Raw genomic sequence first — 144,179 nt, 5'->3', positions numbered from 1 at the left:
GCTAATAGCACTCATTAGTGTGAGATGTGCTATTAGCGCTAATAGCGTAAGGCATGCTATTAGCGCTATTAGAGCTAATAGAGACAGGTATGCTAATAACCATTTTACAACTCATTGTATTATGTGCCAAATTGTTCACTTTCTGCAAATTGTAGACGCTATTATCTCTATTAGCGCTAATAGCGTAGTGTGTGCTAATAGCGATATTAGCGCTCATTAGTGTATCGTTTGCAAGGCCGCAGGGCCGGCAGGCCAGAGGCCGGAGACTCCCATACGACAACTAAACACTCTAAGTGAGTTCCAATATAAAAGGGCCCCGCAGGGAAACAAAGCTAGTGTGACCACTGTCCCCACCATCAACAAAAAACATCAAGGCCGCAGGGCCAGCAGGCCCGAGGCCGCAGACTCCCATACGACAACTCCAACACTCCAAGTGAGTTCCAATATAAATAGGCCCCACAGGGCAAGAAACTTAGTGTGACTGCTGTCCCCAACATCAACAAAAAACATCAAGGCCGCAGGGCCGACAGCCCCGAGGCCGGTGACTCCCATACGACAACTAACCACTCCAAGTGAGTTCCAATATAAAAGGGCCCGCAGGGTAAGAAAGCTTGTGTCACCGCTGTCCCTACCATCAACAAAAAACATCAAGGCCGCACACGGCTGTTTGATGTATATAGAATTGGCTTCATTATTAACTAAATGTAAACTATAGATGGCGCTATTTATCCTAAATCATATTTCTTTATTTGTAAGGGTTATGTGATTAATACCGCCATTAAAACAGATGGAATAGGTGAAACAAGCAACAAGGAAATTTTATAAACATATTTTATCAAACAATAAAATGAATTATTTGTATTAAAAGCTTGAAAGGGTAATTTCCCGTAACTAAATAGCGCCACCAATTTTGTCATTAATATATACATTTTATATCCGAAAAAGCTTTAAAAAATACTATAAAAGTGAATAATTTTGTAAAAGAGGGAAATTAAAGTTGAGAACGACTCAAAAGCATCTGTATACATTAGCACGATATCACTTGTAGCTGTTTAAGCCTAAAATTTGGTTATACATGATGTTTTGTTTGAAAAACTAATAAATGACCCCATCAAACAACCGTGCGCAGGACCGGCAGGCCCGAGGCCGGTGACTCCCATACGACAACTAAACACTCCAAGTAAGTTCCAATATAATGGGGCCCCGCAGGGCAAGAAATTTAGTGTGACCGCTGTCCCCACCATCAGCAAAAAACATCAAGGCCGCAGGGCCGGCAGGCCCGAGGCCGGTGACTCCTATACGACAACTAAACACTCCAAGTGAGTTCCAATATAAAAGGGCCCCCGCAGGGCAACAAAGCTAGTGTGACCGCTGTCCCCACCATCAACAAGAAACATCAAGGCCGCAGGGCCAGGAGGCCCGAGGCCGCAGACTCCCATACGACAACTTCACATTCCAAGTGAGTTCCAATATAACTAGGCCCCACAGGGCAAGAAACTTAGTGTGACTGCTGTCCCCAACATCAACAAATAACATCAAGGCCGCAGGGCCGACAGGCTCGAGGCCGGTGACTCCCATACGACAACTAAACACTCCAAGTGAGTTCCAATATCAAAGGGCCCCGCAGGTCAAGAAATTTAGTGTGACAGCTGTCCCCAACATCAACAAAAAACATCAAGGCCGCTGGGCCGGCAGGCCCGAGGCCGGTGACTCCCATACGACAACTAAACACTCCAAGTGAGTTCCAATATCAAAGGGCCCCGCAGGGCAAGAAATTTAGTGTGACAGCTGTCCCCAACATCAACAAAAAACATCAAGGCCGCTGGGCCGGCAGGCCCGAGGCCGGTGACTCCCATACGACAACTGATGGCAGGAAACTTAGTATGACCGCTGTCCCCGCCATCAGCAACAAACATCAAGGCCGCAGGGCCGGCAGGCCCGAAGCCGGTGACTCCCATACGACAACTAAACTCTCCAAGTGAGTTCCAATATAAAAGGGCCCCGCAGAGCAACAAAGCTAGTGTAACCGCTGTCCCCACCATCAACAACAAACATCAAGGCCGCAGAGCCGGCAGGCCCGAGGCCGGTGACTCCCATACGACAACTAAACACTCCAAATGAGTTCCAATATAAAAGGGCCCCGCAGGGTAACAAAGCTAGTGTGACCGCTGTCCCCACCATCAACAACAAACATCAAGGCCGCAGAGCCGGCAGGCCTGAGGCCGGTGACTCCCATACGACAACTAAACACTCCAAATGAGTTCCAATATAAAAGGGCCCCGCAGGGCAAGAAATTTAGTGTGACCGCTGTCCCCAACATCAACAAAAACATCAAGGCCGCAGGGCCGGCAGGCCCGAGGCTGGTGACTCCCATACGACAACTAAACACTCCAAGTGAGTTCCAATATAAAAGGGCCCCGCAGGGCAAGAAAGCTAGTGTGACCGCTGTCCCCACCATCAACAAAAATATTAAGGCCGCAGGTCCGGCAGGGCCGAGGCCGGAGACTCCCATACGACAACTAAACACTCCAAGTGACTTCAAATATAAAAGGGCCCCGCATGGCAAGAAAGCTAGTGTGACCGCTGTCCCCACCATCAACAACAAACATCAAGGCCGCACAGCCGGCAGGCCCGAGGCCGGTGACTCCCATAGGACAACTAAACACTCCAAGTGAGTTCCAATATGACCACCACCAAACACCCCAGCTGAGCGCAAGAACAAGAAAGCTAGTGAGTCCTCTGTCCCCACCATCAACAAAAAAAATCAAGGCCGCAGGGCCGGCAGGCCAGAGGCCGGTAACTCCCATACGACAACTAAACACTCCAAGTGAGTTCAAATATAAAAGGGCCCGCAGGGCAAGAAACTTAGTGTGACCGCTGTCCCCACCATCAGCAACAAACATCAAGGCCGCATGGCCGGCAGGCCTGAGTCCGGTGACTCCCATACGACAACTAAACACTCCAAGTGAGTTCCAATATAAAAGGGCCCCGCAAATCAAGAAAGCTAGTGTGACCGCTGTCCCCACCATCAACAATAATACTAGAGCCACAGGGCCGGAGACTCCCATACGACAACTAAACACTCCAAGTGAGTTCCAATATAAAAAGGGCCCCGCAGGGCAAGAAATTTAGTGTTACCGCTGTCCCCAACATCAACAAAAACATCAAGGCCGCAGGGCCGGCAGGCCCCAGGCCGGAGACTCCATACGACAACTAAACACTCCAAGTGAGTTCAAATATAAAAGGGCCCCGCAGGCCAAGAAACTCAGTATGACCGCTTTCCCCACCATCAGCAACAAACTTCAAGGCCGCAGAGCCGGCAGGGCCGATGCCAATGACTCCCATACGACAACTAAACACTCCAAGTGAGTTCCAAAATAAACGGGCCCGCAGGGCAACAAAGCTAGTGTGACCGCTGTCCCCACCATCAACAAAAAACATCAAGGCCGCAGGGCCGGCACGCCCGCGGCCGGAGACTCTCATACGACAACTAAACACTCCAAGTGAGTTCAAATATAAAAGGGCCCCACAGGGCAAAAAACGTAGTATGACCGCTGTCCCCGCCATCAGCAACAAACATCAAGGCCGCAGGGCCGGCAGGCCCGAGGCCGGTGACTCCCATACGACAACTAAATACTCCAAGTGACTTCAAATATAAAAGGGCCCCGCAGGGCAGGAAACTTAGTATGACCGCTGTCCCCGCCATCAGCAACAAACATCAAGGCCGCAGGGCCGGCAGGCCCGAGGCCGGTGACTCCCATACGACAACTAAACACGCCAAGTGAGTTCCAATATAAAAGGGCCCCGCAGGGCAAGAAAGCTAGTGTGACCGCTGACCCCACCATCAACAAAAAAATAAGGCCGCAGGTCCGGCAGGCCAAGGCCGGTAACTCCCCATACGACAACTAAACACTCCAAGTGAGTTCCAATATAAAAGGGCCCCGCAGGGCAAGAAATTTAGTGTTACCGCTGTCCCCAACATCAACAAAAAACATCAAGGCCGCAGGGCCGGCAGGCCCGAGGCCGGTGACTCCCATACGACAACTAAACACTTCAAGTGAGTTCCAATATAAAAGTGCCCCGCAGGGCACGAAAGCTAGTGTGACCGCTGTCCCCACCATCCACAAAAATATTAAGGCCGCAGGTCCTGCAGGGCCGAGGCCGGAGACTCCCATACGACAACTAAACACTCCAAGTGAGTTCAAATATAATAAGGCCCCGCAGGGCAAGAAACTTAGTATGACCACTGTCCCCACCATCAGCAACAAACATCAAGGCCGCAGGGCCGGCGACTCCCATACGACAACTAAACACTCCAATTGAGTTCCAATATAAAAGGGCCCCGCAGGGCAACAAAGCTAGTGTGACCCCTGTCCCCACCATCAACAAAAAACATCAAGGCCGCAGGACCGGCAGGCCCGAGGCCGGAGACTCCCATACGACAACTAAATACTCCAAGTGACTTCAAATATAAAAAGGCCCCGCAGGGCAGGAAACTTAGTATGACCGCTGTCCCCGCCCTCAGCAACAAACATCAAGGCCGCAGGGCCGGCAGGCCCGAGGCCGGTGATTCCCATACGACAACTAAACACTCCAAGTGAGTTCCAATATAAACGGGCCCCGCAGGGCAACAAAGCTAGTGTGACCGCTGTCCCCACCATCAACAACAAATATCAAGGCCGTAGAGCCAGGCAGGCCCGAGGCCGGTGACTCCCATACGACAACTAAACACTCCAAGTGAGTTCCAATATAAAAGGGCCCCGCAGGGCAAGAAAGCTAGTGTGACCGCTGACACCACCATCAACAAAAATATTAAGGCCGCAGGTCCGGCAGGGCCGAGGCTGGAGACTCCATACGACAACTAAACACACCAAGTGACTTCAAATATAAAAGGGCCCCGCAGGGCAAGAAACTTAGTATGACCGCTGTCCCCGCCATCAGCAACAAACATCAAGGCCGCAGGGCCGGCAGGCCCGAGGCCGGTGACTCCCATACGACAACTAAACACTCCAAGTGAGTTCCAATATTAAAGGGCCCCGCAGGGCAAGAAAGCTAGTGTGACCACTGACCACTAATAGCACGCTTTCCCTAGACTTATGATCTTTTTAGATTTAGCACAATTGCATTTGACGTGCTATTATTTGCTATTAGCGCTAATAGCGCTATTAGCGTTAATAGCACGCTTTCCCTAGACTTACAATCTTTTTAGATTTAGCACAATTGCATATGACGTGCTATTATTTGCTATTAGCGCTATTAGCGCTAATAGCACGCTATCTCTAGACTTAGAATATTTTTAGATTTAGCACAATTGCATATGACGTGCTATTAATTGCTATTAGCGCTAATAGCGCTATTAGCGCTAATAGCACGCTTTCCCTAGACTTAGAATCTTTTTAGATTGAGCACAATTACATATGACGTGCTATTATTTGCTATTTGCGCTAATAGCGCTATTAGCGCTAATAGCACGCTGTCTCCAGACTTAGAATCTTTTTAGATTTAGCACAATTACATATGACGTGCTATTATTTGCTATTAGCGCTAATAGCGCTATTAGCGCTAATAGCACGCTGTCTCCAGACTTAGAATATTTTTAGATTTAGCACAATTGCATATGACGTGCTATTAATTGCTATTAGCGCTAATAGCGCTATTAGCGCTAATAGCACGCTTTCCCTAGACTTAGAATCTTTTTAGAATTAGCACAATTGCATATGACGTGCTACTATTTGCTATTAGCGCTAATAGCGCTAATAGCACGCTTTCCCTAGACTTAGAATCTTTTTAGATTTAGCAAAATTGCATATGACGTGCTATTATTTGCTATTAGCGCTAATAGCGCTATTAGCGCTAATAGTACGCAGTCTCTAGACTCACAATCTTTTTAGATTTAGCACAATTGCATATGACGTGCTATTATTTGCTATTAGCGCTAATAGCGCTAATAGCACGCAGTCTCTAGACTCACAATCTTTTAGATTTAGCACAATTGCATATGACGTGCTATTATTTGCTATTAGCGCTAATAGCGCTATTAGCGCTAATAGCACGCTGTCTCTAGACTTAGAATCTTTTTAGATTTAGCCCAATTGCATATGACGTGCTATTATTTGCTATTAGCGCTATTAGCGCTAATAGCACGCTTTCCCTAGACTTAGAATCTTTTTACATTTAGCACAATTGCATATGACGTGCTATTAATTGCTATTAGCGCTAATAGCGCTATTAGCGCTAATAGCACGCTTTCCCTAGACTTACAAACTTTTAAGATTTAGCACAATTGCATATGACGTGCTATTAATTGCTATTAGCGCTATTGACATATTTGCAAATGAGGCACTAATAACTGCTAAAACGCTAAAAGTGGTTTGGTAATAGCAGTTTTAACGGATTTTTCATTAGCGTTGCTATTAGCACTATAATGCATAGAGATAGCATACTAATTAAATGCTAATAGCATTTTTAGCATAATAGCGCTAATTCTGCTATAAGCCATCATCGCACCTTCCTCACTCAGCCACTGGCAATTAAGCGCACTGTGGCGATGGACCAATTTTGACTCGCACTTACAGAAAAACAAAATAAGTTATGTTGCTGTAATTTGCAAGATAGTTACAAAATATAATTGGCAGTAACTTCCCCAAATTTTACAGAAAAATATTGAAAAATAAAAGAATGAGATCAATTTAGAAATGTATGTGCAAGCAGTGCACAGTTGAGCTCCCTGCATGTCTATGGGAGTGTTCTAATCAAGTTGATGGTTCTGAATATTAAACATGTTTTCATACTTATCAAAAGGCTTATCACACCAAGCCCTAGTATTTCATACTTATAGCAGAAGACATCATTGACCAAACACATTGTAAAATATTATTTCGATCAACAAAAATCTGAAATTTATTCTGTAGAAGTAAATACTAAGGAAAAATAAAATATCGGGATAAAAAAAAAAGGAGCATGTAGGATTCGAACTGGTGTGGTCAACTTTTCCGGTTTAATTGGTACGCGCTCTACCAATTGAGCTATTTAATGTTACTTGATTTGTTTGGGATAATTTAGACCATATCAATGTACGAGTTTTACGGTATGCAGACACAATAAAGATTTTAATACTATGTCTCTATATTGTTTACTGGCTTGCATACCGTGCATTTTTCTATTTATGTCAAGTTTTGGAATCTAATTTGTGAAGAACAGGTCTGAATACCGTGGTTCTCTATTCAATAAGCCAATTATTATTGCATAAAACAAGTGGATTAGTTTTAAACACTTTTTATTCGTTTATAATGAATCTATAGTACAAAGGTGCACGTAAAATTACAACACCCCAATAGCTCAGTAGATAAGGAGACTGACAGTTAACGGAAGGGCGTGGGTTCAATTCCCGGCATTTTTTTCCATTTTTCCCAAGTATAACGCTAACGGTCGACACAATCAGTTTAAAAAGAAATCAATGTAATTTTCTTTCTTTAAATTTTGTCGACCGTGGGGAAGTTAATGAATCAAAATTCCAATTTTATTTTTACAACCCTAAATACATTGCCAACAAATATATTCGGAGTAAACCGATGAAATTATGTCTGTTTGATACGTTTCAGTTAAGTTTTCTATCTACCAAAAAACGTTTTAAAACGTTAAAAGCGGCCAAAGTTTAAAAAATCTTTCCTGTGTGGCTTTTCACCCTTTTTTAAACTTGGTCCCATTTAGTAAAGTAGTATTAACATGAAGAATGAGTCCTAATTTTTACATGCAACAATGTACTCTTATAGGTTTAAGACTGTTCGAAAGCGGTGCAATATGACGTAGGCTACCGTATGTATTATCAAAAAAATTTCAAGGTTTATGTTTTATTATATTGCGTGATCATAAAGAGTAGTAGAGTATTATATATACTTAGCAACTTGACTGTGTGTCAACCTGCTACATATAGGCCCTACATCTGTACATAAGGCACAGAATCGCACATGACGATGAAGAATTTAACAAAGTGAGTATTTGCTACAAAATACATTATAACGTCTATACGGAAAAAAACTTCAATTACGCACGAACATTAATTCATTTGCTCTACAAAATAAACATTGACAACTAAGAAAACCAACAAGTAGCCTATAGATGACTTCGTATGGGTCTTTAAAAACTTTCATAAATGGGACCAAGTTTAAAAAGGGTGAAAAGCCACACAGGAAAGATTTTTAAACTTTGGCCGCTTTTAACGTTTTGAAACGTTTTTTGTTATATATTAATTCTTTTTTTGAGGTAAAAAAATATTGCGCGCTAAGTGGTTCTTTGTAGCCATGCGAAGTGAACTAGTTGGATATCCATATTTCGCGGTTAATGGTGCTTTGTAGCCCTGCGGGGCAAACTAGTTGGATATCCATATTTCGGGGTGAGTGGTTTTTGGAAGCTCCGAGGGGCAGACTAGTTGGATATCTATATTTCGCGGTTAGCGGTTCTTTGTAGCCCTGCGGGGCAAACTAGTTGGATATCCATATTTCGCGGTTAGCGGTTCTTTGTAGCCCTGCGCGGGGCAAACTAGTTGGATATCCATATTTCGGGGTGAGTGGTTTTTTGAAGCTCCGAGGGGCAAACTAGTTGGATAGCGGTCCGAGGGGCAAACTAGTTGGATATCCATATTTCGCGGTTTGTGGTTCTAGTGGTTTTAACGACCCGTAACCACCCCAGTCAGCTGCATACCGCATCCAGCTATTTTAATTATCAAAATACTAGTTTTTTAATGCTATGGGGTAACAGAATTATTAAAAAATTAATAGCTGAACCCAATAGTTCAGCCAAGGACTGGAAACGACATATTGATGACTTTATATAGAGTGTATTCAATAAACCCAAGGCGGAACGAGAGTTGCTAAGTAACCGCTATCCGAACCATAAACACACATGCATGATCAGACAACGAGTATTCAATTTCCTCATAGCATCCCACGTTGTACACACGTCAGTCGAATTTGGTGGTGTTGGTTTGTTAGCCCTCCAAGTTATAACATCGTTCACTTTGTGTTGAACATTGTATGTGGCCCTCGCTGTAATAACATAAAGATCAGTATGATCAGTGTGGTATCACAGAGCAGACCCTTGAGAGGGTCTGCTCATTTAACTCATTTGCATGGCAGTCGGACTCGCCATTGTATTTGATCATTTGTGTATGGAGAGCAATGGCGACCCGTCATTGTATTTGTTCATGTGTGTATGGAGAGCCACTCTTGGAGCCCATGGGACTTAGGCTAGGTCCTCAGGTAGAGTCAGACGCTGTATGTACTAGAAACGCCCATTCTTGATTCTGCGTTCATTCAATGTTAGCATTAAATTTGTATTGCCCGGCGGCCACGCGTAATGGAAAAACCTGAATTTGTTACATAAAAAGAAATGAAAATTAAAAAAAGCAAGGTTCCACCTGAGTACATATTAAATTGGTGTAGAAATTGTTTTCAAATATATATATGAATTTAGACAAACATACGGGATATAATGAACCTTTGACATGACGCCATGATGACATGATTTTATTAGTCGTTTTGTATATCATAATACCAGTATTTGTAATTTTATATTATATAGAACTAATATTTTGCATCATAAATGCGCAGTTCATATGCACAGACGATTACTAATCTTCAAAACTTCAAAATAACATGTTACTAAGCAGGTAATAGGTACTGGCCTTGTCCTATTGTACTTGTTCATTTGTGTATGGAGAGCTCACTGACCTGTTAATAGAGGTCAATGGGATAGCTTCTTTATGGGGCACTTCTCCATCGGTTTCAGGGCGCAGTTCATTGAACTCAGCGGGATTCTATTGCAAGTGCTTTTATATTATTACAAAACGGATCGTGGTTATTGCCTTGACAAATCTAATACATAATTCATACCAGGGATTAATAAATCCAGGGGTGCGGACATTTCATTGGTCGCAAACCACCGGGATTCGATACAAATTTGCGTTGTAAATGAATGCGTGAATAAGAGTGTCATCCCCTTGGCGCGATATTTGATTTCTGAAAATACTCAAGTTGCCGTTCAAAATGCCTAAAAATCATCAAGATATTGCAATACTGTCTAAAGTGATGTAAAATTGTGGCAAATTTGTATGATTTATCGCACATAATTTCTGCGTAGCGTGGAGAATCATTTACATAGGATTTTGGAGAAAAAATGTGATAATTTTAGGGAAATATAGAATGGCGGAAGAAACAAATAAAACATTTTCCTGGAATGTGTAGACCATATTCTTTCTGTTCCTATTGATTTGGATACTGAAATAATTCTTAAAATGAAGCTGTTGGGTGATTTATGTTGGCGTTTCTAGAGTGTGTCATTATTGGCAAACATCTCGATTCACGAGATTTCTTTTGCAAGAACGCCAAAATAGCACGAATTTTGTTGGTTTGCGACTGAAGAGTGTCCGCACTATAGATTTCTGCCATGCAAATTAGCTAGTGTCAGTGGGTAAGAAAGTGGCATCTTTGACAAGCCACATAATCTTATGTAAAACTCTGCTGGGTGTTTCGATCATGTATTATGCGTGTTTGGTCAAGTGAGGGTAATTTGTAAAGCATCAACTTGTGAACAAGTCATAGAGGGTTTGATCATGCTGATGATGTTGCCATTTCAGAACGCTTTCTGAGTGTTTAAAGCCCAAAATGAATGAATAAAATCGTGTATGAGATATTTGCGGGGATATTTGGGTGCATTGGGCACTTATGGGTTGGGTATAATAGATTTCTATGTATACAATTAAGTCTGATATATTTTCGATGGAATATATATTTTCACTTGAAAAGTTAGTAGTTTTCCGAATTGCAATTTCTGAATATTATATAAAAGGTGAGAATAAGACTATAAATGTAAGAGTATGGGATAATTTTGATTGTTAATAAATGCGAAACGCCGGCAGTAGACATCAGCAATATCAGGGATTGCCGCGATTCTTGCAGTAGCTTTTATGAATAGAATACAATAGTGGATACAATAGCGGATACAATAGCGGAACAATAGAGCTCTCTTACGGGCAAATAAACCTCGTCGCGTTTTGCTAAATTTCACTTCTTCTTTTTCATGAACTAACCGTTATTTTTTAAACTTGTGGCAAAACTTCGACCGAAGTTTTTAATCACGCCGCCACGGACCATACGTACATTGAATAAGTTAATATACATTATAAATCGATTAAATGTTCAGAGAGTTCCTCGTGTTGCAGCGGTAGAGGCTGTGACTTGTGAACTAAAGGTTATAATGATAGCCATGAGTTCGAATCTTCTGTAGCGCTATCTTTTAATAATATTACTTTTCCTATCCTCTTCTGTACGATATGTTTAAAAGCTTTTTTACCTCAACTTCTTTTTTCTTTCTTTCTTTCTTTCTTTCTTTCTTTCTTTCTTTCTTTCTTTCTTTCTTTCTTTCTTTCTTTCTTTCTTTCTTTCTTTCCATCTTTCTTTCTTTCTTTCTTTCTTTTTTTCTTCCTTCTTTCTTTCTTTCTTTCTTTCTGAGATTTAAAAAAGCTCAATTGGTAGAGCGCGTACCAATTAAACGGAAAAGTTAACCGCACGGGTTCGAATACTACATGCTACCTTTTTTTATTTTGATCCCGATATTTTATTTTTCCTTAGTATTTACTTCTACAGAATAAATTTCAGATTTTTGTTGATCGAAATAATATTTTACAATGTGTTTGGTCAATGATGTCTTCTGCTATAAGTATGAAATACTAGGGCTTGGTGTGATAAGCCTTTTGATAAGTATGAAAACATGTTTAATATTCAGCTAGCTTAGTATGTATTATCAGCTGACTTCAGATATGCAAACTGTTACAGTTTGCATATCTGAAGTCAGCTGATAATACATACTAAGCTAACTAATCAACAGAAGTATTTTGGTGGTTAAATGGTCAAAATCGGTCAAAAACTTTTCGAATTATGAATTATCAAAGTTTCCCATTCTGACCGGTCATTGGAACGAAATAAAATGACAAGGTCCAAAAATAGCAGTTGGGAGCAAAATTGGCATAAGCATATATTTACCTTTATATATTTCTTTATTTTAACATATTTGCAAACATGAAACAAGCATATTGTGAAAGTATCAAAGGGTTTCTTATGAAATGGCACTTAACTAGTCACTGGCATAACTTATTTTTTTTTCAAACCAAGGCATTGAAATCATGCATTTAGAGGACATTTGCCAAAAATCATCCAAGATAGCCGATATGGCACAAAATCAAAATTGCACTAAGTAGGTGAACTGTTTTTTCACAACCAAGAATTTCAATGTTATTGGGTTTAATATGACCAATTAGTAGGTGTATGTAAACAAAATCTTAAGTTTTGAAGGTCATTGACTCATTCACAACAATAGAGATTATCCTCATCATGCTCATGTGTATTCCTGTAGTATTCCTCATTCAAACCAAAGTAGCACTCAATACATTATGAGTATCTTTGTTCAAACCAATTCAATGCTTGACCTCGGAGTTACCTGCATGACTATCGCGGGCTATTTTGAAACAGTTATGGTTGCACATTCAGGTACTTCTTTTGAAAGTCCTAAACAAGGTATAGCCAGCAGCAAGTTGTAGATGTTATAGGCCTAAATATAAGAAAACGTTTAGGGTTAAGATCAGGTGAACAATACATCGAATGAGCACGAAACTTCACATTTATGTTCAGAAAGGTGTCTTCTTAACATGATTTGAAAGGAATATAAAAATTCCAAAGGGAAGCTGGTGATTTAATTTGTAACTCGAGATCTACTTGTTCAATTTTTAACCTTTTTACAGAGGGTATGATAGAGGTATTACTGGCAACTCTGCCAAATTACAGCTCAGTAGGCTACGTTTTTCACCTGATCTTACTGATTTGAATATTTTGTGCCATTCTTGAGCAGTGCTAAACTCAGCCACTGGCAATTAAGCGCACTGTGGCGATGGACCAATTTTGACTCGCACTTACAGAAAAACAAAATAAGTTATGTTGCTGTAATTTGCAAGATAGTTACAAAATATAATTGGCAGTAACTTCCCCAAATTGTACAGAAAAATATTGAAAAATAAAAGAATGAGATCAATTTAGAAATGTATGTGCAAGCAGTGCACAGTTGAGCTCCCTGCATGTCTATGGGAGTGTTCTAATCAAGTTGATGGTTCATTGGTCATCCCTACTATAAGTATGAAATACTAGGGCTTGGTGTGATAAGCCTTTTGATAAGTATGAAAACATGTTTAATATTCAGCTAGCTTAGTATGTATTATCAGCTGACTTCAGATATGCAAACTGTAACATCACCTCAAAAATTGAAAACAATAAACATAATACTAAAGAAATGTGGAAAACTCTAAATAATTTACTTGGTCGTAATAAAAAAACTAAATTCCCTGATTTCTTGAACAATAATGAAGGTCAACGAATAACTGATAATCAAACTATTGCTGAACACTTTAATAATTTTTTTGCCAATATTGGCATCAACCTTGCTAGTAAGATATCTGATCCACCTACTGACTTTAAACCTCCCCTGTCGTCTTATTCAAACCCCAATTCACTTTTTATGCATCCTACATCTCCAGAAGAACTTGTTAAATTAACATCTGATTTAAAAAATAGCAACAGTAGTGGAACTGATGACATAAGTAATAATCTTCTAAAACAAATAATTCCATCCATTTGTGGTGTCCTCTCCCATATCTTCAATTTATCTATTGCCTCAGGAACTGTCCCTACTGCACTAAAACATGCTAATGTAACACCCATTTTTAAAGCAGATAATAAACATGATGTCACCAACTATAGGCCTATATCAATCCTTCCATCTATCTCCAAACTCCTTGAAAAAATTGTCTATGCACGGATCTTTAACTTCATTGAGCATCATAACATTCTAACTCCCCATCAGTTTGGCTTTAGGCCTAAGAGATCCACATACATGGCAATTAACGAACTTTATTGTAAAATAACGGACAACCTGGACAACAAACTTCTCACAATTGGCATATTCCTAGATCTTAGCAAGGCCTTTGACACCATAAACCATGACATTCTTCTTGACAAACTCAATAAATATGGTATCAGGGGTCTTGCTAATGATTGGATTAAGAGCTACCTATCTGGAAGACAACAACAGGTTTCCTTTAATAATGCCCTTTCTACTCCTGCAGATATCAATTGCGGAGTTCCTCAAGGATCGATTCTAGGACCGTTATTATTTCTTTTATATATTAATGATCTCCCACTTTGTTCTAAAGAACCCCATTTTATTTTGTTTGCCGATGACACGAATATCCTTTTCTCACATCAAAACCCTAAGACACTAGAAATAATAGTTAATAATGAACTTAATCATATTTCAAATTGGTTTAAACTAAATAAATTATCATTAAACATTAAAAAAACTAATTATATTATTTTCAAAAATAAACATAATAACAAACCTGATATTGAAATTGATATTAAAATTAATAATACACCCATCCAAAAAGTTCAGACCACCAAATTCCTTGGAATACTCATTGATCATAATTTGTCATGGACCTCTCACACTAAACATGTTTCTAAAATTATTTCTAAATACAATGGAGTTATTAGAAAGGTCAGACCCTTCTTGCCTCAAGAGTCTCTTCTAACTCTGTACAATTCCCTTGTATTGCCATATTTGTCATATGGTGCAATGATTTGGGCTGATCCCAATAATTCCAATATTGAACCACTCTTTCGATTGCAGAAAAGGGTAATTCGCACATGTACTAATTCTATTTGGCTAGCCCACACAGACCCACTCTTCGCATCCTTAAAAATTCATGATATTTATAAAATCCAACTTTCTTCATTTATGTTTCAATTTCACCATGACCTTTTACCTACTGACCTCATTGAAAACAATTTTTTTAAAGTTCAAACACTGTCCCACCATTATGACACTAGACACGCTCACGACCCATTTATCGAACCGTCCAATACTGTTCTGGCAAGCAATACATCCTGTTCACAAGGTCCGTTGGTTTGGAACAGTCTTACTTCAAACATAAAAATTCCCGTTCTTTAGCCTCATTTAAATATTGTTTAAAAAAAACCCTCATCGGTTGTTATAGCCATGCTACTACCCCGTAACGTGTGCTCCTAATCATTCAGCTGTCCCTATACGCTGGCGAAGTTACGTAATAATCGGATTAACTACCATAGCAATAGGTGAAAACAATTTTTGAATATACCGCGCTGCACTGATACTTTCACGCGGTACCTCTGCATTGAACCATATCATGCTGATCACTTGCACCTGTAAGATTAGTATCATTGAAAAGACCAGTATTGTGTTCAATCTATAACTGCAGACATACACAGGCGATTAGTTCAACCTGCTTGTAGTGCAGCGCGATATGTTCAAAATTGTTTTCACCTATTGCTATGGTAGTTAATCCGATTTATTACGTAACTTCGCCAGCGTATTCTGACGGTCTGACCCTATTATATTTACGCTCAATTATCCCTATTCTTTCTTCTTTCTTCTTCTTCCCTTCTTTGCTTTCTATAATCTAGTCGGATAACTTGTATTGTATTGTTTTGTTTTGTCCCCTATACCGTCACCAGTTTATACACATGATAAATTATATTTGATTAATTATTGAGGTCCCTGCAGCTCCACGCTATGCGTTTAGCAGGGTCCTCGTCAGTCAATATTATTTTAGTCACATTAATTATTATATAAGATAAATTATCTGATTTGTAAATTGCCTATATCCACATATAAACATATTATTATATATTGTATATTAACGTCATGAACAGTAATATTATATATTACATAGATTATGTATTCAAGTTATATTAACCATCACAAATTATTATCAATATATCTTTTTGTTAATATTATTGCAATTTACTCTTATTATTAATTGTTATTATATTTATTAAACTATGTCTATTGTACTAAATGTTATTATTATATATGCTATGCTATGTATGATATTGATTGATAAAATAAATTTGAACTTTGAACTTTTATAGTAATCTCGACATTAACTCACGGGCGCCGAGTTGCTAACTCGGGGTCCAAGATATATAAATAAATAAATAAATAAAATAAATGTAGATATTTATATAGCGCTTTATGCCGTCGCATTTGAACCCTCTACGGTTACAGAGAAATTTTAACACAATCAGATCATTAAGTGAATCACGGTGCTATAACATGAGACTTGTGCTGGGTATGGCTCTTCAAGTATACTTATGTCCCTTTAACAAACATTCGTCATACACGTAACCATGGTAACACTTAAGTAGGGCATGCTTAATATTCATGTATCAAACTGAAAAACTGGTTAAAGACCTACCTTGAGGGTAGGACTGGGCGAGTTCATATAGATGGTGTTTTTTCTGACGATAAAAACCTCATTTATGGGGTCCCCCAGGGCTCAGTCATCGGCCCCAGGCTTTTACGTACTACACCCGGAGAGTTGGTCAAATCATTGAGAGTCATCACCTACTCTACCACATTTATGTTGATGACGTTATTTTGCAGATTTATACGATCTTTGATCCGAATTGTCACGGTGATGCTGCTTGCGCATTATTTAAGTTGAGCCAGTGTGTTAATGATCTGCAGGCTTGGATGCTCAGAAATAGATTGAAACTCAATCAATCTAAGACTGTGTTTTTTATTGCTTCATCTGCTCACCACTATAAGACCCTGCAATATCTCACCCTTCATCTTGGTAATCAAAATCCATTCCCCTAGCATCCGTAACCTGGGTGTTATTTTCTATTACTCCATGACAATGGCTGATGATGCGCTGATCACACTACCAATTTGTCTCGTATACCATTAACTGGCAGCTGCGAAATCTCAATCGTATCCGTAAATACTTAGATACCGACACTTTGTCCGCACATTGTCCGCACTCTCATTTTATAAAAACTGGACTATTGTAACTTACTCTTCAATGGTATAGATAAAAAAACACCTAAACCGTCTTCAAGTCCTCCAAAATAAGTCTGCCCGTCTTATCTTCAGGCAACCGAGTCGCAGTCATGCCTGTCCTCTTCTCCAATATCTCCACTGGTTGCCTGTTGCCCAAAGAATACAGTTCAAGAGTCTTCTCCAGACATTCAAAGCATTTCACACTCAATCACCTGATTACATCTCTTCATATTTTCAACCTCGGACCCACAAAACATCTTATGCGCTTCGATCTGACGTTGCTGTCACATTTGAAGTGCCTCGTTCCAAAAAACAAGCTGGCGATCGCGCCTTTTCAACAGTGGGCCGCGCCTTTGGAACGAGTTGCCCACCACTGTCCGAGGTCAAGAAAATATTACTACGTTCAAGAATCTCCTTAAAACCCACCTCTTTCCCACTGATTAGCTCTTTTTCCTTTCTTGTCTTTCTCTCTTTTAGCGCTTTGCCTACTTTTGTAAAAGGCGCCTTATAAATCGAATTGTTTATGTTTATGTTTATGTTTATGAGATAATAACTCAGGGCCCTGAGATAGCAACTTGGGGCTCTGACTTAGTAAATTGGGGCCCTGACTCGGGGTCCAAGATAATAACTCAGGACCTTGAGAACGCAACTTAGGCCCTGACTAAGCAACTTGGAGCCCTGACTTAGTAACTCGGGCCCCGACATATAGTACCTTATGTGGTGGGCCCTAAGATAAATCAGGGCCCCGAGATGCCACATTTTGTTAGCTTACGTAGTAGATAAAGGGTGAGAAACAGACCATTATCAGAAATAATGGGCGTGTTGTTCATGACTGGTGAGATGTAAATTGGTTTGAGGTTGAGACCCCGATAGGGGTCGAAACCTCAAACCAACTAACATTGAGCCAGTCATATGAACAACACGCCCATTATTTCTGGTAATGGTCTGTTTTGAACCGTTTATCTTACTACATATACGGCGAGCAAAATTAAATTGTTTGCATCAAAATATGTATATATAATTGTTTAAAAATAAGTTTAATGCCAAACTTTAGTTTCTTGAATTAAAAACACTAACCTCAGACGCCAGCATTATCAAATCAATAATAGTTATTGATCTCAATAACATCACGGCTGTTTGATATGATCATTTATTAGTTTTTCAAATAAAACGTCATGTACAACCCAATTTTAGGCTTAAACAGCTAAAAGCGATATCATGCTAATGTATACAGATGCTTTTGAGTCATTTTTAACTTTAAATGTCTCCTTTTTTACAAAATTATTCACTTTTACATCATTTTTTATAGCTTTTCGGATATAAAATGTATCTATTTATGACAAAATTGGTGGCGCTATTTAGTTACTGACAATTACTCTTTCAAGCTTTTAATACAACCAATTTCTTTTATTTTTTGATGAAATATGTTTATAAAATTTCTTTGCGTGCTTGTTTCACTTATTCCATCTGTTTTAAAGGCATGCAGTATTAATCACCTACCCCTTGCAAATTAAGAAATATGATTTAGGATAATAATGAAGCCAATTCTATATACATCAAACAACCGTGACATCTGTATTTGAAGTGGTTTGGTGGGTTATTAATCCGCTGGAGTGTATTCACCCTGTGACCATTGTTATTCAAATGATTAATGAATTATGCAAAGAGTTGTCAACGTTTGGTCTACAATCTGTTTTAACACCATGAAATTTGTATCTTAGAAAAATGTGAGTAACCAGATATTTGAAACACCTAGTAACGTTGTGTTAAATGGTGCTCCCCATTATGGGTAGGTCACAGTAAGGCTTTGCACCCCTAGCCTCTTGACTTGTAATGAGTACCGCAAGTACGGTTGTGAAGCTCCCCTGGTCGGATCGGGTAGTATCATAGATTAATCCTGGATTCGGCAGCTTTCATTAGCATAAACATAAACATAAACAATGTGATTTATAAAGCGCCTTTTACAAAAGTAGGCAAAGCGCTAAAAGAGAGAAAGACAAGAAAGGAAAAGAGCTAATGAGTGGGAAAGAGGTGGGTTTTAAGGAGATTCTTGAAAGTGGTAATATTTTCTTGACCTCGGACAGTGGTGGGCAACTCGTTCCAAAGACGCGGCCCCACTGTTGAAAAGGCGCGATCGCCAGCTTGTTTCTTGGAACGAGGCACTTCAAATGTGACAGCAGCGTCAGATCGAAGCGCATAAGATGTTTTGTGGGTCCGAGGTTGAAAATAAGAAGAGATGTAATCAGGTGATTGGGTGTGAAATGCTTTGAATGTCTGGAGAAGACTCTTGAACTGTATTCTTTGGGCAACAGGCAACCAGTGGAGAGATTGGAGAAGAGGAGAGGCATGACTGCGGCTCGGTTGTCTGAAGATAAGACGGGCAGACTTATTTTGGAGGACTTGAAGACGGTTTAGGTGTTTTTTATCTATACCATTGAAGAGTAAGTTACAATAGTCCAATTTGGATAAAATGAGAGTGCGGACAATGTTATGACAAGTGTCGGTATCTAAGTATTTACGGATACGATTTAGATTTCGCAGCTGCCAGTTAATGGTACGAGAGAAATTGGTAGTGTGATCAGCCATTGTCATGGAGTAATCAAAAATAACACCCAGGTTACGGATGCTAGGGGAAGAAGGAATTTCCTGATTACCAAGATGAAGGGTGAGATATTGCAGGGTCTTATAGTGGTGAGCAGATGAAGCAATAAAAACTCAGTCTTAGATTGATTGAGTTTCAATCTATTTCTAAGCATCCAAGCCTGCAGATCATTAACACACTGACTCAACTTAAATAATGCGCAAGCAGCATCACCGTGACAATTCGGATCAAAGATCGTATAAATCTGAACGTCATCAGCATAAATGTGGTAAAGTAGGTGATGGCTCTCAATGATTTGACCAACTTTGCGGGTGTAGTACGTAAAAGCCTGGGGGCCGATGACTGAGCCCTGGGGGACTCCATAAATGAGGTTTTTATCGTCAGAAAAAGCACCATCTATATGAACTCTCCCAGTCCTACCCTCAAGGTAGGTCTTGAACCAGTTTTGCACCTTACCCTTGATACCGAAATCACCAGCGAGCCGTTCCAGAAGGATACCGTGATCCACGGTATCAAAAGCTGCTGAAAGATCAAGCATCAGAAGTAGAACGGCCCGCTGGTTCTCGATAGCCCTAAGAATGTCATTCTGGACACAGGTAAGCGCAGTCTCGGTACTGTGAGAAACTTTGTAGGCTGACTGGTACGGATCCGACAACTGATAGACATTGATGTAATTGGAGACCTGAGTAGAAACCACTTTCTCAATAATTTTGCCCACAAACGGCAAATTTGAGACAGGACGATAATTGCTTAACAGGTTCCTATCAAGAGAGGGCTTCTTCAGGACTGGTGTTATAACTGCTTTACTAAGCTCTGCAGGAAAAACACCTGAAGAGAGGGAAACATTGACAATGGCAGTCAGAATGGGAGCAAGGGTGTCAAGATGTTGTTTGACCAACCATGTGGGCATGGGATCCAGAGGACAACTCTTGGTTGGACACTTCCCAATGATTTTACACAGATCGTCTTCAGTGATAAGTTGGAAATCAAAAAGGTTACATGAAACAACAGATTGATTCTCATGAGATGTGTTAGAGTTACTGCTACATGGATCATACATATCAAGTTCACACCTTATCTTATTTACCTTACCAACAAAATAATCACAAAAATTATTAGCAAGTTCAGCAGATGTGTCACTATCCGGGAGCACATTTCCACTGACATTAAGCAGCTCATTTACTGTTTTGTATATGTCCTTAGAGCTACAAGTACAGTCTGCAAGTTTATTTTTGTAGAAATTTGATTTTTCCCTCACAATAACGTCGGCAGCAGTACTCTTAGCATCGATGTAGATTTGATAGTCGGCATCCAAGCCAGTCTTTCTCCAACGTCTTTCATAACGTCTCCTCTCACGACGGGCTTTTATCACATCGTCGTGAGGCCGCTATGTAAATAGCGTATTGTTATTTAAATTTGTGCCCAGACGTATTGAGGGCGACAGTCATGTTATCCAGACGGAGAATGGTTGCATATGCCGGGCATGTCAAATTGCTGAGTGAAGGCTGATAATCACCTTTCTGTATAGGTAATAAGCTAGTATATTTCGTGTACCAGTTGGTTATAACAAAAAATTAGTATCATATTAAATGAATTAAGTGTATAAACGTTGAAATTTACATGAATTTGAAGAGCAGAGCTTCGAAATCTAGCTAAGTCAGGTGGTGTGAAATTCTGCTGCGTGACCCCCTCTGCGTGGTAGAATTATATTCATAAAACATTGAATTTAACAGATATCATGGGTAGCCAACCACGATTTATCAGCATTTAAAATATATGTTAAATAACAAAGATAAATAATAAAGAGTACAAATGGCAATTAACTAGTAAACAAGCCTGAAATCTTAAAATGTTGCCACGTGATTTCCCGAACACATGATATGTCAACATGTGACCACTATTCAGATATTACCGTAAATATTTGGAGTATTGTTGCACGGCTTGCATAGTCGTATAGTCAATTAACTGTGCATTTCTTTACCTCCGTATAAAATCAATAATTCATGCTGGGAGCCAAGTAACATTCTGTCTGCTTAGTGCAGCGGGTATTTTATTTTACTTGAGAGCATAATAGAAATACATAAGACGAATAAGGCGCCATGATGGAAAGGTCAGGTCGGGTATCAAAGGTTATTGTAACTTCAAATACTACTTGTATTTCACGCCTTGCCTCTGTCACATTTCCTTCATATTATTGACAGCAAGTCCTAATTTTGACTTTGCTATTGCAAAATGTCATTTCATATCAAATTAGTAGACTTTCTTTGAAAAAACCTATCACTGGTAAGTCTACCTGAGACTAGTAACTAACTCAGATTATACATGCATGTTGTGATTCTTTCCATAATGTTTCTAGAATGTTCATGGTATTCCTTTTGTTTAGCTCGCAGCCTTATCTTGAGCTATTGTGTTGATAATGGTCTCTGGGCAGCTAGCCACCTCCATTACTCTAGGTAATGGTTGGGGCAGCGAACCTTAAACAAAAGAAATACAATGGATAATCTGTGAATAGAAAAGGGCTAGACGTATATACCAAGATAGTAGCTCGGGCACCGGGATAGTAACTTAAGGGGCCCCAACTTAGTAACTTGGGGCCCAGAATTAGTAACTCGGGGCCCTAAAAGGGTAACATGGGGCCCGACTTAGCAACTCGGGCCCCAAGATAGTAATCCCGGCATAGCAGCTCTGGGCCCAACATGGTAACTCAGGACGCCAACTTGGTAACTGGAGTCCAAGATAGTAACTTGGGTCCCTGAGAAAATAACTTGGGGTCTTGACTTTGATAACTCGGGGTCCTGACATATATAGTTGCTTAGGGCCGCGAGATAATTCGGGGCCCAAAATAGTAACTTGGGCCCCCAAGATAGTAACTTGGGCTCTATTTAGTAACTCTAGGCCCCAAGATAGTAATTCGGGGCACAGCTACTTAATACCTTAGGGTTCAAGATAGTGCGTAACTCGGGCCACGACTTGGTAACTCGGGGCCCCGAGATAGTAGCTTGCGACCCCAAAACAGTAACGTGGGCCCATATAGTGACTCAGGCCCACACTTAGTAACGTGGGGCCCGACCTATGTTACCTCAGTGAATTACTAGTTTGGGGCCCGAGTTACTAAGTCGAGCCCCCGTGTTAGTTGGTTACTCTCTTGGGCCCTAGGTTACTAAGTTGGGCCCCGAGTTTACTATTTCTGGTTACTAATTAAGTCAAAGCCCCAAGTTACTAAGTCAGGGCCCCAAGTTACTATCTCGGAGACCCGAGTTACTCTCTGGACCCAAGTTCCTACGTCGGGGCATATCGTGACCACGAATTATTAAGTCCGGGTCCCGAGTTGTTATCTCAGGGCCCTAGTTACTGAGTCGGGCCTGAGTTGATACTATCTCGGGGCCCGGAGTTATTAAGTTGGGACCCCAAATTTACTATCTCTGATTAAGTCAGGGATATTTTTTCCATGTCACTTCGGGGGTTTTCGACTTATTAGGGGAGACCGGGGATGGACGTTACAAAATTGACATTTTACCCCATATAATTCCATGAAAGAACTCACATACTCCATCTTGGGTTTGTGGTTAGCACATTATGTTTACTAACACTTGTGGCATACAAAACATGAAAACATCAAACATCTAATTAACTACGAATTAACTAATGAAGGTAATTTTTTGTAACAACTTACCCCGAATACCGGGTAAGTTGTTACACCAGGTGGGGTAAGTTGTTACAATGTTACAACATTTTATGGACCTTTTATAGGCCTTTAGAAGCATTTAGATCAATTTTATTCTATAATAAGTTCATTTATATAATATAACTATGGTCCTCTTTATTATGGTCAGCAGTTGCAACTCGCTAAGAATTACCATATTCCAACACACGCTGGGCAGCAGCTTCCTTACATTAAGAGGTGTTTTCCCCTCTCTGTCTTCCTTTTCCAGGTTCTTGGTTAACAGTAGACATAGACATATGAAATATTTAAATCTAATTATTGAAACAAAATGTACACATGTAAAATGTAATTGGGGTAGGTTGTTACATGGGGTAGGTTGTTACAGTGTAACAACTATCCCCATAGGGAGTTTTACACACATAAGCCATTATAACACAACTCTGAGGCAGAATTATAGGCCATGACTCGGGAATATATAGTCCTACATATATACTATATTTACCATAACAAGCTAGCATTATGTACCCCCAGTCGTTAGAGCCAATACAATATTACAGTTTTGTCAGAAAGTTACTAGGAAAGGACAAAAAAAAAGTTTTTTTTACTTACCTTTTTAGTAGGACAATGGAGAAACTTAATACCTTAGGGTTCAAGATAGTGCGTAACTCGGGCCACGACTTGGTAACTCGGGGCCCCGAGATAGTAGCTTGCGACCCCAAAACAGTAACGTGGGCCCATATAGTGACTCAGGCCCACACTTAGTAACGTGGGGCCCGACCTATGTTACCTCAGTGAATTACTAGTTTGGGGCCCGAGTTACTAAGTCGAGCCCCCGTGTTAGTTGGTTACTCTCTTGGGCCCTAGGTTACTAAGTTGGGCCCCGAGTTTACTATTTCTGGTTACTAATTAAGTCAAAGCCCCAAGTTACTAAGTCAGGGCCCCAAGTTACTATCTCGGAGACCCGAGTTACTCTCTGGACCCAAGTTCCTACGTCGGGGCATATCGTGACCACGAATTATTAAGTCCGGGTCCCGAGTTGTTATCTCAGGGCCCTAGTTACTGAGTCGGGCCTGAGTTGATACTATCTCGGGGCCCGGAGATATTCAGTTGGGACCCCAAATTTACTATCTCTGATTAAGTCAGGGATATTTTTCCATGTCACTTCGGGGTTTTCGACTTATTAGGGAGACCGGGGATGGACGTTACAAAATTGACATTTTACCCCATATAATTCCATGAAAGAACTCACATACTCCATCTTGGGTTTGTGGTTAGCACATTATGTTTACTAACACTTGTGGCATACAAAACATGAAAACATCAAACATCTAATTAACTACGAATTAACTAATGAAGGTAATTTTTTGTAACAACTTACCCCGAATACCGGGTAAGTTGTTACACCAGGTGGGGTAAGTTGTTACAATGTTACAACATTTTATGGACCGTTTATAGGCCTTTAGAAGCATTTAGATCAATTTTATTCTATAATAAGTTCATTTATATAATATAACTATGGTCCTCTTTATTATGGTCAGCAGTTGCAACTCGCTAAGAATTACCATATTCCAACACACGCTGGGCAGCAGCTTCCTTACATTAAGAGGTGTTTTCCCCCTCTCTGTCTTCCTTTTCCAGGTTCTTGGTTAACAGTAGACATAGACATATGAAATATTTAAATCTAATTATTGAAACAAAATGTACACATGTAAAATGTAATTGGGGTAGGTTGTTACATGGGGTAGGTTGTTACAGTGTAACAACTATCCCCATAGGGAGCTTTACACACATAAGCCATTATAACACAACTCTGAGGCAGAATTATAGGCCATGACTCGGGAATATATAGTCCTACATATATACTATATTTACCATAACAAGCTAGCATTATGTACCCCCAGTCGTTAGAGCCAATACAATATTACAGTTTTGTCAGAAAGTTACTAGGAAAGGACAAAAAAAAGTTTTTTTTACTTACCTTTTTAGTAGGACAATGGAGAAAGCTCGCGATTGGCAGTACACCCCAGTGATGTGTAGGCAACATATGGATGTCATTTAGCCTGCCCTCTCTTATTCCAGCTTGGCACACTGAGAGGTGTAACAACTTACCCGTGTAACTTCCATCCCCGGTATCCCCATCAAGTGAGTGATTGATGGGTGAGTGGGTGAGTGTTCGAATATGCCTACTAAAAATGAGTGAGTAAAATGAGTGAGTGAAATGAATGAGGTATGAGCGAGCCCCGGAGTGAGCGAAGGATTAATGTAAATAAGGGACTGTGCAATAATTAGACCAATGAGCGGGGGGGGGGGTCCAAATGGCGTGCCAAAATATGCCCACCCCCCCCATTTTACCCCCGGGCTCATAATTATTGCACAGCCCGTAACTTACTAACTAAACAAACAAGCCAACAAACAAACAAAAAACAAAAATAAATAAATAAATAAATAAATAAATAAATAAATAAATAAATAAATAAATAAATAAATAAATAAATAAATAAATAAATAAATAATTTATCCAGAAACAACACTCCCGTTGAGTGCTTCGCAATGCCGTCCTTGACCTGTTTCCACACATTATTAATGAGTCGAAAGGGACAGTGCTACCGTTTTACTTCAGCGAATACGTATGACCACTACACAGTTCAATGTCCTTATTGTGATCTGGCGGGCATTTTAAAAGCACGGTCCCTGAACACAAGATGACTGCGTGGGCATATTTCCGGGCAAGGAACAATAGAGACAAATTGCCTGGCAATGACGTCACATGTAATCCCAGTCTATAGTGTGATCAGAACATTATAGGCTGGTGGTCATTAATATACGATCAGTACAAAAAGTCCAATGCGATTTTTAATGTATTTTCTAAAATTAAAAGAACTACTTTTTAGCGGGATTTTTTGTAAGTTACACAGCTGAAGTTGTGAAAGGGTTGAAAGATTACAATATTACGGCTTAAACAAGAATTTGTTTGTTTGGTCTTTATTCCTATAGCCACATCCCTTAAGGGATCTAAAATGAACGTTTATTGCGTTTCGACAGTATTTTTTGTTGGACATGAGAGCACCTCGGACCTATATCGAATTGCATTCTGAATACGAAGCATGTCTTTCTGATATCAAATAATTTTCATTTTTGAAAATCACAATATAATACAAATTTTATGACAAATTATAAAAATTTGATATTTTTCAAATTTTGATATATAACAGTCCTCGAAGTAAATTATATAAATCTAATGATATATTCTTAAAGTGTATGTAGCAGGGAGGAAAAGCCGACGGTCAATTGAAAATTTTGACCTTTCATATTGAAGATATGGATTTTTTCCCAAAAAGACCTAATTTTTTTTTGGTGTTTTGGGGAAAAATCCATATCTTCAATACGAAAGGTCAAAATTTTCAATTGATCGTCGGCTTTTCATCCCACCTACATACACTTTAAGTATAAATCATCAGATTGATAAAGTTTACTTCAAGTACTGTTAAATATCAAAATATCAATTTTAATGATTTGCCATAAAATGTGTATTAAATTGCGAATTTCAAAAATCAAAATTATTTGATATCAGAATGACATTCTTCGTATTCAGAATGCAATTCGATATGTCTGATGTGCTCTGATGTCCCAAAATAAATACTGTCCAAACGTTCATACCCCAGCCCTTAAGCTTGTTGGATATCCATATTTCGCGGTTAATGCTTCTTTGTAGCCCTGCGGGCAAACTAGTTGGATATCCACATTTCGTGGTTAGTGGTTCTTTTTAACCCCATTGTTCAGCTATTTTTCGGAAACCGCTCAACTTACAAACAACAGAGGGCGGTGCTGAATATATAAAATGCAGCATGTGCAGACGACGGTGGACTACATTATTCACTGTGGCAACAGCCAATATCGTAAACAAAACAGACAATATGACGGCAACACTGCCTGGACATTGGACGCCCCGTGCCGAGTTGTGTTTTTAGCTCTATTGGTCCCGTTACAGAAAAAAAATGCACAAAATATATTTCTCAGTGAATGTATACATTTTCACATAAAAATAAATATTTTGGGATTCAAAATGAATGTGAAAAAAAAAAAATTATAGCCGGGAGTGAGCGGGACTCGACTCTATGCACCGCAGGCGACAACGTTTACCATTACACCACGCTAACCGTGATACACAATGGGGGATTTTAGGTATATATCATAAACATACCGTGCGTTATTCATACAAAACATTCAAAAACCAGTACTTGCAATGAGGTTCACTGGCGAACCTCAGCGGATTTAGACTGATAAAATAGTGCTTAATAACATACGTACAGTTTTGGAATAATTTGAGACATTTTTGTGTTTACGTGAAAAACCAATGACGACGTCAAAATTCAGCCAATCTTGGCCGCCCCCCCCTGGCATGTGCGTATTTTATTAACGCGGCTGTGTACTCTAGACATTGTTTCTTTCATGAAATTGAGTTTTTTTGATATGTTTGTACTTTGTTATGTTTTTATAAATGTGTATGTAGCAGGGAGGAAAAGCCGACGGTCAATTGAAAATTTTGACCTTTCATATTGAAGATATGGATTTTTTTCCCAAAAGACCTAATTTTTTTTGGTGTTTTGGGAAAAAAATCCATATCTTCAATACGAAAGGTCAAAATTTTCAATTGATCGTCGGCTTTTCATCCCACCTACATACACTTTAAGTATAAATCATCAGATTGATAAAGTTTACTTCAAGTACTGTTAAATATCAAAATATCAATTTTTAATGATTTGCCATAAAATGTGTATTAAATTGCGAATTTCAAAAATCAAAATTATTTGATATCAGAATGACATTCTTCGTATTCAGAATGCAATTCGATATGTCTGATGTGCTCTGATGTCCCAAAATAAATACTGTCCAAACGTTCATACCCCAGCCCTTAAGCTTGTTGGATATCCATATTTCGCGGTTAATGCTTCTTTGTAGCCCTGCGGGGCAAACTAGTTGGATATCCACATTTCGTGGTTAGTGGTTCTTTTTTAACCCCATTGTTCAGCTATTTTTTCGGAAACCGCTCAACTTACAAACAACAGAGGGCGGTGCTGAATATATAAAATGCAGCATGTGCAGACGACGGTGGACTACATTATTCACTGTGGCAACAGCCAATATCGTAAACAAAACAGACAATATGACGGCAACACTGCCTGGACATTGGACGCCCCGTGCCGAGTTGTGTTTTTAGCTCTATTGGCCCGTTAAAAAAAAAAAATGCACAAAATATATTTCTCAGTGAATGTATACATTTTCACATAAAAATAAATATTTTGGGATTCAAAATGAATGTGAAAAAAAAAATTATAGCCGGGAGTGAGCGGGACTCGACTCTATGCACCGCAGGCGACAACGTTTACCATTACACCACGCTAACCGTGATACACAATGGGGGGGGGGGGGTTTTAGGTATATATCATAAACATACCGTGCGTTATTCATACAAAACATTCAAAAAACAGTACTTGCAATGAGGTTCACTGGCGAACCTCAGCGGATTTAGACTGATAAAATAGTGCTTAATAACATACGTACAGTTTTGGAATAATTTGAGACATTTTGTGTTTACGTGAAAAACCAATGACGACGTCAAAATTCAGCCAATCTTGGCCGCCCCCCCCCCTGGCATGTGCGTATTTTATTAACGCGGCTGTGTACTCTAGACATTGTTTCTTTCGCGAAATTGAGTTTTTTTGATATGTTTGTACTTTGTTATGTTTTTTATAAATACAGGAATGAAAATCCAGATTTGTAAACTCCAACTGCAATATTTTAAGGATTTTATTTCACTATTCCACTCGTGTTTGAAATTGAAAAGGAAAGAAAATCTTTGTTGTACCAGCAGCTTACACGCGCGCAACAACGCATCGCGTTACGTATCGCGCAATTTGTTAACGCACAAATACGCTATGCATACGCGACGCTTATCTGCATGCGCGGCGCATCTTATGGAAAAGCACTGATCTCACAAAAACCTAGTGGTCAAATGGCTCCGTTTTAGCTGATAAAATGTGGGTTTTTCAAGTTCTTTCCCCGGATTTAAATATCAAGTTATGAATGGATTTCGCTCAAACTTCTCATGGGGCCGTGGATCGGGCCGTGGATTTACCCGATGTTCATGTAATGTAAGGTAGAAAAACGAAAACTGCCGCATTCTCCTGTGAGATTCGATGAAAGTGCAAAATGTGACCACTTTAAGGGGGTACTACACCCATTGATTTTTTTTTTGCATTTTTTGCATTTTGTGAAGAAATTACAAAAAAATTGGACAAAGTGGTATGCAAAATGAAGGGCAAATCTTCTCGTTTTATTGGTGGTATCGGTATCAATGTAGCTTACATGCTTTTACAGATAGAAGCCAAAAGGAGGTACATCACTGATGATTTAAATTCACTTCATTTTGGAAAGCTTACTATCAACGGATTTCGTTAAAATTTTGGATATGTGTTGCTAACACATTAGGGAAATAAAGTTGATATGTAAAATGGGAATAAGTGGTTCCTGATTTCTTTTATGACTTCATGAACTTGGTGCTCCACAACTATCAAAAAAGGAACTGGTTAAAATGCTTCTATTTTCAATGTTGAGCTATATTTTGTATTTTTAACTTGCGACATTATTGCACTGAAACTTAATTAAGCCATAGGTAACAGGTTACAACAACCATACTACAGCAATGATGAAAAAATTGTATTTCTTGTCACCTATACAACCATATTGGGTAGTTTTCCGTAAGCTTAACGTTTGTGATTTTGGTAACTATTTTATATTTATTTGTGAAATCCGTCTCAACTAGGCATTCTAAATTGTACTCACCATTTACATCCCAAGGTATATTAGTATATCCACCATGCACTTCTCGATATATATCCAGTTAAAGACAGAATATCAAAATTATGCCTCATATGATATCACAGACTCTCACATGTGTATTCAAAATTGATGCTTAAATTTGACCTGAACCAATTAACCTATAACGTGACATACTGTGACATAATAGGCTTTTCTTCTCCTAACAACTAATTACTATGCATCCATTGTATAAGTGTTTATTTAATTTATTCAGTGTTATATCATGGTAGGTATTTTGCATGCACCACTATAGATTTTCTATAGAGAGTATAACAAAGGATTTAATGTATTCTATTCATGTACCCTACTTGAACATTTTGAAAAGAATAAATTATGGTTTGTTATGAAACACAGATCTGAGTTACTAGGTTACAGTAAACAAAAATATATAGGTCTAAAATGACTTACTAAAATGGTTGAAAGTCACTTTATATGTAGATATATTTTATAAGTTCAGGACATGAGGTGATAAACATATATATGTACTTAATAAATTTGCAAGAAAAAAAAGAAGAGGGGTACTGATGAAAATCGGGGTATTATATCGCCTTAAACTTCAACGGCCATTATTTCAATGTTCATTTTCTCGGGAAAATGACGATTTAGGTACACGATAACTCAATAAATACAGCATCTGTAGGGAAGCAAATATGATCATCGTAAGAAGCATGATCGACTCGAGAAACGGTTTTCCCATTTTTTATATTTTGGTCTATTTCCGATTTTAGGCATCATTTTGTGCAAATAGGCGTTTGTGAATTTTAAAAGTTCATTTTGATGCCTTATATGGTCAATATCTCAAAAAATAAGGCCAATATCAAAAAATAAAAAACCGTTTTTGGAATGGAGCCTCAAGATTGAGCTAAAAACAAAACAAAGTATTTTGGAAAGAGTGTTTTTTTTTTTTGTTTTACCTAACAAATATTGCCAAAAACTCACTTTTTTGTGATTTTCTTCATAATTGTTGTTTTTACACCAACTCTATATTTATATTAAGATTCAATGATGTCTTGCCTTTATAAAAATGTATACTTTTATATGTCTTGCGCGAATAATTACAAAGTTATTCCACTTTTACTACATGCATGTCTGAGAGTACACAGCCACCTTAAAATGTTAAGTGTACACATTTTTATATAAGAATCATGTTTTCGTAATATACGCATTTTAACACCAAAATTACACATTCCCCCGATAATATCTAATGCGCGTCCCTTAGGTCATTGTTTATATAAAGCTCAAATTTTAAATAAAAACACGCGGGCCTTTTCTCTTATCCAATCATAACAAGTTTTATATTTACGGAAACCTGAAAGTATGCATATTCATGTTCCGTCGGTGGAAAAAATAAAGTTGGCTGTGTACGTTAATACGGACGAGCCCCACTGAATCATGCGAGAATTTTGGCTACTTTCCCATTGAAAACCAGACGATGGAGAATCTTAAATTTTCGTAGTCACAGAAATTTTTGAAGTAAGGATTTTGTTTTCAATTAGGCTTTTAACTTTCATATCCCGAGCGTAGAGTATAAGTTTTTTGCACCGTAAACACACACTGACCAAAGACAGAACAGTCGGTGGGAAATCAACAGCTGAATTGCCGTGTATCAGAAGTGTGTAAACTAGTAATAAGGCAGATGCGCGAAAGTTTTTCATATGACTAACGAGCTGGTTTTATGGGTCACTACACATGCTACAGGTCTTTTTCCACAGACTTTCTGTAAAGCAGTTCATTTTCAGAACTGCTTGTAATAAGTCTGAAAGTGTCAAATGAAGAGCCCGGGATGAAGAGATATTTTGTACTATTTATGGGTTGTTATGAGCAGTTAATTAGCATTAATTAAGATTTTTGAATAATTAATTAGTATAATAACAAAGAACATTTTGATCACCCTGTATAAGCAAGCATCGCACACTATACAAACTATATAATTATTTTCTGGTGGGCATTTTCAAGCCCTGTTTGATTTTGACCACCTCAGATTGTGCAATTGCTTCTGAAAAGAAATAGGCATTCCCAAACTATACCACATGTTCATTAAAAAGTTAATTGTTACACCGTGTATATCTTCTAGTAGGTTTACACCCGAATAATGACTTCAGATGTAATGGCTTCAGAGGCCGATTTAAGGAAAAAGGCCCTGTCAGCAAAAAAAAAAAATCCTGGGGGCCCAATAGCAGTCCCAGAACAACGCCAAATATGGATTAAAAGACCTTTGACCTTGGATGTACAACAGCATGTTATGATCTAATGGGAAACTGTGCACATCAACAAACACCATTTATATCAAAAAGGCAACGTCTGATATAATTTGAAACCACATCAATTACTAGAGTTGGTTCTTCTCTTGGATTTGGACCAAGCTTTAGAATATCGAATGTTGCGTTTTGAAATAAAACAAACCAGAAATTTATCACCCATTGTAAAAGATATGACACATGTACCGAATACATGTACATACATTGGCTGACCTTGTGGATTTCCTGGCCCAGCCATGCTAACCACATAAGGAGATTATACGATTAACCTAGTTCAGCTATTGTCATAGCAGGGTATTATTATGTAATACTCCTGATCCATATTTGGCGTTCTCTTGGACTGAATAGTAAAGAGTTGAAATCAGGAGCGTGTCTGAACTTTTTGTCTGGAGTAGGGCAAGAAAAAAAAAGTGACCAGTGAGCATTAGTTCGGCCCAATGTTATGAGATATATGCGCACAGTGCGCGAATATTCATTCCATTTCATACTATTTGAAGTAAAGTTGATGTACATTAATTTGGTTAAGGGATGGGGTATGAGCGTTTGGACAGTATTTTTTGTGGGACATGTGAGCACATCAGACATATCAAATTGCATTCTGAATACGAAGAATGTCCTTCTGATATCAAATAATTTTGATTTGTTGAAATTCGCAATGTAATACACATTTTATGGCAAATTATTAAACATCGATATTTTTGATATTTAACAGTCCTCGAAGCTGTACGGCCATTCAGAGGCGGATTTAAGCTGTCAGCAAGTTAGCATGTAGCTGGGATGAAAAGCCGACGATCAATTGAAAATTTTGACCTAGTTTCGTATTGAAGATATGGATATTCTCCCACAAAACACCAAAATAAATTATATCTTTTTGGAAAAATTTCATATCTTCAATATGAAAGGTCAAAATTTTCAATTGATCGTCGGCTTTTCCTTCCAGCTACATGCTAACTTGCTGACAGCTTAAATCCGCCTCTGAATGGCCGTTCTTTTTATGCTTTCCAGCAATATATACTTTTACATATCTATAATTGGTACATAACATAACCTCCGTACTTGCCCTAAATAAAATATAGGTCACTCATTATTACACATGTTACATTTACAGTTATTGTATTGTGTAAAATTAATACCCCATGTCGGGGGCGTGTATAACTCTGCTAAAAAACCAGACATCTAAATCATTTTTATTCACTATATGTAAGAAATCGACAATCTTACCGTCAGCACATTGTGTTGCTCCTGTGCTTTTTAACCGCTTATGTAGCGCATGTATTTCCACGAGTACAATGAAGAATAATTTCCGCATCTTTACGACCATACTTTGGTGTTGGACTATAGTTTATGCCCAAGGTGAAGGTGTGTATTACCTGTATAATTGTGGTTGTATTTTAAGCTATTTAAATGGTAAAAATTGTGTTAACATGGCCTTAAAAAGATTGGAATGTCATCTTTCCCTGGGAAAGATCAGACAGCAAGCCAGACCATGGCCAGCCGTACGTAGCATGAGTAGCTAGGTTTATTTTACCTTGAAGGCATGGATAGTCTTGCAAATACGGGCTAACTTCCCCCAGGCCATCCAAGATGCATGAATTAGGGTGTGTGTAATAATTAATCCGCCCTGGGGGAGGGTAAAATGGGGGGGAGGGGGAGACATTTTTCGTGCTCGCAACATATATCTAGGCCATTTAAGGTTTGAAAATTGGATCCCAAAAATTTGGCATGTGCAAAGGGGGGCAACGATTTATTGGCGGGCCAAAGGGTGGGGGCAAACAATTTTTTGCAGGCGGAGGGGTGGGGGGGGGGGGGCGGGCGATTTTTGGCGGGGGGCTCATAATTATTGCACAACCCTTAGTAGGGCTACAACTGGTATCTACTGGTCAGTTTAAACTCTTATTTCCATATCTGTTATTTTTATGTGTGGCTTTAAGCTTGTATTTTGTCAATGTTGAAATCAAAATTTTGCTGGTGATATTTCTTACTATATAATATTTTAGTGTGTTTTAAATCTTAAATGTGTTTATTTAATTCAATTACTAAATGGTGAATTTTCATGTTATATACATTCTATTGTGTCTTTAACTGTTTATTTTTAACGTGCCTTTTATGTTTTATTTTGGCTAGTATCATTTTGAAGAAAAAAAACACCCGAGTTTTGTAGGGTTTTTGCTAGCAAATTTTTGATTTCTTAATTTTATATTTGATAAAAGTACTTTGTATTTTTATTTGTTGTGTTGGTTATTTATTTTATAATTGGGTTAGTTTGCATATTTTAAGTTCATGATTGTGTATGCTTATATATTTATAAATCATATGTATTTAAATATTTTGTTAAATTATTTTGATGTATTTTGATGTATATTTTAATGTGACCCCTGGGCCTCATGGAAGAATGGAGGATACCTTAAAACATCCACTGAATGAGTAACCCAGGCAAACGAAAATTGGCACAAATATTGCCTATCACTCATTAATTTTAGTTAATTAAGTTGAATATCGGTCTTAAATTGATCTTTCAAATGTTGTTGTGCTAAAATGCACGTGAAAATTGTGCCTTCATCGGTTGGAGGGGCGCAGAATCGGCGCTGAATTGACCAATTCAGCGCCACCTCACCCCTTAGGGTGGCGCACAGGGCACGTGCCAACTTTGGCCCAGTCGCTACGCCACTGCCAGACTTCAACGTCTGCAAAACTGGTCTGCTAAATTGATCTTTCGTGCCACTAAATATGAGCATGCATCCCTCCTTTCTTCAACAACTTCATTGGCTGGCAGTGAACGACTGGGTGTGTTCACAGATGTCGTGTGTTCCAATATCTGTGGTGTGTTTAAGACCATCAGCATCAGTCTACTATAATTGTCATCACTTAGTATTTTCTTGGGGTATAATTTCCGAACGGCTCGCCAAAAATCGCTTGCCCCCCGTCTCGGCCCGCCAAAAATCGCTTGCCCCCCCCTTCTCGGCCCGCCAAGAAATCTTTGCCCCCCTCCTTACACATGCCAAATTTTTGGGATCCCAATTTGCAACCTTAAATGGCCTATATATATGTTGCGAGCGCAGCGAGCAGGAAAATTTGCATATTAAAGCGTTTCCGTACTGTTTTCCTAAGCCTTTTCTGAGCGTTTTATTTAAAAGGCGCCCCATGAATGTGTGCCAAAAATCGCTTGCCCCCCTCTCGGATGGCCAAAAATTGCTTGCCCACCCCCCCTTTCGACTCGCCACCGCCCCTAAGATTCACCCACAATGGTGTAGCCAGGGGCAAGTTGTAATTTGATGAAAATCATGGGACGGCAAACATGGCAAAAAGAGATTCCGACTAATCTCCTATGACTCACAAGAAAAGCAAACACATCAAGAGACTCGGCGACATTTGTGTGTCAGCCGGCATTACTGACCAAGTGCTTCTTGGGGCAGACTATTTCTGACTTATATCCATCGAAATGAGCAATTATGCGATTTAAAATTCAGTGTTTCCAAATAAAATTCAGGATTAATTTTAGTATTAATATTTTTGTGTCTCTAAATATGCAGATGGCTGGTTTCTGGTCTTTCGTGCAGTATCTGGCGTGTCGTCTCCAGACCCATATGAATTATGGATATCACATGCAGCCCATAACGAAGACAAACAAGAAGCTAAGGTCCTTACTGATTCTTTTCAAGGCCACTACAAGAGCCCGTTAGTTCGATACTGGAATTATCTGGATATTGACGAGGTAATATTATAATCCCAGTACAACCACCTATTTTCACACCCCTCTTCACACGAGGCACCCCACACACATTAAAAAATTCATTGTAGGTACATGTATCAAGGTAATAGAGACATTGCGATTTTCCAAACGCAGCACGTAGCACGTACGTTTTCGCGTACGTTTTCGCGTACGTTAATACGGTGTTGAATATTGCTAGTCTCGGTTCCAGACTGGATTGTGCTCATTCGTCACGAAGAAGAACAAGAAAGCCAGAATAGAGACTATAATATTTGATCTAATCTAACAGCTTCTAACCGAGGTCGATAGAGGGCATAGTGATGAAAAAATAGCAGTGACCTGAGTCTCTGCATAAATTCAAACAGACCGCTTTTGATTTTGATTAAAATTTTGACCTACATGCTGATTAAACCTAATTGTTTTTTTTGCTCCCCAAATATTATAGTTACCCCAAAACATATATTTTGGTAGATTAAAGATCACTACATACATACATCATGACTTTACTTTCAAAATGAGACTTTTTCGTCCTGAAAATTGGGCTCGTTGCATGGACTTAGACATGAGGTAAAATCAGCATATTTCAACGTAGCATCTGCATTTTTTATTCTACGTTGGATCCAAAATGGGAAATCGCAATGTAATTTTTTAACGCAAAGTATCACACACATTTCAATGGGCAATCTCTGCGTGTGAATATTGCGTTTAAATTTAGTTCATTTTTAACACATAGCTGTACCTTTATTATAATGATTCGTTACAAACAAAAAGGATCATAATAGTAATTAGACTTTCCTTCATATGTCTTCATATTATCTTTGACTGTCTTTAATATATTGTGAAATGGACAAATTTTGTGCATTTTCAATGATGTATCTACGTTGATTTCGCACGTGGAATATCCTCAAAATAGCTAAATACGTGACCTCGCTTCGATACAGGAGAGTGGTTTTGAATAGATCAACGTACGTCCGATGTCTACGTTTGGAAATCGCAATGTCTCTAATACCTACGTGTGTGTATAGCAATGAAGGGTTTTCATGCTTCGAATCGCTTGGCAAAATATCGAAGTACATGAAGTAAGAATATATACATACAATTGAATATATGAATACAAAAGCCACCTAAGTCCATACTTTGGCCAAATTGAGTTAAGCATGGGAAATTGTTGCTATACATAGGCCTGTTATATGCATGAAAGAACAACTCAAATTCATCCTCTGTGTCTATTGGGCATGTGAAAAATAGCATGTATGAAAGAATCACCCAATTCCATGATTTGAGTCTTGTAACACATTGATTGAAATCCAGTATGTATAAAAGTCCACTTGTAACACATTCATTGCTGGAGAATGACTTTTGAACAAAAAGTGGGTTTAATAAAGGAAAGTGTGTGGTTTATATTACATGGCAGAATGCTTATCAACATTATACATACCTGTGTGCTTTATTTTGTATTATCTTACTAGTGGTAATCTCATTCTAACATTGTTGTCTTTGTATATGATTCAAAAACCACCTAAGTCCAAAATTTAAAATGAACCCCACGAAGTCCCTGAAATGCTAATCGTCATACCTAATACAGGTTAATCCACTCATTTGCACGTAAAACTTACCATATTGACCAGGTAAATCTAACTGAAGGAATTAAAATGATACACAGGTTTTTTCTTTCAAAATAACTTCGCACAAATATTCCAATACTCAATCAGCACGAAGTTGATCAAATATGGTTATAAATCATATCAACATGATCAATGTAAATTTATTTAGTACAGGGCGCTATGGGTTTGGGATTTTCTTTTGCTACATTAGTGGAACCAATGTTTTTTTGGCATCCTGAAAGGATAAAAATTTGATTGGTTCCATTTTTTCTATGCCCCCTGTGTTTCCCACGAGGAGTCGAAGGTCACAGTGGGGACAAAACATAAAAATAGTCCCATCATGTTGTAATGTATCTCAAATTGTTCCACCTATCCAGGGGCTATTTTAACGTGCCTCCTGGCACGTGTGTGCAGTGAGATTAAAAATCCGTGCAGTGAGAATTAAAAATCCGTGCTTAAAATATTTTTATGTCATTCGGCAAACTCAATAGGGATGCTTAAGTTAAATATAGCATCTACCGGTCTATCTGGTCATTTTCAAATAAAATTTCAAAGTTTTGCTCTGACCGCGCTTCATTACCCTTTTTCTCTTGTTTCTAGAAAACTCTTAATTTTCACAGAGTCTCATGTATATTATAGACATAGTTTGGCCTCCATAAATTGCTTCCAGAACGGAGAATCTGTAAATAGTGTGATCTCAATGAAATTGAAGACGAATTTCACTTCACTATAAAATGTTCCTTATATAACGATATCCGTAATAGATTTATGACCTTAATAGATGATATTTTTGATACAAACAATTCAAATGAAAACGATAAGTTTCTTCTTATCATGGGTGCCAATGATTTTGACACCACCAATGCAGTTGCCAATTTCATTTATACTGCGTTTGAAACACGGGATTTAAATAATAGGCCTATGTCTAGTTAATTTATATTATATTCTTTATAGTTGTAAATTTTATTGTTCTTGTACTTTATTTGTATACTTATTTGTATCCGTTGTTTGATCATATCTTGTTGTAAGATGAATGTCAATAAAATCTGATTCTGACTACAATGGCTGAAATTGAGAAAATGGTAATTGGTCTCTATTTTTGGAGTTTGTGGAGTACCACATCTACTCCAAATAGGTATCATACATCAAATAGCATTAAAATGCTTAGGAAACTCATTTTAGAGCTAAAATTTGGTCAAAAGTACCCAAAATGTGTACTGATGTTTTCTTACTAGTTTAGTAGCAATTTGGTATTGTTCCTGATTCACTAGCGTAGCCTGATGAAGTTTTGAGCTTTGGCTACGTTGTCATCATTGAGAAATATCACCTATTACCAAAAACTGCTCAAATTGACCTAAAATTGAGAAACTGGTAATACAATCATATTGCCTTCAATGTGTTTCTCGTTTTGGTGTCATAAATTTACTCTTTGTAGATATCAGTCGATAAATGACATTAACATGTTTACAAAATTCTTTTTTAGGCCCCAATGACCAAAAAATAACCCAAAAAGACATGTTAAAATTTATTTAAAACATGTAAGATGGTTGTATTTGTTGATTTTTTCGACCTATACTACTTCAAATAATATATATTCCCAGTAGCTATCAGTCATCAACATTAAAAGGCCTTTAAAGGATTTAAAAAAAGGTTATAATCACTATAGTATCGTTGCAATTCCTTTGTTGGTCCCGATTCTCTGACACTGTCGAATTAAATTCTGGACCTTAACTCGCTTGTTATTATTGAGTAATGTCAAAGCCTATGCCATACCAATACACTGTGAAATGGAATTTTTAAAATGGAAAAGACTGTGTATTTGTTACATAGTTCTTTACGGTTGAAATGTAGTCACCGAGTCGAAATTTCTCTAAAATAAACAAATTTAACACATACCTCGGCAAATAAATTATATAGGCATTATAATGTCGGGTTATGGTTATGAAAACGATTTTTAAGATGTTTGATGTAAACATAATCAAGAAAAGCAAAAACTATATGGTTTGACATGGTTTAACAATACATTTTAAAAGAAAATAGTGTGTGTGAGAAAAAGAAAAACAGCCTAACGCCTTGAACCTAAGCTAAAAGTAGGTTACCTGTCGTTTCTTTTCAGGATCTAGATCTTCTGTGCACAAATCCATGTATTCTTCCGCGATGTGACTATGCGTGGTTTGGAAACAAAAATGTGGGGATTATGTTGTCAGTAACAAACACCTCAACAGAAGAAAGGGATTTCTTTTGGAATACCCTACTACTGTAGATTTTCAATGGCATCTTTTATGAAAGATCCATACACATACACTGTGAATGTAGAAAGTTCTTACTGTTTGAGTGGTCATAAAATAAAATAATTTTTAACACAATGAATTAAACCATAGATAGTGATCTCCTTCACTATCTATGATTAAACCACATGATCAAATGCAATTGGCTACATACATCCGCCAAAAAAGAAGTAAATATGGTTTAATATGATCAACTTGGAAATCTCGAAGGCGTTATTAAACGACTTCAAGAAAAAGAAAACTCTTCCCAAGTTTATCATAAAAACTCAATATGGATGCTTTGAAAAGGCCTTTAAAAAACTCGTGAGCTTGAGACTCTACCCCCTTCCCCAGCAAGGGGCTTTGACCCTGCACAGCGTCATCATCCCTATATCTTCGTGTCAAAATTGCCATGATAGTACGGCGAATCCACTCGTTTTTCAACAGCTACGCATGGCGATTTTGTTCGAGATAGGCCAAGCGAGTCAGGCTAAGCATATCATTTACACGATATGAGATAACACAGAGTTTCTATTCTACACGTTTTTACGATTTGCGCATGCTCAGTACCCCATATGATGTTGCAATTACAAGAAAATTCGATTTGTTGTCAGGTAAAACCCAGGTTTTGTTTTCAATACACTAACTGGAAGTTCAATACACTCAGCGGCGATTGCTGTTTTCTTTAAACGGATATATTTTACTGCATTTTCACCGTAACGATTTTTAAATCGTACATTAAAAATATGATATATTCAACTGTTTGAGAATTATAATCATATAAAAGGAACAAGCATATCCCATTCAGCTCAGATCCACGTGCTGTATGGAATATTAAATCACAAGTCTATAATACAATGCACCATATCGAGAATTGAATACATCTCTACATTTTGAGTTTGTACTCCATCACTGAGCGAGCTAGCGATCGATTTCTAGCCAATCAAATAGGACTCCTTTTCGTGCGTTCGGTGAAATACCAATCGCCCGTCGCTCACCAGTATGAGTATGAAGAAGTGATTCATTGCAGGGAAAAAACATTTATAATACAGGGTGTCGACACTGTGCCCTGGACTCCACCAGGGCATCTAAGGCGGACCCTGGACCCAACCCGTTTGAGCTCACAACATTGATAACTTGCCAGTAAAGATAGTCCCAATCCCCACAAGTGAGAAATGCATTTGACTGCAGTAATTTCCCCTCTAAAATCAATATGTCAGACCTTCGACCAAGTTGCTTGTTTATTCAAATTTTATTTAGACCTATTCTGCACGTTTGTTTGCAGATTAAGTACTGCTATATAATTCAAGAGTGTCCAATCATGTAACTTAGGTAAAAAATGAGTTACTAAAATGCACGATTTTTAAAACATCTCCAAAACTGGAGGGGAAACCTCCCTTCACCCCTCCCGCAAGCTCGTCACAGTTGGTGGATCATCGAGATTTTACATTTGCCAACGTCGTGCAGTGACTTTTTTTTCCTAAAATAGCCCCTGCACTTATCACAGTGAATAAAATAGTCAATTGAACTAGGCACCCTAGTGCAATATGACAATTGACTTTATAATACTAGCAATGAAAGGAACAATTTGAGGTATATAACAACATGATAGAACAAATTTACCCCCCCGCCTTGTGACCTTCGAACACTCGTGGAAAGCATTGGGGAATAGACAAAATGGAACCAATTCTTTTTTCTCAGATACTTCACAAACACTTGTGTATCTTGCATTCTTCAGATAGATGTAAGAAGGCTATTCCTAACCTACCCATGGTAGCTTATCGGAGAAGTGCTAACATCAAGGACATGATTGTACGTTCATCCCTACCTCCAGCCCAACCTCCTCCTAGAGGCTCGATTGCATGTGGCTCATGTACTTTATGTAATCATGAGATCCACTCTAGACCTAAATGGGGTGGTGGCTCACCAGTCGCACACACCAAGAAAGGGTCGCCTTTCACTAGTTCTTCCAGAGGTGAAAGTCATGTCATCCACAAACACCTCAGTTGTCAGAGTGAGAATGCGATCTACCTTATCACATGTGCTAATTGTCAAGTGCAGTATGTGGGAGAGACTGGTCGTAGCCTGGAAACCAGGCTGACTGAGCATTGTGCCGATGCTCGTCTTAACAGAAATACACCAGTAGCTAAACATTTCAACCTCCCAGGACATTCTGCAAATCACATTACTGTCATGTGTATTGACAAACCCCCAAAGACTGACACTTTCATGCGAAAGAAACTTGAGAAAGACTGGATCTCTAAACTTCAGACAACCCAACCACTTGGCTTAAATGTTAAAGATTAACATGCCAGTGTATCTTTAAGCCTATCATGGATCTTGTTATCATTTATTACTGGACCTACATGTAGGCCTATATGTTTGATCAGAGAAGAATTTTTTAGAGAGGTGATGATTGTTGATCATTTCTATTTTATTATTTTATGTATTTTCCTGTCATTTCCTGCCAACCTAATAAAGATATTCTGATAATTGATAACATTCTTTATCATAAATAATAGAGTCTGAAAGTGGCAACAAGTAGCAAAAATTATAATTTGCCACGGAACTTCAGTCATATTTTATCTGAAATCTGAAATCTGACAGGGTCTGCATGCATGGTGCACAGTGTCGACTTCCTATTCGATAAATATAAATTTAATACTCCGTTGGTGAGCGACGGGCGACTGGTATTTCACCGAACGCAAGAAAAGGAGTTCTATCTGATTGGCTAGCAATCGATCGCTTAGGTCGCTTAGTAGTCAACTACAAACTCAAAACTGAGCATCGTATTCAATTCGATTGAAATCGATATTCTATTATTGCCGTAGATAAAGAGAGTGATAGTGTGTCAATAATGTACATTGTATTGCAGCTGAATTTTACATGCATTCTTTTATATAAATTTTTTCTCAAAGAGTTGAATATGATCAAAATTTTTACTCAGGATTTCAAATTTTTACCCGCAAATTGCAGTTAAACATATCCACAGCAAAATACCGGTCCTCACTAATTAGTGTATTTAATTTCCAGTTAGTGTATTTAAGATAAAACCTGACAACAAATAAAATTTTCTTGCAATAGAAATATCATATGGGATACTGATATGGTAGGCCGCAACCGCCACAACGTGGAGCTGCTACGCGTAGCTGACTTTTTGCTCCGTGGAGCCAAATTCATGTTAGAGTTTTTCATTACTCGGAGGTAAAACTGACTAATTAAGTACGACTTACTCATTACGTGAAGCGAATTTATTCATTAAGAATTTGCCAGACGAGCGTCACGTAGTTGCAAGATATCCTCGGTCACGAAAGTTATGAATCAAAAAGTAGTTTATGAAAAGTACGAACTGACTTATTATTAAGATGGACATGCACTCATAAGAAACTCATACAGTATTGTACATAACTATATAGCTAGGCAGAGTGGTGGTAAACTATGTACACAGTTCTGCGATCTGCAGTGTATCGCCGGGAGCTAATTTGTATAACTTGCGCGGTGTCCCTGCGGAATTCGACCTTCAGCAAACTGCAAACCAGTTCGGATTTACTTTATATACTAGTACTAGGCCATACATACTGTAGTTACTGTCCGTTTTCCTATACACAATACTCAGTGCGCTCACCATTGACGCGTGACCTCTACAAATAGTGTATGTTAGAAGTATAGGCCATTGCCTAGTTGACGTCACTACTGTGTAAAAAATAACCGGCCAATATTTAAAGTATTCTCTGAAATTCTAGAAAATATAGTTTTGTAACATGTCCTAAATTTTTAGCTAATTTAGGTGTTTGGAAATATTGGTACTTTTGTACCAAAAAATATGAAGAAATTATTTCTAAACCGTGTTAAGTCATTAAGCTTCTCATTTTCAAGAACGCTGGTTAACAATAAGCAGACTATTGTCTCATTTCGTAAACAAAAGCCCACAGTATTGTTACCTTGCGTTCGCTTTATAATCGTTCACCCAACTGAAACTATAATACCAGCTCATTGCTCATTGCACAGGTAAAACAGACACAAGTGCAGTGTGTATTTAACCAGAGAAGATCTGATGTAACATAGTTGAGCCGTTTTCATTGAGTGTTATCTTGGTTTAATAGCTTTTAATAGGGTTTAAGTCCTTCAAAGGTCGTGGTGAGTTCTACTGTAGACATGACTGCATCATGATTATTTTTAAGTCAACAACATTCAACAGTATGATCACCGTGATAGTATGAGAGTATCAGTACCGTGGGTGTCAGTGATCCTGGCCTGACACAGTAGACAAACAAACAAACAAACACGCCACACACATGACACATGCATGCAAGGTAACATTGACTATACACTAATCAAACAATGGTATTGATCCTGTACAACTGGTCGTGGTTTATTTACAATCGATTCATTTAAAATCCCCATAGTAAACATTAATTTTGGCAAGAGTTTTCTCTCTGGAACGAGGATGCATCCACTGGCTCCGCGTAATGAAAAGATCTAACATGATTGGTCAATTTAGCTCCGCGAAGCGAAAAGTAAGCTACGCGTAGCAGCTCCACGTTGTGGCGGTTACGGCCAGCCATATATTGATCATGCGAAAATCGTAAAACATAGAATAGAAACAGTGTGGCAGGCGCTCAAAATCTCAAATTGTATGCTTAGCCTGAGTTGCACGACCTATCTCGAATAAAATCACCATACGTAGTTGTTGAAAAACGTGAGGATTCATCGTACTATCACGGCAATTTTTAACACGAAGATATAGGGATGATGACGGTGTGTGGTGTGTATGGCATGATGACATGCACACACTGACCTATCCCTAAAAGTAGTTAGCTGCAACTTGTGTATCACACCATGGAACAATATCCTGGAAACGGCAATAGCTCATTTGCATGAGCCGCACTGTTATGTAAATAACGTATTGTTATTCAAATTTGCTCCCTGGTCTTATAGTCGGCGCTATTCATAGCATGCAGGTGGAGCCTGTCCGAACTAAACATCATGTTAAATTGATGCGTAATATCACCTTTCTGTGTTATGTATAAGCTAGTCCTATATATTTCGTGCACCTTGGTTATATAAAACAGAATGTAATATTCAATGTATTGAAGTGTATGACATTTGACATTATAGTAGCCTTGTTATTGTCTGAAATGCAGAGCTCTGGCGACTTAAGCTAGGCGATGTATGCAACGTGCCCGTCCCTGGCTGCATGTAGAATTCAATTCCAATAATATTGAATTATATCCGATAAATTTGAAGCAATCACAATTGGCCTGCATTTAAAAGAAATGTTAATTCCTAAAGATATATAATCGAGCATCACGATGTCATTCAATCATGTTAAAGCAGCTATAGATCTTCAAAAGTTCAAAGACATGGGTTACGTAATTTCCACAGCACGCGTTTGATGATAGACCTATGAATAAGGGATAAAGTACTCTTCATTTATGATCCGCTACTGAACAACGCCGCGCCATCACTGGCACAATAATTAAGGATTAAACCTACAAACTTACATCCCTGTTAGTGTTAGCTCATGTTCATGAGAATGAGCCTTGGGTAGGCATATGCTTTATATTACACAATGAATCGGTGATTCTGACATTTAGACTCGGGTATTTAGGCCGAGATTTGTTTGTGGGTAGGCCCCTAGCCTATACTTGCTTCCTTTTAAAATTTTGTTTTTATTTCCCATGATCATGATCACACGCGTTTCTCCCGATCGGAATAGAATCAATCACAGATAGATTTGTCAACAGTCTGAACTGACCAGTAGATAGTTGGCGTACATCAAGGTGTGCAATGACACAGTTAGTAGATCCTCTTTTTCTCTGGGGTCTGTACAAATGTAGCTGAAGGCGATACGACCTATCTGCTCACCTATGCCCTAAAGCAGACTGTGACCAATCAGATTTTTGGTCCATTGGTGCTGATATACATAACTAAAATGGCAATATGATGTAAATTTCTTTACATACTTGTAAAACATTACTTCACGCACATAGCCGCAAGCACCAATATGTCTGATTATTGCAGATTGATAATTTTTTTAATGAGAATAGGAAAGGAATACAAACACACATACAATACCCCCGTACAAGCTAATATATCGCCATGTTGAAAGGTCAGATGTCATGTCAAAGGTTTTATTGACTTGAAATACTACTTGTATTTCATACCTTGCATCTGACACGCGTTTTCATCGCATTATTGACAGCAAGTCCTTATTTCAACATTACTTTTGTAAAAAGTCATTCCCGACTCAAACTAGTAGACTTTCTGGAAAAAACAAATCACTGGTGCCTGATGGGAAATACTAGTGCGCCATCACCGGATTGCTCCCTGCTCTGCTAGCTGGCGCTCTTTCAAGCTTGCTACTCGCATTGAACAGGCAGAGTTCGCAAAACTAACGGCGTCGTTGTTTGCCAACCCTAATTAAACATGATCAAGGGATCGAAATTAATTATTCATAACCGATCGATAACTGGCCTCATTTTCTAACGAGCAAACCAGCGGGGTTTGTCATAGGTTTGCGTTGGGAATAGAACAACCGTGAATTTAGTGTCACCCCCTTGATCACACCCATCCCGGGTTCAAACGCTATTGTGGTATTCTATTGTAAAGCAGCTAAATAGGGTGATTCATCATTTACTTTGAGTGAGCGGTCTCACACATATTTTGTTTGAGGATATATAGCTTGATCAACCTCCTCTTTATTACATCTTCTCTGGTTTGATGTGTCAATTCACATTTGTAGGCCTCCTTGCTTGCTAATATTTTTCCAGCTTTTAGCAGTCCCTGTATCACTACCTATTTTGGCATATTTCATGTCAATTTGCAACGGTATTTCACTGTGCTTTGGTTTCAGTGATTTTTGGCTTTATCACTTTCATCCGCAGGCCTATATCTGTACATGCACTGAAATTAAATTTTATCATGCATGGACCACCTAGCACCTGCTCCCTTACTTTCTGTTTTTCTACATCCCCGTCTTTTCAGTATGCATATTACACTTTAATATTTGAGACCTTCATTGACTTGTGTTTTATCCAGCAATTTTTGGCTTATTTTTCACTTTTCTTGATACATGTATTGTGTAGGTCTACATTATTTGTTCTTTATTTAATATGCATTACTTTTCTCATAATATTGTAGTTTGAGTGACATTAGTCCACTTACCCTATCTATTCATTCTCTAACACCTCTATTGATTACGACCCCACTTGACATTTACTTCCTGTCAATTAGGACAATACCCTATTGTCCTGTGGTGGTGCTTATTTACATATTGTTTCCCAGGCTAACTTTGTAGTGAATTTGCTCTCAATGAGAGAAGACTTATTTTGCTCTGAGTTTGCTGTCTTTGTTTGCTACTTATTTCAATTTGAACTTGCCTTCAATTTTTGACTTGAATTTGTTTTTAAACTACAGCATGTAGTTCTTGTTGTTTGCTTTATGTTTTGTTGTCTGTCCCTGAAGAAGAGCAGTTTATCTGCTCGAAAGGACGGTTGTTTTCTGACTGTTTAGTGTTTGACTGCTATGAACACAGTGATTTTCATCACTTCCAGTACTGTACTGTTTTCCTGACACTTATGTGGCGGCTCTGGAACCCGGGGGGGGGCACTTCAATATGAAATGGATATAGGTGTAGGGCTGGCACTTTCGCACCAAGGGGCATTCGGTGAGAGCAAAATGTAAAAAATATAGGGTCATTTGGTGAGAGCATGATTTTTGGCATTCGGTGAGAGCAAAATGTACAAAATATGGGGTCATTGGGTGAGAACATGACCTTTTTTAAATGGAATCTTTGATGAGAGCCGAAACAGCGCCAAAAACCTCGAAAATCGAATTTCTAGTTCTAAATGGCTTCAAATTTCATTGTTTTTTCAAAATAAGTTGCTGTTTAAATTGAACTTGTAAGGGTCTTTGGGTGACAGATCAAATAGAAACATAGGGGGTCTTCGGGTGACAGAGCATGTGTTCGTAAAAAAAAATATGGGGTCTTTGGGTGACAGCGATGCTGAAAAAGGGGGTCTTAACAGCCCTACATACGCGTCACCTCCAAAGTTGAAGTGCCCCCCCCGGCTCTGGAATTGGCAATTTTTGGCCATCGAACTTTGCCTGTTTTGTGCCTACTCTGGATGTTTGGTTTAGCGTGTCTGTCTATATGCACAGTGATTTTCATCACTTGTTCTAGTGCATTTGTGTATTACCATTCTTGTTGTTTTTGCAGGTTCAGCACTTACTTCTGTGGGCCTTGAACTGGTAATTTTGGCTATCGAACTGTGCCTACTTCTTCTGCCTACATTTGCTGTTTTTGTCCCCCTGCATACTGTCTAGTCTGCATTTTACTTGTTTCCCCACATCAAGTTGGTGTACGGTACCTTGCTTTTTTTCTTTCCTGTTGTTCTTATTCAAGGTATTCTCTTGTATCATTTATTGATCCTTGATTTTTTGAACCAATTCTAGTTTTATCATTTGAGATGTAAGGATTCCAAAAATCACTGGTTCCACTATGTAGTAAGACAAATGCTAACTCAAATATCAACATATAGCGCCCTATACAATATTATTACCATCATAGGATTCAGAAAAGGAATAGTTTGACCTATTTTGGATGTACAGTTCTCAAGCTAAAAGCAAAAAGGTCAAATACTAAATTTTGGGCTCCAAATTGTTAAAAAGTTCAGTGAAAATGCGTTAATTTTGACCAAAATAGTCTCAAATTGTTCCTTTGCAATCTTATTGTAAACAAAGATTATTTTGCCATTATCTCATCTGTTTTGTTACTTAGTAACAGGCCAATAAATTAACAAAAAGTGTCAAAGCCCATTGACCGTGTATTGTTTCCTATGTAACAAAGTATCTAAAATAATGCAAACTGTTCAGATCCACTCTCCTGTGGCGTAGCTAAGTGGCGCCCACGGCTAAGGATACATAATGGCGCCCCATTATGGAAACAATTAGGCACAGAGTGCGCGAAAATTTGCATAAATAGGGCCTATCCATAATTTTTTTGGGTTATAATGAAGTTGAATATCGGTCTTAAATTGATCTTTTAAATGATTTTGTGCTGAATTTGACTTTCATCGTTTGGAGGGGCGCATAATCGATGCTAAATTGGTCATTTCGGCGCCCCTAATGGTGGCGCCCAGGGCATAATTGTGCCCACTGCCCCGTCGCTACGCCACTGCCTGTGATGGAGCGAGGTCGCTTATTTTGCCAGCATTTAATATTTTGCATGTACGAAATGACTACTATCCATTCCATTATCTTACATTCGTTTTTTAATGTATTTTGAAAAAATTAAAAAATTGGGGACAAAGTCATCAAAGAAAAGTGTTAGCACCTAACATTAGACCCAACATGATTTCTACTTTTCAAATTCCAAAGTTCAATTTGAAACCATATTTCTTTTCAAATTTGCCTCATTTTAGGCAGTTACTTGCATGGTTCCACCAAAAGGTTCGCGACCGTTTCACAATTCGAGTGAGACAGTCCATTATCATCGTAACTAAATTTAATAGTCCTAAGTCTACCTGTAATGAACTTAATTCTTAGCTATTCACGGGTCATTGGATCAAAAATAATAATAATAATAATAATAATAATAATAATAATAATAATAAATACAAAGTCAGTTATTCAAGTTTCGTCTCCTGAATCAAGTACCCATGAAAATGATAATACATAAATCCTGGGGATAATAATCATTCTCTGTCAATAGCCGACATATAATTTGTCAATGGGTTGCAGTGAGATTCAGATGTTCGTTTAATTTTCTATAGAAAAAATTGACATTGAAATTGTAACGTAGTTTCTTATGAAAACCTTAAAGCCATCTTATAACATTTGCTGAGGAAGACGCCCTCACTGAATTCCTTTTTTACACGATTAAATTGTACTCTATTAAACCAATATACCCTGCAAAAATCAAGACTCTAGGTGCTGTAGTTTTGTCAAAATCCAAGATTTTGAATAAAACGCCGGATTCGGCGCTTTATTATTACGATGGAATTATTAGTCGAACGTATACACGATGTTCATAACCCACAGTACGTACACAGCGTGCGGACGGTGATATACACAACAACGGGTCGTACCACAACATGGCCGAAGGAGTGGTACGTATTGGCGACATGTGCGCTGGTAGTAAATTGCAATTTTCTTTGCTTTGCCGTAGTTGTTCGGCTCAAAAATAAAAGGGGATATATCGGACAGTAAAAGCTAATATTTTATGGCAAAAAAATGCAATCTATTTTGTTTGAAAATGTTATAATATGGCTTTAATATATGATTTCGGTCAACTTTTACAGTTTTAGTTTGATCATTCTTTGCCAAATACAATATTAATAATAACATTATTCTGGTTTTTCTGGTTATTCAATGAGGTAAAATGAAAGGAAACATACGTACTATCTCAGCCACTTAACTGGGGTGGGTGTGTGTGTGTGGGGGGGTGAAGTCATAATATCAGATATGACTTTTATTCAAACTTGCTCTGTTGTCCTAAAACACAATGAATTTGGTTGAATCCAATTAGGTGTAAGTTGGGACAATTGCTAATGCTTTTCGTGCTGTCAATACATAGGCTTCAACATGAAAAATTAAAAAAAAAATAAAGAGATTTTCTCAAACTATCAAGAGCTATCTTAAGAACCACTGAACCAATGCAAGGCTTGTTTGTATTAATTTTAATGCATTTTTAATGCTGATTCTAAATATGGTCATGACAATGTACAATTGTAAAATGATTGAACTTTTAAAGAAAATTTAGGCACGATACCCACATGCAGAGGGTTAACATTACAAATATTCCAAAAACTCAGGTGATTTTAAAAGACCGTACGTACATTATGGCTTTAAATATCTCCGAGAGTCTCGCGGGCAGCACAAAATTTGCCGACGGCATATCAATTTGTAAGCGCTTTTTAGTAAAGTCATAATTCATTGAATTTACAACCATATAATGCGGAAATGGTAACTTTTGCACAAGATTTACAATTTAAAGAGAATTGGCCACTGTTCATAAAATCTGAAAAATATTGTAAGGAACACTTAAATTTTGAATTTTAAAACCCACTTTCCCCCCTTACTTTATTTTCGCTTTTGCTCGGGGCCCCTGAACCAAAGAGCTTTTAAATAGAAATAGAGTCGCAATAGATTACATAATCTTTTGTTCGTTTGATGCCGATTAGAAGTTGCGACAGGCTATTCATAAAAGTGGTACCATTGTTTCGAATAAAGGGATTCCGCCATTAAATTGGTCACTGATCCGGCATCATATTAACGCTCTACACAACAGGCGAGTATCAATAAGTGACCACACTACAGTCATGTGTAAGGGCAGTCATGTGTAAAGTGGTACCATTGTACTCACGTATCCCAAATGTGTGCTTGTGTGGGTCCAAAGTCTATAAGGAGGCTTTAGCTGTCGATGCAATCATCTTTACCACCCACCTGACGTTAGGCGTTTCATTTAAATAAATCGAATGCTCTTGCTGATCGATTACACATTAGAATGTATGAAGGCTGCCATGTCCAGTCCATATATCTCTATTACACTATAATGGTAATCGCTATACGTATACATGTAAGTATAAGTATAGGCCTATAAAGGTTGTTTTAAGATATTTCCATTTAATTTTATTTTAAGAAGGAGATTGGTATAGAAATAGTGGCGTACTCAAAGAGGGGAGGGGGTTAGGGAGGGGCAGATTCACCTCTGTGAGAAGTCTTAGGAGGGAGGAGGGAGGAAGAGGGAGGAGGGATATGGAGAATGAGAGAGGGCTGGAGGAAGGGAGAAATAAAAAGATATAATAAAGACAAGTATAAAGAGAAATATAAGGAAAATGATGGGAATGAGAGAGGGAGGGTGAGAGGGACAATGAGAGCGAGGGAGTGATAAAGTGTAGGCCTAGGAAAGAATAAGTACAGAGAAGGGAAAAGAAAGGATTGATGAATACATTTAATAATAATTATTAGGCCTATATAATAACTAAACACATAACAGCACTAAGCAGCCATTCGATGATGTCAATGCCTTTATTCGTTACGTAATTAAAACGCCCAGTCAGATGTATTTCACACCTACCAAACACAACTCACCCAATTTCGCAAATTGGATGTTGAATGTACACTCTCATGAATATTGATTGGCAGCATTTTCCAATATGTCAGCGCTCTAATCGGAAACAATAGAACAATAGACCCTGCAGAGCGTTGCCCTGAACCCTCCAGGCCCATGGACTTCGTTCACATTGTCCATCCACTTGCTATGCTCCTGTACACAAGCACCGAAAATGCAGTTTTAAACTTATTTCAAACATGACAAAATGGTGGGGTTTTTTTCTCGATGATTCACCATTATTATCTAAGTGAAAAAAATGTTACTGGTGCTATTTTCTTCCACCCAGGTTAAAGTATCACTCTACAAAGATGGCGTAGCTGCTAAAGAAATCATATTTGACGCCGGAGATACTGATGACCGTAGTCCAGACTTGCTTAGTTGGTTTGATGTTTCTAGAATTCAGTCATCACCGTGGACAGATCTTACCTCATCTAGTTCTAATCTTGCATTCTTCAGTGCTCAAGGGTAAGTTATCATAAACAAGCACAAATAAAACAGTTGTTGCACTTTACTTAAGGGTGGTCTTAACCCTGGAATTATGGAAATTTTCTGTCTTCATAACTGCTAAATTGTTGGTCTAAAGAATATAAAAGTATACATTTTTAGAATAGCAATGACTTGATGAATTCATCTGTGAGGTCAAATTTGGGCAAAAATGCTCATTTATGGAGAAAATCCCACAAAACGTAACAAAAAAATTTGTTGGGCCAAAACATTTTAGTTATTAATTTTCAAAAACTAGATAAAATATCTAGAACCCGTTTTTTTATTTTTTTCGAATTTTGACCAGCTTTGAGAAATTTGCACCAAAAATGGTAAAAAAATGCTAATTTTTCAAACAAAATCATAAAAAGCCTGATTTTCGCCCAAATTTCAAATATATTTGGTGAAGTTGGTCAAAATAAAAAAACCAAATAAATAAAAATAAAAATAAAACGGTTCCTAGATATTTTTATCTAGTTTTTAAAAATTAGTAAAAAAAAGTTTTTGCTCACTCAACAGCTGCGCCCCATTTTGACGGCTTTCCCAGCCACACAAATCATTTCCTCATATGCGCCTACGCTATGGAACTGCCTTCCTGATAATATTGTCAAATGTCCATCCCTGGCCGCCTTCAAAGCTGCTATTAGTGACCATGTGTTATAGCCATCTCCTTCTCCATTCATTTGTTTTGTCTGCATTGAATTTTTTTCCATCCAATTGATTTCTCCATTTCCTTTCTGTACATTTTATTTTTTGTTTGGTGTATATATTTAGTCCAGTAAGGCCACCCTTTCACTATTGAGTTTTCGCCTGGTCTCTGACTGAATTATTGTAAATAAATAAATGATAATATTGATAATGAAAAATAGAAGTATTTCACCATACAGTAGCCAAACTGTACAAAAATATTAACCCTACAAAAACCGGGGTTTCATTCATCCATGTTTAAATAACTGAAAATTCCGAGACAGAAATATTAGTTTCAAAAGTTTAAATTTCTATTATTTTGCATTTTCTATACTATTATTTATGTATATTATGCGTGTAGTGCAGTGTGTTCTGCCATAGACAGTTTATAACAGGCTACATGGTTCAAAATGTATAGAGAAGAACTGGTGGGTGTGCGGGTAGGTGTGTAGTTGTTGTTATTTCGTTATTTTATTCTGACATTTGTTATGCCTCCACCGGAGCTATTATTTTTCCTGGTTGTTCGTCCGTCTGTCGGTGTGTGTGTGTCTGTCCGTCTGTGTGTCGGGGTATCCGTCTGTTCCAGCTTGCAAGTACATTTTCTCGGAACTGGTAAGGCGTATAGTGATGCAATTAGGTGGAGGGGTGGCAATTGGTGGACTCCAAATTTTAGGTCTTCGTCGCAAAATATGGTAAATAAGTACCTAATTTGCATAATTGATGCATATCAAACAAAATAACCTTGTGCACAGATTATCTGGAGATCTGTATGAGTTACAGTGATGAAACTTGGCAGAGAGTAGCACAGCCAGAGGTTCTTGACCTGAATGTCAAGGTCATTTTGGGGTCGTTCAAGGTCATCCAAGGTCAAATCGCCATAGATTGTCGCAGATTCATGAAATTTTGTGGGGACGACCACTGAAACAAGGCAAAAATGTCAAGGTCATTTTGGTGTCATTCGGGGTCATCTGGGGGGTCAAATCGCCATAGACTTCTGCAGGTGCATTAGATTTGGTGGGAATGACCACCTTAGTGAGGCAAATAATGTGACTGGTTAAAATGATGGGTGTCAAGGTGGAGGCATTGCGACCGACGCTTTGCGTCGAGAACCGTGCAGGTCGAGAACCGCGAAATTACAGTTTTTTCTTCTTTAGCGGGGATCCTGGGACGGGAAATGGCACACGCACACCGCTATCGAACTTTTACTACTTAGATATTATGATATTCAAAACAAATGACACAATTGAGGAACGATTACGCTGCAAAAATATACTTGTATTAAATATGACAAAGAAATGAATATAGCCTATGTGTTGCGATCAAGCAAAATCAGTTGGAACTCGGAACTATTAAATTTTCAGTTTCTTTAATATAGGATAGTAAAAAGCATTTACAAAGCTGCATTTGAAGCAAGCCCTAATGAAATTTAACAACCAAAGATATGAGTAATTAATGAGTTTCTTATAAAAAAGAAACAAAAGGAAATATTTCCTTTGTTTGGCTAGATCTCAAAATCAATATTTCCGAGTTCCGACTGATTTTGCTTGATCGCATCACATATACTTATATATTTATTTATTTGTTTATTTATTTATTTATGTCGGGCATACTAAGCAGTAACCGCTGAACTCTAGGAGATAACGCTGACGAAACTTCGGCCAGGCACAAGTGACCTGGTGCACAGTGTCATCGCCCCGTAGAAATCGCCATGGTAGGTTGAATCCACAGCCACGCATGGCCATTTTGTTCCGACCTGTTTAATAGTTTTGAGACGCATAATGGGCCGAGGGACATCCGACTAAGGCTATTGACAATAGCCTGGTGACTGACCTTTGTACGGTCAGTGAGCATGGTATACGCCATGAGGTTATCTGCATTTAGATTGCCTCCACGAGTAGCCTACGCTGTGCTATACTTTGGGACATATAAAATCTGATTTTTTTTCAGTTTTTGAGCTCAATACGCAAGCTAACGACTATCATATCCTTTCAACATATTATATTCAAGCGCAAGCATAAAAATGTGGCTTCTTTAGAATAAAAAAAATACGGGAGATATTCCTAATTTTCTACCCCGGTATCCAAAGATTTATCGTCTAAATATCAAATCGTGCACAGCACATTCACGTGTATCGATCCCGGGTGTTCATTTTAGTGTCTCTGCTGTACAATGTAATTATCAACCAGGCGATGTCGGTGTGTGGCAGGCGCGTAGCCACGGCTCGGATCAATCCTGCTGAAGATTGGTTTAAGAAAAAAGAATAAAATAATCACTAGTATAGTAATAATTAGTGCTGCTCGGGCCAAATAATACGAAAACAATTCATAGTTAGGTTTTACTGTTTAGATTATAGATTCACCGATAAAAAAAACAATGTCATTTGAAGGGAAACTGATAATATGCCTTCCGTCATTACCAAAATTATATCAACTTACAAAATAATGATGCTATTTTTAGTCAAATTAGTAAGCCTAATGTAGACCAATGCTACTCAATACTAGTAATTATAGTTCTGCTCGGGCCACATAATATAAAAACAATTCATACTTTTGGCGAAGTTTGTTAAACTTATAGATTTACTGATAACAAAACAACGCCATAACCGAAATTGTATCAAAGAAAATGTTGTCACCACAATTCACACGTATTCTCTGTAGGTTGCACAAAACTATTTCCAGTTCGTTTAACATTATTGCTGCTTTGACCTTAATAAACCAAGAACAGGGAGTCTTAACAAATAACATGTCTTGACTTTCAGCCTTATCAATAATATTTTGGTTCATATTGAACGAAGGGGATCACCGTAGATAGCTGGTCGGGGTAGTTTTACAGGACATACAGGACAGGCAAGTGTAGCCGACAATCGGGCGTTACCATGATCGGAACCGCCTGTAAACGAGGTCTTTTATCATGGATCATCTGCCCCGCCATTTCCAGATGAACCACGGGGAGAGCAGATATTTTTTTAGGTCCTGCGGGGAATTGAACCCGGGGCCTCTCGCACCTCAGGCAAAGACTTTAACCAGTGTGCCACGCTGCTCCAATTCATTTGTTTATCACATCATTTAGCAGGAATGCACTTCTGGCTAGTCTTTTTAAGTAACACGCGCTAAGCAAAATAATAATTTTAAGATCTGCATGTCATAACAAGCTAAAATTGTGTGAGACGCTCGTCGCATATGACTAATTCTTTTGAAAGATTTGAAAGATAAGGAATGTTGCCTGTTAGTAACCATTAGAGCTTAATACTCGGTGAAAGGTAGAATACCATGGTTGACATCGCACTAAGAATGATTTTGGTTTTGCGTGGGACTACCGTACGTCATTATCCATCTTAAAGTCTTAATAATTGTGGTGCGAAAGTTCAATGCCAGTGTCCTTAGGCCAAAAAAAAAAATTGTTTGTTTGTCCTCCACCGCCCGCTCCTCAGATTAAGGCCTGACCAATATTTTTTTTTCAATTTTTCTTTTCAGATTTGGAGTATCTCTGGACCTAGCTAGAGCTAAATACTAAGATCTTTCATGGTTGAAAATTAAAAAGCCCACAAAAACATTTTGTGTCTTCAATATGCAAAGTTATAACTTGTGTTCATGTCATAGTCTATTATTTTTAGTGACTTCAAAATACATTGGATTTGAAATCATTAAAAGACTATGACACAGATTATAACTTTAACTGCATATTAAAGAATCAAAATGTTGCTTTTTTTAAGTCACCATGAATGATTGTAGCATTTAGCTCTAGCTAGGTCCAAGAATGCGCCAAATCCGAAAAAAAATTAAAAAAAAAAATCCGCCCGCCCGCACGTCCTCTTTCAAACCTGTGGAGGACAAACAAACGATTATTTTTTTGGGCCTTATTATGTCTGATCGACTATCGTCAGAATACTGCGGTTTAGTGATTGCAAATATACCGACATTCTCCAAATTACATACGTTGCATCTGCTATATTATTTTCTAGTAGGCCTATAGATGCTGTATTTTACCTGTGCCTACAGACTGGCACACTTGTCTCTTACGCACAAACATCTTAGTGGTGTTATATAGACTGGAATCGTTAGTCCTTTCTTGTTACCCAAAAATGTTAGAGCAAATGTTGGGCCGTCCGAAAAGGATTGTCAAGACGAAATGGCACTTCCTGAAAGACGACGTAAAAGTTTGTAGAAATTGGCTTAAGTTGTGCCAGCTTCGAGTAGACCGGGGATAGGGGTAGTGTGAGCTGTAAACCTCTCCTATTATGATTCGTTGTCGCGTTCCTGCAGGAAGAATCATTTAAAACAAACAAACAAACAAAAGGCGTATCTGCTATATCATTATCTATAATATACACCTTGAGGGAAGCAAACACTTACTTTAACCAATATCAAGTATATCTCTGAATCTTTTTAAAATGATCAAATCAATTCAATTAAAATTCAAATCAATTCAATTCAACTTATTTCCATCAAAAATACAAAGAATACTTAATTAACACCAAAATGATTAAAAAAACACAAGAAGGAGGAGATGCAACAAAAGGCAAATGCCTGCAAAAGTGTTGCATCACCTTAAAATTAAACACACACACAAAACAACTAAACAAGACAAGTGCGGAGGCCTAACAAACAAAGGATGAACAAAAATAAATAAGTCAGTGTTATTAATTTACCGGCAAATTAAAAATGACGGTTAATCAACGTAAATTAGCATTAATTTACGTTCATACATACACGCTATATAACAGCGCGCGTGATTTGTCGAGAGCCGGGTATAAACAGTGTAGTGTCCCGTATTTGAGAGCGCCGTAAATACTCCGCTACTATCACGGAGCGAGTAACATTTGACAATGAAATTGAAAATACATTTCAAAATAACAATTAAAGACGTAGTTCATTGGTCATATGTCCATCGTTGTTAAGGCTCAGATATATAAGTACGTGTGAATGTAATACTTATTTTATTTTGCTGATATTTTTTTTTTAAATAGGCCTGAAATGAAGTTGAAAAATCTGTAATTTGTATGAATGCCAAACCAATTATTAACAATAGAAAATCATATTTTGCGTGTTTTTATTTCACAAATGCTTGCGGCTTCGTTTAATAGCAAGTATTGAAATGCATTCTATTGAAATGGATTTCATGTTGACAGTATACTTTGAATGAAAGATTTATATACCTATGGGGCCATATGATATATGACAGGTTTAGAATGCTTTTCGGTTCAATACATTTTATTGTAATTTTACTATAGAACAATAACAGAGGATGATTTAAACACTTCCCAGCACTCCACTGGGGTCAACTTGCGGTTAGCAGCTGTGTGAGTGAACATGACACCACTGCCCGGGACCACTGCATAAACGTGTGTGGTTAAATTTGAATTTGGACTGATATATTTACAATAAAAACCCATTTCACATTTTATGTTATCTACAGAAGGTGTGAATTATCCTTCATGCATACATCACTTTAGATCTGAAATCGACCAAGTAATAATGACACACGGGCAATTCTAAAACAACATTTTTGCACAGACTTCAATGGGATTTGAGAAGTTAAGTGGCAGTTGAAACTCGCGTGATAACACTTTTACAGTGCATGATGGGGGCTTCCTTAAATCATCCTCTGGAACAATAATTACCTTGGCTTGTTTGACCTTGGCTTGTTTGAATGAAACCGATCATGAAAAGAAAAACATCACGTGATTGCACTAGCAACAAGCACTACAAGTGATTTAATGAGAAAGGCAGCAAAATAAAGTGACAAGCTGCACCACATTTCACCATATTGCATTTTAGAAACGCTTGTTGCTAGAATAAGAAAAATTTTAATCAGACTTGTAGTGACTCGACTCGAAATGACTCGACTCGACTCGACTCAACTCGACTCGAGTTTTGGTGACTCGATGACTCGACTCGAGGCAAGGTGACTCGACGACTCGACTCGACTCGAGGGTTGATGAATCGATGACTCGACTCGACTCGAAATTTAATGACTCGACTCGATGACTCGTGGCTTGTGACTCGAGTCACTGTGGCTGAATCGACTTTTAAAAATGACTCGAAAATATAAATTATACCTTCATATTTCTAATAATACCTGCACATTTTCTTCCACACATCTCAGTGTATTGTGATTCTTTTGTGATACTTACTATCTCTCAGCATCTTTATAATAACTTAAAATATAAATTATATGTACCGTATGTGTGTACAATGTACATGTATGATTGCCTGTCGATCTGGCTAAAGGATCCACCTTTTTTTTACATGCTTCAAACTTGGCATGGTGGAAAAGTCCATTGTCCATCATTGCTGATTACCAGACTTATAGTGCTCGTACCCGTACTCGAGTCCCAATTTCCATACTCGTACCCGTACTTGTACCCATGGCTTTGGACCCGTACTCGTACTCATGCCCTATTTTGTCTTCGGACTCATGGACTGGGACCCGTACCCATACCCGTACTCATGGCCTGGGACCCGGACCCATACTCATGGCATGGGACCTGTACCTGTATTCATGGTCCGGGACACGTACCCGTACCCATGGGTACCATACAGTATATGGCTACACAAATGCAGGAAATCCCACTGTGAGTCCTCTGATCATAAGCAAAACAAATAGGTTACATCATGGATGGGGTTGGGTGGGGAGTAACGCATGGATCCAGATAGCAAGCTATAGCAAGTGCCCTTCACATTACGTTTGGGTTTTGGAAAGAACCTTCTGTTAAATCATGCATGACTCAATTACAAATCTCTATATCCCTTTCTTCTTGTCTATTGATATTTTGAATAGTGTTTATCTTTCCCTAATAGATATAACATGTCTATATTCAGTCCCAGAACAACGCCAAATATGGATTAAAAGACCTTTGACCTTGGATGTACAACAGCATGTTATGATCTAATGGGAAACTGTGCACATCAACAAACACCATTTCTATCAAAAAGGCAACAGCCGATATAATTTGAAACCACATAAATTACTAGAGTTGGTTCTTCTCTTGGATTTGGACCAAGCTTTAGAATATCGACTGTTGCGTTTTGAAATAAAACAAACCAGAAATTTATCACCCATTGTAAAGATATGGCACATGTACCGAATACATGTACATACATTGGCTGACCTTGTGGATTTCCTGGCCCAGCCATTAAACCACATAAGGAGATTATACGATTAACCTAGTGCAGCTATTGTCATAGCAGGGTATTATTATGTAATACTCCTGATCCATATTTGGCACTCTCTTGGACTGATATTACAGGATTAGATAGTAAACTATGATCTATTTGCAAGTATTATAATATATTGATTGAGCAGGAAAGATGATACTATTTTTTTGTATAGTAGTCTAGTTGCCGGCGTCAGGTATACATAGAATGTTTTTTTGTATGATGATGACATGTATGATGCAAACTCATAGGTGTTGTGCGTTTGGCAATTTGGGAGGGGTGGGGGTTCAAAATGACCCCATAGGATTATAAAATCAAAATTTCAATTGCTCAAATACCTCTTTCAAATATATCAATTTTTTTACATAAATAAACAAAAATAAACAAATAAATAAATAAATAAATAAATAAATAAATAAATAAATAAATAAATAAATAAATAAATAAACGAAAAAATTGAACAAATTGTAGCGTAGCATTAAAATCATAAATATAACCATTGCTGACAGGAGGACTCGAACCAACGATATTGACATCAGCAGTCTGATGCTCTACCATTGAGTTATGACAGCATCTAGTAATGAGGGTCGAGTTTTTAGCTTATACATGTTTGTCTGTGATGATGCCGCCTCGTGAAATAAATAAATATAAAATCTCAATTTTTAATTTAAATTTATTTGATAATTTTCTAACCTATATTTTCTTCAGAGCAGGGACAAATATTTCCCCTTTTATCCAATTTGACCGCTAAATAAGAATCTAAATACTTCTTTTATTACTAATTTAATTCCGCGATTTGTTCCATTAAGCAATATCCAAGATTAATGTCAAGCATCTCACAACAGATATTTAGTTGGCTTAGTGGTTTTGCACAGTGCTTTTTAACCGGGAGGTACCGAGATCGATTCCCACCTCTGCCTCCATTTTTTTTTTAAAGACTGGGAAATAATAACCTGACATTCGCCGCTGACATTCGTACTGCAGAGGCGGAGTTATAACTTGTTAAACTTTGCTCCTTCCGTAAAAGGGTACATTATTTTGGCACTACATTATTTCTTTTTTTCCACATTGCTGGTATTAAATATCAAATGGTCATAATTGGCGGTCACTTAAAATCCCCCAACTGAACGAGGTTCAGGAATGTCCTCTCATTGTTAATTGTTGGTTAGCCCACCACTTGAACAGGATTTAGCCAAAGCAAACAAAAACTTAAGCTTTTTACTAATGCTATACATAAGTATAAGCTTATTATCCTCTTCAACAATAGGATTAAAGATTGGTGCTTGACTGGAATTACGTGCTAGTGTCGTTGGTTATTGTTAAAAGGCAATAAGGTGTGTAATTGCAATATTTTCTCTGAATAGGACAGACTCTCTACATCACAAAAATGGATGCTGAAGGTTCGCAATACTGTTATTAGCTGTTATTTAGGGGAAGGTATCTTCCAACCCCAAATTCAAATGCTGGGCCCTGAAAAAGGTAAATCCAGCCCTGGCTACATGTACTTGAATGCTACACACATGTCATTGTAACAGCCTGTGCACACACCCCAACATGTATGCTACATGTCAGTCTCATTCACACAATGACTGATCAATACAGAAAAAAACCCAGCAAACTGGGAAAACATTTCGAGATACTTTCTTTTCTTTTTTGTGGTGAATTTCAAGTTATCATGTTAAATATCATTATTATAGCTATTATTAATCATTTTGATTATTCCCCCATCCAAATACACATGCTGCACACATGAAGAACTACATTGCAATGTGACTGGTGTGAGCATTTCCACCAGCCACATGTACTTCTTGTGCCCAGGCTTGTGCATCTGAGTCAAATGAATAGAGAAGTTCTTACCATATACAGAAATTTGGGATGTAAATGAATTTTAAAATATTAATAAAACATGAATATAATTATCCAGATGTGCATAATAAGACTCGAAAGCTACATCATTGCTAAATATATGTTGAAATTAGTATTGCACAGTCTGGCTGTCCATACTGTACATAGACATAGTTTTTTCACTTGAATCCCAAAATATGCCACCTTTTGGCTGCGTTCACATATGAAGAGCTTTGTTGCAAAACCCCTTACATCCACTTTTGACTTTTTGAGGAAAAACAGCTTTTTTTAATTGTGCAAGTATTACTTGTTCGATTTTATTCAATTTGGGGTTAGATAAAGTGTTGATGAATAGAAACTAAAAGAATAGGTTTGGGGCAATTTTCAAGCCTTCCTATTTATTTTATTATTTCTTTCATATCGCACCTTTTGTGGATGTAAGGGGTTTTGCAACAAAATAAATTTACCCCTTTACTAGAAACCACCTTTGCAATCAAATTTGAGCCCATTTGTTTGCACTACATTATGTAACTTGACTAATGCTTTGAAAATCAAAAAGAAAAATTGAAATATCTCATTTACTTTTTTAATTATGAATTTTAATTAAATTCGGGAAAATGGCATTTTTGGGTATTTCCGAAGCTACACCTTTTGTTAATTAAAATGATTTTTTCAAACATAGTGACCCAAAAAACAGTTCCTTTTGGTTTTAATAGGTAAAGAACATCCCAGGCTACCATTATACATCAAAAAAATTAAAACAAAACAATTCTATATTCATTTTAAGTTCAGATTTCCGGAAATTCCCTAAGATTTCCCAAACGGGAAATATGCGATAACTCCGGAAGGGAAGGTAGTATCAAAGTCAAACAACCACCAAAATGTGTATCTTTACCCATACTATAATATTATGCCAATAACCCAATTTCGCCAAAAGTGGACGTAAGGGGTTTTGAAACAAAGCTCTTCATATAGTATAATATACTCCTCGGCACAACTGAGCCCGGATGTCGCCAGTGCTACTATTGAGATATGCTCCATCGAACTTAACAATAAACAATAGGAATCAAAGGATTTATTGACTGTTTTATTGATTTTTCACTACTTAAATGTCAAGTACTATGACATGATATACATCATTTTAAAGCTAATTTCAAGCAGAATATTTTGGTTGAATATCTCAAAAATGATGATTGGCGACTTCAGGGCTCAGTTGTACCGAGGGGTCACATATGGGGAAATGTCATTTATTTTTTGCTTTCATTTTTTTCATACACAATCTTGCCACCAAGGTTTTTCTTAAACAGAATTTTATGTAGAATCAAAATATCATGGGTGTCATTTTTTAAAAACTGTTCTTGGGTGTTTTTTGGCGGTTTTTGCTTATTTGCTGTATAATATGAACTAATGTGTGCTGAATATTTTTTAAATAAAAGTTAATGTTCAAATGTTATCCCAGAAGAAATTTGGACAGACACTTTTATCAAATTGGGTGATTGTAGGTGTTTTTGGGTGTTTTTTGGGTGCTTTTGGGTGCAATTTATAATGTATATATATAGAATGTTTTCAAATGTGAAAAGATAACAATTTTGTCACTATTCGCTGTAGAAGTGACGTCATAATCGGATTAACTACCATAGCAATTATAGATATATACAATTCTTGACTATATCGCCCTGCACTACAAGCAGATTGCACTCATCACATGTGTATGGCTGCATTCATAGATTGAATATAATACCGCTCTTTTCCAAAAATACTAATCTTACAGGTGCAAGTGATCAGCATGATATGAATATTCTATAGAGTTACGGTCCAGGTCTTTCCCTGTTCTTTGACATCTATGGTTCAACGCATAGGTACCGCGTAAACTTTGTACAGTGCAGGGCGATATAGCCAACAATTGTATTCATCTGTTGCTACGGTAGCCTTACGTCACTTACAGCGAATGCATGTAATTGTTGATACAAAAACTTGAGCGTAGGCCCTACTACCCAGTTTATAAGTCCTGTGGCCTTTTGATAATGACAATGTGCCACCTATCCTAGCATGTTATTTGGGTGACAAGTAACATATTTATACATGTTTACAAAAATCCAGATGCAGCAGAAGGCGGCCATCTTGTTTTTCAAACTGGCGCCCATTTTGCAAAATATTTCTAATATTTTTCAAACTGCCCCTTCCGAATGTGGTTTTATTGGCACAGTAGCAATGGTTTTATTGGCACAGTAGCATTTGTTTTCGGCTTCTTGTATTAGTTTTATCTTGGCATGCAGTAGCACCAATATTGATGATTTTCAAATTCAAAATGGCCGCCAAGAATTCAAAATGGCCACCGAAATCAATTTATTTCCTTCAATCATACAATGAGCTGGTAAAATAGGAGATTGGACATGTGCCATGAATATTAAAATAATAACAAACACAAATCCGATACTAAATGCACACCCCCCAACCACCCCCACACCCCATCCACCCCTTGTTTATCACATTTAAATGATGACTTTTGCATATTATAACATTTTAAAATGCCATAGAAAATGTTTTCTTGGCCCATACGTGTATCCTTTAAACAAGAACAAGAGCAGTTGGTGGTGCTAGTTTGGGCTACAGGCTGTATCAATACATCCATAAGCCCATGGCAGCAGGGGAGGGGTTCTTCATATATTTTTACGGAGATGTGCCACACAGATTTTCGGATGCTGACTTTTCTATACCTTCTTTTTGCTGTTTCTGCAACCCATCAGTATACCAATTTTTCACAAAAAGCACCCGAATTTGCCCTAATTGGGTGCATTTAAGGGCACTTTTTGTCCAAATGTGCCCAGTTGGTTGCATTGGTCTCCACTGAAAACCCACCCATCGATATATCAATATTGCTAAAAAAAAATATACCCCCAAACCATGGCATGCCATGGTTTGGGGGTATATTCCTGTACACCTTCAAACAGGAAAAAAAACCTCCCGGGGACATGGCATTGGCCAGAAATTTAGGGGTATTGAGAACTGCAGGGTAAAGGGTACCGAGTGGTCCCACAAATGGGTTATGGGTCCTGGGGGATGGACTTATATAATTATAGGGTTTCTAGGGATGGAGTTAGGGATACCAGGGATGGGATAAAGAGTACCGGAGACAACATTAGGTATATCAAGGATGGGGTTAGAAATACCAAGGACATGTTTAGGGGTGACCATGAAAGAAGGTTAGGTGTACCAATGACAGGGTCCCCCGAAGGTCCCAGGGACAACAGTTTATTAGGGGTTCCAGGGATGAGATTAGGGGTATCAACAATGGGGTTTGGGGTATCAAGGAACAGGGTTAGGGGTTCCGGAGACGGGGTTAGGGGTTCCAGGAATGGGGAGAGCCCCATGTTCAGTGTTAGGGGACCTAGGGATAAGGTTAGGGGACTGGGGATAAAGTTAAGTGCCTCAGGGTTTGGATAATGGGTACCAGGGACAGAGGATGGGACCAGTGGTACTGAGGACTGTGCAGAGTAAAGGGTACAACGGGTTATGGGTCCCGGTGAAGGGGTTAGGGTTTCAGGGATGACCAGTCACGGGTTCCAGGAATGGGGTTAGAGGTCACATGGTCATGTTTGAGGTCCCAGGGATAGGATGAGGTACTGGGGATTGAGTTAGGGTTCCCAGGGTTGGGGTACTGGGTACCATGCAGGAACGGGGTAAGGGGTACCGGGCACTGGGTAAGGGGAACCGTATGTGGGGTTACAGGTGTCGAAGATGGGATTAGGGGTCTGTCTAATCTCGGGGACAGACTTTTTAGGTTTTAGGAATGGAGTTAAAGGTCCCGTAGTAGGTTTAAGGGATCCCGGGTTAGGGTTAGGGGTACTGGGGATGGAGTTTGGGGTTCCAGGTTTGGCGTTAGGAGTCCCAGGGATGGCATTAGGAGTACTGAGGACTGTGCAAGGGTACTGGAGTAAGAGACGTAGGGTACTAAGGATGTGGTTAGCAGTGGCGTAGGGTAATAGGGGCAGGGGGACATGTGCCCCCAATCGATCTCAAAAGTTCCATAGGAAAAATTGCCAAAAAATGGCTTGTGCCCCTGATCGAAAAATGGCTTGTGCTCCCAAATCAGACCTGGTGCCCCCCAATCATGGTCGGTGCCCCCCTCCCAATATGATGACCCACGCTACGCCACTGGTGGTTAGGGTGCCAAGGATGGGGTTATGGGCTAGCTGGCCCCGAGTACATAACAGGTTATGGGCCACTGGGTCCATGGATTGGTCTAGGAGTCCCAGGGATGGGTAGGGGTACTGGCCAGGGATGGGGATAGATGTACCAAAAATTCAGACGTAATGAAAAAAACTGTTTTTTAGGGGGGGTGTTAGCTTTCGTTCGATATAAAAAAACCAATCACAGATGCCTATTTTCCACTAGTCACCAGCTAGAAGCTCACACGGGTCTTATGATGCTATGCACTCAACCGTGTAGTGTAAACAAAGACTGTGTAGAGACCATTCACTGCTTGCTTGGAAGCTCTTTGACGAAATTGTGTGCTCAGGTGGAAACTGTGCATAGATGAGAATCGTTCTGTTGCCAAACCTTTCCATATGAAATTGATATGAACGCGAGGAGAGTTTGTTAGCTGCAGTATGATAATGATTACATAACCAAATCGGAATGGTTTAGAAAGTTATAAATGAGTAAATTTTGGCGCGATTTGAAAAGTTTCAAACAGATTACGCAATATGAAATCATGTTAATCCTAAACTTGAAGAGCATTTTTGTGCATGATAACAATTTAATTACATCCTTTTATTACTCAGTACACCACGTTAAAAATACAAAAGTTGTCCAAAATTGTCAAAATTGACAAAATTTTCACCATTTTCTTTCTTTCTTTCTTTCTTTCTTTCTTTCTTTCTTTCTTTCTTTCTTTCTTTCTTTCTTTCTTTCTTTCTTTCTTTCTTTCTTTCTTTCTTTCTTTCTTTCTTTCTTTCTTTCTTTCTTTCTTTCTTTCTTTCTTTCTTTCTTTCTTTCTTTCTTTCTTTCTTTCTTATCCCAGTGACAATCAACCATCACAAGCGGTCAGAAGGTTTTTGATTCAGAAGACATCAGGAGGAGAATGTACTAGATTCGAAGAAGGATGGCTAGCAATGATTACTTCTACTGGACCAGATGTATGTCTTCCTGCGGATAACCCAAATGGAGAGACATCACCGTTTTTTGTTTACAGCAGTGATTCTACTGCAGCCCGTCTGGAAACAGGTATTTGCAATGATATTTTATAAATAGATTAAAATGAAAAATAGCTATTTGATATTTGACATTTGCACATCTTCAAAAGTGTACGATAAACGGTTCCAAAAAAGTACGCCCCCCTAAGACATTTTGCGAAGGACATTTCCTATTGTTAAAGTCGTTTTTATTATTTTTGAATGGCAAACACCAATTATGACCGTTACGAGATGTAAACACAGTCAAAGTCGTTTTCGGTTTTTCTTGTCATCTCTTGCTTAAATTTCAACGAAGTTGTTTTAAATTAGATGGTATATAGGTAAAATATCCTCACGTGCACAAAGCTCCCACCTGGACAAAATCCTCTAAAACTATTCAAAGCTACGAAAATGGACCAAAGTGAGACAAGCGGTCTACTGCGGATTGTGAAGGACTTTATGGAAAATGTTACAATTATTATCATATGGATACAGATCTGACAGGCTGCAATAGCCTTTTTTAAGACAGAATGTCATGGGAGATTGTAAAACTCCACATGTGTGTGTTGGTCTTCGTGCTTCAAAAAAGAAGTACATTTTAACCAGTTTACATAGCCAATATTTATGTTATTAACTATTAACTGACTATGATATTTAGTTGTGGGAAAAGATTACTTTAATGTTTTGGCGGGATTATTTCCCGCCAAAAATTCAACCAAAAAGAGCATGTAGCCTTAAGGCCTTCGCAACCGGTAGACTGATCATGATGAACTCCAGAGACACATAATTGTACAAGTTGGCATCCCCAGGCAGGACAGACCTCTCATAAGACGTGGAATGGTGGCCATGCCTTAGTGGCCATGTGGAAGACTATGACTGTCAAATACTGTAAAGAAAATGGTCAACAATTTGATTTTCATGTTGAATTGATAGCCACTAAGTCCTAATTACTCGTCGTACGCCAGTGATTTTAATGTTGATTCAGCTATCAATGATAGCAATTTGACGAAATATTTCATACTTTTTAATCTAGTGGCTTTTTTCAAACGGGTTACTTTATTTTGATACACATCTTTTCTGGTATGATAATATAAGCATTTAAATGCTGTCTATGTGTATGTATTTGTGTGTATTTAAATGTGACAAAAAACCTAAAACAGAAAGTGATAAACATCTTTTTGGTTTGTTTCTTACCGATATCTCTAGAAATTTCACTGATAGGTAAATCTGTGAGTCAAAGTTCGAGATTTGAATCTCAAGTTGCCGATCGTGCAATAGATGGAAACACGGACCAAAGAGTCGACGCTGGCCAGTCGTGTTCGCATACAGGTAGTCATTTATTATTGTTAAATTGGGAACACTACAAACACTCAATGGTGTAGTGTGAGTCACACCTATGGGGGTGAGGGAATTTGTGGCACTGGCCCTAATGAGGAGGGGTGTTGGGGTGGTCACAAGCCGCTTTTGGCAATTTTACTATGTGATATTCAAAATGATCAAATCGATGGGGGAGGGGGGGGGGCTACACCACTGCATACAGGGCAGGATTTACCTTTTTGGGGTCCCTGGGCCAGGTCAAAATTTGGAAGCCCGCAAATTCACTGTGAGGAAGGAATGTGCACTCAAGTGGCCACGTTTGGGTTTAGGTATAAGATCGATAACTGTGAAAAATGGTCAAGGTCATGTCAAGGTCATGGGGGTAATGGTGGGAATCACAGTCACAGATATTCGTGTTTGCTCAAACACAAAAGTGCCGTCTAGATTCTTTCTTCTTCTTTTATTAAACTTAGTGTTTACATTTTTTGCAATAAGACATTTTGTCCAAAGTCATTTCAAGGTCACGACTGTACTTCGTGATCTTATTAAACCATAGCATATCTAGTTTCTTCTTTCTCTGTTGAGCTTTACATTTGCTCTATCACTAACATGCTTACACCGAATTTGACTAACTTATTCACAATCGTCACTGACTGCGACCATACATGTAACATTAAACTCGCGGGGTCTAAGGTTACACAGGAGTCAAAGGGGTCAAAAACGTTATTTCACCTCTAAAATGCTTCTTCTCCTACAAATTACATAGGACAGTGACACCACTTGCACATCGTGTATTGCTATAATACCCAGTGTCTTTTAATACATATTGGGACAAGGGTCATTAAGGGATCACTTCTGTTGTAAAACGAAATACCTTCAAAATGATTCTTCTGCCACAAATAGCTTAGCAGAGTGACGCCACTTGCACACATGCATTGTTATTGCTCAGTGTCTATAAATAATTGTATACAGATTTGAGGTCAAATGTCCTTAAGGGTCACTTCCGGTGTAAAACCAAATGCCTTCAAGTTTTTATTAACCAAGAAAAACATAGCGCAGTGACGGTATGATCAAAAATTTAATTGTTGTTATACAGTGTATATGTGGGTTTTTTTTTTTTTTTTGGGGGGGTCAAAGGTCATTACAGGGTCACTTCCTGTCTAAAAGAAATACCGTCATCAATTTTCATTGGAACACAGGATTCGTTGTTACCCTGTGTATATGTGGTGTTTGCCACTTCCGGTCCGAAACGAAATTTCTTCAACAAATAACGCAGCAGAGTGATGCCACATGCACACATTCTTTGACATTAGACAATCTCTGTTGGTTCCCAGAGAAATGTGGGTCAAAGGTCATTAAGGGGTCACACCACGGCTGTTTACGTGGGCTTAGAACTAGCTGTGTCTAGTTTAAGCTGAGTTTAAGGTTAGTTATTTTAACTGTTGCGATTTGGTAGTTCACAGCACCTTGCGAATGGTAGTGAGCTTTGGCAAAAATTGCATTGATCAGTTCATAGCGAGTGTGTAGAAGAATTCAAATATCACAGATATACTTTTGTAGGTCCTATGGTTTTTGAGTTATGTTGTAAAGAGGGCTGAAATAACAACACTTTTGTAAAACTCATTAACAACAATAAATCAAGCAAGTATATGATTTGTAGAATGAACTCTTGCAAAACAGCAAAGTGTTATGTTTCAATGATATATTGATTTAGATAATGAAAATCAATACCTCGTCTACCCTTATGCGGCCCATACACGATCAATGCTATTGATCAAAATTGTGAACCCTAAATGCAGGAGTGGATACAAAATCTACCAATGTGCGTGTTCAATGGTAGTACTCCACTATACTCCCAAAGAACGACACCAATGCCCGCCAATAAAACACTTGTTAATACATAACCTTGCGTTGTGTTGGTATTTATTTGCACCGGCCACAGCGAATCGTGAGCTCAATGAGAGCAGGCACAATTATTATAAATAATTGTGAATCTTTTTTCTTACCCTACTTGTACAAACAATGCAGTGGGATCCTAGACTAATACAATGGGGAAGCCTAAAGCCTAAAAGAAAACAATCGCGGTAGGAGCGGGCTACGAAAACTCTTGAAAAAACTCCTGATTATTATTTTTGGAGAAAAATTGAGAACGTACGATGACCCCTGGCTTTCTACCTCATGTCAACCTGATGATTGAATTCTTTCCTCCCCGAACAATCAGTCAAATACCCACCCTGGATAACCGACAGAGGTATAACATTCTAAAGTACACATAAAAAAAATAATTTTTGGATTTAACAAATTTTTTGAAAAAGCGTGTGTGCTGCGTGGTGCTACCAACCTGAAGTGACTACCAAACACTAACACGCCCCGGCGCACACCCAAGTCATTCATTATGACGTAACGTGAAGAAAATAAATATATGCTAATTCGCCGAGGGCGCTCAAACGCACATATTTTCATATTTTGTATCCACTCTTGTGTCAAGGGTCTTTGATATTGATCAATAAATATTGAACGTGTATGGGCCGCATTGAATTTGGTTAATGCATAACAATGAAACTATTGACGTTGTTACAAATTATACATGTGATTGAATTGACCTTATACAGGTAATGATGCCGGAGCTTGGTTGAAAGTGGATCTGGGAACAAGTATGTGCATCAGCAGGGTTATCCTCTATAGCCGAAATGACAATAATCGTACGTAAAACGTAAAGCAGGGCAGTTCTTATAAACTAGAGGAAAGTCCCAAATTAATGCTTTTATAAAATGGTCGAAGCATTTATAATTAAAAGTTGGTTAAGGCCAAATAAATTAATTCGTTTCACGTACATCTCATCACATTCTGGGATCAGTCCAATTTTGATATTTTTAAATTTTCATATTAAATTTGAAGTTTTAAGTACAGTAGCGTGGGTCATCACATGGGGGGGGCACCGACCATTAGGTGCCCCCCATGATTGGGGGGCACCGGGTCTGATGGGGGGACACAGGCCGTTTTTTCGGCAATTTTCCTATGGGATTTTTTTAAATTTCGCCATTGCTTAAAAGGGCATTTCGTTATCCACACCCTCATCCCCCCACTTTTCTCAAAAATGTTGAGATTTTTATACCACTGGATACCTCTGGCTACATAATGTTTATGTACCAAATATTTCTTGCAGATTAATTCGTTTAGCAAAAATATCGTTAAATTTGAATTTCGTTCTGGTATACCAGAACGAAATTACAACAGTGGAGCAGTGTAATACACATAATCATGCATATCCCGCAAACGCAAAATCGGAATCAACTGAAATTTTGGGGATAAGCTTTTTTCGTGGATACCTACTGAAAAATGTCATAAAAAGTGGATGCTAGGATCACGAAATCCTCCTTTCAGTAAAATGTTAATGCTGATAAACATGTTAATTAGTCAGCATGAATCACTTGCAAGTGTTTTTGTTTTCTAAGGGGTCTAAAAATAAATAAAAGGCCTCGTCGTTTTCCTGGCAGATGCTGAACACTGCTATCAATGTCAATTTTTACGTGAAAACTGCTGTACTTTGTCATATTTAGCAAAACACAACAAAACAAAACAAGAAACACCTCCCTCCCTCTTCACTTTTTCTAAAAAGGTGCATGGGGACGTGAAACGAATTTTAAATTTTATGTGGCCTAACCTAGGTAACTTTACTAATTTGCACCTACTGAATCCAAAAAAAGGGGTTACCAACCGTTTCAAAATGCCCCTCGAAAATACCCCATGAATAGTTAGGTGAAAAAGTTCACTTTGGTGACCACTCTCTGGCTAGTAAGGTTTGACGATTGATTCGACTTCTATGGACCATTTAGACAAAAAATAGCCACCATGTCCCTCGCGAAAATCCCGGCATTTTTCGCTAGAGGCCAAAATCCAAAATGGCCGCCACCACCATTTTGAAAATTTAAGTTTTGAACCAGAGCACCTATAATCATGCACAAAGACACTTTTTCGGATATGTCAAGTACAAGGATTCCGATTCTGACATTAGTTTGACATTATGGCATCATTTTCACCCAGAAATCCAAGATGGTGGCCGGCACCATCTTGAAAAATTTAGTTTTGAACAAGAGGACCTTAAATCGTGTACAAAGACATTTTTTTGGATAAGTCGACCACCAGGATTTCAAATTTGACATTACTTTGACATTACGAACTCATATTTACCCAGAAATCCAAGATGGTGGCCGCCGGCGCCATCTTTATAAAAATAAGTTTTGAACCAGATTACCTAAAATTGTGTACAAAGACACTTTTTCCGGTAAGTCGACCCCAAGAAATCCGAATCTGACATTAATTTGACGTTACAAAATATTTTTTGCCCAGAAATCCAAGATGGCCCCCATTTGGTAGAGCGTAAATGTGATTTTTAAATGAGAGCAGAAGCATAAGTGTGTCATTTCCGCATTATCTGGGGTTCATGTCCCTTATATGGGGTTTAAACTGCCTTATCTTGGGTTTACATCCCTTATCTAGGGATAAGGCGCATTACCTGTGGTTTAGACGGCCTTATCCTGGGTTTACGTTCCTTACCTGTGGCTAAGATGGCTTAACCTTAGCATATCGCAGTCTAAACCCAGATAAGGCATCTAAACCCCAGATAATGCGCCGTAACCCCAGATAAGGGACGTAGACCGCCGATAAAGCAGTCCAAACCCCAAATAAGGCGCTTTAACCCTAAATGAGGAACATAAACCTAAGATAAGGCATCTAAACCCCACATAAGGTGCCCAAACTCTAGATACGGGTCGTTAATCCCAGATAAGGGTCGTAAACCTCAGATAAGACATCTAAACCCAAGATAAGGCGCCTTAACCCCAGATAAGAGACGTACACCTCATATAAACCAGTCCCAACCCCAAATAAGGCGCCTTAACCATAAATAAGGAACATAAACCTAATATAAGAGAAGTAAACCCCAGACGGCGCCTTATCTGGGGTTTAGACTGCCATATCTGAGTTTACGTCTCTTATCTGGGGTTAAGGTGCCTTATCTTGGGTTTAGATACCTTATCTGAGGTTTACGACCCTTATCTGAGGTTAACAACCCTTATCTAGAGTTAAGGCACCTTATGTGGGGTTTAGATGCCTTTTCTGGGGAATATGTTCCTTATTTAGGGTTAAGGCGCCTTATTTGGGGTTTAGACTGCTTTATCTGGGGTCTACGTCGCTTATCAGGGGTTACGGCGCATTATCTGGGGTTTATATGCCTTATCTGGGTTTAGACTGCGATATGCTAAGGTTAAGGCATCTTAGCCACAGGTAAGGAACGTAAACCCAAGATAAGGCCGTCTAAACCACAGATAAGGCGCCTTATCCCTAGATAAGGGATGTAAACCCAAGATAAGGCAGTTGAAACCCCATATAAGAGACATGAACCCCAGATAAGGCGGAAATGACACACTTATGCTTCTGCTCTCATTCAAAAATCACATTTACGCTTTACCAAATGGGGGGCCATCTTGGATTTCTGGGCAAAAAATATTTTGTAACGTCAAATTAATGTCAGATTCGGATTTCTTGGGGTCGACTTACCGGAAAAAGTGTCTTTGTACACGATTTTAGGTAATCTGGTTCAAAACTTATTTTTTTCAAGATGTCGCCGGCGGCCACCATTTTGGATTTCTGGGTAAATATGAGTTCGTAATGTCAAAGTAATGTCAAATTTGAAATCATTGTGGTCGACTTATCCAAAAAAGTGTCTTTGTACATGATTTAAGGTCCTCTTGTTCAAAATCTAAATTTTTCAAGATGGTGCCGGCCACCATCTTGGATTTCTGGGTGAAAATGATGCCGTAATGTCAAACTAATGTCAGAATCGGAATCCGTGTACTGACATATCCGAAAAGTGTCTTTGTGCATGATTATAGGTGCTCTGGTTCAAAACTTAAATTTTCAAAATGGTGGCGGCGGCCATTTTGGATTTTGGCCTCTAGCAAAAAATGCCGGGATTTTCGCGAGGGACATGGTGGCTATTTTTTTTTCTAAATGGTCCATAGAAGTCGAATCAATCGTCAAACCTTACTAGCCAGAGAGTGGTCACCAAAGTGAACTTTTTCACCTAACTACAAGTTATACAGAAGTCAAAAATTAAACATGCCCCGATTTCATTGAAAATCATAACAAATTGTCCGTCTGGAAGTAAGAATCACAAAAATATAAATTTTGAGCTGGTAAAAACTTTGGACCAAAGTGTTTGTCTAGCTTCAGGCACTGAGAAAAAGATGTGATGTTTACACTGTAAATCCCAAGCTGTAACACTTTTTAAACACGTTAGGCGTTTAGCCAAATTGTTATTGCTATCTAAATGTACATTATCCTAAATACCATGTTAGCTTGTGTTTACATTATGTTTAGATATCAAATATCAGCCTGTATATAATCTAAACACAAGCTTAACACCACTTTTTAGCTTGTGTTTAGATTATACACATGTTTAGGACGGCTGGAAGTATTTAGGATGCGTTTAGATATAAATTCAAAGTGTGATAACTTGTAAACCAACGGTACGGTGTTGATTTTAGATTTAATTTGGATTTGTGATATGTCGAATGGTAGGCTACATGTGGATAATAATAAAAATGTATCTAAACGCCTCACTGTCCGTTTTTCCTATTCAGTGCACACACAGCGCTCCAATTGATGATTGACCTTTAGCTCACTCACTGTACTGGAGGTATAAGCAATAGACTAGTTAGTGGGCTGGAGGAAAAAAACACTTCACCCAATATTAGCCATAGAGGCTCACATGTGAATTATAATGTTCATCCTTAACATACTACAATTTGAAGTAAAAAATGTCACGGAAAAGCTGTTGTCGAGCTGTTTTTCCGAAGAGAGTTTTCCAAAATTTCATAACAGTCGGGCGTGTAATTTTAATGGCAAATTGTGCTGAGCTGACTCGAGATAGCTCCAACTTCGAGCGAGCACCATCGTGTGATCGGTTTAATCAATTTTCGCCATAGAAGCTGTAAAAAAACTTCAATTCTTTCCCTCTATGGTCATCTAAAAATGATTAAAATGCAATTTTGGGAAGATTGTTGTCGAGCCCTCCCAAATATGGAGTTCTGACTGCCCGATAGGGAGCTAAAAAATGGAAAAACTTTTGCCAAACCGTGTTAAGTCTAAAGCGACATGTTTCTCATTTACTTGTGTGATACGATAACAATAAATGTGACAAGTTTGACATGAGTTGTACCATCTACATGGCTGGATAACAATCTGCAGACTTTTGTTCTCATTTCGGAAACAAAGGCCACGCTCAGTATTGTAAATGTGCGTTTGCTTTGTAATGTTGCATCCAATTGAAATTATAATACCTATTTCATCACAGCACATTGCGATATCGCACAGGTAAATCAGACACATTATGTTTATGGATGTAACCAGGGATATGAGACACATCCCTGATTTAACATAGTTGAGCTGTTTTGAATGAGGTTTATCTTGGTGTAATGGGGTTTAAGTCCTGCAAAGGTCGTGGTGAATTATGCTGTAGACATGACTGCATAATGAAGTGTTACACCTAGGGATTGATAATGTTGTTGCTATGGTACAGCTGATAAACCGATTTAACTGGCCAATTGCCATTAGAACCTATAAACCAATCATTTCTTTGCCACAACATATTATTAACTATACATCACAGATAGTGGAATTCCTCACTACTTGAAGCTAGAAAAATAACTTTTCACAGGTTTCCAATAAGGCTTTGCTCCATTACCATAGCAACCATTGCATTAAAAAACGTATTTTTCAAACCTTTCATGTGCTACACATATCGGCTGATATTTGGTGAAGGTGTGGAATAGGTTGTTAACTAAAATGACCCTAGACATACGGGTTCGGTCATAATTATACACGCGTTTTAAAGCTCGAATTTTAACATAGCTGACATTTTGAGCCACACTTCGGTTGCTATAATGTGCTGTTGGCTAATTATGACTTGTGGTTCATGATAGCTTATCCAGTGCTTGTTATACTTCTTATCATTTTAAATTGAGCAGAAAATCGTATAGTTGATGCCGAAATTCGTGTAGGAAATAACGACGATGTTTCCAACACGGAATGTAGCGGTTCGCCCATCACCCAGGCTATTTTTGACGCTACCACTGATCGGGTGTTTGAAATCACATGTAACCTGGATGGACGATACCTAACAGTTAATCTTGCTTCTTCAAATTTTCTCACCATTTGTGAACTGAAGGCATTTCATTTGTCCATCAGGTAGGTACTATTACACAGTGTCTTCGACCCTATATCTTCATGGCAGGAATCGCCATGGTAGGTTAAATCCACAGCCACGATTAGCCATTTGGTTCAAACCTTTAAAGCTCTTTTAAACTAATAATTAGTCGAGGGACATAACTAAGGCTACTCACAATAGCCGGGTAATCGATCTTGGTTGTGCGTGATTAAGCTTGTATACCCCATTGAGGTCAATGGTCATCGACTTTTATACTGCCTACAGTGAGTGCAGCTGTACTACACGCTGCGCGCTGTAGTCCATAACAGGACCAACGCAATATAAAATGGTCAAATTTTGAGTTCAAAGCGCACGGCCAATTTTCAAAGCGCATTCTAGCGACTATCATATCTGTTCAACACGTATTTCCAAGTTTATGAGACCAAATCTGGTTTCTTGAGAAAAAAATCATGACGGGAGATATTCATCATTTTCTAACCCGGTATCAGAAGATTTTCGTCTGATATCAAAATCGTGCATAGCAATTCACGTGTATCGATCCCGTGTATTCATTTTAGTGTCCCTTCTGCACCAAATAATTATTAGCCAGGCGGTGTCGGTGTGTATTATAGAGGTAGGCTACTTATTTATATATATCCTTGATCCAAATGCTCGACTTCGCTCGTTCAAAACTCGCGATCAAATATAGTCATGAGAGTAGTGGCATAGATTCTCAGAGTGTGTCAAAACTTTCTTTAAAGTTGACACCTCTGTAAAACCAAAATATAGCTGGTGTCGAAATACCAGATCATCTTTATCAACAGATAAATTTAATTGGTTGATACGTATACTTGTATTTTGCAGGACAGCTTGTCTATGCCGATGTATTTGCAATATCGATCAAGCTAAACCCAACTGCCCAATGTAAGTACATAAACACGAACGCAAAAAAATGAATTCCATGAACGAAGTTAAGGCCATAAAAAGACTAAAAGACACACTTTCATGCCTAATTTTAACACCAGGATTTAAAAAAATGTATATCTAAGGACTATGGTTTTAACCGACATTACTGAAGAAAACAATTTTAATTTCTCGGTCAAATATAAAGCATTAAAATGCTTTATATTGGAAAATTAATTTCTTAGCAAAAAGGTGTATCTCTGAATTGTACTGATTTCAAAATGTATCGATCGACTTTTAGCGCGATATGCATAACAATAGAAGCTGGTGACTAGGGTCCTGAGTGGGTTGACCCGGGTGTATCTTAAATTATTTATGCTTTATTTGATTCATTTATATTTATATAATAACAGCACCTCTGTCATTGACTTGTGATACATCCCCATGTGTGGTAGATGAAGCAGCTGGCTGCGTAGATGTCCACATTAACTTGGTCTTAGGAACACCGATTGGAACTAACGTTGGGCGTCGGAAGAGGGATCCTGGCAACTTTCAATTCGCTGCAAACAATGCAAGTCAGTGTTGTATAAATACCGGACACGCTTTTAATTCGTGAATTTGCTTCTTCCGTGTTTCATCCTTTTTCTTGTACTCATTTTTGTTCAATGAGAAGTTGATAGATATTATAGATTATAGGCCTAGTCCGTGCTGTAACCATGGTAACCATGGTAACTCGAGTTGTAGCCTATAGAGGTTGTACATATGACGTATCATACCGTATTAATATGGGGGACTTCTCAAATGCATTCAATAAAAGCTAGACCCTCTCTCGGGTCCGTGGAGAACGACTGGTAATGTAGATTACATAGCATTAAAAATCAACCCAATACACGGACCCTCCCAGTCTGTAGGCAATTTGACTTCCAGCTCCCACAAACTGCTGGAAGTTCACTTTTACGGATTTGGAGTCACGCAATCTTTCTATATACCACGTCCATGTTTTCACTACATTAACGTTTGTGTAAGCGACTAAACAACGATATTGTATCCGACCAATCAACGCAGCTTGGCAGCGCGGGGATATTTGAAAAGGCTTCCCTAGCTAAATAATGTGCAAACATTTGCAAACCGCACGCGATAATGTACGCAATATGGACAATAGGCCTAAGTCCGAGTCGAGTGGTTGCCTTTTATTATTGCGCGTACCATGGGTCTATCAGACGCGTGCCACTTGAGCTCAATACCTCTCAGTTGTTGACAAGTGTCCCATCCGATCTTGCGTCACATCCCGCGGCATAGCTTTGTGCTACCATATTTGAATTGAAACTGGGGCGGGGCTTTCGTAATTGACATCGGAATCACCGTGCTTCGTTGAACGAATATTTGGAAGTGAGATCTCTAACAGATTGGACCAGTCTCGGAATCAGCGCTCAATTAGACTATGCCATAGTCGATTTTTGATAAATAAAAATACGTTATTAATCATGAAGAACGCATTCAGTTGAATTCGAAATTATACTGATATTTATTACATCAAAATGCTAGTATAAAATGGTTATGAAAAAGTTTATATAATTATATTTGTGACAGTAAAAGTAAAGTGTACGTAGGCTTATATTATTGAATGCAATATATCATAATGGCATAACTATAATGGCACTTCAGTACTGAACAATTCTAATTTTAGAATCTGCCAGTTTATTACGAGTTAAAAATCGACTATGGACTTTCACTTTTAAGCAGAACTTTACCCAGGGACTTCGTTCTCTAAAACACACTGTCAATCATACTTGTTTATCAATCAAATCTAACCACAAGACTAAGCATGGTGGTACAATACGCGCTAGATGCGTACGTTCATCCACCAACTTTCGCGCCAGCACAAAAGCGCCGCATTCCAAAGATAGATGTGTACCATGTATAGTTAATGGTAATTGTACGTGTCGGGAGGATTTGAACAATAACGAGATATGGGCGACCAATCACAAGCCAGATTCATTTAAAGATGCATTACATCATGACCAATTTTAGTTAGGCCAGAAATTGGCCTAACTCTCCATAGAGTCCCATGTTAAAAATGTTAACCGCAATCCAAAGTCAGTAGTCCACTTGGGAAGCTAATATACAGAGGGAGTACGGTGACTGAAAAGATGATCAGTTGTGAAAATCTATCAATTGTGCACAAATTAATTAAATCAGAGTTTTAAGCTTAAATGCAATATCCAGAGTATGCACAATCATGACAATGGGCAAGTGGACTACGGAGTAGTCTAGCGCTCAATGGACTTTCGCGTTCACTTATAATACGAGTATATTTCTATATTGCTGCATGGTTGACTGTGGTGGGTGTAATTAGTGGCGTCGATTTGTGGATGAAGAGGAATGGGTTTTGGCATTGAAGAAAATAAGGGGGGAGTTGGCTTTTTTTTTTCATAAGGCATTACGTAATTATTTATTGTTACATTATCCAGAGATAGAACCGAACCGAGACTGGGGGCCAGTCTAAATAAAAGCATGATTGCAACTACCGCGACAGTTCGTCTCACACACATAACAAATGCACTACGAAGGATTGACCTATGTCAATTCAGATCATAGTCATAATATACCACTTACGGTTGCGTGACTTTGCGTGACTTTCAATGACAGGCATTTCCCAATAGTCATGAATTTCCTGGTTAGGCCAACAAGCAAGGAGGCGAACCGGCGAAGCCCATACATATCTGAAACCAAACCAAAATTTTGAATATAAATAAAAGGACATGTAGAATATTAACACAATGTATGTTTGAATATTGAAAACAGGTGTAGGCTTTTATACAATAAAATACAGAACAAAGAGAAAACGAACGCAGGATTTATTCTGGGCCGCATTACGATAAAACATAGTAGAAGTACATGGGGCTAGATATAACACGGGTTTATTACCATTATTATTTCCTCTTAACAAAATAAAAAGAAATTGATTAGAATTAAAATGCTAACAGGGTTTTACTGGGGATCCAACCCACAATCTATAGTCCAGAGGCTATACCACTGTGCTACGAGTCGTTCTGACAGAAAGGCGTTTGTTTATCAGACGTATTAATTACGGAATAATCGCATACACACGATACACTATGACTAGTATATTACCAATGAATACGTATATAATCTCCGATCAGTAATGAACCTTGCCTCGGACTATGCGATTTAATTAATTTAATATTGCGGGCCAATATGGTTTCAGAAAGAAATTAAGCGTACGGGACTTCCTAAAAATGAACCTTTTTCGAACGAAAGTGCTTTTGCGCAGATTTTGTTGTAAAAATGGACCTCATCCCCTCCCCCAGACTTGCCCTTTTAAAGACTTTGTGCCCATATACAAGATGAAATGGTCCTTTGCAGAATTAGGCAGACCAGTCCACAGACGAGGGAAATTTGTAACAATGGTTATTTCAAACTATCGGTTCTGGGTGTGATAATGATGCAAGCCAAGCCTCGCCACCGCTCGCCCAAACTCGATTTCTAGTGAGCGATTTCCCACTCGTCATAGACAATATAAAAGTAAATATCACTCGCTGCGAATCGCCCACAATCAGACATTTCAGCATCTAACCAAGCGTATAAAGTCAAAAATTTTAGCGCCCTTCGCGCGCATTTCAACATAAATACATCCAATTTGGTCCTATAGAACTATCAGTGCGCGATTAGGTACCGATGACTCTTAACATCACTCAAAGATATAATAAATTGTATGAAGCATAACAGTTGCATAGTGTTATTGTTTTTCATTTAAATACAAAACAAATGCACTGTACAAATGTTCAGGATACGATAACAATTGCCATCGGTACCTCTTCGGGCATCGATAGCGCTATATGACCAAAAAAGATGTGGTACCTAAAGACCGAAGCTCTCCCAGTGGGCACACGGGTCAGTTTCTGACGTTGTATCAACGTCCGATTTCGACGTTGAAATAAGGTTGAAATCACGTTGTTTTTGCAAATGGGCATCAACCTTGATATAACGTTGTATCGACGTTGTATCAACGTCGAAATTCAACCTGATTTCAACCTGATTTCAACCCGATTTCAACCTGATTATAACCCGATTTTATCCCGATTTTGTAAATTACCATTCAAATATAGGGCCTAAGTACTAAATAATAGTAATAAATTGATACTTACCCGTGTAGAGTTTCACAATCGGCCGGCTGGTGTATTATATCATGATTATAGGCCTGGTATCGCCCTGGGGAATTGCCACGGGTATATCGCCCGCATCGTAGTAGGTGCAGAATGCGCAGTTGGCACTCATACGCGGGAGCCCGCGCGGGAGGCAACCCGGTGTGGAGTTGGTAGGTCGTGCGCAGCGGTCATGCGTTGTGGTCGGTGCAGAGGGCCCCGTGCAGTAGGCACCCATACGCGGCAGGCAACCGGGTGTGGAGTGCCGTGTGCAGCGGTCACATTTTTGACCAAAAATCACATTTTTGACCAAAAATCACATTTTAGACTAAAAATCACATTTTTGATCAAAAATCACATTTTTGACAAAAATTCACAATTTTGACCAAAAATCTCATATTTGACCAAAAATCTCATTTTGACCAAAAATCTCATTTTTGACCAAAAATCTCACTTTGACCAAAAATCTCATTTTTGACCAAAAATCTCATTTTGACCAAAAATCTACTTTTTGACCAAAAATCTACTTTTTCACCAAAAATCTCATTTTTGACTAAAAATCTCATTTTTGACCAAAAATCTCATTTTGACCAATTTGTTTTTTCAAGATGGCCACCACTGAGTAAACCTGCAACCTTGTGCTAATTTCTCACCTTTTCATATCAGTTTACCGTAATAAGCCTCAATTTGATGATTGGACCTACTTTTAACCTTCAAATCCTAAATGGCCGCCAAATTTATCAGCGCACATAGGCTCTAATTAAAGCACTGATCATGCTGAATTGAGGGTGCAAATTACACGATACCCAGTTAAATTGCACTACAAGCAAGCATTAGATATTGATTAAAGTATTTGAACAAAAATACAGCAATTTAATTATTTTCAGAAATAAATCTGTAATGACTTCCACATAGATGTAGGCCACCTTTTAAATCAAACTTGCCTTTTTTTCAGACCGTTTCCGGCGCACCAAATCTGTATTCGCTTCAACAAACACATCTTAAAAACCAAACATTACATTTAATAACTTTTATTTTGTAGCCAAGATGTAAGGGTATAATCATCCCAGCAAACACAAAAACGTTTAAAAACGTTTTAGATAAGTTATATTTTGGCTTTTGGCTTAGGTAAAACGTATTTATAACATTAAAATGTCGGGTTATATAAAGATCATGAAAACGTTTTAAAACGTTTTGTATAAAAACACACTACAACAATATTTTACCAATGTTTTCAAAATACTATTGTAAACTATCAGTTGACGCAAACATTTTTGCCAAATATTTTGTCAACACTTAACTAATTATGTTAAAATATTTGCATCCAGCAAACACAGAAATGTTCTTAAATGGTTTTTTTCCAAAACGTTTTAATAACATTTAAATGTCGGGTTATATAAATGTCATGAAAACGTTTTTTATACTTTATTGCAAATATTTTAGGCAAACATTTTTTTTTTTTTTTTTTTTCAACCCCAAAATAACATTCTGTTCAGAATGTTTTGTATCAAGTTTTCAAAAATATTTTTGGAATGTTATTAAGACGTTTTTATACCCTTTATATAACCCGACATACGGTTTCTGTAATACATTTTGTGTTTGCTGGGCAGAAGATTATCAAAAATGTTTTTTAATGTTATGAAAACGTTTTATAACCTTAATATAACCTTTATATAACCCGACATTTAAACGTTTTCTGACAACCTTTTATAACCTTTTGCGAATGATCTCAAAAACATTTTGTGTTTGCTGGGATGTTTAATTTCAATTGCCTGATACGTAAGATAGAGAGGTGACGATGGAGGTAGAACTTTTTGAATGAACCTCGTATTTAATGTTAATAAGGGTTTCCCTGGCTTGCGCATTTGGAATATCCATTCAATACTAACTTGAAGAAAACGCGTAAAAATCTTCTTTTCACGTTACAACTTACTTAAAACTTCTGATACCATGCAAGGTATCTTTAACATATGGTTTCTAAGTCTTGACTTTTGATACGCTAACTAAACTGGAAATTGTTGACAGATTATACAACTAAATACTTTTATTTTTCTCATGGAAGAACTTCACACTAACTTTCTTAGACTGATGATCAGATCATACAGAGAATGTAATCAATAGTTTTGGAACTGTTCTGCGCTTGCACTCTACCCTTCAACACATGTTCAAAGGATCCTTGTCGTGCTCAGTTTTAGCTGAAGGAGATAAGCATCGAAAACGTCAACCCTATCAGTAGGCTTATTTCGCATTGATGATGTCATCACTACCAATATCAAGAAAATCTAGACCAGAATCTGTATTGCTTGCTTAGTTGTAGTTGTTCACCTTCTTTCTTTGTATGTTAAGACACATATCAAGGCAATAACAGCTGTTATCATTAAGCTGATGGGTTGGCGCCTAGATAGTTGTTAACCTCCGTTTTGAAGCTGGTCCGTTTCACAATTCCTGGAATTTGAGGCGGGAGTGCATTCCATCTGCGGGATTTAGATGGAATGAAGGACCCTTTGACCCTTCATGACTAACAAGGTTAGAACTTGAACTGATGAGTAGTACGTCTGCTCTATGATGGACCCAAAGGCAGCATTTGCAGGAAGAAGGAGGGTTGATCTAGGAGTTGCTCCATGCCATTGTTTTAAAATTACGGCTCTCTCAAGTGGCCAGTTCATCCGAAATCTTTGGCTGCATCTAACCTTTCTGATGTTAAGTCAATTTTCTTGATGCTTTATACATTGTACATTGTCATGGACTATAGTCTGTCTATTGCATGGCCAATCTTCACTGATCTTGTTTTGATTCCTTTATCATGTGGCGCAACGACACGTCAGCTGTAACGACAAAAATAACAATTTAGGGATTATCATTTAAAATAAAAACACAACTATTTCCATAATTTACACAGAAACATTATATTTGACATAGATATGCAGTATGATTAATATGCGTAATGTAAGTTGTAAGATAGCCCTACTGAAGGTAGACCAGTTACTCCTGACTGTTTATAGGGTCATTCTGCTGTACATTTCTTAGGGCCATTCTTCGGACCAAAAAGAGGGAAATTGTAGCTTATTTTTGCTCTAGGCCAATTCCATGCCAAAAGTGCCTTTTGGAAATTTTTAACAAAATTTTGGAACATTATTGCTCAAAACAGGACCATTTATTTCAAACTAGCTAATCATGCCTCCATAGATTGATGTCAGACCTACTGCAAGATAATCAAGAAATAAATCTGAGGAAGTACCTTGACAGTTTTTTTTCATTATGAAAAACGTTACGGACGTTACATTTGACATAAAATGTAACGTCCGTAACACTAAATCAACAGTGTAGGACGATACAGGAGTATTAATTTCAAACTTACTTTTCATGTTTACATAGAATGGAGTCAGGGCTTACTCAATATAGTTAACAGAAAAAAATAAAACACAGAACTGAGTGGAGATAAAAGGATCATATGTACCATCTGTCAAAAAGGCAGGCACTTTCGCGTAACGTCCGTAACGCTCGTTTCTAATTTCTGTAGCTAATTAACTAAGAAAGCCAAAACAAAATTGCTTCATTATATTGAACATTAGAGTGTGTACCAGTAGCATACTAAGAAATAAAGTGTTATCCTAACAGTAAACATGTGTGCTATTCACTTAAAAGTTGCAAGTTGCATGTATCTGTAACGTCCGTAACGGTGGAATTGGCCTCTAGTTTCTATACATGTTTAAAAAAACAAAACTGAGTTCGCTGAGCTGATTTACATTGAATGGCAAGTCAGACTAAGGGCGCATTACACCAAATCACTGCGCGAAAGGTGCAATTGTGATGAGTTCCGGTTAAAAGTATATGGCTATATTGGAGACAATGTGGTGTCCTTAGGGACCATGTTCTTCGTGAGGTCGGCATGTTCTGATTTAAATGAAAGATGCTAACCTATTAATGACTAAAATAGATATGAAATTATACAAAATCGATTTCACAAGAAAAGTAGGCCCTGACCGAATTACTGCTAACGGAACAAGTTTTAATGCTAGTTTTGCCGTTGAAATAGCGGCGTCGCCTTTCAACATTTTTTTAATAAAAAACTGAATCTGTAAAGTTCCCCAAAATTGAAGCTCAAATGAAAGGTCAGTCCTTATTAATACAGAGATTACGTGAAAAAGTTAAAAATTCTAAACGTCTTTATCTTAGGAACCGGGGTCAATCCGGCCGGTAAAACCTGTTTGACATCTCAGTAATATAGGCCATATAGAATAGGTTTTTAAGGTCTTCTTCCGGGTGCACAATACTAATAAATTTCCCTACACTTTGTATTCAAAATGGCCTCTGTTCAAATGGCTCTATATACCTTTGCACAGATTTTTTGTGGGACCTGAAAGCACATCAGACATCTCGAAAATTTTGAATACGGGGGATGTCCTTCTGATATTTATAAATTCGATTTTTTGAAATTCGCGATACAATAAAAAAGTTTAGGGCAAATTATTAAAAATTGCAACTTTGACATTTAACAGTCCTCAAAGTAAACTTAATAAATCAAATGACATGTACTTAAAAGGGCATTTCGTGATCCAAAGCCTGAGATTTTTAAACCACTGGAAACCTCTGGCTACATACTGTTTATGTACCAAAATTTTCTTGCAGATTAATTTGTTTAGCAAAAATATCGTCAAATTTAAATTTGGTTCTGGTATGTCCAGAACGAAATTACAACAATGGCCTACTCTGAATGGCCTATATAGACTAGTATATTATAGGGCCTACACATAATCATGCATAACTCGCTAACGCAAAATCGGAATCAACTGAAATTTTGGGAATACGCTTTTTTCGTGGATTATTAACTATTGATAAATATCATAAAAAGAGGATGATAGGATCACGAAATCCTAATTTAAGTGTATGTAGGCCTACCTGGGATGGATGAAAAGCCGACCATCAATTGAAAGTTTTGACCTTTCATATTGAAGATGTAGATTTTCCCCACATATCATTAGATTTATATAATTTACTTCGAGGACTGTTTCAAAAATATCAATTTTTAATGATAATCATTTGCCATAAATATTATACATTAAAAAAAAAAATAGTATATCGAATTCACAAAATAAAAATTATTTGATATTATTAGAAGGACATTCCTCGTATTCAAAATGCAATTAGATATGTCTGATGTGCTCTCAGGTCCCACACAAAATAGGGGGCCTACGTGAAAACGTCGCTATCCGAGCCCAATGCCCTATTTATTTGAAAAGAACTTTATTCAACAAATTCCACTAGCCTAGCCCTAACATTACTAACTAAATATTACTGGTACTACTAATACGCCTAGCCATATTTATAGGTCCCTGGGCCCTGTATCTTTTTCTTCATAAATCATTGTCATTGACATTGAAATTTATGTTTTAAAATCATCAAAAACTTGACGGAGTTACAACCTAGTGTCCCCTCCCGGTAACGTAATGTCTATTTAATACACGACCTAGCACATCATGCACATGCACATGACATGAACATGACTAGGACGTAGTCTAGGGCCTAGGGTTCACCTATCTATGCTCCCAGCAGTACCAGTCCAAGCAAGACCTTTTACTGTACGATATGACTAGGGCTAGGGGCCTAGCATGCCTAGTTTGTTAATTACATTTGCATTGCCCCAGCAAATATTCCAAACTGACCGAGTCTTCTACAAAGTACAAGTCAAGGCACTGTCATGACTGTACTGTGTCTGTCTGGTGCATTCATCGTATATACAGCATGCAGCAGGCATGTTGCTCGAAAAACACTAGCAACGAATTTGCTCACGGATACCCTCGCATTGCGTTAGAGAATATGCTCGAACAACATGAACAACAGGCATGTATCTTAACTGCTTAGTAAGCTTAACTATTTTAACATATCCTGATGATACAAAATGGAAAAACAAGTTGAAATATACATGCTGCAATATGTCCAAAATTCCAGTAGACTTTTAAAGAAAATTTAAATGTTTACTAACCTGTTTTATTTGCAAATTTAGGCCTCAAGTTCATGTACGTCACTCGTACGTGTGTAACTCCATTTACATGATTTACTTTCTGTACATTGGGCAATATCCCGTAGTGTTGGGCGAAAGCGATACGTACTTGCAAACACCTGCGCACGCACGTGCGTACCCGAAATAACTTTTGAACGCAGGTGCGTATCCATAAACACTTGCAGATGTGCGTGCGTACCCATAAACACTTGCGCACACGCTTGCGTACTTGCAAACACTTACGAACGTGCATGCGTACGCATAAACACTTGCGAACGAGTGTGTACATGCAAACACTTGCGCACACGTGTGCGTACTTTCAAATACTTGCGAACGTGTTTACGTACTCGCAAACATTTGCGAATGGGCATGCGCACATGCAAATAACCTGCGCACGCACGCGAGTACTCATAAACACTTGCGAACGCACATGCAAACACGAAAACACTTGCGAACACTTGCGAACTCGCATGCCAAATGCGTGCCCATTAAACACTTGCGAACGTACGTTTGTACTTGCAAATACTTGTGAACGCGCGTGCGTACCCGCAATAACTCGCGAACGCATGTGCGTACCCATAAGACTTGAGCATGTGCATGCGTACCCATAAACCGCAATATCATATAATCACTTGAGATTGCGCATGCGTACTTGCAAACACTTGTGCACGCGCGTGCGTACTTGCAAACACTTGCGAACGTGTGTGCATACCGGCAATGTTCGCAAGCGTACGCATGAAAACTTGCAAACGTGAGTGGGTACTCGCAAACATTTGCGAACCCGCGTGCGTACTCACCAATACTTGCGAACGCGTGTGTGTAGGGCCTACCGGCAATGTGCGCGAGCGTACGCACTCACCTACAATAGCTTGCCAAACGTGCGTGTATAGGCCTACCTATAAACACTTGCCGTCCCATGAAAAAAATTGAGAGAGTGCGTTCCCCCTCCCCTGCTTTCGCCGACTATGATCGACAACATAGAGGCCTATGATGCGGCCGGCTACATCCAGCCAGGGGCTAGGGGCCTGACTACATGACCGCTGCGTACGGCCCGCTCACTCCACACCCGGTTGCCTCCCGCGTATGGGTGCCGACCTCTGCACCTCTGACGCCGGCGGCGATACCCGGGGCATTACCCCGGGGCGATATCACGGGTTAGTAAAATGGTTAAAAGATTATGCGAAATAACAATAGGCCTATTAGGGACCGTTCAAAAACGCTTGTTAGAGGGGTCTGATGCAAACAAAATTATCAGTTCTCAAATAGTTCAGGGTCCCCTTTTTGACATAAAAATTATGGGTCAATCCCATCGAAAATCATGTAAACTCAATTTTCACAGGAACATGTTTAGTTTATTTTTTTTCTTTGTTACCCCCCTAGAAGGGTCAAAACTTTTAAGCACCCCCTTTTTTTTGCATCCCCAACAAGTGTTTGTCGCACCAGCTTCCACCAAGTTGTAGGAATTCCCATATCAACATCAGCCCGCCAATTGAGCGGCGACGGGGCCGTATAGCATACCCCGTACCACCCGGTGTTTTCGCGTAAGTCATTACATGCTTGTTGGAGGTAGTGAATGCCGCGGCGGGCCACTTTTGAAGAAGAGAAACGGAAGTACGGTATAAATCGGGAGATCATGCGGCATGGATATAATTTACTTTAATCATGTTAATATACTAAGCATAGGCCTATTTCGTCCTAATAATATTTTATGTATTAAAAAGGCCATTAAGTTGTGCGTTGAAACATTGGTTGAAATCAGGTTGAAATTTCAACGTTGTATCAACGTTGAAGTTCAACCTGATTTCAACCTTCTTAATTTTTGCATTGAAAGTTGGTTGAAATCAGGTTGAAATTTCAACGTTGTATCGACGTTGAAATTTCAACCTGATTTCAACCAATCTCTAGGTTGAAATCAGGTTGAAATCTGGTTAGGTTAGATTTCGACGTTGTATCAACGTTGATACAACGTCGAAATCCTAACCTGTGCCCACTGGGCTGCTTGATTATGCCCAAGTGTTTTTTGTGAAAAATTCGACCACTCGCTTTGAATCATGCTTGCGAGTGATTAACCACTCGCCTACAAAATCTAGACTTCAAGGCCTGGTGTTGCAATTTAAAATACAGGTACAGAAAAAAACAGATAGAACTAGAGTCAACAGACGCTGAATACAAGCCGCGATTTGACCCCTATAACTTGACCCCTGGGTCACGGATGGGGTCAACTGCTCTTGCATTGTGCTTAGGATGTCATAAGAAATATTCCTGGTGAATTTCAGCTTAATCGGAACTTATACATGGATTTTGATTTTTTGACAATTTTTGATTGACCTTTTGACCCCCTTAATGACCTTTGACCTAAATGGAAAAAAAACCTTATGTACACCGACAAAATGCATTGTTCCAGTTTTAATTAAAAAATTCTACTATGTTCAGTTGTCGAGATAAAAATTCTTGAAGTTATTTAGCTAAAAACAGGAAGTGACCCCTTAATGACCTTTGACCCCCAAATAAAAATAATATGCATACATCAGGTAACACTGATTCATGTATGATGGTTATATTACTCTGGTCTGTTTACATTTTGAGATAAAAATTTTTTGAACTTTTTGGTTTTTGACCGGAAGTAACCCCTTAATGACCTTTGACCCCAAAACTGTAGGCATCCTAAAGACCCTGGCTAGTAGCGATGCATGTGTGCTAATGGCGACTCTCTGCTATATAATTTGTAAAGACAGTGATTTTTTGAATATTTTTAGCTTTCAGACCGGAGATGACCCCCTTAAAGACCTTTGACCTCAACTCTTTTTAGCAAGGTATAAGCACTGCTACATGTTGATTCATATGCATGAGTCACATGATCATTGCATGTAATTTGTGGAAGGAGTAGCATTTTTTGTGAAATCACATTTTTGACCATTATAGCTAGGTCAAAGGTCACAGCGAGGTCAAAGTCAAATGGAAGGTTTGGCTTAGCCCAATGGTCATTTGGGTCAACTTTGGTTGAAATCTGTCAATCCCTTGCGGAGCTACATGCAGTTGATTGCGGTTGCCAGAAGAAAGAAGAAGAAAGAAGAAGAAGAAAGAATTGAGAAGAGACAGCACAAGCCGACGTTTGACGTCGGCTTGTAAAAATATGTCCTTCTGTTGTTAAGATCCATGATATTGAGTTTACTATGTCTATAACTGTTTACTTTTCCCCTATACGTTAGCTGGATACCGACGATATAGGCGAGCATCTGAAGTTCTAGTAGGTGCAGGTACGGTATACTATTCACTTGTAGATCTTGAATGCACAACCTTGGGAAAAGAACAGCATAACATTTTGCATTGTGTGTGGTTAGTTCTTATATCATGTTTTAAGAGTAAACAGACTCAAAAAATAAAATATTTGAGATAAGGGAGACGAACACGAACAATTTTCTAAAAACATCAATAAAAATGTTTGTTTGTTTTTTGAACCTATTATGTAGTATAGATGATTAATATATAGTTGAAATGTACTTTCACTATTAGTGTTCCAGACTAAACAGGGGGATTCCGACACCGCTACTGCAATTAGTGATTTTGGACCACTAACGTTTGAGACACCAGAGGACATGACTGTTTGTATTCAGATAGTTGATGATGATTTAGTGGAAGGGGATGAGTTTTTCACTGTAGAGCTTATTCCTTTACTCTCATTTGGAGCATCAATGGAGCCTGTCACATTGCCCGTGATTATAAAGGACAACGAAGGTACGAGAACTGTTCCAACACAATCATTTTTTTAAATTAAAGCATAACAGTAATTCAAATCTCAAGGTTTTCCCCTATTTTACACCCAGATGTCCCAGAACAACAGAACGAGCTACAAATGTAAGTTTCGCAAGTCCATCAATTTGCCCTTTCGCAAATGCCAATTTACCATTCCGAATTATGACATGCCTTTGAATACTGTCTAGTTTTGTTTTCTGTCGTTTTCTTTTTCTGAGTTCTATTTTTGCAATCATTTTGTTTTCATGAGTTGTTTGTCTTTGTGAAATCATATTTCGGTTTTGCAACCGTATTTTCATCAAGTAGAAAAGGCCTCCCAAAATGTTTCAAACGTATAGTGAATGAATTAGACCACACCATAAAAGGGTGTAACTTTGTACCACAGGTGGTGTGGGACGTAAGCCAACTAGATTATTAGAGCTGCTTCAGATGAAGTATATCAATAATATTATGAGTCATTGAGTAGTTTTGGCGGGTAAAGGTAATCAAAGTTCGTTAAAGGGATCGTCAAATTTTAAATGGACTCAAATCATGTTTAAAACAATACAGAAAATACGTTGTAACGATTCAGAACAAAGCTAGTTTGACCTATTTGCGACGTACCGTTCTTGAGTCATCATCGTCATGAGCGCAAAAGTCAATTTTAGATTTCTTTTGGCGCAATACTGAGATAAAACCTAATGGCTCTAGAAAAAAACCCATTTTAATTTCAGAAAAGCCAAAATGGGCATGGTGGGGTTAGATTTATGTTTTAACCCCATTCGCTCTGTAACTGATGTAACACAGCTTCTTAGATATGGCAAACTATACAATGTAGAAAGAGACGCATTGGAATCAGGAAATCTTAGAATCTTCAATCAGGCAGTCAATCCATGGCATTTGTATAGCGTCAACATCGAACACTTTGCTCTGAGGCGCTCTGATGACATGATGACAAGTGCGCTTCTTAGGATAGGCGCAGTTCGATGGACGTGTCAACTGTTTGATATGTAATGGTAATAATTGCTACTGCTTGTGAACGCAACATGAAAAAATATGTCGGCGAAAGATGACATGAGGTATGAGATGGACTAGTTGAGTTGAAGACAATGAAGATGATCTGAGCTGTCTGCATGTGGGTTGTGACTGAAGCTTTTTGAGACATTTATCTTGGCGGTTGATTGTAGAGAAATTTGTATAGGTCCTACAACAACAGAACATTGAGTTTGTTGGGCAGCTCTGGTAGTGCTTTTTTAATTGTTGATATCGAACACTTACAATAGTCTAAACGTGACGTATGTTAACTGCCGAAGTCTGTGAACTGCAGTCGTATTAAAAGCATTTTAGTTGCTCTACTAATGTTCCTAAGATGGTGGTTTGTGGGTCTCATGCCACCAGATCGGCCATTGCCATCCGGGGGGATTGGGGGGGGGGGCACTTAACACAAATGACCATACGGGTATGTTCCCCCGGAAAGATCCCCCTTTTTGGATTTCGCAGCTCCGAAAGGCCCCCTATTTTTGACCAAAATAGAGCTCCGAAAGACCTTTGATTTTCATAATTTTAGTTCTAAAAGACCACAAATTTGATCATTCCTCATATTTGTGGGATTTTCAGGCGATATGCAACCAAAAAGCCAAGAAAGACCCGTGATTTTGACTGTTCGCAGCTCCAAAAGATCTCCATTTACTGGTACGCCGTCGCTCCCAAAGACCCACCACCTCAAAATTCCGGGGGAACATACCCACCAATGTGCCCCCCCCACCCCGGATTGCCACACCAGTGTCAACTAACACACCATGATTTATCACTAGTACTAGTTTGCTCTGAACAGGAACAGTCACACCTGCAACAGCAACTTACACTAACCCTTTATATATTGATCCATGTAAAACCAACAAATTTACTTTCATTTGTTTTTCTTATCATGATTAGGGATGACCAATGAACCATCAACTTGCTTAGAATACTCCCATAGACATGCAGGAAGCTCAGCTGTGCACTGCTTGCACAGATATTTCTAACTTGAGCTCATTCTTTTATTTTTTCATATTTTTCTGTAAAAATTGGGGAAGTTAATGCCAATTATATTTTTTAACTACCCTGCTAATTACAGCAACATAACCCAGCAAACACAAAAACGTTTTAAAAACGTTTTAAATAAATTATATTTGGTTTAGGTTAAAACGTTTTAATAACATTAAAATGTCGGGTTATATAAAGGTCATGATAACGTTTTAAAACGTTTTGTATGAAAACACACTATACAACAAAAATTTTAAATGTTTTCAAAAAATGTTATTATAAACTATTTTTGCAAACATTTTCCCCAAATATTGTGTCAATACTTAAATAACATTATGTTAAAATATTTGAACCCAGCAAACACAGAAATGTTTTTTTCAAAACCTATTAATAACATTTAAATGTCGGGTTATATAAAGGTCATGAAAACGTTTTTAAAACGTTATTGAAAATATTTTGGGCAAACATTTTTCGCAAAATATCTTTTCAACCACAAAATAACATTATGTTTAGAATGGTTTTGTATCAAGTTTTCAAGAATGTTTTTGGAATGTTATTAAAACGTTTTTATATCCTTTATATAACCCGACATTTAAACGTTTTCTGTAAAACATTTTTGTTTGCTGAGCAGTAGATTATCAAAAATGTTTTTTAAGGTTATGAAAACGTTTTATACTCTTAATATACCCTTTATATAACCCGACATTTAAACGATTCTGACAACCTTTTATAACCTTTTGCGAATGATGTCGAAAACGTTTTGTGTTTGCTGGGAACTTATTTCGTTTTTCTGTAAGTGCGAGTCAAAATTGGTCCATTGCCACAGTGCGCTTTTATTGCCAGTGGCTGAGTTCAGCACTGCTCGAGTTACAAATTAAATACTCCTTTCGAATCATGTTAAGAAGACACATTTCTGAACATAAATGTGAAGTTTCTTGCTCATTCGATGTATTTTTCACCTGATCCCAACCCTAAACTTCTTATATTTAAGCCTATCACCTGCAATTTCTTTTTTTGTGCCATATCGGCCATCTTGGATGATTTGTGGCAAATGTTCTCTAAATGCATCATTTCAATGCCTCGGTTTGAAAAAATAATTTATGCCATTGACTAGTAAAGTGCCATTTCATAAGAAACCCCTTTGATACTTTCACAATATGCTTGTTTCATGTTTGCATATATGTTAAAATAAAGAAATATATAAAGGTAAATATATGCTTATGCTAATTTTGCTCTCTATTGCTATTTTTGGACTTTGTCATTTTATTTCGTTCCAATGATCGGTCAGAATGGGAAACTTTGAAAATTCATAATTCGAAAAGTTTTTGACCGATTTTGACCATTTAACCATTTGTAGCAATAGGGGCAACCTGACATTTTGATGGTCATCCCTACTTATATCTTAAATACGGTACGTAACGGATAAGTCAATCCACCGTGTCGTCCGTTATTTTTCTGGATCCATAAGACTAGAGGAATATCTTGTTTCATCAAACTTTTCAGTGCTTCTTGAAGTCAATGGCATTATGAAATAAGTCCCTTCTTTTATGCTTACGGGCATAGCTCATGGAAGTTTTCAAAATGTCGGGATGTCTATTGAGTTTTTAATACATAATTTTATCCTGTACCTTATTCATATAATTCAGACAAAATATTTTTCTTTGAAATTGCAACCTTGAATACAAATTCAGAGATCTCGTACGAGTTTGATCGGCCAACGTACATCACTCGAGAATCAGATGATGGTGATAATGGTGGGCTTTTTTCTGTCAAGATTTTACGACTTGGAGATCTAACACGTCAGACGTCTGTTCGTAAGTATTGGAAATGTTCTAGTTGCATTGTTTGAAAGTCATAACCCAAATCTGTGTAAGACGAATAAGCTCGAATAGATATGTAATTTTTAACGTTCGGCATGCAAAAAAATGTTTCAATAACACATCTTACAAATATTTTAGTTTAGTCAAAACGAAAGGTCTGGAATACAAAAAATGAAAAGTAAAATTGAAATGATACTTTAACATCGTCTTTCCAAGGAGATCAGTTATGGTAGGTGAAAGGGTTTATGTTCAAATTGTTCGTACATCCCTTGTTTTCTCAATGAAAAATATCAATTGGTAAGTCGAGGGTTAATATATTTTTGGTCTCGAAGAGGCATCACCTTGAATGATCAAGCAGCAAGGAAAATATGAATTTTTATATCTATATTGTCGAATATTTTTCTTTTATATAGAGATTAGAAGCATTGATACCAACAGTGCCGAAGACCTTGTCGATTTCAACGGCTTTACAGATAGCACTGCATCGGTTACTTTTGAGCGTGGGGAGGATTCCAAAGAGTTTTTCATTGGCATCGTGAATGATGAAAAGTTGGAGAGCTCTGAAACTTTTCAAGTCGAACTTGTCAATGTGGAGAGTGGAAGTGTTTTGGGAAAGCAGAATTTGGCAACGGTTATTATTACGGATGATGATGAAGGTATTATAGGTCTATATTGGACCATGGAAGTAAGAGACATGGAAGCTGGTCGATCCAATACCTATTGAATTATTTACGTAACATTCTATAGAGGGTACGTATCAAGCTATTGGGATAACAATGTAGTCAGCGTGTCTTTGATGTGGATCAGACTTGCCGCCTTTATTACCAGTTCGTTTATTTACAGGTTTATTATTTTGAGCAAAAATCGTGTTTTTCTTGATTATGTTTCAAGTATGATGTTTTTATTCGGAAAAAAGTGACAGGGAAATTCAAAATATCGATTTCTACCCTATACTTACAGATTTTCTTAAACTTCAACATATTGGAAATCATGCATTTACGTCTAAACCGCTAATTAGCGGTAATAATATATATATGCGCACTTGGCACATGCTTTACATTATAAAATGAATCCTGCATCTATTTGTGTGCCTGGGGCTGCCTGAAATTGCTGTTGACCAGAATGTTCCAGAGTCGGGTATTATCTTTACATTTTGCGTAAAATAAATTGTATTTCATTTTATTTTCTGTTTTAAAACTGCTATCTAAAAGTCTAGCATATATATATACATTTAATCGGTAGGTTTTCACATAATTACATACTTTTAATAACATTGTATAAATTAAACTGATTGCATTCTGACCATTACGTATGGATTTTATAAAATCTGTTTGTGTTCATAAAACTAGTCATGCACTGCGGTAATATAACACAGCCCATTGTCAGGACTTAGTACACGACCTCGTACTGCTATTGATTTTTAAGCGGGAACTTTGATTTTAGACATGGTACACGTTGACCATGCGATGACTCAATTGTTCCACTTTCAACTGTACTGCTTTTAGACTATGGGACATGGGCATTTATCTTTCACTTCCGTAGTCCACTCTTGGGCAGAACATAAAAACATAACAAATCAAGAGTAAATATATGTCTGAATTAATATCCAAAAAGTTCCCACGTTTTACTTTACTCATTTAGGAGTTATTTGGGGTTAAAATGTGTTTTTCGTGATTTTTTTCCATTTTTGCCCAAAAATGTCAAATATTAAAATAGCTGTAACTTTAAAAATAAATTGAGTAGAAATTTCATTTCTATTGTAGATGTTACATGTCATATGGATTTCCAACACTGGTGAATAAAAATGTCATAGCACAACTCTAAAATATAAAAAAATGGCAAAAACCATATTTTTGTGCTATTTTGGCCATTTTTAAAAATGTAATTTTTTGCATGGGAAAAAAAATATATATATTTTCTTGATTTAAAAAATATGTCATTATATCAACCTAGTTATTCTGAACAAAAAAAGTTAATGATGGTGAATGTCTGTGACCTATAGTTTTTGATCTATGGCCCTTTCAAATTCACATACTATGGACTAAAATAGCATGTTTTTGTCAATTTTTCCAATATTAGGCTGAAAATGGTACTTTTTTGTAATTTTAACAACATTTTCAGTGTTTGGAAAGTGGGAACTTCACATATATTATGGATATATTATAGTACTTTCATTTTAAGCTAGTTGTAGATCCACTGGTAGCTCGGTTTCCATGGCAGAAGCAATTATATCGTCAATTTTACTACTTTCAATGCAGCAAAATCATTTTAGTCATCATTTTACTGCATTGAAAGTAGATAAAATTGCTGCTACCACGGTAGTGGGCATACTAGTGGATCTTGAAATAGCTTAACATTAAAGTACAATTACATGTTCATATTATTAAGTGAAGTTCCCACTTTCCAAAAACTAACAAGTTGGTTAAAATGGCCATAAAGGACCATTTTGGCGTAATATTGGAAATATTGAACAAAAACATGCTATTTTAGTCCATATATGAATTTGAAAGGGCCATAGATCAAAAACTATAGGTCACAGACATTCACCATCATTAACTTTTTTTTTGTGTTCAGAATAACTAGGTTGACATAATGACATATTTTTTAAATCAATAAAATTTATATTTATTTTTTTCTCCATGCAAAAATTACATTTTTAGCTCAAAATGGCCGAAATAGCACAAAAATATGGTTTTTGCCATTTTTTTATATTTTAGAGTTGTGCTGTGACATTTTTATTCACCAGTGTTAGACATCCATGTAATATGTAACATCTACAATAGAAATGAAATTTCTACTCAAGTTATTTTGAAAGTTACAGCTATTTTAATATTTGACATTTTTGGGCAAAATGGAAAAAAATCACGAAAAACACATTTTTAACCCCAAATAACTCCTAAATTACACAGTAACGTGCAACTTTTGAAAGTGGGAAATGTTATATTATTGATCAGTGATATAATAGCTATATTTTCATGTATAAACCATCCTCTACCCAGAAAGGGAGAACGAAAACTACTTTCTGAAGCACTTAGCAAGCCTTGTCCCATGGTCTATTTTGTTCAGTATCGCGGCAAGTATGATACTCACTTTGATGTAGTATTTGACCAGCTTCCATGTGTATTACTTCCATGATTGACTGACGATAGTAACACATGTTTATATTCATGCTTAATAATAATAATAATAATAATAATAATAACAACAACAACAACAACAACAACAACAACAACAACAACTACAACTACAACTACAACTACAACTACAACTACAACTACAACTACAACTACAACTACAACTACAACTACTACTACTACTACTACTACTACTACTACTACTACTACTACTACTACTATTTCTTCTTCTTCTTCATATCACACATGTCAATGCACCCAAGGACAAGGGCTAACATCTTTTGGCAAAAATCCTAATATTTTGTACACAGATAGCCAGACACACACACATCGGTGTACATCTTATAGTCTCCTTTCCAAACTTCGTTTGGCAAGGACAATTATGTAACAAAACTGTAAGTTGTCATATTAAATTTACAGCACCAACATATCACCTAGAAAAGAATACGTACACAGTGCAAGAATCCACTGGGCAAGTAACTGCCCGGGTAACTGTTACCGTCTACAGGGAAGGGGATACATCACAAGCAGGGAGTGTAGGTGAGTGTAAGGGTCAACAGGGATGGGGATACATCACAAGCAGGGAGTGTAGGTGAGTGTAAGGGTCAACAGGGAAGGGGATACATCACAAGCAGGGAGTGTAGGTGAGTGTAAGGAAACATTTCAACATAAACTCTTCTTTGTGGGTTTTTGAGACCAATTGCTCTCATTATCAAAAACAATGAAGCATACAAGCACTTGGGTCAGCCAACATCTAGATAAACAGAACGTTCTTCGTATTGTTCAGGAGAATTTGAAGGTTTTATTGGTGTTGTGGGTAAGGACGGTATTTAACCAATACACATTATTAGCCATCCAGGCATATATCACAAGCAGGGAGTGTAGGTGAGTAGGGATTGTAAGGAAATATTTCAACATAATACTCTTCTTTGTGGATTTTTGAGACCAACTACTTTACAATTTAAAAAAATTACAGCATTCAGGTCGTCCACACAAGGTTATAACTTATCCTTATCAGCCAACGTCTAGATAAATAGTACGTACGTGCATTGTTTTGTCCTGGACAATTTGAAGATTTGGTTGATTCTTTCACGAGAACAGTTTTTGAAAAAACGATTGTTGGTGTCGCGGATATAAGGGGGCAAATTGCAAGACGATATTTGTCCATTGATACTCATTATTGTATTGAACAGGAGCAAAAAAATATTTTTCTTCTAAATTTCCTAGTGCTTTACACGTCAGATGTTGAGGCACAGTCTCCATCAGATTACACGGCATCTTCATTTGAGATCAGTTTCCAACCCGGAGAAAGCACACAAACACGAACTATACCAATAACTACCGATAACATCTTGGAATCATCAGAGTCGTTTGAGGTGACCCTGAGGGATCCTGTGAATGGAGATCTGTCTTCACCTGTTGCATCAACGGTTGTGATCAATGATGATGGTAAGATAAGCTGCTGACTTATTACAATTTACAAACGTAAAATGTCTGATCTTACATGTGGCGAGATTTTTATTAATTGGAATAAAAATACTTGGGAATGTTCAGGAAGGAATAAATTGTTAACCAAAGTCGCATTTTTAGGGTTTATGACCGTATTGACATGATTACGCACCAATTGCTGGCTATCAGGTACCGATGTTTAGGATGCTGTCTGTGTGCTCTCCGGTCCCATTAGCAGTTAGAACGCTGGACAACCGATTCTTTAGAAATGCATAGTCGCGCTAAAAGTCGATCGATACATGTTAAAATCAGCCCAATTCAGAGATACACCTTTTTGCTATGAAATTAATTTTCTCGGTCAAATATAAAGCAATATTTTTTTTTCTTCAGTAATGTCAGTTAAAAACATAGTGCTTGGATATACATATTTTTTTTTAATCCTGGTGTTAAAATTAGGTATGAAATTGTGTCGTTTAGTGTAAGATTTTTGAATTTTATAGGCCTTACATCCGTCCACGAGCTTTTTTCGGAATTCATTTTTTAGCGTTTCAAACTAATATAATTCGCTAAGGAAAGATATTTCCCACCTCTGTAAAGCACATCGTGTGGGTCTATCTATTACTGTTTTGTCAGAATTTCCGTTTTGATTTCACATTTTTTCACGTCATGCTCCTAAAATCTCAAACTCAGTACTTTATCTCGAAAGCAAGCAGCATAAATAGTCGATAATTCCTTTGTTCTAGCTAGGTCTCTTCTGCATTGAAAGCAAGGATGACTCGACGGGCGATTTTTAGCCCAAATCTCCCATTTGGGTGCTTTGGTAAATTAACGTGAATTTTGGATATTTGCAAATTATGGTTTCCATGATTATGTCGACCAAAATTTGTCTGTTGGTTTGTTTACCTAGGTTAGTCCGTATTAAGAGACGCATGTTTGAAGTCCATGGGAAAATCCACTGTCCAAACCTAGAAAAATGAGTGTGTTATTTATAGGGATTTTAATTTTCTGTCCATCCTATCTCCAGGTGAATTTTGTATGACCCCCCACCCCCACCCCCCATCGTGGGTTGGCATTTTCATTGCACCCTTCAGACTTGTGTTCGGGTTCCGTGTTTTTAATTTGACATGTAGGCCTATTTGTCATAATAGCGCGTATACTTTCTAAATGTATAGCTATAACGTGCTATATAAATATTATTATACCGGTATGTAATAGTATGTATATAGTCCTATGGGGTGGGGTGGATGGGTGCAGAGGTGTGTGAGGTGGGTAATAGGGGGTGTATGTAGGGAAACTTTGGGGTGGTACTCAACACATTTTAAATATGACTTTCAATGCGAGGCTCATTGTTGCCACAAATGTGTTTTTTTTTCCTTTAGGTTATTTAATAGGGTTTTTTTTATAAACTTCCATGTTTAACCTTGTATTGTTTTGGCTGCTTTCTTATGACTTTCGCTGGTTTTCCAAAAGCAGTTTCAAACAAACACAAACAAAAGGCACCATACCCAGTCATCTTCGTGACAATTGAAACACTGGGTCAAGTATTAACATCTAAGTTATTCTGTTTTTAGGCAGGTACTATTGCGTGAACAGGTTTTTGTTTAAAAACAAAAACCTGTTTAAGTTAACAATGATAATGAATGGTTCTTATAAGGCACAATCTCTTCCGATGAGGAACTCAAAGCGCGTAAAGCACGAAATTGACAAACGAACATAAAAACAATCAATTTACACAAATTGGTTTTGAGCTGGCGTTTAAATACGGTAACGAAAGTCTGGGGACGTTACTTGGAAGTTATTTGGAAGTGTGTTCCAAACAGTTTGCTTGATAAAACATACAGCGTGATATTTATGTTTTGTAAATGAAAGTTTTGTTTAAAATATTGCCCAACTGCATGTAAGATTGTTGATTTTTTTTACCAAATGTTGGGCAAAGTTGTTTTGAGGAGAAGCAAATTTCAACACATTGGTCCGATGATCACGGTGATGATGAAATCAAATAATTAATCACTCACGTGATGAAAGATCCTCATCATGCTTAACATGAACAGTGTCATAGGAGCGCTAGGCCTGGGAATTTCTTTGCTATATTGAAGTTCTGGCAACACTGTAGCCAGGCCGGTCTTCATATCGCACCCAGGGATATCGATATACAATATGCCTCAGATTTCACGCGTTGATTTTGAAAAATGTTCAGCCGGCAGTAAAAAATGGTGAAATCAAAACGGAAATTCTGACAAAACTATGATATATCGCTCACGGTGATGTGCGTTAGAAAGTTGGGAAAAATCCTTCATTAGCCAACTATATTACTTTGAAAAGCTAAAAGGTTGATCCAAAAAAGGCTCGCGGGCAGAGTTGAAGCCTATCAAAATCGAAAATCTTACACTAAATGACTGAATTTCACGCCTAAGTTTAACACTAGGATTTGAAAAAAAAATACAGTATCAAGCATTACAGTTTTTCCTGACATTTACTGAAAAATTAAAATTATTGCTTTTCATTTGGCCGAGAAAAAAAATTTTACACTGAAAAGGTGTAACTCAAAATTTTGTTCATTTGAATACCAAATTCGATTATCACTGACCGACTTATTTGTTCAAGTAAAGCTTAAGGTTATTAATTATTTTAAACTGTTGTGATTTGGTAGTTCACAGCATCTTACGAATGGTAGTGAGCTTTGGCAAAAACTGCATTGCTCAATTCATAGCGAGCGTGTAGAAGAATTAAAATATCACAGTTATACTTTTATAGGTGCTGCGGTTCTTGAGTTACGTTGTAAAGAGGGCTGAAACAACAACACTTTTGTAAAACGTACATAACTCATTAACTACAATAAATTAAGCCAGTTTGCAAAGTATACGATTTGTAGAATGAACTTTTGCAAAACATCAAGGTGTTAATTTTCAATAATATATTGATCTAGATAATGCCAATAGATTTTTAGGTTGCTTCGACCAACAATACCTCGTCTACCCTTAATCCTTTGAAGCATGCAATCAGCTCTATATTTCTGTCCTTATTTTTCAGTGACAGTATCATTGCTAAATAATCACTTCCTCGCAAGTGAGGACGGAGGCTCAGTAAGAATCACTTTTGTGAGACAAGGATATTTGGGTGGACAGTCATTAGTATGTAAGTCACACAATGCGTCTTGTTGAGAGTAATGCCATCTTTGATTTCGCTTTGGCAGATTTAAATTAATGCATTTACGCGGTTGCGTCGCCAGCGTACGGATAAATAAAGTGTATAAAACGTAGGGTTAGGTAGCGCGCGATTCGAATCTGCCACTGCAAAATCCAATATGGCGTTACTCACAACTTCATCCCTATGTTTGAATCTTGAGACTTATAGTCTGAAAGCTGAACAAATCGTAGCGTAGCATCAAAATTTAAAAAACACTTACTGCACTTTCTTCTTCGACATAATAATATATAATATAATAATATATATAATATAATCACTGCCATCTACTAGGTTCTAGTTTTGTTTCCAGTTTTTGTAATATATCCCACTTCACAACTAGTAGTACTGTTTTGCTGATTACTGGAACATAGATATAGTGACTCATAGGGATCAACCCTACCATAAGGATTTGAATAGTTCAGTTGGACAGAGCACTGCATATGAAACGCTTGGCCGCTGGTTCGAATCCCGCTTCATTGCATTTGTTTTGCTCCTCCGTTTCATTTGTTATGTTTTCATTAGCATAATATATTACATTAACCATTATTAATTTAACCGTTTTCATTGCTGAAACTCTTAATCAGATGTTCGTACTAAAGATGGCACCGCTTCCAGTATTCAACCTGAAGCTGATTTTGAAGCAATTGATACATCAGTTCAGTTCAATGCTGGCGAGTCAACCAAATATCTTGATATCAAAATCCAGTCGGACAGAGTTTTTGAGAATTCGGAATATTTTCACTTGGAAATTGTAGGCGCTGCTGCAACTACTATTGCCGAGCCATCAATTGCAATTGTGACGATTTTGGATTTGGGTAGGAATTTTTACAGTTATTCCTATATATAATGCATGCACTCTTCCCAATGAAAGGTCGATATCAGGAGGTCACGCACATGATAGGACATTGTACTTCTTATTAAGAAATAAAGAGTAGCCGAGTAGAGTATCCTAATACACCCAAATAATGTGTCCGTACAATGGCAGTAAGAATGTAATTTGATTGGAAACACACTATGCACATTGTACAGGGCGTTTCTTATTAACTATCTTAATTGCTATTTATGTTTAGTGGAAATGTTATTCAGAATACACTGTATAAAGACTAAATAGTGCAGTATTTTGTAACGTTGCTTATTCACACTTGTGTATAAACATTTCAAAACTTTTTTTAAAATTCACATGGTAACAGTGTATTTGCATTACAGAATATTATCCTTGGTTTCCCTGGAAAAACATAATTGTGAAAATGGGACGTATTAGGCAAGTCCTCTGAGACACAGTGGCCACACCATAGGATTTCTGTTGCGCTGTTGCAAAGAGACTTTTGAAATCCAAAAGTTGGATTTCATCATTCCTCCATGCCCTTCCACCTCCCCAGGGCCGGATTTACCTTTCTGGGGGCCCTGGGCCAGGCCAAAATTTGGAGGCCCCAACTCACTGTGAGGAAGGCATGTGCACTTATGTGGCCAAGTTTTGGTTTAGGTATAGATCGACGGTGTTGGCGGGAGCATTGTAATTTGAAGAGACAGATTTAGCTAGGACATTTGCGCGCGAAGCGAGCGAAAAAATTCCAAATTCAGACTATTTTAGCCCAAAATTAAGGTGAATTTTGCTATATAACTGGCCAGTGCGCAATTTGGCAATTTTACCCTTTTTGGCCCAAATCATGGTGTTTTGGGGCTAAAAAGGAAGATGCACAGGGCAAGTTGGGGGCCCTAGGCCCGGGCCCATCTGACCCAATGGTAAATCCGGCCCGTCCCCCTCCCCCGCACCACAAACAAAATGTTCACGATCTACTTTCATACTGTAATTGGAAGTACTACTGATATTTACTTCCATCTGTAATTTGACATTTATTTAGTGTCGACGAAACTGATCCCAGGCAGCTTTAACCTTGTTGAAATTGGTGGAGAGCCAGCCATCTTCCAGTCGGATTTAGGACACGACATCTCTCAAGCCTATCTAGACATACACGACGAAGTGATAGCAACGGTAAGAGTGATGAGCTCTATCGGGAGGGAAGGGCTATTAAAAACTGCGATTTGCATCTTTAGGTCAAAATTAATGTAAATTTGGCCCAGTTTAGGAATTAAATTGCACATATTTATATACTTCGCATTTGGCCTGGTTAAGTCATTTTGGTTGTGCAGCCAGGGGGATGAACTGAACCAGCAGCAGAAATTGCAGATATATTCTTCTTTTTAATTGTTCCTCCTCTTCTCCGCAATCAAACATATCAACGAGACAGGTCTAGCTCTAAACTACAGCAGCCGCAAGCAGGGTACTTTGTTCACCAATAGATCAGTGACATTGATCTCATGCAAGTGCATAATACTGATAGCAAAAGATCATGTGCCCCAGAGCCCCAAATAAAATATGAAGGGTACATAATTTCTAAACAACTGAAACAGCTTCGAAACATATAGTGGGTGAACTGATATCATTTAAAGCCACAGCTAGAAACAACAAATGTGGAAATGAGATTATAAACCGACCAGTAGACTTGTAGTCTTACTAATTCATGGTATATTGGAGGCCCACGGAAAAGTTAGCATTTTGTATTAAGACTATCCATGCCTTCAAGGTGAAATAAACCTATACTGGCAAGAGCCTCTGGCCATGGTCTGGTCTGCTATAAGCTTTAAGCTCGTACCAATTAACACTGTGTTGTAGTATAGCGTTAATTTACCCATGTTTTCTCACGTTAAAAACATGGTGTTAAAAATAAACGTATACAATAACATTATCATCATTACTAATACCATCTTCTTTAATTAGTGCATTTATGTTAACTAATAACTTGAATGCATTTCCTTTTTAGCTTAAACCTGCGTTTAGTCAACTTGCTGGGTTTGTGGATGTTAAGATTGTGGCCTTTTTACCGGGAAATAACATAATCGTTGCATTCGTAGTCGAGTGTACATCGAGTTCACCCGTTAGCTTTGCAGATGTCGTTAGCATTGTTAGAGTTGTGGCGTCGAACACTGACAACAATGGATATCTTGGTGGCTCTACGCTACGACTGTATTATCCGACCGTACCGCAATTTACTGTAATTACAGGTATACATGCATCAACATACCAATTAGTACATAATCAATAATAAGCATAAATACCGTAGAAACCCGTCTACAAGGAATAGTAGCGACTGTGATGATAGCATATTTCACGCTAGCGCCCTCCACAATATTATATCATTATGGAATTTGAGCAAATCATTTACCGACACAAGCAGGTATACAATGTATTATTTTATCTTTATTTCGCATCTCACGAGCATAGCTCACTTGGCAAGGCATAAGACTTTGGTTCTTTAGATCGGAAGATGGTGAGTTCGAGCCTCATCACGGTCACACAAACTTTTATAAACGAAATATTGTTCGAACTTTTCATTTATATTTTCTTGCATTTTCTAAAGACTCCTTTCGTGATATTTTTTTTTTCATATTTAGTTTAATTTATTCTATTGTTTTTCTTTTATTGTTTCTTTTCTTTGTCTTTTTTTTCTTGTTTAATTTAATTTTTTCTTTATTTTTCTTTGATTCATATAATATTGGCAGGATAAGGAGAGGAGGAACTAAAGACCCATTCAGTGATTTGCTCATCCGGACGATCGTAAAAATCATCAAAATTCACCTTTGTCATTGTCATAGATGTGGTAACATAGCCTGCTAGTGGTTCAGCAGAAAACCGTGTGACACATAATATACATTTGGCTACATTTTATTATACGATAAATACGAATTTATTAAACATGGTAACAAATATTCTCTAGCAGATCGGTTATACGATGGAACTGGTAGGCATAGGCCTATTATAAATTCGGGATATTAAATATCTTCCTGACGAGACAGATCTGCGCATGTGGTCTTACTAGCCACAGACCGTCCGCTGGAATTAGTTGAACATGAACCATTCGCTATGGCTGTTGGTCGGACCTCTCATCTCTCCACATCGATTGTGACCTATAATCCCCGACATTGCCCTTATGAACTCACATCCTCCTGTTTTATTACAATATGCTGTCGAAGTTACGTAATAATCGGATTAACTACCATAGCAATAGGTGAAAACAATTTTTGAATATACCGCGTTATACACTGATACGTTCAGGCGGTACCTCTTCATTGAACCATATCATGCTGTAGATTAGTATCTTTGAAAAGACCAGTATTGTATTCAATCTATGATTGCAGACATACACCCCGGACATACACAGTACAGGTGATGAGTGTAACCTGCTTGTAGCGCAGCGCGATATGTTCAAAATTGTTTTCACCTATTGCTATGGTAATTAATCCGATTAATTACGCAACCAGCGTGTAATGGCCGAATAAATTCTGACCATCACTTGGCTTGTTGGATTCGTCTATACTACAATTCGCTGTCGAAGTGACGTAATAATCGCAATAACTACCATCAAGCAGATTGCACTAATCACCCGCGTATGTCACCAAACATAGATTGAATACCACTCTTTTCATAAATACTAATCTTACATGGCGAGTGATGAGCATTCCTTTGACAACTATGGTTTAATGCATAGGTGCCACGTGAACGATGAAGTGCAGGGCTATATATTCGAAATTGTATTCATCAATTGCTATGGTAGTTAATCCGATTAATTACGTCACATCGACAGCGAATAGCCTATGAGTATGGGTTCAAGTGAAACAAAAAATAGTGTATGTCCATTGCTAGCTATGGTAATTAATCATGTTAGTGTTTACATCACTACTTCGGTGAAGACAAGAGAAGTGTGCCAACGCCTGTGATATAACAGGTGCAAGCGAAACAAAATTGAATGACCAGAATAGTTTCCTTTGTCAGATGAATTGATTGAAGTTTTTGAAGACACTCTATTCTTGATGGGACAATAGATTCAAATATGGAATAATTATTATTCCTCATCTATTTTTTTATTGAAAAAACTGCAATTGTGGCAACAGAACAATATTTATTTTGATTTCATTTCAAGTAGAAACAAAATCGTGCTTAAGCCAAAAACGCACCCTACCTACCATTCCTCAAGAATTGGGATGGCACAAAGGTGCAACATAGGTTTTTATTGCAAAGACGAGGACAGACAAGTAGTTACAACACATCTGTCTAACCGTGGGTTTCGCTATTATTTAGAATAAATGCTTTTACTAGTTTCTATAAAACCACAAAATTACTAAAAAAAACTATAAAAAAAACTAAAAAAAAAAAAAAAAAAAAAAAAAAAAAACACACCTAAAATTAAAAGTAGAAAGGTAGATTTGAAGAAAGATAAAAGAACATGTCAAAAAGTTAAAAGTAAACGAGAATGAAAAAAACGGAACCGGTGCCCGGACCTCTTCAGCATGTCTTCAGTTCCAAAGTCTGACGCTCTATCAATTGAGCTATACGATCATGATATACGAAACAGTCGTTATTATGTCAATACAATTGATTGGTGTTACAACATACTTAGATGGAATGCATAGCCACCCAGTGCCAGTATATATTTGCTCAAACTCCAAATACAAAAAGCAACCAATTTTATTGAGGGCGTTTCTTAGGTATATCCTTGTAGACGGGGTTTTACGGTATTATCAGCTTGTTCACTCCGTGTGTAGACACACTTGGGTCCTATCAAGACCAGGCTCAAACCGAATGCTCAAGCCCGGTGCTCAAGCCAGGATAAAAAAAGCACAATTATATAACTATGCTGGCCTATATATGGAAAGAGAAGCGAGAAAGACGTGTCGACGAGAACGACGATGTTGCCATAGACCTAGATTCCGGGAGGGGCGGTAAATCCCCCCAATATTTTGCCAGGGGTGGTCCATACAATCATCTCCCCCCCCCCAATGTTCACGTCTGACCATTTTAGCCCCAAAGGCGCAAATTTGCTGGATTCACAATACTTCAAGAATTTTTTCCAACCTCATCCCCCCATATCAAAAAGAAATCTACGCCACTTGATGATGCTGATGATGATGATAATGATAATGTTGTTCATGATGGCGATGAGTAGGCCTATTACCATCATCATTACCAATTATATTGTCATTTTCGTTATCATCATAGGGCAAAGTGTTTTCTTTAAACAACTCAATATTTCCGATCACCGTTACTTACAGATGAAGAATTCTCGGATGCCGGGATAGCAGGTATTGCCATTGCATCAGTGGTGACACTGCTCTTCATAATAATTCTCTCTGTAATGGTTTGTTTCCGGATGTTACGACCTCGCCCGGGTAAAACACTTGATGTGTCTACCTTGTCTCCTGACTACCAAACCAATCCACCGATTATCTATGATGGAGCCAATATACAGGTATAATTAAGTAATATTTCGCTCTGTTGCAAATTTATTAAACGTTATTAAAAATAAGCGCAGTGATTTATTAGTACGCTACGCACAGGCACAACGCCTAGACGTTGATCCACTAGTCTCAGCACACTTTACAGGTTGTCGCTGACCACTACGGCCCCACATCATTCCATAAACCATTAAACAACAATTCAGGGACTTTGCTGCTTCAAGAGCGCACACCCTAGACATTCCACAATTAACCTTCGCAACCAGGATCAGCTCCCCGTGTTTCGTACGGGTTACAACGAGAAAAGTTACCAGTGAGTTCCTTGTCCAGGGGAATTTCAAGCTAACTCAATTTTTTCCACGAGAGCGTACTAGGCACCACCAGGGTTCGAACTCGCAACCTCTCGCACCATAGTCGAACGCCTTATCGATTGAGCTAACTTGACTGCTATTATGTTTTTTAGAGTATGAGCCCAGAATATCAGATAAATTATAAAAATGCTCTTCAGGCCATTTTCAGGGAAAAATAAGCAGTACACCGAAACAAAATAGCGATAGACTGGTATGGTAAGAGTAACGGATAATCACTGCACTTACACAATCATAACATATATAGCAAATTAAAGGGATATTTTAAATGGTTAAATAGATATCCACGAAAAAAGCTTATTCTCAGTTGAAGCGGACATTGCATTTGCAAGGTACGCATACATATTTTACAGCGTCCCATTGACCATTTGACATGAAATATAATTATTAGTGTCAAAAAAACAAAAGTTGCTTAAAAGCATAGTTCAAATATCTTCTTGAATCAATTGCTTATAAGTGTCTATTTTTGACAACAAATGTTGGAAATGAAATTCACTTTATCATGTTTATTATCAATATTTAATTCCTTTACTTTCCACACAGACTGGATTACCGTATTCACGTCAGAATCATCTGATATTTTGAACCAAATGGTATTTCTTCAGTAAATAATGGGGAATTATTTTCGATTTGTACCAGTACATCATGAACAGTCCGGGCAAATTTCAAGATTTAGGAACTGTGACCAATCTGGCAACACATTGCCTGATCAGGAAATATCGATCCCACAATGCATTGTACAAGTTTTTATTATTTTTTACAGAATATAATTAGGAATGTTAGGAATTTTATAGTAAATACATCAGCGAATGATGACATTGGAGGAATTTTTATTAATTGTTTCAATTAGTATAGAAATCTCATAGCAAATAATTAAAAACTAACAGCAGATTTGCTAGATATTATATGTTAAAGGGTGAAATAAAATTCACCCGGTTCCGTCCAGCTTCTATTGTTTAGAAAGATTGGAACCGCCGGCCGAGTTTTGATTTCATCCCTAAAATAAATCAAAATAAAAAATAAAATAAAGTGTCCATTTAAAGTACAAAACTTTGTTAAGACAGTCTTCTGTTACCCAAATCGGATACTAGATAAAATTTGGAGACAGGTTGTTATAGTTCTGTTGTAAAATTTGGCAAGAAACATACATCGTCGGTCGCATCACATATTGATCTATTCGACGCTTTTTGCTTTTCGAGAAAATCGCGATTGAAAATTCTGTTGTTGGATATGGTTTCATACTTACTTATTTCAGAATATCATTTTCTCGACAGGGTATTTATATAAAGAAGAGACTTGGAAGTTTCATTTTGGTGTAATTTACATGTCTATCATTCAAGCATAATTGTTTTATATGGTGTTAAACTTATAGCTCTGTATGTGAAACGATTTTGTTTTACTCTGTTGCTACATGATGCTACAGTTTCCTTATACGTATAGATCTCTCAGTGATGCGCGTAGTAGTTAACATCTCTGAATAGATCTATATGTGATGCGTTGTTCACCGTATAGATCTGTATGTGATATACGTACGTGAATGGGTATAAGACAAAATTAAAAAAGCAAATAGACCCAAATCAAAGTTTTATATCTCATTAAAAGAAAGAATTAAGGTATGTAAGTTGGTGGATTAGAAGAGCTCCAAAACATATTGCTGCATGCCATTTTTTTCTCAAAAAAGTAAACAATCTCAAATAGAACCGTATGTGATGCAACCGACGGCATGTATTTAAAGATTTACGGTACATGGTTACATGATAAATTATCTTGAGATAAATAAGATAATGTTATTATTTGGTCGAGTTGTAGGTTAAGGAATAAACATATTATTTGGTTGATTGAGTAGATTAGAAGTAAATACATTAAGGTGTTGTGTATAGGTCACAGAATCGTAGCCAGCCTTGTGTGCAGCCAGTGCAAGATGGAATTATCGTTCCGTTTATATTCAACATGTTCATTTCAAGGGCGGTGCAATAATTATATTGGCCCCGGAGATGCAAAAAGAAAGGAACAAACAATATTTGACAGGGCAAAGCAGTGCGGAAATACGATTTTTGTCAAAAGCGGGATGGGCAAGATATTTTTGGCAGGTCCGGAGCAAAGAGATTTTGGCACACATTTATGGAGTATATAAAGGCCCTGTAAAACAGTACAGAAATGTTCTAATATGCACACTTTTCTGCTTTCTATGCTCGCATTATAACGACCATTTAAGGTTTGCAAATTGGTTTCACAAATATTTGGCATCTGCATGGGTTGGGGTTGTCATCCGGGAGGGGGCAAGGGTTTTTTTGCAATGGGGAGCGGGGGCAAGCATTTGGCAAGCCATTTTGAAATTCCACCGGGAACAGATAATTATTGCACAGCCCCTAGTAGAGCCCATTGGTATCACAGATGACTCAGTTGGCAAATTTCTTCAAACAGACCGGTTGCTTCATTTCTATTTTCACCGTTTCACTTTGATTTTGAATTTTGAGCTCGTTTTGATTTTCCAATATTCTGATAGCGTTGATTTTAATAACTTTTGATCTTCAAAATTGACGAGCCCATTCTGCCCTGGTTACGTCTCTGATATGTTAATAAGATAAGTCGCCTATTAAGATAATATTTCGTATAAATTATGTACATATTTTATGAGTGTGTATTAGGGTGTCAGCTGTAAAAATGTTTCTTTTTTATATCTAAAATATGTACTAAATATCTAAATATTGTATAATATAAACATTTGCTTCTTTTGCGGAAGTAAATATTGTACCTATAATATAACATTGCATCTTTTCAGTGGCGTAACTCCTATGCGCTCTGAGGGACCGCGTCACGGGGAACCGGGCTAAAGGGGCACCCAGGCCTGGATACCCTTTAGACACGATAATATTTTGTTATAGGAAAGAAGTGGAAACCTTTACCGACCAACACAAAAACATTGCGCGCATTGGAACATAAATTGTCATTTGAAAGACCGAAATTCAACTTGATATACCAAATTATTGGTATTTATGCACATTTCCGCGCGCTCGCGCGCAATTGTTTTAGGAAGAGGGGTATTTTGTATTCTTGCCCTGGTTGCCACAACCCCTAGCTACGTCACCATGGTCACTGCAGCTATAGTTGACGAATCTTCAAAAGTAAAGACATTGGAGAAGATGAAAACATTTTTTTGAACTTGAAGTTCATTGAAACATGAAATAAATTTGATCTGAAACACTATTGGTAAGTTATTCGGTAGGTCTATGGCTTTCAATACCAAAATTGATTAGCTCTGCACCATGCACACTAGGGTGGGGCGAAAAACACTTCATTCTCGGATCGACTTGGAACTCTCGGATAATTTTACTGGGGTACATACTAGTATTGTGCTGAAATATCAGTAAGATCGAAGCATGTTTCACTCAGACAGTAGATGTTCACAAATTCCCTACTTTTTGCTATTTCTTACTTACTGTATAACTCTATGTAGAGAAATCAGTAGAAACAATCTGGGAAAAGTAGGCATTCAGATGCCACCCTAACCAATATTAAACACTTTGGGTAGTTTGTTTGGACCTTCTACGACATCACCAAATAGCAAGCAGTCTCCAATTGGTTAGCATTATTTTTGCTAAAGACACGTATGTAAGTTAAATATTAATGATATTTGAGTTGATATATTAAGGGTAGGGGTAGCATTATGGAGCATTTTCCCAGTTATACTCAGTCAAATTTCCCAAATGTGTTATTGTTGCATAGATATGAACTGCAGCATTGCAAAAATAGTCGTGCTTATCAACCCAACAAATCCATGCAGAAATTCACTGAGGTGACGCACCTCACTGTACTACGTTTCTTATTCAGATTTTAATAAAGGAATACATACTCATTAAAATTCTGCTTGTCCCCCAAAATGTAAATATCTATATTTCGTGAAATTTATGCTTGAAATGACGCCGGCTGCTCTGATTTTGGCTTCAGAATTCGGCAGCTTTACACATACGATCTTGCCGTGACGTCACATGTTTTAGGAAAATACCGTTGTGTTGATGATTTTTTTCGTAAAAGGAACGGTCACTGATGATATCAACAAACAATCGTCGATCGAAAGGTTTTAAATACGGCAAAGAACGAGACAAAATTGCTTGCTATTTGAAGCTTTCTCTTCGTTAATTAAATGATTTAGCTTTCTTTTCAACCAAGTGGAGTGATGAATAATAAAGCGACAATATATTTGCTGTAAAGCACATACCCAGGTTGCTTTTTAAGCTTACTAAAGTTACTCCAGTTCGTGGCATGCAGACCAGTCTCAATGACGTCTTTTTTTTTTTTGCTTTAAATTATAGAAATGAATTAAATGGTGCATCTCAGCTCTCGGGTATCGACCGTATCATACAATTTCTCATAAGCTTTCATTCACCAAAAATTACAATCATAGCTTGGTATGGTATATTGTACAAACTGGAATGTTATTGTGTAGGCAACTAGAGCACTAAAGATGATGAAAGATTTGAGAGAACTATGGTGCTGCAGACTTGGGTATCGGCTTTTCTGTCCAAACATGACAAATTGCTCTGTTCCAAGTATTTGGCCCCTTGTAAAATCCAGTATGTATGGTCTCGGGGCAGGTTTATGTACCATTGAGATCAATAAGAGGCATAAAGCCGTAGCCCTTCTACTACTCAAGTTTGCAAATCGATAGAACCTGGGCCTATTATAGAGACGATTCGCATGCTTTTTTGTAGCTTTTGCCCCATTTTTTAACTTTGGCCGGCCCACTTTCTTGCCCTTGCTATGCGACTCGAGCTGACGTCCATGTCAGCAATTTTCTGATTTTCTTTCGAAGCACTACATGACATCTGCCAATGCTCGTTCTATATTATTATCGTTCAGAAAAAGTTCATGACACTACTACAAATTTTGTTTGCTCGATTTCACACTTCCACACAGATGCATAAAAAGACCTTGCAATGTACTTGTAGAAATTATGTACTGCTGATGGAACAATATATTTTTGGGACAAATGAAGAGGGACAAAAAACCTTGCAATCGTTAATATCAACAGATTATACCCAAAAAATTACAACACAAATTAAATTATAAGTTCACACAGGACTTGAAAGTTTTTCAATTTTTATTTCATAGCAATCATTGTGGTCTTAATTACATGAACATGTACCCGGAATTAGCATCACACGAGTATTATGACTACAGAGCTCAAGTTACTTGCACTACTTTATAGATATTAATGTATGGTCCATCATTTGGTGGGGGTGGAATTTAAAAAACAAAAAAATTTGACAAGTCTGAACCTGGAAGATACTCTCAATACTTCCTGATTGAAGCCAGACGAGATGAATAGAAATAAAAATTGAGGTGAAAATGTCAGGTGATTTGTTTTTGTCCCACTGATGAGCAAAAAATCCCCATACACTGTTTTTTAAACTTTAAGGGTATACAAAAGAAAAATTGTGCAGTCGGAGGTAAAAAAGGAAAGCTGCCTTATGCGGCAAAAACAATATATTCGGTCCGAAACCAAACCTCCATTACCCCTGGAAATGATCTATTGGTGCGAATCTTAATATTGTTTGGTGAAGCATTTTGGGGCACATAAGATATTTCAGGGGAGCATGAATCTAAATGGAAGTTTGGATTTGATAATTTTTATTTCTATACAGATTTGGGTGAGGGATTTTTATCTCTTCAGAGGGACGATTTTTTCATCTCACTAGGTGGGTGAAGATTAAGGGTATACAATTGGAAATATAAAGATATCGCTACCAAATGTTGCAAAAACAAAATAAATTGCCTCAATAGGCGGCAACAATTCCACACTACTCAAACTTCCATGCCACCCTAGAAATCAAATGGTGTGCCCCTTATCATTTTTGGTGGCGCATTTAGGGGTGCTCTGAGATAAAAACAATAATGAAAATAAAATTAGATTCTTTATGCCCAATTTTTTACATTGGTCTCGATATGAGTTTTAAAATATTGAACTCTCGTCCAATATTTTTAAATTCAAATACCTCGACCAATAAATATGGGCTCAAACGATCCAATTTTATATCCGAGCTGGGCGAGGGATTTTTTCATTAACTTGTGGGGCAAAAAAAAATCTGTTTCACTAGGTGTGGAAAAAGCTTAATTTCATTATTTTTATTCAATTATGGCTCTCACCAATTCCCGGTACCTGAGTTCCAGCCCTTCTTGGTGGCGACTTGGCCTACCAGGTCAAAATTCACAGGTCAAAGTAATTTGAAAAAAAAAACAGGTCCTAAATTACTTGTTATTCAAGGTTGTAAACCAGAGAAATACTGCTACTTAAAAAAATGGTAATTTTTTTTTTCAAAGTTGGATTTAAAGTTTTTTATCCAAACTAGCAATGCATGCTAATTCAATGTTTCCCTGCCTGTTCAATAGAAGCTAAAGTAATTAAAATGTACAACTTTATCCAACTTTGAAAAAAATAGCACTTTTTTTGTAGAAGTATTTCTCTGGTTTACAACCTTGAATAACAAGTAATTTATGGCCTATAATTTTTTTTTTTTATTTTTGGAAAAAAAAATTGTTCGGATTTTTAAATTTTTGGGTACCCTATTCCTGCCCGAAATTCGATCGGGTACCTGAGTACATATTTACCCATTAGGTGAGAGCCATACATTCAATAATAATCTTTCTCATAATCATTTGTCACATGAAGAGTATGACAAGTAAGTACACAAAATTCTGTACATTTTCAACAATGTATAATTATTTTCATTATTACACATTCATTGTTTTTACATAAATTGGAGCTTATTCTTTTTCTCTGGATACATTACAGCAGAGTGCTGACCAGTGGCGTAGCATTGTAGGGGTACAGGGGGCACGTTAAGTTGTAAATCAATTGCAAAAATTTAGAAAATCCCATACATGTAGGAAAATAGCAAAAAAAACCCGGTGCCCCATATGATGACCCACGCTACGCCACTGGTGCTGACAAGTATGCATGTGACTAAAAATCGACTAGGGTGCATTCGACTGACAAAATTTGCGAGACACCAATTTATTTATAAAGGACTCTGGTGTTTTAAAAGTTCACAATCACAATGCACCTCTGACCCCTTTTATTTTAGAGAATTGAAGTTTCTTGTCCATAAAAGATGTATATACGATTTGCTGGTAAATTATTATAGCATTCGCAAAGTACATGTACACCATCCATTTTTTTTTCATCTGGGAGAAAAGGTGAATGCGAAGTTGAAGACATTGGAAGTATAAAGCCGTCCACAAGCAAAAACATTCATCTCCGTTCAAACAAATAATTTTTTGGGGGGGTTTTGTTTGGATCAACCGATTTTTAATGACTTGTGGTGGGCTAATTTTGCAGTTTTCATGACCCAAAGATATATTGTAAATTGTCAACACATGTACGTCGGACAGCTCGTACTTCATGTAGCAAGTATTCATAACATCTTGGTCTTGTCGGGTTTTGGCCGTCTTGTTGGTTCTTGGCCGTCTTGTTGGTTCTTGGCCGTTCTTGTTTGGTCTTCATGGCCGTCTTGTTGGTTCTTGGCCATCTGGATGGGTCTTGGTCGTCTTAATGTCTGGATCCTCTTGTGTATCTTGCAAGTTGTGTTTCTGTTCATAAAAAATAAAAAAAAAAAAAAAGGGATTTAATTACGATCCAGCGAATAATGCAAAGAATATTACATTTCAGATGTATTTTAGTTCGCATTTAATTTCCAATTTAGTGCAATGTACATGAATTAGTATTTACTGTACATTCATGGATCATACACCGCAGAGTACAGACTCTCTCATTTATGTGATCGAAGAATAACAGGGGTTGAGTTTTGAATATAACAGGCCTGCTTTAAATCGTACAATAATTTTTGGAAATGTCAAGGTGGGTTGTCAGGTGTGCTATTAATTGCACTCAGTACAGACGTGCTTACGAACTGAAAAAATCCATGCAGAATTTCACTGAGCCTGAGGTGACGCACCTCACTGTACATGTCTTATTCAGATTTCAATAAAGGAATACATACTTATTTTTATTGATGCAATCTCATGTGACGATGGCATCTTCCTGATTTTGTGATGAATAACATAATTCATAAATTTCAATCAGATCTATGTAGGCTACGGAAGCCATAGCCATGATAGCAGGCAGTGGCACTTCATCATTATATTAAAGGAGTCCTAACTAAAAAGGATTGCTAAATTAGTCATGCTACATTGTTGGAGAAGGCTCAAAACAATATTGAGACCCCATCCATGCATCTACATACACATGATCATGTTCGTGGCGTTGTTTATGTTGACACATGTACATCATGATGATGATGCATGTCATTGTCATTGTCACGTCGCCGGCCATGCATGTTCGTGGTTGATGTACTTTCGTAAGCTTATATCAATTATTAATAATAAAACAAACCTGCAAGACGTTTCTTCTTCTTTTCTTCTTGTTGTTCAAATCTCCTTATCTTGCTAACAACATCGCAGAAAGTTTTGTAGCATTTGTTTGTAGTGATACCCAGCGAATGGTGGTTTCGGTATATCAATGCCTGTTTCCGTGAGATCAAAGCCTGCTCGTGATGAAACTTCCTTCGCTATTTCTCCTTCTTTCACGTCAAACTTCACCCAAGATCTTGCACATTCTAGGAATATATTCCATCCTTTATCTGTACATTCCTTTATGACCCCTTGATATCTTTATTTTCATACACAATGCATGTTTTTTTGCCATGCGACGATTCTTCGTCTTCACTGGAAGACGCCATGTTTACCATAACTTGTTTATTGGATCGAGGCTGCAATCACTTCCGCATTCGCGATCCCGTGTGCATACAGTGCTATATGAAATACACGTGTAGCGCTCATAATCCAAAATTAATCGGGACTAACTGTTCAAACACTTTCCGATGGTTAAAAAAAACGGGTTTTTTATTCGAATGTAAGTTCATACGTGCTGGTAATAAACAATTTCCAAAAGTTTAAACTGACTTTCAGCACAAAAATTCACTAACCTTGAATTTTCGATGTGTGACACACATCTTCATCAGAAGAAGTCCTAAGATGTTGTGATGGACTTGCCCTTTTGTTGATCATTGGCAACTTTTGGTCTAATGAGGGCGTTGTATAAGGTTGGCAATTCCAGTCCTTGATCGCGATTTAGTTCTGGCGATTTCTTCTTGATCTGGAGGGCCTCCCGCACTAAACGGGGGTACTCTCTATCATCCTTGGCTAACACCTTTGTGGATTCCCAGTCGATGTTGTGGTGAGACTCTGTTTTGTGCTCTGCAACAGCAGAGGGTTTGCGGCTGGGGGCAGTTGACTTGTGCTCCTTCAGTCTATCTCCGAGTTGTCTACCTGTCTGGCCGATGTATGAACTTGTACATTCGCCGCAGGGTATCTCGTAGACCACACCTGATTTTTTCTCAGTTGGAGTGGGATCCTTAGGTGCGACTAATAGTTTTCTCAGCGTACTGTGCGGTCTGAAGCTTGTAGCAACACCGTAGGATTTGAAAATACGCTGGAGCTTCTGTGACAACCCCTCTATAAAGGGTAGGGTGATGTAGGTCGACGATTTCTTTCCCTCTACTTGGTTGGCATTAGTAAGAGGGTCAGGAGTGTTCTTACTTTTGTCCTTAGCTTTGGCTAAACCGAAAGTCCAATTGTGGTAACCACAACGTCCTAACGCGGACTTGATATGTTCAACTTCCTTCACCCTTTCCTCGGGGTCTGTCACCGCTATTTCAGCTCTGTGAAATAATGTCCTGATGACACTTAATTTGTGAGCGATGGGATGGTGTGAATCAAAATGGAGGTATTGATCCGTATGTGTAGGTTTTCTGTAGATGGAGATGCTCACGGATCCGTCGGCGTTTCGCAAGACTTTGGTGTCCAAAATGCAAGGAATCCGTCCACTTCCGGTTCGCTGGTGAATTTGATATGCGAATTCTGACTGTTGATATGTTCGGTGAAAATTTTCACATCAGTTTCGCGAATGATAACGTAAGTATCGTCCACATAACGAAGCCACACGGAAGGTTTGACAGGTGAATTGCGTAAAGTGGTGGTCTCAAAATGTTCCATGTACAGGTTTGCGATAACCGGACTGACCGGGCTGCCCATAGCACAACCCCCACATTGTTGATAAAATTGTCCTCGGAAAACAAAGTAGGTAGTACTGAGGCAAAATTCCAAAAGTTGTATCACTTGGTCAGCCGTGAGATCTGTCTTTTCTTTCCAGCTGGTGTCCTTCTTTAATAAATCCTTCACTACATCTACCGCGCTCTCCACAGGGATACTCGTAAACAAAGCTGATACGTCGTAAGAAATCTGGATTTCACCCGGCTTGAGACACAAGGTTTTGATGCGCTCAACAAAAGATTCAGTGTTCTTAATGTGATGTTCACTTTTACCAATCAGCACGTTCAAAATCTCTGCAAGATACTTAGCGGATTCATATGTAACTGAATTGATGCTTGAGACAATTGGTCGAAGCGGAGCTCCCTCTTTATGAACTTTTGGTAGCCCATAAAACGATGGCACACAACATGATGAGGGGTATAACTTGGAGTACTTATATTCCGACAAATTACCCTCCGACTTAAAGTCTTTCAGTATTTTGATAAGCTTATTTTGGTAGGTCTTAGTAGGATCTTTCTTAAGCTTACCATACGTGTCACCACTTGTCTAACAATGCATTGATCTTCTGATCATACTGTTCAGGGTCAAGAACAACAGTAGCCCTGCCTTTGCCTGCAGGCAAGATGGTAATGCTACGATCCTTTCTTAGCTTGTATAATGCATCACGTTCGTCTTTAGAGATGTTATTTTTTGGTGGTTTAGCAGATTTCAATGCTCCTGTTACACGAGCACGCAATTCCGCCGCCGAATCGTAATCAATACGAGTGGTCTTATTGTATTGAAGTCGCTTAATCGCGTATTCAGTCTCAGTGATAATATCCTCGACCGGTATATCCTTCGGTGACGGGGCAAAATTCAATCCTTTTTGCAAAACAGAAACCTCCGCAGTGCTCAAATTCCGCGAGGATAAATTCACAACCCACTTATCCTTGTTAAAGTTGGTATCCTTGGTCGAATTTCGCATCCATTCCGGCGATAATTCCAAGTTTTCGGTGGGTGATTTTAATCGCTCAAGCTTCCGAATTTGGCGCTGTTTGACCGCAGTGTGTTCGTTCAATTGCGCACGCTCCGTGAACTCACTCACACGATCAAAATCCGGGTCATTTAAATGTCCGCGTAATTCAGATTTTATTTCCTCCTTTCTTTCGCTCAACTGGACGATTTTCTGGTTGTTCTGGCGAATCCTTTCATTCAAAAGAGCTCTTTCTGCGTGTCTCAGAATAATATTAGCCTTAATTCGTCGTCCGTATTCCATAGTGGCGTATAGTGGGGCGCCGCGAATAAACAACTTTTCGAGAAAATCGGGTTTGAAGAAATGCCAATTTAAAATCGAGTTGTGTAAATCAGACATTCATTATATTTTGTAAATGATGTGAAATTTCTGTAGTAAACTAAATAGATTTTATTGTTATATATTTTTCTAAATAAATAAATACATACTATTTCTGGGAAACTGAAAATAAAACTATACGTCACTATGGAAAACGAACAAAACGCAATACCCTACCTAACGTTAACCGTACGCCACCTCGATCGCCGTGTAATCCCTATGGCGTTACTTTTCGTCGTTCGTATTCCATAGTGGCGTATAGCTCCGATAGGTGTACGCCACTATGACATACGATTTTTTTCATTTTTGCCGATATTTCATAATTATAAAATGTGTATAAAAAGTGGCGTATGGTCGATACGCCACTATGGAATACAAAAATGTCACTTTGTAACTATACGCCACATTTAATTAATCAATTACTAATTAATTAGCTAATTGTGACTGATGAGACTTAGAAAAAATGAAAGAGAACATCATTAAAAACATATGTGCCAATTTTCAAAAAAATGACCAAAAATCACTATACGCCACTATGGAATACAGCCGACGTTATGTCCTTTCACACACGATGATAAACGAAGGCTTTTTGGCGTGATGTGAGAGTTAAAACAGCACAGATTAAATCGAAGATGGTTCCGATATCGCGCGACTTTCCTTGCCGTCCTCTCAAAAGTTCTGACAGAATTCAGGCAATCCTTGCCATAAATTTGTCCAATACTCGAATGTAAGTTCATACGTGCTGGTAATAAACAATTTCCAAAAGTTTAAACTGACTTTCAGCACAAAAATTCACTAACCTTGAATTTTCGATGTGTGACACACATCTTCATCAGAAGAAGTCCTAAGATGTTGTGATGGACTTGCCCTTTTGTTGATCATTGGCAACTTTTGGTCTAATGAGGGCGTTGTATAAGGTTGGCAATTCCAGTCCTTGATCGCGATTTAGTTCTGGCGATTTCTTCTTGATCTGGAGGGCCTCCCGCACTAAACGGGGGTACTCTCTATCATCCTTGGCTAACACCTTTGTGGATTCCCAGTCGATGTTTTTCATTCATTTTTGAACAAACCGGATAGTTTTACGCGTGGGGATAAACATGATTGCAATTTGTACATTTTTAGAAAAATTATCATGGACAGATATCGTAGTAGAGTTTAGTGTGCCACTCAAAATAACGCTAGAAGCAGAAGGAAGCCAGTCCAAAATAAATGATATATGATTTTCGGCTATCCATGTTTTGACCAGAGGTAAAAAGGTCACACAGCCTTGAAAATTACTACAAATCAGGCGTCACATGACCCTTTAACCCCTGGTTAAGTCAAAGCTGCTCTAAAAACATATATCATGTATTATTTTAAAGGTCACATTTCAAAATTGTAATTTTAGAATGATCATTACGACATTCTAAACATATTACATTGTTATCATCTAATTTGGGGTTAAGGGATAACATCCGGTCTTTCAAAAAATACATAAAAACGTAGTAAAAAGTAGTACAGAGTTGCGACTTGCGTTTACATTGACCTTAGCTGGTTCACAAAAGTTAAATTCCTAATAGGGGTCAAAGGTCATTTAGGGGTCATTTTGCTTAATTGTCGTGACTGTTGAAACTTCGTTCTATTAGTGGAGCGTAAACACAAATTGGACGATATTTCCCATCAACTGAGTAAATGTACAAAAGGGCAAAACTTTCTTTTAATTTGGTGAGATACAAATGTATTGTGATAATGAAAAGAAAAATTTTAATAGGGAATTGGGAAATAATTACAAAACGGACTGAAAACAATAATTGGTGTAGGCTTATGAGTTAAATAAAACAAATTTTAAGTGTTATTATTCAGACAACTGAAACAATGTTCTCATTAAGTGAAATGAGAACATTTTCATCTCTGAAACATCTTATGTAAGCTATGAAGGTTATTGAACTATGTTCTCGGGAATGAGGCAATTTTAGACATCTTTAACAAAGACACGCGTGACACAGAAAGGGTAATACAACTCCAGTCTTCTTACGTTTGCTTGACTTTATTAGCAAAAGAGTAACATTGAAGTAACATATAACACATAAGAGTATCTTTAGTAGTAGGGCAAGATCGCCGTATATTAGGAGGTATTTAACTTGTTTAAGCGGCATGTTAGCCCGATTCATTGTCAAAATCAAATGCATGCTGAATTAAAAAAGACATATAAGTCTTGGGCGTTCGTTAGCCCCGGACCGTTAAATTTCCTGTTTATCGCCCTCCTGTGACCAGACGAGATATTGGTCTCGGTCTCAGCCTGCTTGCGCTAGTTCGTGACGAGGAGCACAATCCAGCTTGGAACAGAGACTACCGATTTGGAACATCGTAATATCTCTATTGTCATCACAGAACGTTGTTATTTACATTAGTAATACATTGTAGGTGCATTGTTAAGAATTGAACACAAAACGCGAGTGGCCTTTAACTTTGACAACTTTTACAAATCCGTATCAAAAATAGAACAACGTTGAACCTGTTATTGACTTTTTAGCTCAGGTCTTCCGCAACTGACTACTTCCACTTGTCAATGATGAAGTAGACATGCCGCTCATCCTGGTAGAACTGGATGCAGTAGATCTTTTTACATTTTCTGGCATTCCTAATGAGCGACGGACTCTCGCCTTCCACATGACTCTCACCCGCCTGTTACAGACAAAGGACCACATTATCACGGGGCCTTGCAGTGAATTGAGCACCAGAAACACGTACCACAGAGCAGGTATTTTTGTGTAGGGTACTATGAAGCCGATGATCCAGGTTAAGCCGATAACAACGGATAACTGTAATGAGAAAATGGCAAGATGTTAAGGCCGAAACATAGTTCAACGTTTATCGTGCTTTTGCCGTTGCGACCATTTTTGCCGCAGCGTTATAACGTGTCCGCGACGACAAACGTTGAGGAGAAGAACACAACTCCGAACAAAGCGCATCAATTTTGCGGAAAGTCACAGCCGGAAATCAAAAATTGTAGTATATAGAAAACCGAAAATCATTGCAAAGAAAAAAGAACAAATGTCGGACTATAATGGCCTGTATTATAATAGTATAGTACGTTAAAGAGTACTAGTCTCCACCTGGTATTTCTCTATCATGAATTTGAGATTGGATACATTATTTTGTTTTTTATTATAAGTAATATATAGAAATGAATAACATACCCTGCATGTGAGATACAGATCTTCCTTTATCTGATTCATATTATTGCTACCTTCTTTTCCCAATATAGCAGTAGCTTTCCTGGTCTTCTGTATACCCAATATTGTATAGATAAAAAATACAACATTCCCAAGCAAAAGGACTCCCACTGGCACTCCAAATGCTACCAGAAGAGGCATCCCTGGTTTCAGCCAACAAATTGTGACAAGATCATACAGAGCTTCTGCGTTACCGTTGAAAGGTACGAAGAAGTGAATTATAGCAGTGACACAGACAGCGGCTAAAGGCAGTCCCCAGCCATACACGGAATATTTGATGAATGTTTGTAAAGAGTTTTTATCTCGCATACCTGCATGTGCGCCAAAAGTACGCGCTAGATCAAAGGCTAAAATATTCGTCCACGCAAAGACAGCAATCCAAGCAAATTGCATGAGTAGAGCTACTGACAAACAGACTGGGTAGATAGTAAGACCAGTTCCTAAAAGTAGAAGCAATTGAGCAATTACCATTGCCAATGCCAAACTAAGAATTGTTTTTCCAGGAACATTGCGTAATTCTGAAAAAATCAAATAACTTAGGATGGTGATAAACAGAGCAGTAATAGAAATTGCGCAACCGAGTACATTTATAATTGTTTGCGTTTTGGAGTACTGAAAGTAATTCGCCTGATATTCGTATTCGTCAAGAAAGCTACAAACCTGGACCGTATTGTCTTCAAGAACTATCACTTCTTCTCTAGGTACGCGACTGCCACTAGCGATGTGTAAAAGTATATCCTTGTTTTTACCGATCCATTCATATTCCACAGATTTCAGCACGATGTATGCTGCACACGATAGTGTGGGCTCGCATCGGAAGGCTTGCCGCGTCTGGGTATTATTGGGGTGTGCTGTAATAATTTGAGGAACAGAACTGGACGTGAACTGAATGGACCCTTTATCGGTTGTCAATATTAGCATGGTTGACTGATTAACGTTCTTTATGGATATCTGTGACGCAGAAAATTTGAATAATCGTCGGTGATCACCATTGCATTTCCGTTCCAACAGGGAGACGTTTTGGAAATTGCTCAATTCTATGAAACTGACGAGAAATGCCTTTTGATCTTCGCCGATGCATTGATTTAGAAATTCTTCAGATATCAGTTGCATGAGATTGTCAAAGGGGATATTAACAAGAGAACCTGATGCTTCAAACATTATGTTTGTAACATTTGTTTGATCCAGACAATGATCAATGTTACTCAAGCTTGGTAAACCTTCTTGTTGTGTCATCAGAACGTGAACATTATCTGACTGTATAACTATGTACTCTGCTACGACATGGGTCAGAACATCCTTCACATCTGACAATTTGACACTAACATCAGCATATACATGAAACTCAAATCGTACAAACGTTTCGTTTATCAAGTCACCTCCATTATCATACATTTCTGCAATACATGTGCCACCATTAAACCGGGAGTTGCTGGGGCATATAATTTCGCGGCAAAGCCCGAGATACGGATCAAAAATCTCCTCGTCCGCACACAGAATTTCCGATGCCACGTATTTCTGTCCGTTTTCTCTCGTCAAACTCACAGATCCGCTGTCTGGAGAGAAGTCGAACAACACTTTGAAAGAGTTTTGTCCGAAATTCCAATTTGGTCGTTTACGTTGGCATCCAACATTGTTCTCCATGTCTACCTTGTTGCAAATTGCGCAGTGAGGATTCTTATAGTAGAAATCACCCACAAGAATAGGTGCCATGTAGCTCGTACATGCGTCCATAAGTAGAGTAGAATTGGTTCCATCAGGGCACGTGTAGATCATATCGTTCTTGCAGGCTCGAGGGAAGTAAATGTTAAAAGGTTCTCTATCCCATAGCTCGCGAAAATAAGCTTGGTATTTGCATGTCGTCAACATGCAACTAACAAGTTCACTAGGACTTTGCTGCTTTATCAACGGATCCTTAATGCATGTGAACTCAAAGTCCCATGGCTGCAATGACGTCTCGTTGTAGCCCCAGCACAAGGCACAGAACCTGTTTTGGTAATGAAGATTATCCACGAATACGGGGATAAAAGAAATGGGATCATCTTGAAATGATATCGAACAGGCTTCTTTGAGATATGGACTAGAATCATAATCGTCAGGGCATCTATCAATTAGAATAAATTCAACAGAATATTCAGTTGCAGCGATGCAGCGTTCATAGAGCGCAAGGTAACCCCACGACAAGACCACTTCTTGATAAGCGTCTGAGTTGATCGTGTTATAGAGACTGCGGTTTCCAGGGTTTGGGTCAGTGATTCTTGTGTGGTTTTCTGCTTGTTGCTGCTTGCAGTAGATGGCGTAGTCAATACAGCAGTCACCATGAACTTCACAAAGGCCATCACATTTGCATTTTTCATCAGAGTGGTGACTTTGTGAAAAAGAAATGGCATAAAGAAATTTAGTAAGCATCAGGCACTGTCCATGGGAGTTAAAATTGAATTAGGAATAACGGTTCCATGAAAGTGTCAAAGAATAAACAAAAGATCAACGTTGCCCAATAATGGTGCACGGCGGTGGCGTAACCAGAAGAGAGACTGTCCATTCGGAAAAATATGTTCAGGTAAAATTGGGACTAATAAATAAAATAAAAAATGATGTTAAATCGGTCCCTTTTGGATGCTTTTTCGGATTCAAATTCAATTTTTTGCCCCTCCTCAGAATGCCGAGACAACAACGGAAAATACTATTAAATTACGTTCCGTGCCGTGGTAAATGAATAGTCATACCTACTTTAAAATAATACACAACAGTTTAATGCTAAACCACCTACGGGTCGACTTTTATGGATGAACCTTATTTAACCCCTAAATATATTTACGAAACATTTTGTAGGTTGCAATTTTCTTTTGTGTGGAAATTTGAAAATATATCATAATGCATGGCTTTATTAGTGATGAGTTAGCGCTTCAGCATTTTGAAGTCCATGTTAAACATACATTGGTATCTACTTACAACTTTTCGTCACATCTCGTGCGGCAGGAATGCGATAATTTTGCAGGATGTAGTTTTGACTCGTAAATACACAATTCTACTTCAACATCAACCAAGGTGAGTACTATGGGTGGTTCAGCAGTAGAGTGAAATATTGTTGCCGTTTCTGAAATCAGAATAAAAAAATTTTCTCCCTAACACACATGTTAATAATTGCGTCCAGGGTATAGTAAGATTACTTACTGTCAGACGTCAGTCTTATTAATCGAAACTATATTTACTTACAGAAGCGAGTAGCATATTATTGAGAACTTAGCTTTATTGTTTTAACAGCATACTCTCATTCATGAAAATGCACCCCTTTACGCACATAGATAATCTAGAAACACAACTACTGTTACAACGACCAATGTGAAGACACAAGATGTGGTAATGCATGGAAACCAGGATGACCTCTGAATACACCACCACCCCCCCCAACACTCCCACCACCACCACCACCGACTAACCGGGATGACTATAAAGACTAAATAAATCTATTATTTCCTCTTACCAGTTGGTACAGCAGTAACGCTTGCCGTTGTCGACATCTGCTCAGAAGTATTCATGAGAACGTTTGTCTCAAACTCGTCAATTTGTGGAGAGGATATGTTGGCAAGGGCAGTTGTATTTCCTATAATGGATACATTAAATTGATTTTATATAAAGTATGTCTCCAACTGAATGCATAAAATAGCATAACCATTCGAATTTAGTTCATTTCAATTTGATTTCAACATATTAACAACAACACCAAACAAGTTTAAAATGCTACTACATTTAACATACGACGTAAGTCATCTATAAAAAAAAAATTATCTCGTTGGTATCATACCTCGTCATCATACATTATAGGAGTAACATTACCGTGGTTTAGAACACTTTTGTGCTTATTAAAACTATGAGCCAATTGGTCCAAATAATATCGTCGAGTCAAAGCTACGTGGTCTTTGCAAGAGATATTCGAGCGTACAGTCAATAGGTTAAAAGTGTATAAAAGTGTATAGTATCGGCAATTTCACAAGTCCATATGATTTTTAAGTACAGAAAATAATGATCACATCATCTTGGAGTTTGTATGCTGAATGGAAAATAGTAGGGCGCAAATAAAGCATACCTAGCTGTGGCCACATACTGGTTGAAACATACGATTTTGATATTATTACATTTAACCTACACGACTGTACATTTGACATGATTTATCTATAAAATGATAAACGTTTTTATCTTACCTACGTCATCATACGTTGTAGGAGTAACATAACCATGGCTTAACAACACCTGTGTGCTTACTAAAGCCAAGAGAAACTTGGTCCAAATAAATCGCCGAGTCATTGTACGTACGTGGTCTTCACAAGAGATCTTCGCGCGTGCAGTCAATCAGTTAAAAAGTATATAAAATCCTCAAGATATCAGATATACATCGCATTTTTTTGTCAAATTCATAAAGGCGTAGACAAACCCCCGCAAACAAGTACAAACAGGTCATTCACTGGTTTAGCGGTTCTGGCGGTATGACTACAATATTTGAACACATCTCAGAGCAGGCCATTACATGCATGTATGTTGAATGGAAAATAGTAGCATATAAAGCAGTCAGTTGTAGCCCTTTGACGGGTAAACCTTCCAACTCAACTGGAATTACTCGTAATTTGATTTACACCCGAGTCAAACATTCTTCGATAGTCTACTTTCAACAGCAGCCCTAGTAATTTAGTTGCTTCCATTGTCGCTTTCATTGTTAACTTAATTTTACTTGACCGGCGCGCACATATCTAATCAACGGTGGTAGAAAATTCAATGGCAAACTCGACCAATTTCTACATCACTCTTTGAATGTTAATCAAATATCGCTACATTTTCATTGGATGGCACTGCTCATTTGTCGTATATGCGTGATTGAAGACGGATAAGTTAAATTATCATTGCCAATGAATTTACATAAGATGTGGGATACAATAAAATCTGTATCAAATTTGATGTCTTTTGAAGGCACACAGTGAAACTGATACCACTTTGACTTGAATTGATAAAGAAAGTTCTTGCTATATAAATAATAAAGAGAAAATGCCGTCATCTCTTGTAATTTTTCATGCAACATGCCCACAAAAGTCCATTCCAATGAACTTGTAAAATGTTATAATAGTCGGTGCAATGCCGATATTGGATGAAACCCAGGCAACTTTTATTTCGTGAGATAATGTTGCTTTTATGCAGTATTTATCAAATATTTCCTCATAAATTTTCATCAGTAATATCTCAACTCCTGACTGTCCAAATCCATTCCGGGTCTGTTGGGATGCAATCTAATTATTGACGTGATATGTCCTGTGAGGTTGCCGTTCTGGAGGAAGTAACATCATTCTGATATTATATTTAGTAGTTGGGTCTGTGCATATGCTTGCGAGTGTGTTTAGAAGTGTACTTGTCTATCGGTGTATATATTTGATAAGAGACAATCTTCTTAATTGGTGACAACGGGCACCTAGATTGCAACTGCCTGACATTACAGTTGTTCCGTATCAAATTTCACTCACATATCTCTGATCACTTATGTTAGGGATTAAATCAAAACTCGACCAGCGTCACGAAGATTCCGTCCGTTTTCTATTGTTCTAAACAATGGAACGCGAAACACGGTTCAACTACCGATAACCACTGGTCATCCGGCGGTCGAGTTTTGATTTCACCCTTTACTCTAAACAAGCAAATAGTTGTATGTGTGTTATTTTGACAAATTCAATTTTGACAATTATTGTCAGATTCAATTCTAGATATTCTTGTTATGCAATTAATTCTGCGGACGGAGTGAAGATTTTTATTATTGATAATGGGTGAGTTAACGTATTTGATTATTCTTTATTAAAGAATGGATAAAAGCATGAAAATTTTACTAACGGTTGGTTTGATAATGGAAAAAAGGTAACTGTCAATGTAAGCGATTTTCATTTATTGAAAAAATGTAGTTTTGAGATAGAAATGATGTTGAAAAATTCTAAACAAATTCAATCAATTCAAAATTTAAATTACAATTATATCGGTCGATTTCTAGAGGTTAAAATTTATATTGTGCAATAATCATATTAGCCCTCTGGTTCCAAATAATTGTTTGTTCATTCAAAATTAAATATAAATGAAATCCATTCTAATCACACAGTCTTTTTTACCTTAATTGAATGATGTTCCGGGGTGTGTGGGGGTGTGTGTGTGTGTGGGGGGGGGGGGGTCGGGTGTAGATCTACAGACTTAACATTTAAGGGAGGAGTAAAGAGCGAACCGTGGTTTGGATTCCAGAGGGAGGGTGTCTGTAAGAGGCACAGCCATCAGAAAATGAATAACTGAGATCGCGCGCCAAATAAACTTACTGCAGTAATTTTCCAAGTCTTTAAAAAAAATTAGGTAGGAATCGAACCCGGCACCTTTCGGTTCTGAAGCAACGGATAGTACCACTAAACCAACTTCATATCTGCACTAAAACCTGTGATATTAATTCTTGATAATGCTTAACGGAAAAAATCAATGTATGATGTCATTCAAGTAGAAGCCCCACAACTAATAGCAATCGATAAATCTGCTCACTCAGTCATCAAATAATCAATCGAAAAATCACAACGCCTTAGACCGCTAGGCCACAGAACCACACAGCCTACTCGATGTCAAAGAAATATAACGTTACGCAATATTGGCACATGCCACGGGCACATGTCTGCGGGTAAAGATCCTGCATAATAGAAAGGCGCACAAAGGGTATATCCCTGAAGTCATACTAACCAAAAGGTCATGTTACGAGTAAATAACTCAAGAACCATAGGACCTAGGACTTAGTTTTGCTATTATCTTATAGTACATGTATGTGCTAACAACAACCGCCAGAAGAAAATAGCAGAGCATCAGACCTCGAGCGAATCCTACGAAGAAGGGATGAACCGGCTCACATCGATGTAATACAATGGGAAATGTGTTGTAAGGCTCTCTATCCGGCCATAACACGCACAATTTACGCACTATGCCAAACAGTGGGGTAGACACAGCACCCAGGATAGTTGAGACTACCCATGCCGCTATTACAAAGTATTTGGTGCGTTGCATGCCGCTAACAAGGCGATGTTGAATGGGGTAGCAGATAGCCATGAATCGCTCAAAGCCGACTAATGTAACCAGATTCATAGAAGTGAAGAGTGCCACAAACTGCAGGAATGTTACAAATGCACAGGCCTCACCTGACGTGTACGCGGTATATTTAATTGGAGAGTGAGCATGTTCGTAGAATTGTTCTACCGTAATCAAGAGTATCAATGCGATATCACAACATGCCAGGTGCGAAAGATAATAGTTAGTTACTGTTCGCATTTGCTCTATTCGTTGCAAGACAATCAAAAACAATGTATTTGTCGCAATACCAAAAGCAAGAATAAAGGGATAAAGGATTAGTGCAATAAGACGAGCACTTTTGGTTCGCAACAAGGGTCCGATTTCCTCTTCTGTGGCATTTTGATAGAATTGAGTATTACCCTCGGTACATACGGATGGAAGATTGCCCAAAATGGTTTGATCAGTCGCGTTGAAGGACATTTTAAGCAGAAGAACTTCGACTTACCAAAAATGCAAGTAAAAATACAAGATGTGACTGCTGAACATGAACCAAAATTCTTATATTATTGTCACTGGTTATATAATATTGCTATAACAAAACATATACAGTACAAGTTTCAGACCTAAACGGAATGAAAAATGAAAATGCATTTATGAGTATAATAGTCAACACAAATATACGCAGCCAATTCAATAAATTAGAGTATAAATCAAATTGTGTTCCAGTTTGAAAAAACAAATTATTAAAAACAAGCAAACAACCTTGACAAGCAAAGCAAATAAATTGATTTTTCAAAAAGTGAAAAGTTCAATAAAAGTTAGTTCATTTAAGTCTCTTTAAGCATGCAAAACAGTTTTCAATAATTTTGACTTTGTGCAAGTATATACTTATGAAACATATAATAATGTTGATAGTCCTGTAAATTTGCTGGTGGATCAGCATACTGCCACATCTGGTACTCACCGGCGCTGCTGTTACTCTGGTGCTGGGTTCATCTTCAAGATGTTTTGGTGCGGTGTGGAGCAGTTTATTCTGTATGATGTCGAGCGGCTTGTGGTAACTCTGGAGCCATAACTTTCTGCCATAGGAGTAGGGATGAAATCTTTTCAATCCATATTATGCTGCTAGAAGCTCCTTTTCGATTTGAGCATATCTAGTCTCAGTGTCAGTCAAGGCTTTGCTAGCATAGGCTATTGGATGGCTTCGTGAAGTAAGGTTGCAGCTAGACCTATCTCAACTTGTAAAGTTAAGTATTTCCTCCTGTCAAAATAGCGAAGAACTGGATGGGCTAGCTGTCACGGCTTCCTTTATTTGGTCTACAACCTTGGTGTGGTGATCTGTCCACTCCCATATTATATTATATTATATTATATTATATTATATTATATTATATTATATTATATTATATTATATTATATACATTATATTGCAAATGAATGGTTCTTCCGTTCCAAGCCTGGGTTTGTCTTTGCAGATTTTCAAGCCAACATCTTGAGATTCACATTGTGAGTTTGTTTCCAAACTCCAAATATCAGCATATCATCTGCTCTGTACTCGCCTCCTTTGAGCCTTGCAAGTGCTTGCTTTTGGCATTTTGCGTATGCTTCTCGTGTCAAGTACGCTGAATACGATATAATTGTAGTCATATGATGATGGCTTCTCGTTGTGGCACGATTCAAGTCTTTAGGGTTTATACAGATGAGCAGTTTTCCTGATGGTTTCTCCACTGCTAGCATACTTGAAGCCAAATCTATAGGCTTAGATTCTTTAATTATTACCTTGCGCTGATCAAGATTTATCTTCAGTTGCTCTTTCACTGAAACGGTACCCGCCGTGGTTCACTGACTACTCAATTTTAATGTCAATCAATGTAGCTTGTATTAATTTTATTTATTAAACATACTTGCTTAGTTTGTGATTTTGTAAGCGTTTTAAAATCGTTTCACGCACGAAGGAAAATCCCTAAATTTGGTAAATTCATGCCACACACCAGGGGCGTAGCCAGCTTTTTTGGTCGGGGGGCAAAATAAAATTTCGGGGGCACAGACGAAAAAAAATACAGTTGCATCATACACTACATAAAGACAAAAGGCTTTATTGGGATGTGCGCGCGTTGCGCGCAAAAATTTGATATTTTACACTATTTTTGCCCATTATCAGGATAGAACGGGCTTTATTTTTACAATGTTGTATTTTCGGGCTGAATTTTGGTAGAAAAGGGCTCTTTGCCCTTTTTCTTTTCCTTTGCCCTCCTGATTTTCTCTTTTATTTTTTGTCAGAGGGGCACTTTTTTCTTTCATTTTTTGTCAGGGGGCACTCTGCCCCCCGCTGGCTACGCTACTGCATCACACTACCTACACTCCGGTTTAACGAAGCTGGTCTCAAATTGTTCGTCGTGTAAAAATAAACCAAATATGTTTGCATTATCTAGAATGCTTCGTTAAAGGAGAAATATAGCAAGAACGACATTTAGCGCACCACTTTATACTGCGCACATAAAATCTAGTTATTGAGAGCGGGAGAGTCAGTTGATTACAACTAAAAAAAGACAAAGAATGTGGTAAGATTAGTTAACTGTCAGTCTTGCTAAAGAAACTATATTTACAGAAGAGGTTAGCATAGTTTTGATAATTTATTTCATCGCAATTTAACTCCAACAGATTTACAACAACAACAACAACAACAACAACAAATGTTGAAATGATACTACATTTTACATGATTCCATCTATAAATATGATAACGTTTTTATTTTACCTTCGTCATCATACGTCGTAGGAGTACTAACATCGCTATGGTTTAAGGACACTTTTGTGCTTATACAAAACCAAGAGCCACTTGGTCCAAAAATACCGTCAAATCTTCGTGCGTGCAATCAATAAGTTAAAAGTGTATAAAATTATCAAAATATCGGATTCCGCCGATACTCATTTGAACAGTACAAATCACATCTTCGACAACAAAGACGTAATTTTGGACAGAGAGCGCAAGTAGTACGAAAGGGCAGTCAAAAAAGCGATAGATGTCAATAACTAAAATCCTTCAATTGACAGCGAAAGTGGCCTTTCCAGGGGTCTACAATTCTGTAATCAAAACCTTCCTAATAAATTCGACTTAAACCCAATGACCTTTGACACCACCATTTTGCCAACCAGATCAACAGCCGGCATGAAGATGCACCTAGGATACGGTGCAATAAGCCCAATCGCCATTCTAACTTCCGGTTTTTGAGAGCAGTTTTAGGACACTTTGACCTCTGACATATCGGGAAAATTTACGTAATTATGATTAATTTTCTTATTATTGTCACAATTTTGATCATTAAAAATACCAAATAATTAATTTATAAAACACTAATGTTTTTTATATTTGTTTTAAATATTGTAAAACATTTTAGATTATATTTTGTACGTACAAAAACCCAATATTTCTGAATTATCTGAAAGGTCAAAGGACAAAGTGTCCTAAAACTGCAAAAACTGTCCTACAATGCATTGCAAACTTCCAATGCCGATTGGGCTTATTCCGTAGCCTTCATAAATACGAGAAACATATCTACACTGAAGCCAAACCACTAGACATTGCGAATTTGTGTTTAATACATTGTTTAAATCTTCTGTGGGTGGCCTCTGGTTTGTTGCGCCACAGCGATTATGGAGTCAGACAATTTTTCTTTGCATTATATTGTTTTATACATTTTTTTTTAACTTTTAAATTTTTGTCTGTTTTTCTCCGGTCTTTCGTAACTGAATACTTGTACCTTTCGTTGCTGAAGTAGACATACCGCTGGTAGAACTGGATGCAGTAGATCCTTTTACATTTTCTGGCATTCCTAATGGGCGACGTATCCTCGCTTTCCACATGGCACTCACTCGCCTGTTGCAGACAAATGACCACATTATCACTGGGCCTTGCAGTGAATTAAGCACCAGAAACACGTACCACAGAGCAGGTATTTTTGTGTAGGGTACTATGAAGCCGATGATCCAGGTTAAGCCGATCACAATGGATAACTGTAATGAGAAAATGACAAGATATTATAATTGAAGACCGAATTAAAAAGACTAGTTTGCGTATGACGTCCTGTCAACCAGACCAAAACTATTCTTTTTAATTTGGTCTTCAATTATAAGGCATTATTTAGCCTTAACTGGTGAACGTTTAGCGTTCTTTTTATCGTTGCGATAAAACCCAGCAGCAATTTTGCCGTAGCGTTTAAGCTTTCCGCAAAGGTCGAGAAGAAGAACAAAGCCCCGAATAAAGCGCACCAATAATTGGGAATCCCGTGGCTTCTTTAGTTGGGGATGCCATTAATACCTGGAATTGCCCATTGTGCGGAACATCACAGCCGTAAACAACAGAAACTTGTGGTGGAAGACCGAAAATTGCTGCAGAGAACTGAAAACGTATCGTCCTTTGCAACGGAGAAACGCACGAGAAATGTCGGGCAATACATGTACCAATCAACATACATAACACAAACATATTCCGAAAGAATGTTCAATCCTGATTTTCTCGGAAACTATATTTCGTAAGATACGACAGTCTACAAATACAACCTGTTTTGAGGGGAAGTAGTCAAAACTACTGGTTCCAAGGTGTTGGATGATTTGACTACTTCCCGACGCGTCAGTGGAGGGAAGTAGTCAAATCATCCAACACCAAGGGACCAGTAGTTTTGACTACTTCACCGAAATGGAACATGTTGTATTTGTTTTACTATACCTCATAAAGATTTTCACTATCACGGTAAAATCGTTTAAAAAAAGTTCAATCATTTTACATTTATTCTAAACATTCCATAAATAACATTTTGTTTCATGAAACGTCAAATTCGCGTGTTATTATCCATTGGTAATCTCGGCCAAATAACTGCAGCAGACGCCATTTTCACGATAAACGCACTGCAGAATCGCGTGGGGTCGTAGGGGTGCGGAAGTTTTTACTACTTCCCCGCGTGCGCGAAATTGCACAGGCGCGGGGAAGTAGTCAAAATACCGTACTCGGACGCTGGCGTTATTAACCAATAAGATGTCTGGATTACCTGATAAATATTTATGAGGTATAGTAATATGTGATGCAAGCGACGACTTTTCAATGTGTTGCAATTCAATTTTTATACTGTTCGAACAATTCTTATTGAATAAGATTACGGATAAATTTGTTCTTCATTAATTTTAAGGTAATAGAAATGAATAACATACCCTACATGTGAGATACAGATCTTCCTTCATCTGATTCATATTATTGCTGCCTTCTTTTCCCAATATAGCAGTGGCTTTCCTGGTCTTCTGTATACCCATTATTGTGTAGGTAAAAAATCCAACGTTGCCGAGCAAAAGGACTCCAACTGGAACTCCAAAGACCACCAGAAGGGGCATCCCTGGTTTCAGCCAACAAATTGTATCAAGATCATACAGGGCTTCTGTTTTACCGTTAAAAGGTACCAAGAAGTGAATTATAGCAGTGACGCAGACAGCAGCTAAGGGCAGTCCCCAGCCATACACGGAATATTTGATGAATGTTTGTAAAGAGTTTTTATCTCGCATACCTGCCGCCTGAGCGCCAAAAGTACGCGCTAGATCAAAGGCTAGAATATTCGTCCACGCAAAGACAGCAATCCAAGCATATTGCATAAGTAGAGCGACTGTCAAACATACTGGGTATATAGTAAGACCAGTTCCTAAAAGAAGAAGCAACTGAGCAATTACCATTGCTAGTGATAAGCTAAGAATTGTTTTTCCTGGAACATTGCGTAATTCTGAGAAAATCAAATAACTGAGGATGGTGATGAAAAGAGCACCAATAGAAATTGCGCAACCGAGTATATTTATAATGGTTTGCGTGTTTGAATACTGAAAGTAATTCGTCTGATATTCGTCAAGAAAGTTACAAATCTGGACCGTATTGTCTTCAAGAACTATTACCTTTTCTCTAGGTATGCGACGGCCACTAGCTACGTGTAAAAGTATACCTTGGTCTTTACCGATCCATTTATATTCCGTGGACTTCAGGACAATGTATGCACACGATAGTATAGTCTCGCATCGGAAGGCTATCCGCGTCTGGGTGCTATTGGCGTACACTGTAATAATTTGAGGAACAGAGCTGGACGTCAACTTAATAGATCCTTTATCGGTTGTTAAAATAAGCATGGTTGATTGATTAACGTTTTTATGGATATCTGTGACGCAGACAGTGTGATTAATCGTCGGTGATCACCATTGCATTTCCGTTCCAATATGGAGACGTTTTGAAAATTGCTCAATTTTATGAATTTGACAAGAGATGCCTTTTGATCTTCGCCGATGCATCGATTAAGAACTTCTTGAGATAACAGACGCATGAGATTGTCAAAGGAGATAACAAGAAAACCTGATGCTTCAAAAACTATGTTTGTAACATTAGTTTGACCAAGACAATAATCAATGTTACTCAAGCTTGGTGAATCTTCCCGTTGTGTCATCAGAACGTGAACATTATCTGACTGCACAATTATGTATTCCTGTATGACATTGGTCAGAATATCCTTCACATCTGATAGCTTGGTATTAACATCCGCATATACATGAATCTCAAGTCGTACAAACGTATCGTTTATCAAGCTATCACCATTACCATACATTTCTGCAACACATGTTTCACCGTTAAACCGAAATTTGCCGGGGCATGTAATTTCGCGACAAAGCTCGAGATAGGGATCAAAGATCTCCTGTTCCGCGCACAAAATTTCCGATGCTACGTATTTCTGTCCGTTTTCTCCCGTCAAACTCAAAGATCCGCTGTCTGGAGAAAAGTCGAACAATACTTTAAAAGAGTTTTGTCCGAAATTCCAATGTGGCGGTTTAAGATCGCATCCAACGTTGTATTCCATATCTACCTGGTTGCAAATTGCGCAGTGAGGATTCTTATAGTAGAGTTTCTTTACAAGAATGGGTGCCATGTAGCTCGTACAAGCGTCTATAAGAGTAGAATTTGTTCCATCAGGGCACGTGTAGATCATATCGTCCTTGCAGAGTCGTGGCCAGTAGATTTTAAAAGGTTGGCTATTCCTTAGCTCACTAAATTCAGTTTCGTATTTACATGTTGTCAACATGCAACTCACAAGTTCACTAGGACTTTGCTGCTTTATCAACTGATCCTTGATGCAGTTAAACTCAAAATCCCATGGCTGTAATGACGTCTCGTTGTAGCCCCAGCACAAAGCACAGAACTTGTTTTGATAATGAAGATTATCAACGAATACGGGGATAAAAGAAATGGGATCATCTTGAAAGGATATTGAACAGGCTTCATTGAGATGTGGATTAGAATCGTAATCGTCAGGACATTTATCAATTAGGATAAAATAATCAGAATATTCAGTTGGAGCGATGCAACGTTCGTAGAGTGCACGGTAACCCCATGACAAGACCACTTCTTGGTAAGCATCTGAGTTGATCGTGTTGTAGAGACTGCGGTTTGGGTCAGTGATTCTTGTGTGGTTTTCTGCTGGTTGCTGCTTGCAGTAGATGGCGTAGTCAATGCAGCAGTCACCATGAACTTCACAAAGATCATCACATGTACACTTATCAGCGTTATAAGAGTGGTAGCTTTATGAAAAAGAAATGGAATAAAGAAAATCAAGTTGGAATTAGGCACTGTGCAATGGAGTTAAATTTGAATTCAGCAATAGTAGTACCATGAAGGTGTTAAGAAATCAACGGAGCCAAATAAACGTATGAGATTTAACAAATAGAAATTTCACAATAATATATATTACCAAATAGAATTATATGGTTGCGCGCCCTTAATTTCAATTCTCAAAAAAACAGTAAGCATTAAAATTATCTGAAAGTTGCATAATTTTGGCAAAATTTGGATTGGTCATGATTAGTAATGTTAAATACCACAGATGGGAGAGATTGAATAATTTTTAATAATTTTAAGCAGCCTTTTCTTTATAGAACACTGACATGATTTTGCATGTAAAATATATAGGCAATTCCCGGACATCGTAGACTTTGAGGGCCAGTCGTAAAAAATAATGACGGGCAACCTATACTTTTCCCAGCTAGAGGGATCAGGCAAGGGCTGATTTCAACCATCATAGCTGTCGCTTAAAACTGAGTCGCTCCTGTGAAGAAAAAATGACGTTTTCTTAGGGCAAATTTAGTACATATCTCTATAGGATTCTGTTTTGGTGGTGTGAGATCATAGGGCAGAAGAAATAAATATATTTAGGTAAGATCATGAGAGAAAAAATTAGATCGGTCCTTTTTGGATGCTCTTTCTTCTTCAACTGGAACAACTTTATCAATTACCAGGCCTTGCACCGCCCCCCTGGAATTCCGAGACACCACAATGAAAAATTAATGTTAAATCACCTTCCGTGTCGTTATAAATTAATATCAACGTCCTTCAAGCTGATAAAATAGCATAGACCTTTGACAACCTGCGGGTCTGCTTTTATACTCTTACAAAGAAAAGAAGGGTTCTTGGCTGTCCTATATGTAGAACCTTCAAGAGAAAAGTTCTTAAAAATTTAAAGAACTCTTTTCAAGTCTAAAATGGTTCTTTCTGACCTTTCCAGAGCCCATACAGGACAGCTCAAGAACCATTTTAGGCTCTACTTACAACCGCTTTTTCTAAGAGTATACGGAAGAACCTTAAATTATTATCCAAAATAATATTTCCCAAACATCTTTTCGATTTTCTTTTGTGTGAGAATTTGAGATGAACTCCAAATGCATGACATTTTGAAGTCCATTCCAACATGTATTATGTATTTACTTACTAGATTTCGTCACATCTCGTGCGACAGGAATGCGATAATTTGCCAGGATGTAGTTTTGACTCGTAAATACACAATTCTACTTCAACATCAGCCAAGTTAAGTACTATGGGTGGTTCAACAGTCGAGTTAAATATTGTTGTCGTTTCTGAAATAATAATTATCTTGGATAAAGAACTTTTATACCTAGCCTGCCACCGGTAGTGCTGATTATCATGCATGTTTACCCGTACTCGGAAACTTTGTCCGGCTGCGATATTTATTCTCCGTGTAGGCTGATTAGGGTACTGTATCTACACTGGGCTTTGTCCGTGAACAATGCCATATAAAAATTAACAAATGAGGAAAGGTTTGCATTATCTAAAATGCTTTGTTAGTGGAGAAATATAGCAAGAAAGACATTCACCACATCAAATGCTTATAGAAAATTGAACCTTGTTGCTAAGTGAGAGCAGGAGAGTTGGTTGATTAGAACCAAAGGAAACCCTAAGATGTGGTCAGATTACTTTCAGTCAGTATTGTTAAAGAAACTATATATACACAGAAGCAGATAGCATAGTATTGAGAGTTTGGCTTTCTTTTCCGCGGGATCCGCCATCTTGTGGGTACTGTCGTTCTGCATGTCATGCGTTAGACATTACGCCCCGATTACGCGGAAGTCGCATCGCGTGACGCACCTCTTCAGTCAAGTGTCAACGCGGTGATCTTAGCAACAAAGCACTCCGTACCCACAAGATGGCGGCGTCGACGTCACAATGACTACCTCTATTGTTTAAGGGGGCTGTTAGCTAAGAAGGCATTTTTGGCTAGTTTGGACTTTTTGGATAAACAATCATCACTGGTGTATACCTATAACAATTCTCAACTCAAAAATCTATTTTTTTTCGTCGCCGAATCCACCGTTGCCATGGTAACGGCGGCCATGTTGGATTTTTATACACTTAGTTATTCAAGTTTTTCAGAAAAAATAAAACAACAATGAGTCTGAAACCACCAATATTTAACTGTTTGAAGCATAATAAAGAGAAGTACAGAGCCCTTTTTCATAAAGTTCAAAATTTGGCCATTTTTGGGAAAAAATCACCATATTTCAAATTTGGAGGGGTTTTGTTAAAAAAAGGGCTTTGTACTTCTCTAGATCTACTTAAAATACACCTTTCTGCCAAGTTTCAAGTCATTTGGACTTATAATGGCTGAAAAAAACTTGAATTACTGATAAAATTACCATTTTGAAATAAACGCATTTTAAAAATGACTAATAATAGCCAGGTGAGGAATTATGAAATATAGTATAAATATACTCGAATATAAATTTGTTGAAGCAAAAATAATAATAAAGTATATATAAATAATAATAAAGTAAATAAATGTTAAATTATGATTGTAATTGCCAGGTAAATATTTTTGTTAGTAATTCTTTCACATATCGCACCTTGAAAAACAATAAAATACATTAAAATTCAAATGCATGGATAAGAATAGGAAACGAACAAATGTTACCATATTTCTCGACACCTTGTTCACTTCAAATAGCCGAAACTTGGCAATGCAACATCCGATTTTAATGGGGTAAAAAATATTTTAAAGCTAAAACTCTGCTGAATTTAATAAGTAGCAAAACTCAAATTACACATATATGCTCATTTTAGTCATTTTCTTAGCTAACAGCCCCCTTAATAACATACCCTCATTCCTGACACCCTCAATGCACACAGCAATGGTTGCACAACTAATGTTACAACGACTAATGGAAAGAGCCAGCATATTGTAAGATTACATTAAGCCGCATACATGAACACCGGTATGACCCCTGTCCCACATACATAAACCGCCCCTCCCCCCACAACACACACCCACACATCGGACTGGCTGTAATAGGTTATTCCCACTTACCGATTGGTACCGAAGTTGTCGACATCTGCTCAGAAGCATTCATGAGAACATTTGTCTCAAACTCGTCAATTTGTGGAGAGGATATGTTGGCAAAGGCAGTTGTATTTCCTGTAATGAATACAAATGATTTTATATAAAGTATGTCTCCAACTGAATGCATCAAATATCATGACCATTTTAATTTATTTCAATTTCGTTCCAACGCATTAACAACAAACAAGTTTAAAATGTTAAACATGATTCATTTATTAAATGATAAACGTTTTTATCTTACCTTCATCATCATACGTTGTAGGAGTAACATTGCCATGGCTTAAGAACACTTTTATGCTTACTAAAACCAAGAGAAACTTGGTCCAAATATATCGCCGAGTCATTGTTACATGGTCTTCATAAGAGATCTTCGCGCGTTCAGTGAATTAGTTAAAAGTGTATAAAATCTTCAAAATATCACAGTCATTCATTGGTTTTGTCGGTATACCTAAAATATTTGAACATATCTCAGAGCAGGCTACTACACGATTGTATGCTGAATGGAAAATAGTAGGACGCCTATAAAGCAGTTAGATATACACTTGGCCATATACTGGTTGAAACACCTTTCAACTCAATTGGAATTACTCGTAGTAATTTTATTACACCCGATATAAACAGTTTTCAATATTCTACTTCTAATACAAGCCCTTTTAATTCAGTTTCTTTACTTTAGTCGAGCGCATGCTTTCGCTGTTAACTTAATTTTACTTGACCACGCCGAAGGTGGTGGAAAAATAAATGGCAAACTTGCTCAATTCGCACAACCTCCCTTAAATGTTAATCAAATGTCGCTACATTTTAATTTGATGGAACTGATCATTATTTTTTCGTGTGCGTGTGATTCAAGACTGATATATAAATTATCATTGCCAACGAATAAGAATTTTAAAAAAACCCATTAAATTCATTTCAAATGCTATGCCATCACAAACCCGTCATGCTTTGATAGATGCTCTCAAAACTTGCATGTAAACTTTTATGAACACTTAACTAACATTGCTACGATCAACCATACTTACCCGGTAGGCACAACATCTTTTTTGGTCATATAGCGCTTTCGGTGATTTTGTATTTAAATGAAAAACAGTAACACTATGCAACTGTTAATTATTATGCTTGATACAATTTAATACATATCCGGGTAGTGATGTTAAGAGTCATCGGTACGTAACCGAGCACCGATAGGTCTATAGGACCAAATTGAATGTGGTGCCTTAGAATAACGGTTAGGTAAGAACTTTAAAGTCTCGATCACCCAACTTTGCACAGTATTTTCTGTGGGACATGAGAGCACATCAGACGCACCAAATTGCATTCCTGCTGATATAAAATAATTTTGATTTTTGGAAATTTGTAATATAATACAAATTTTATGGCAAATTATTAAATTGAATAGGTGCCCAACAAACACAAAAACGTTTTAAAAACGTTTTAAATAAGTTATATTTTGGCTTTTGGTTTAGGTAAAAACGTTTTAATAACATTAAAATGTCGGGTTATATAAAGGTAATGATAACGTTTTAAATGAAAACACACTACAACAATATTTTTAAATGTTTTCAAAAAATGTTATTGTAAACTATTTTTGCAAACATTTTTGCCAAATATTGTGTCAATACTTAAATAACATTATGTTCAAATATTTGAACCCAGCAAACACAGAAATGTTCTTAAAATGTTTTTTTTCAAAACCTTTTAATAACATTTAAATGTCGGGTTATATAAAGGTCATGAAAACGTTTTTAAAACGTTATTGAAAATATTTTGGGCAAACATTTTTCGGAAAATA

General features: G+C 37.9%; 2 protein-coding genes and 4 long non-coding RNA genes across 6 annotated transcripts; 4 read left to right on the top strand and 2 right to left on the bottom strand.

Moving 5' to 3' along the window:
• The first annotated feature begins 35,888 nt into the window (after positions 1 to 35,888).
• LOC140138380 (uncharacterized) lies at positions 35,889 to 67,286 on the top strand. The gene is made up of 3 exons (XR_011856986.1): positions 35,889 to 36,038; positions 52,311 to 52,489; positions 67,220 to 67,286. It is a non-coding gene; the product is annotated as an uncharacterized lncRNA (long non-coding RNA).
• A 1,328-nt stretch (positions 67,287 to 68,614) lies between these two features.
• On the top strand, positions 68,615 to 76,813 carry LOC140138494 (uncharacterized). The gene is made up of 3 exons (XR_011857020.1): positions 68,615 to 68,699; positions 71,300 to 71,389; positions 76,718 to 76,813. It is a non-coding gene; the product is annotated as an uncharacterized lncRNA (long non-coding RNA).
• Positions 76,814 to 77,757: 944 nt separating this feature from the next.
• LOC140138438 (uncharacterized) lies at positions 77,758 to 91,223 on the top strand. Its single transcript, XR_011857001.1, has 3 exons — positions 77,758 to 77,820; positions 78,213 to 78,374; positions 91,176 to 91,223. It is a non-coding gene; the product is annotated as an uncharacterized lncRNA (long non-coding RNA).
• Positions 91,224 to 99,398: 8,175 nt separating this feature from the next.
• On the top strand, positions 99,399 to 110,556 carry LOC140137113 (uncharacterized). The gene is made up of 8 exons (XM_072158770.1): positions 99,399 to 99,558; positions 99,905 to 100,126; positions 103,157 to 103,261; positions 103,897 to 104,127; positions 105,175 to 105,305; positions 106,135 to 106,375; positions 109,421 to 109,617; positions 110,515 to 110,556. The coding sequence occupies exons 1-8, from the start codon at positions 99,399 to 99,401 to the stop codon at positions 110,554 to 110,556; spliced, it is 1,329 nt and encodes a 442-aa protein (XP_072014871.1).
• A 6,700-nt stretch (positions 110,557 to 117,256) lies between these two features.
• On the bottom strand, positions 117,257 to 118,758 carry LOC140137559 (uncharacterized). The gene is made up of 2 exons (XR_011856865.1): positions 118,364 to 118,758; positions 117,257 to 117,561 (listed from the first exon to the last, which is right to left on the bottom strand). It is a non-coding gene; the product is annotated as an uncharacterized lncRNA (long non-coding RNA).
• A 1,858-nt stretch (positions 118,759 to 120,616) lies between these two features.
• On the bottom strand, positions 120,617 to 121,336 carry LOC140137112 (uncharacterized). Its single transcript, XM_072158769.1, has one exon. It carries the CDS (start codon positions 121,334 to 121,336, stop codon positions 120,617 to 120,619), a length of 720 nt encoding a protein of 239 aa, XP_072014870.1.
• Between the last annotated feature and the right edge of the window lie 22,843 nt (positions 121,337 to 144,179).

This window comes from Amphiura filiformis, chromosome 17 (genome assembly GCF_039555335.1).
Source record: "Amphiura filiformis chromosome 17, Afil_fr2py, whole genome shotgun sequence".
NCBI classification, from domain to species: Eukaryota; Metazoa; Echinodermata; class Ophiuroidea; order Amphilepidida; family Amphiuridae; genus Amphiura; species Amphiura filiformis.
This window is presented reverse-complemented; position numbering and strand designations above follow the sequence as displayed.

What these genes read in the sequence shown, in the direction of transcription:
- LOC140137113 (XM_072158770.1), top strand. Translation starts at nt 99,399, where the DNA reads ATGAAGCATACAAGCACTTGGGTCAGCCAACATCTAGATAAACAGAAC. An exon ending in ATATATCACAAGCAGGGAGT is followed by an intron (nt 99,559 to 99,904) that starts GTAGGTGAGTAG and finishes TAAATTTCCTAG; the next exon opens with TGCTTTACACGTCAGATGTT. An exon ending in ATGATGGAGCCAATATACAG is followed by an intron (nt 109,618 to 110,514) that starts GTATAATTAAGT and finishes CTTTCCACACAG; the next exon opens with ACTGGATTACCGTATTCACG.
- LOC140137112 (XM_072158769.1), bottom strand. Translation starts at nt 121,336, where the DNA reads ATGGAATACGGACGACGAATTAAGGCTAATATTATTCTGAGACACGCA.